This window comes from Pleurodeles waltl, chromosome 9 (genome assembly GCF_031143425.1).
Source record: "Pleurodeles waltl isolate 20211129_DDA chromosome 9, aPleWal1.hap1.20221129, whole genome shotgun sequence".
In the NCBI taxonomy this organism is placed as follows: domain Eukaryota; kingdom Metazoa; phylum Chordata; class Amphibia; order Caudata; family Salamandridae; genus Pleurodeles; species Pleurodeles waltl.
In genome coordinates, this window is record NC_090448.1 from 954321342 (window position 1) to 954465520 (window position 144179).

Here is a 144179-nt window from a genome sequence, read left to right on the forward strand (position 1 = left end):
AAACACAATGTGGACACATCACATTTTCCCAAAGTAAACGGACATGTTTTTTGCAAAGTGCCTAGCTGTGCATTTTGACTTCTAGCTCATCTGGCACCTAGAGAAACCTAGCAAACCTGAATATTTCTGGAATCTAGACACCATGGGGAATCCAGGATGGGTCTCTCACCAGGTTCTATTAGCCAGAATCCTTTGCAAACCTCAACATTTGGCAAAAAAACACTTTTTCCTCACATTTCATTGATGGAAAGTTCTGGAATCTGAGGGAAGCCACAAACTTCTTTCCACCCCGCATTTCCCAAAGTCTCCCAATAGAAATGGTACCTCCCTTGTGTGGGTAGACCTAGAGCCCGTGACAGGAAAGGCCCCAAAACACAACGTTGACACATCACATTTTCCTAAAGAAAATGGACATTGTTTTTGCAAAGTGCCTAGCTGTGGATTTTGGCCTCTAGCTCAGCTGGCACCTAGGGAAACCTAGCAAACCTGTGTATTTGTGAAATATAGACACTTAGCGGAATCCAGGATGGGGTGACTTATGGGGCTCTCACCAAGTTCTATTACCCAAAATCCTTTGCAAACCTCAAAATTTGGCAAAAAAAACCTTTTTCCTCACATTTCAGTGATGGAAAGTTCTGGAATCTGAGAGGAGCCACAAACTGTTTTCTACCCAGCGCTTCGCCAGGTCTCCTGATAAAGATGGTACCTCACTTGTGTGGGTAGACCCAGTGCCCCTGTTAGGAAATGCCCCAAAACACAACGTGGACACATCAAAATGATCTATTACAAAACTACCTGTTTTTACAGAGAGGGGACCTGCATTTTTGGTCCCAGGTGCTGCGGTCATCTAGGGAAACATACCAAACCCAAACATTTTTGAAAACTAGACACCTGGAGGAGTCCAGAGAGGTGTGGCTTGCGTGGATGCCCCAACATTTTCTTACCCAGACTCCTCTGCAAACCTCAAATATAACTAAAAAAATCACATTTCCATAATTTTCTTTGTAGGATCACTGTGCCAGTACAAATTTCCTACCACCCAATGTTTCCCTCAGTCTGCCAATAAAAATGATACCTTACATGTCCTACTTTTTGATACTTTTTAATACATGTACTTTTATATGTCCTCACATTAAAAACCCCAAACTGTTGTTTTTACCTCTGAAAGGCTATTAGGGTGATTGGCGAGTACAGAGTTACAGAGTTACAACACAACACCCTTGACAGGCCTGCTGCAGTGGTGACTTTAATATATTAAAATGGGAGGTTTGGAATTTGCCATCATTTTAAATGGCAAAGACAACTTACCACTTTTTACTGCTGCTCTGCCAGTCTGCAGTGGAGGGCTTGGAGACATGTTTTCAAGTTGTCACATCCTGGGCAGCCCTTATGGGGTACTTTAGCTTACAGGCCCTTGGTACCCGGGTACCATATACTAGGGACTCATAAGTAAGTAAGGTTATATCAGTTGGTATAAGTCAGCCAGACAAAGGGAGTCATTACAACCCTGGCGGACGGTGTTAAAGCTGCGGTAATACCGCAAACAGGCCGGCGGACAAAAAAAGGGAATTATGACCCTGACGGAAACCGCCAACAAAGACAGCCACTTTAACACACCGCCCGCCATGGCGGTACAGACAAGCAGCGCAGCGGTCACCGCCAACAGACAGGCAGAAGACAATGTACTGCCCATAGTATCACAACCCGCCAATCCGCCACCTTTTCCGGGGCGGATTCACCGTGGATAAAAACACAGCGGAAACAGTTGCTGCAATGGGAAAACGCTCACCTGAACACATCCCACGAGGAACGAGGACTCCATGGAGCCCGAATTACACATTCTACCGACCCTTGTATTCCCACTCATCTACGAAGGACGACAGTGGCGTGGCCGAAGACAACGGTGAGTACTGCACCTATGACATGGGGGAGGGGGGAGGCAAATGTTAGGGGGACACCCACGAAACACCCCCACCCTCGCATATTACAACATACACACCAATGCATCCACAAAAACTACAGTAACAACCCACAATCCCCCCAGAAGAATGAAAAGACAAAGCGAAATCAGTTCAAACATTGTAATGTAGCAATATACATGTCTTGCAAAAATATACAGCTATATACGAAAATCAGGCAGAAATATATACATTACGAGAAGTAGTGCAGATATGCACATAGCAATGTCTGTGCACCACTAGTCCAAAAATGCATGGGCGAGGCCCACAAAAGATACCTGACCACAATCGGAGAGAACACTGCCGGGGCATCAGATAGAAATACTACAGGCACCTCAGGGGGAAGGGAAGGGGGGGCACCTCAGCCGGATGACTGCAAAGCCAGATCCACGACGGGGCTCCATGCCCACTGTGCCGTCCTGGGGAGTGCAAAGCCACAATTTCGCAAGTAGATAACATCCACCAGTGGCTCGTGAGGGGGACTGGTGCCCACACTGGATTAGTCTCCACGTGAAAGTTCCTGTCCCGTCACTGTCCCAGCTGCACATGGGATAAGGATGCTTGATGTGGCGGCCTATTCATTCTTACCCGGTGCATGCCCTGTTCAGCGGTGCTGTGCCATGGCGGTCTCAGGCCTGTTCAGCGGTCTTCACCATGGCGGTCTTTGCCCTGTTCAGCGGTGCTTTGCCATGGCAGTGCTTGCCCTGTTCAGCGGTGCTTTGCCATGGCGGTCTTTGCCCTGTTCAGCGGTGCTTTGCCATGGCGGTGCTTACCCTGTTCAGCGGTGCTTTGCCATGCCGGTCTCTGGCCTGTTCAGCGGTGCTTTGCCATGGCGGTTCTGGACTGTTCAGCAGTGCTTTGCCATGTCGGTTCTGGACTGTTCAGCAGTGCTTTGCCATGCCGGTCTCTGGCCTGTTCAGCGGTGCTTTGCCATGGCGGTTCTGGACTGTTCAGCGGTGCTTCACCATGATGGTCTTTGCCCTGTTCAGCGGTGCTTTGCCATGGCGGTTCTGGACTGTTCAGCGGTGCTTTACCATGGCAGTGCTTGCCCTTTTCAGCGGTGCTTTGCCATGGTGGTTCTGGACTGTTCAACAGTGCTTTGCCATGGCGGTGCTTGCCCTGTTCAGCGGTGCTTTGCCATGGCGGTTCTGGACTGTTCAGCGATGCTTTGCCATGGCGGTGCTTGCTTTGTTCAGCAGTGCTTTGCCATGGCGGTTCTGGACTGTTCAGCGGGGCTTGCCATGGCGGTTCTGGACTGTTCAGCGGTGCTTTGCCATGCCAGTCTCTGGCCTGTTCAGCAGTGCTTTGCCATGGCGGTTCTGGACTGTTCAGCAGTGCTATGCCATGGCGGTTCTGGTACGGACATTGTCGTGTGGCATGACATTCCCTAGACTGGGCATTGGTGTGTGGCATGATGTTTCCTCATAGCCCACCTGGGCTGTGGCAGCCGGGGCCCTCCTGGGCACTGACTCCGGCGGTGGGGGTGATCTCCTGACCAGTGACAATACTTGGGCCCTCCTGGGCTATGACTCCGGTGGTGGTCTCCTGACCAGTGACAATACTTGGGCCCTCCTGGGCTATGACTCTGGTGGTGGTCTCCTGACCATTGATTATATTTGGGCCCTCCTGGGCTATGACTCTGGCGGTGGTCTCCTGACCAGTGACGATACTTGGGCCCTCCTGGCCTATGACTCCGGTGGCGGTCTCCTGACCAGTGACGATACTTGGGCCCTCCTGGGCTATGACTCCGGCGGTGGTCTCCTGACCATTGACGATATTTGGGCCCTCCTGGGCTATGACTCAGGTGGCGGTCTCCTGACCAGTGACGATACTTGGGCCCTCCTGGCCTATGACTCCGGTGGCGGTCTCCTGACCAGTGATGATATTTGGGCCCTCCTGGGCTATGACTCCGGCGGCGGTCTCCTGACCAGTGACGATACTTGGGCCCTCCTGGCCTATGACTCCGGCGGCGGTCTCCTAACCAGTGATGATATTTGGGCCCTCCTGGGCTATGACTCCGGCGGCGGTCTCCTGACCAGTGACGATACTTGGGCCCTCCTGGGCTATGACTCCGGCGGCGGTCTCCTGACCAGTGATGATATTTGGGCCCTCCTGGGCTATGACTCCGGCGGCGGTCTCCTGACCATTGACGATACTTGGGCCATCCTGGGCTATGACTCCGGCGGTGGTCTCCTGACCAGTGACGAAGGTGCTGGCGGTGGCGTCTCGACCGCCGGGAATGATGCCGCCCTTCTCCGCCGTGATACTCACAAAAGGCTGGGCAGACTTCCTCTGGCCCTTCCCCACCTTTGGTGGAGTCACAGCTGACTCTCCAATCCCCTTGGAACCCATGTGAGTTGTTTTCCCACCAGGAGTCTTAACACAATCCCGTTGTCCACTCTCCAATTTCAGTGCCTTTACAGGGGGTGGGCTGCCAGTGCCTTGGCTCCGGGTCACACTGCCTGCCCTGGTGGCCGGTGCACTCCACATACCTTGAACAGGCACCACTGGTATTGGAGGCTTTTTGGCTGAGGCGCTACGACTGGACTGATGAGGTGGAGGGGGGGTGGGGGCAAAAAGGTCAACTTTACAGAGGGACAGTTTCTGACGAACACTGGGATGGGTAGTTGGAGGGGGTCTGGGAGTGGAGGAAGAGGAGGTGGTTGTAGGAGGTGTCACTTTAGGTGTTTTGGGTGCAGGTGCAGGTACTGGAGGCTGTCGTAAGGTGGATGGATGTTGGGTGTGTGATTGCCGGCGTTTGTGTACTTTGGGAGGGGGCGTCACAGACACACTGGGAGAGGACACAGGGGACGTGTAAATGGCAGTGGAGGTGGTGAGTGGAGGTGAGCGGCTTGGGGTGCTGGGTGTCCTGGTGCGATTCATGGTGCCTGTAGATGTGGTGCATGCAGGTGTGTGTGTAGATGAGACTGGGAGGGAGGAGGGAGAACAGGAGGAGGGGGACACCGTGGAGGCAGTGGATGTTGCAGTCTTTGCATGTGGGTGATGCTTGTGTGAGTGCCTGTGGGTTGTGTGGTGCTTATGTTTGCCTGAGCTACTTTTGTCTGTTGAGGTGTGTGCATGCTGGTCTGATGGTGTTCTTGGGATAGGATGGGGTACAGGGGACTGGGTCTGGGTGGAGGAAGTTGGAGGGGGGAGGCTAGACACAGAGACAATGGCTGCCATCAGTGCTGAGGCCAGAGTTTGCAGGGTTCGCTGAAGGACAGCCTGACCAGAATGAATGCCCCCCATGAATTCATTACCGTGTTGCAACTCTCGTTCTACACCCTGGATGGCATTCACAATGGTAGACTGCCCAACAGTGAGTGACCTGAGGAGGTCAATGGCCTCCTCACTGAGGGCATCAGGGGTGACTGGGGCAGGGCCTGAGGTGCCTGGGGCGAAGGTGATGCCCACCCTCCTGGGTGAACGGGCACGGGGCGAACGCTGAGGGGTTGCTGGGAGGGTGGTGCTGGTAGGGGAGGTGGCGGCTGTACCTGTAGAAGTGGGGTGCACAGATGGTGCCGCCACCACAAGGGAGTCCCCATCGGCGGACGAGTCATGTCGCTGGTTGGTGATCCGGTGGCCGACGTGAAGCTCCCCTCGCCCTCCGTCCCACTGGTGCATTCAGAGTCCGTGGTGTGGCCTTCCATGGCCATGTGGGATGCAGCTCCCTCGTGCTCCGGTTCCACTGTACCTCCGCCTGATGATGCTGATGTACAAAAGAACAGAGAGAGCAAAAAACAGGGGGGGGGAGACAGAAGAAGAACAGGTTGAGTGCATGGCATACCGCTACCGTTGGCGGACAAGTCAGACACAGCAGCCCCTTGCATTACGCCGTGCTCCTGCCCTCTGCATATGCAATTTCTGGGATATGGCCTACATGGCCATGGTGGACATCTGCACACATGGATGCCACAGGGGCAACTATACCTCGACTTGGCACTCTACTGAGGTGGGGTAGAGTGCCACATGGGCTGCATTACAGAGGGACCTAGTCGTCGTGTTTCTGGCTGGCCTAGGTACACCCACAGGCCTCCTCCCCCACCCAGACCCCTCTACTACACGCAAAGTCCGCAGAATGAGGTTGTACTCACCCCCTTGTGTCTGCTGTGATGCCCTCAAGCTCCCATCCAACTCCGGGTAGGCCACCGACAGGATCCGGAACATCAGGGGGGTCATGGTGCGACGGGCACCCCCCCCATGTTGGGAGGCCATCCCCAGCTGAGCCTCCGCCATCTTCTTGCTGCAGCGGCGAATGTCCTCCCATCTTTTCCGGCAGTGGGTGCCCGTCTCTGGTGGGCCCCCAGGGTCCGGACTTCCTTGGCGATGGCACGCCAAATGTCCCTCTTCTGGTGGGCGCTGACCTACCTGACATGCACAAGGGAAGAGGAACAGTCATTACCAACTGCACCGTCGATGTGAGTGGCCCCCTCCCTACTCTGGCCATGTGGCCCATCCATTCACATGCATTAAAGTTCTATGAACTCTGCCCCTTCCCTCTTACAACCAGCCCTCTCCACCCAGGCCCAGCCCAACGTGCTCCCTGTGTACTAACCTGTTGGTCTGGAGGACCGTAGAGTAGCGTGTACTGGGGGAGGACCCCGTCTACCAGTTTCTCCAACTCCTGAGCAGTGAAGCCAGGGGCCCTTTCCCCAGACGCAGCAGCCATCGTCGCTTCCAGACCGAGGTCTTGCAGTGTAGGTCCTCTCCTGTCGAAGGTCAGGTATCTAGTGATTGAACAGATAGAAAATGGCGGTGACGTCCGCGGCGGTGACGTCCGCGGCGGTGCGCATCATCACTGCTGGCGCACCTGTTCATTGGCTCCTGGGACCCATAGGGTCCAATGTTAACCAATGCAGCATTGCGCCGCGGTCTACGACCGCCTACCGCGACGGTGTGCAACGCCAGCGCTGTTACCCCACAATCCCATTGCCCCAGTTTAGAGGTCTGGCAGCCGCCATTTCAGGGGCCCACATGGCTTCATTTACCTCTGCGTCACACATAGCTAGGCCTACACTCAACACACATACAGGAAGGGTTTTGTGATTGGTGTAGTCTTCTGTGTAACTGTGGGTACATACCTGGAGGAAAAATGACTGATTCGTCGCTGTTGTCCTTCGTAGGCGCCGTCAGCTGGGACATGTGAGAAGATGGCGGAATCCTCCGGTGTACCAACGGCTGGTGGACCTGTTGACAATGGAAGAGCGACATGTAATCGTCACCTACAGGTTTGACCGTGCCACAATCCAGGAACTATGTACCCAGTTGGAGCCAGACCTGATGTCACCGATCCGCCATCCCACTGGAATCCCCCCTGACGTGCAGGTGCTGTCAGTGCTCCATTTCCTTGCAAGTGGGTAATTTCAGACAACAGTGGCCATGGCATCAGGGATGTCCCAGCCTATGTTTTCCTACGTTTTGTCCAGAGTGTTGTCTGCCCTGCTGAAACACGTAAGGAGATACATCATTTTCCCTGAGGTGGAAGATTTGCCTACATTTAAAGGTGACTTCTATGCCCTTGGACATATCCCCAATGTCATCGGTGCCATTGATGGGACCCATGTAGCTCTGGTCCCCCCCCCACAGGAGTGAACAGGTGTACATGAATGTTCAGATGGTCTGTTTGGCAGACCAGTACATCTCTCAGGTAAATGCTATGTTCCCTGGCTCAGTTCATGACGCCTACATCCTGCGGAATAGCAGCATCCCTGATATGATGGCTCAACTCCAGAGGCACCGTGTATGGATATTGGGGAACTCTGGTTACCCCAACCTGTTCTGGCTGTTGACCCCAGTGAGGAATCCCAGGACCAGGGCAGAGGAACGCTACAATGAGGCCCATGGGCAGACTAGGAGGGTGATCGAACGCACCTTCGGCCTCCTTAAGGCCAGGTTCAGGTGCCTCCATATGACAGGTGGTTCCCTATTCTACTCACCGAAGAAGGTGTGCGAGATCATCATCGCCTGCTCGATGCTTCATAATTTGGCTTTGCGACGCCAGGTGCCTTTTCTGCAGGAGGATGGTCCAGATGATGGTGTTGTGGCAGCTGTGGAGCCTGTGGAGCCGGTGGACAGTGATGAGGAGGAAGCTGAGGAAGAAGACAACGACAACAGGGAGTCAGTCATACAGCAATATTTCCAGTGAGACACAGGTGAGAACATTTTCATTTTTACCATTACATTAACTTTCACACGTCTACCTCTATCCTGTCTGTCATTTCATACCAGTATTTGGTCACTGAGTTGTACCTTTCCTTTACGGTTTCACAGGTGTGGTTACCAACGTGTGTCATCTGCTTGCATCCTTCAAGGACTTGTGATGTGTGACATAGGTACGTTGGCTTTACAATGGGAAACCCATTATGACACTGTCATTGGTAATACATATTTACAAAATCCCAGACTGACTTCAGATTGTTTTGTGGTTCAAGGGTGTTTATTGAAGTGCTCAGAAATGGGAGGGGGCTGTAAAATGAGGATGGGTGATGGCGGAGGAATGTCCATGGCAGAGTCCAGTCTATTAGTCTCACAGGTGCACTGCCCATCTGGGCATAGGAAGTGGAGCTGGGGCAGTTCAAGTATGGACAGGGTAACAAAGTGGGTCAGTGGGGGGACAATCAGGGTGGTCTCATTTCCTGGTGGGGGTCTTGCCATCTTGCTCTGTCCTGTTCCTGGCTCTCAGGGACCGCTTGTGTGGTGGTTGTCCATCTGCAGGGGGTGGGGTGCTGGTGTGGTGGTCCTGTGGCGGGCGTCCTGTCCACTAGCGCTGGCGGAGGTGGTGGGCAGTTCATCGTCCAGGCTAGTGTCAGGGGCCCCTTGGAGTGCCACGGTGTCCCTCAGGGTCTGCTGTATGTCCTTCAGCACCCCTACAATGGTGCCCAGGGCGGAGCTGATGGTCCTGAGCTCCTCCCTGAACCCCAAATACTGGTCCTCCTGCAGGCGCTGGGTCTCCTGAAACTTTACCTGGACCGTTGCCATCGTCTCCTGGGAGTGGTGGTATGCTCCCATGATGGAGCTGAGGGCCTCGTGGAGAGTGGGTTGCTTTGGCCTGTCCGCCCCCTGTCGCACAGCAGCCCTCCCAGTTCCCCAGTGTTCCTGTGCCTCCGTCCCCTGGACCGTGTGCCCACTACCACTGCCCCCAGGTCCCTGTTGTTGTTGGGGTGGTGGGTTATCCTGGGTTCCCTGAAGTGGTGGACACACCGCTGATTGACCTGTCCTGGGTACGGAGGTTTGGGCCCGCTGGGTGGGTGCTGTGCTAGTGTTACCAGAGGGTGGAAGGTCAGTGTTGGGCTGTGCCTGTGCAAGCAGTGTTGTGCCTGTGCCTGTGACTGTCCCGAGGCCCACGATGGTCCGGGCTGGTCATCAGGATCCAGTAGGGCAAAGCTGCTATCGTCACTGTGGGCCTCTTCTGGGGGTGGAGTGGTGTTGTCTGGACCCTCTGGTGTGGTGACGGTCCTTCGGGTTCCTGCAGGGGCATAAGAGCATGATTAATGCATTTGTGTGTGTGATGGTGTGCAATGGGTGGGTGTCTGTGTACCCCAGTGCAGGCATTCCTGTTTGGGGGCTTATGTGATGATGGTTAGGGGGTTGTTCTGGGTATGTGCAGTGGGCATGCTTTAGTGAGGGGTGTCCATGCTTAGTTGTGTCATGCAGGGCTTGGTGTTGGGATGGGTGGTTTGTGTTATTAGTACATTAGTGAGGATTTGGGGTGATAGTGGAGGGGGTGAGGGTGAGGGTGTGTGATAGCATGCAGGTAGGGTGGGGGATATGATATTTAAGATTTGACTTACCAGTGTCCCATCCTCCACCGACTCCTCCGAGGCCCTCTGGATGCATGATGGTCAAGACTTGCTCCTCCCATGTTGTTAGTTGTGGGGGAGGAGGTGGGGGTCCGCCGCCAGTCCGCTGAACCGCGATGTTGTGCCTGGAGACCGTTGAACGCACCTTCCCCGTAGGTCGTTCCACCTCTTCCTGATGTCCTCCCTATTTCTTGGGTGCTGTCCCACAGCGTTGACCCTGTCCACGATTCTGCTCCAAAGCTCCATCTTCCTGGCTATGGAGGTGTGCTGTACCTGTGAGCCAAATAGCTGTGGCTCTACCCGTAGGGTTTCCTCCACCATGACCCTGAGCTCCTCCTCGGAGAAGCGGGGGTGTCTTTGGCGTGACATGAGGTGGTGTGTGTGATGTGTGGGGCGGTGTGAGTGTTGATGTGTGTGGTGATGTGTAGTGGTGTGTGGTGTTTTGTGCGTGGATGTGGTGTGGGTGATGGTGTTGTGTGCCTCTGTATGGTGGTGTTGCCTTGGCTGTGCTGTCTCTCTGGCCTTCGTCCGTGAATTGTGGTCGTAGGGTTTTGTGGATGATGTGGGTGTGTGTTTTATATTGTGTTGGGTGTGTGGGAGTGGTGTTTGTATGTGTATCAGGTGTGTGTATTTTGAATTGTCCAATGTGGCAGTGTTTTGGAGATGTTTGTGTATTTTGAGCGCGGCGGTGTATACCGCCAATGGAATACCGCGGTTGTAAGACCGCCGCGTGGATTCGTGGGTCGTAATAGCATGGGCGTGTTTCTGTTGGCGTGGAGGTGGAGGTTTTGTTTTCGGCACTTTAACACTGACCTTTGGTGTGCCGGAGTTGTGTGGGTGTCTGAATTTCGGCGGATTCCGAGATGTGTGTCATAATAGCTGTGGCGGACTGCCGCCGCCACGGCGGTGTATTGGCGGTCTTCTGCACGGCGGTAAGCGCCTTTTACCGCCAATGTTGTAATGACCCCCATAGACTTTTAAGGGTCGGAGTACTGGCATTGAGGTCTGGTTAGCAGTCCTTAGTGCACTCTCAGAGTTGTAAAACAAGCAACATCAGTCAAAGCGATGGGGGTGACCATACAAAAAGAGGCATTTTCTTACAATAGGTAAATAGGCCTAGATTTGCTATACCTAACTCCACATATATAAATACCTTGCCACTATATATCTTCAACGTACGTGAATGTGGAGAAAGAGACAGGAAGCGTGAATGCCCATCTATGCACTTTACTTTGATTATTTTGCCCCTCAATATTCTGTCCTCGATAGTCCTGATAGTCCTGAAAGACAATTATCTGGAAGTCCATTTGCAGTAATCCAACCTGGATATTCAGTCGCATTGGAGGGAGTAGAGTAAATATTAATTGAATGTCATAGCATTAAGGCCCACCATAGCTACATTTTACACTTCTATCCATAAAGTTTTCTGTTTTATTCTGGCTTGGCACTGGTTACTTTTTTCTTTTATCACTTATGCATCCTTAGTTCCTTTTTTGTCACATGCTTGCTTTCACTTATGACAGGACATTGCTTTTGGTTTCCTAGAGAGATTTCTCATGGACGCTCCTGCTATTTTTTCTGACACTGATTCAAGAATCTAAGGAGCACCAAAAATAACAAGATATATATGAAGTATGTTTTTCATATTTGTAACAGTTCCTTTTAACCCCTTGGGTGCCCTGGATGAGCTGGTCTTACCCTCTGCTGATCCTCTGGATAGCAAAAACTATGTCTGTGGTGCCTGGCTCACGGAAAAGTCACTCCTGAGCCCCAAAGAGAAGAGTGATCTCCACAAGTCTGTTGGCTTACTTCCTATTAAAGCACCACAGCCAGAAACGTTGAGGAAGCCCATCCTGGCTAGTCAGCAGTCTCACTCACCTCATTGCCACTGACGACTGATGTGCAGCTGGGGAGATCAAGTTCTGATACTCAAATGTTGCATCCGAGTCTGCTGGATTGGGAAAGTCATCGGAATGCAGTTTGGTTGCCTGAGACAGAAACTAGTCTTCACCACAGGCAAACACTTTTTTTCACTGTGATCGGAGGCCAGTAGTTCAGTGGTAACTGGACTTTTGCAGGACCTAAAAGGATTTCAATGGTCATCAAGCTCTGTGGCCAAAGTTGCCCCACTAAGACTGTGGACCAAAGAGTAGCCCTAGGAAGCACCCCCCCATTGACCGCAGAGCATCCTCAGCATCATACAGCATATTCAACATCCTGTATTCCTTACATTAGGACCACTACATTGAAGTGTATGGTGTTTTGCCCAGAGAGCCTGAAATTAGATCCAAGACTGCTTCGGTGACAAGAGAGCTGTCCTATGAATTCTTAATGCCCCCCTTGACCTCTTCCCTGTTGGGGTTGGTTGTCCAGAGCAGGCCAGAGTTCCCAAACACAAATCATTTACACAGTTTACAAAGTTTCTGATAACCACTGTCGTTGCCAATGCTTGTTTGCATTTTGAATGAAAAGCTGTGATTTACTTTTTTACAAAATCAAAAATCAAAATCCATATCTTTAGAATACTCCAGTTGATTTTGTGCATTTGCCGCCAAGGTCCTAATGAGGGCCATAGTATGTAAAATGTCATCGCTAAAAGTGATGTCAGCCCAAACAAATAAAATGTAAAATATAAAGCTAAGCTAGGATGGAAAACCAAAGTAGGCCAAGAAGGACTCACAACACCATCACCTTGGCTGAGAAAAGACAAAGCTTCCCAACAAAACTACACTAAGAAGAAATAAAATATTCACCTTAACAGGCACAGCAAACAAGCCTTTAAAAATATGCCAGGTAAAAACATAAAAAATAATTAAAACAATTTCATGATAGCAAGGGCCAAGTGTAAAAATCAAAGAAGGCTTCCAAAATGTCTTCCATGTTATCAGTGTCAGTGGGATCCAGGATGGAATCCCCATCTGTAGACGACATAACCACCATAGGCTCTGCAAGCAAATCGAAGGAAAAATCATGGTCAGCGCCCTCCGCTGACACCAAGGGTTTTGCATCCTGCCCACAGCAGAAAAGCCATTGATAAGAGATTCAGGAGCTAGAGCATCCATTTCCAGGATAGAGAATGGCTCATAGATAGCATCCTCAAGCAATGGCATTGTCATGGGACAACACCGGAAATGAGTCCTCAGAGTGTATATCTGCAGATCCATTTCCATAGATTGTACCAATCGTGTTACAAGACAGATGTCGAGTGCACACTTAAAAAGGCACCAAAAGGCAGAGGAACACAGGCTGGGCACAATAAAACCACACTGGTTGATAAGACAGGGACCAGTTTTCATTTAATTCCTTCAGCAAAGACACTACAAAGTACTATGGGGGTCATTCCGACCCCGGCGGGCGGCAGGCGGAAACCGCCCAAACACCGGCCCGGGGTCAAATGACCACGGGGAGCATTCTAACTTTCCCGCTGGGCCGGCGGGCGATCTTCAAAAGATCTTCCGAATGGAGCCGGCGGATTTGCTGGGGTGCGACGGGTGCAGTTGCACCCGTCGCGATTTTCAGTGTCTGCCAAGCAGACACTGAAAATCTTAATGGGGCCCTGTTAGGGGGCCCCTGCACTGCCCATGCCAGTGGCATGGGCAGTGCAGGGGCCCCCAGGGGCCCCATGACACCCGTTCCCGCCAGCCTCTTCCTGGCGGTGTAAACCGCCAGGAACAGGCTGGCGGGAAGGGGGTCGGAATCCCCATGGCAGCGCTGCTTGCAGCGCCGCCATGGAGGATTCCTTTGGCCAGGGGAAAACCGGCGGGAAACCGCCGGTTTCCCTTTTCTGACCGCGGCTTTACCGCCGCGGTCAGAATTGGCCAGGAAGCACCGCCAGCCTGTTGGCGGTGCTTCCGTGGTCATTGGCCCTGGCGGTCAATGACCGCCATGGTCAGAATGACCCCCTATATCTTGTGTTCACAACACAGCTGGATGTGCAGTAGTTCCATCATCATTTGGCCTAGAGGTGGGACACAATTGCAGAGCAACATAAACAGTACCAAAATACAACTGATTAGGAATAACACAAGTTGAATGTCTCCAAATACACTAAATAAAGTGTATATAAGACAGTATTTACCCTGAAAACAGTCTGGAATGTGCTGATAAAGCAAGACCCACCCGCTTTAAAAAGGTGCACCACACCGCAGTGTTGGAAGAATTAAATATGAGAATCACAAGTTCAACAAAATGTAGGGGAAAGTTTGTGTTCAAAAGTGATTGTGTTTCAGGTGGTCAACCTTGCAACTTAAAATGCAAATGGTTCTTGGTCATATGAAAGTGCCACGTCTTTCTGAAACAATAAAGGCTTTACTCTGCTCAGCTTGTCAAAATTAATATTAAAGGCCAGAATGAAAGGCCACAGGCTGACCTCATGCACAGGAGGAAAACATACATTATTACAACAGGTCACTATTTGAGAGCCTGAAAACACATAAGGGAGGCCTGGTCTCATCCCACAACAGCCTTGATCATTCAACATAAAATAACTTTCTTTTGAAAATAACTGAAATACAGGGCGAATCAAGGAAACTGATACTCCCTTCAAGTAAAATGCCATATTAGCCATGGAGGCATTACACACCCTGTGCAATGTCACCTGTTTGCAAGTTATGGAATGGCCGAACAAGGTTTTGCATTTGTTTCTGCTGAGAAAGACCTCCTTTTCCCCACTCACACCTTTGTTACTGAAGGGTACATTTCACACCTCATGTATGAAAATCTCCCCCAAAGCTTCATATCTGCCTTCTGGAAAATGTTTCAAACATTATGTGAATTGAAGTGTTGAAATTGGCAGTGAGATCACCCCATGAATGAGCCACACTGCTCATGGAGTCTTGGCTACTGTGAAAGGCAATTCTTCTACTCTTTTGATATTCAGATTTGTATGAGTAGAATCATTGTTTGCCATCATTTGTTGTTTGTGTGTTAAAATAAAAGGCAAAACCAACCATGTTGCGTTAACATGCTCTCAGGGCATGCGGTTTGATTTTAAAACCTGCAGTGTTCAGCTCAACCACATAATCGATCTAAGCTGGCTTTGCCTATGTTGTAAAAAAGACGTCATTCTGTATAATGTCACTTGCAGATGATACAATGTTATTCATGGTGTAAATACGAGTTGACAATGTATTCATTCTAATATCGGAAACAACCAATGCTTTTTCTAAATTAGCCTGATCAATTTGCCTTAAATGAGTAGTCGTTTCCATTTGAGAAAGCGCCCAAATTTAATTATAGATGGCATAAAGAAACATTTTGGAATGTAGTGGCCTAGGACCTAACAAGAAATTTTGTAAATCCATGTCATCAGAGAGGAAAGAGCGGTGATGTTTTACTGTAAAGACTAGTGTTGTAACCATTGTTGGTATAACTTCCCCATGTTATAAGTAGTGACAACACCTGAGTGTTGAGACTGGGCGTAACAAGGTTCCAGTGTGCTTGCTTTAGAACCCTGTGAGGAGTTTAAAAAATGTGCATGGCAACCATTGTGTCCACTGGCCACAATAACCACCCTTTTGGACCTGAAATTTTAGAATCAAATGTGCCATTCTGTACCATGCCATTTAGTTGTTCTTCAGTGCAATTTACAACATGTTGCAAATTTTTGAAACGTGCAAGAGAGGGCATACTGATGAGATTCATCTCTTTTATTTTTTTCTAGACCCAGGAAAGAAGTTTGCTGTGCTATTTCATTCAGAAAAAAACATCTGTATTAGAATTGAATACAGGCTTTAAATGAGGCATCTATCCCCTGCAACTGCCAATTCAAAATCAGTTGTACCCCAAACTGATTTTAAGTCAATTGTTTCTTTCCAATATTCATAGCTTTTAATTGCCATTTGGAAAACAAATGAATTTTAATTAATTAATTTTATCTGTGTCAGGATGTTTTTTCTTTGTTTTGTAGAGGTAAGTTTGTAATAATAAGAAACTGGCTCTGAGGCATTCTGCTCAGAAAAATATGTGAATATGTCCAAATATGTTTTAGGGCTACCCACTGGTGGAGTCGGGCAATGCTCCCATTTTGTGTAGTTAAAAACTGTATGTGGAGTACTAGCTCTATGTAAAGTGTGGTGGACACAGTGATGGTAACATAACACTTTCATCATAATTAGCTGAATTCATGTTCATATCCTTACTTTAAAAAACAGTATAATTTTCAAGCTCAGGTAGCATTGAAGTCACTGTTTTGACATCCCATTAATCAGAAATAGGAGCTGGTGTTGCCACGTCATCCATAGAAACTTTAAAAACATAAGGAATCTGCAGAGTTTCTGTAGGACCAAAAATATAATATCATTATCCCAAACAATTCCGCGAGGGACTCGAAAAGCAGAAGTGTTCACAAGGGGCAGGTGTCTTTGCACTTTGTGTGAAGACAAATGAGGTTTCAGCACTTCAGCTACCAGTTCTGTAGCAGAGCATTCTGGGCAATATTGCCCATTTATGAGCAAGAAGAAAATGGTCACCAATCTAATCCATTAAAAACAGGAAATGACAATCCACATGTAAGACTATGGCAGGATCAGATAAGTGTGTTTCGACCAACGAAGAAAATCACATACACTATGGAGTGAAATGTGAGAAAAATCAGCAGCAAATTGATCAATGTTGACGAAATAATCAAAAACAGTCTGTGTGGAAATAGGACCCACAATTGGTGAAAGAGAATTGGTAGACACCTCAAAAGGTGGTTCATCATAAACAACTCTGTTGCTTTGAGTGTCAGTAGATAACTGTAGACTTACATCTGCTGTATATCTTGCATGTGGAGCCGTAACAGGAATCAACAGGCCATTTTCCACCCTCCCTGGATGCGGGAAAAAATATTTGTATTATTCAATACTTGTAGAGGTACTTCCTGTAGGATAGTCAGATGAATTAAGCAACTACCCAGGAGACCTTGTGGCCTACTGTGCTGAATGGGCCACATCATGCAATTTTATTTGATCATTTGAAACAAATCTTTTGTCTTTACAACCAGCAAGCAGTGGCATAATCATAGTTCTTGTACCTTGAATGCAGAGGACTGATATTGGTGCATGGTATGATGGGCCAAACTCCTTCTTAACTGCAATATTCTCTTGAGCTAGATCTCCAACTTCTGGAATCCAGTTGGAAGGTGCTGGTTGCTCCTTCACTCCTTCAGGGGCAGAACATTTAAGTTGGTTGTTAGAAAGCTCATTCTGGAAGTCTTGTAGTTCCTGTAATATAGCAAAATGTTTGTTTATGCCAAAAGGCATAACTGCTACCACTGAGCCAGGACAGATTTAGAACATACATTTAGATGCCAAAAAGGACCTCATAAAGGGCCACCCAAAGATAGTCTAGCAGGTTATTTAATGCTCTCTGAACTCAATACTTTAATAGGTGATGGATCCAGCTACAACCTGAGCCTACTACTCTGGTTGTTAAGGACTGCTTTTAGTCACGGTTCTTCTTCCCTACAATACATTTTTCCTCAGGATGGTATGGAGAGGGATAATTGAATAATGCCTATAACATCCAGGGTTTCCATAGTATCCATGTAAGCCCTAGAGGCAAAACAGAGCTCTGGTTGGAGTGGAATGAGCTTCTGCATATGTCACAGTGAAGACTTGCAAATCTTTAATAAAAGTTTCTGCGTCAGACAATAACTTTGACCACACCCATAGGAATCTAGAAAAGAAATCTACGGCAAGTAGAATAATTTTAAATGAACCATCCAAATTTAAGGGACCGCAACTGCCTAGATACATGCATTGAAGCAGTTGGTTTGAAATTGAGAGGTGTCTGCAATGGGCGTGCAATGGTAGAGCTTTTAATTTGTTGGTAAATGTCACAACTAAGGACATATTGTTTTGTTTGTTTATTTGGGCTACCACACCTGCATGAACAGATAGTACACCCTAATGGGTAGCCATTATTTGTTCTAGCCTGTGGCCTTTGTTGAGTATCACATGATTACCCACCCCAGGGATGGTAGAAAAGAGAACGTTTTGGGCATTTAAGTGGTAGGAATATTTTGCTGGGTATTTTTTGGGTAAGAGGGTGCTGTTGTGCAAGGCATTGATGGCAGCCATGATAGCCTCATCCACCCTCATATGAGAAGGCGTTGCAGTCTTGACTACGGATTTGGCTACTTCATCAGCTAGTGAATTCCCAACAACATATATTCCAACACACTGATGCCTCAATGTATGAATGACATGAGCCTGTAGCAAACTGTGCTTAAGTTGTGCCACCTTTCCCCAAAGCAATTTATGCTTTATGGTATTTTCTTTTGAGTCTCTGAATCCATTCAGGCGTTAGTAATGGAAGTTTTCATTAAAGGACTGGACACAATAGTACAAATCACACACTATGGGCCTCATTACGCTGCTGGTGGTCATGAGACTGCCAGCCTCGCCGTGTTGGTCCTACCGCCGTGGAACCGACGGTAAACCCACCACATTAAGAGTAGTGAAGCTTGGTAGATGGCAAGCCTCCACAATCCCGCCTGGCCCCCCGGTGTGGTAGCACTGCCCCAGCCAGTGGTGAGCACCTCCGATCCCGCAGCAGGCCTCAGCCTGCCGTCTGGATTATGAGGCTGCAAATCACCAGGCTTTCTGTGGCAGTCACCCCGCCACTTAAACCCTGGCGGTCACACACCCGGCAACAGGAATCTCCATTGGAAACGTATGTAGTCCAAGACATTTTGTCAATACTTCAAATAAACAGGTACTCAAGGGTAGTCAAAGTAGTATTCTTTATTCATGTTTTGTAATGTAAATTTGATAGACGAACACAGCCAACGTGTTTCACCCCTTAGACATTGGGACTTTTTTCAGGGCTGATAAAAACACATAAAGAACAATATGCAACCTTTTCAATGACATATATTATAATCATATAGAAACATACATCACAAAAATAATCTTAAAAAATACATTGCTAAGACATGGTAACTGGACAGTTTTGCAATTCTCAGTTAAAAGACAGCAAATGTGTCCTAGGGCACACAGACACAGAAGGGCTAGGTCCTAATTGAAGATAAGATGCACAACATATGTACATGTGTAATGACCTGATCACTCATATACACAATATAGATTTGATTTACATAGGCAACCTTAACTGTGACAAAAAAGCAAGGTAGAGGACTTAATCATGTCCACTTCCTTAATTCACCCAACTTCAGAATAAATGTGTATAAGTAGTATGATTGTACCTTATCATTAACAAAAAGTAGGACCCATCAACTTAGAACAAACCTTTAAGATAAAATATACAAACCAGCCTATGTGCAATAGGATAGCAACATTGGTCCTATGGCAGTCACAATCTATATTTAGTTCCACTTGAAATTATTGTGAGTCCACTGATTCTTATCAGTGTTGCTACATCATTAATGTTTACTCTGATTAATTTGACCAACACCTGTCATTTAAAATGAAAGTAAGACAAGTAAATCTTCATCACGCCCCTATGATCAACATGTGTTCCTATGGCCTTTAATACCTAACCTTATTGTGCACACATTTTTTGAAAACCCTTTGTATGAAACCTAATCTCCTGGAATTAGATTGACCATAGCAGCATCTACTCTAAAATCCCATGTAGGATCGCTCTAAGAACCCAAACGGTTTTTATTTGTGATCATGCACATTACATTTTTGCAGACAAACAATGTAATACATAATTTAGGTCTACCCAGAGAGCAAGTGGTACAGAGCAGAGATCTTTGTAAGCTTAATGAGACTAGACATCTGACTAATTTGCTGTAATCACAATGATCAAACATTCCTAGTGTACTGAACAGGCCAGGAAATGGGTGGCCATCTTGATAGGGGTAGGTTTTTATGACTCACATCCGTGTGTACAATCAGAAGAGCGGATTCTTATGGCCCATAACGTAACAGACATGGAATCGGGCAAACATCAACAATATATTCAGACATGCAAGAAATATTCCACTGCCTTGGAGAGATCCACAGAAAGAATTCAATAAATAGTCCTCCCCCAACAACTTCCAATACCACAGTCATTAGTACTACTGGACTACTCCTTAATTCACAGATATAGCAAAAGTGAATTGTTGCGGCCCATAATGTAACAGACAGAGCATCGGACAAACATTAACAATATAATCAATGGGCAAAAAACATTCCACCGTCTTGCAACAATTCAGAGAGATTGCCCAATAAATAGTCATACCCCAACAGCTACTCATATTGCACTCAATATTATTAATGGAGTATGCCTCGATCTACAGATTTCACATGGAAAACACAACAAAAGTCAAAAGAGGACAAATAGAAAGGGGCTCGATGTACTTTATGCTTGCTAAAAAAAAACATACATTTATCCCTAAGTAAAGATGGTAATTGTGGTCACATGTTTGTTGGTTGCCATTTTGTGTTTCATACCAATTGATAGGTAGTAACCTGGAAAGGTCACAACCGGTGGAGACAACACATAGACAACAGATAGTGATTTCACCAATTGCAGGGGGCTGCAAGGGTTCTAGGTTTGCCCCCTCTTATGCCAGCCTTTTTATGGGTTGGTTTGGGAGGGGTACATCCATGGTCCGGTGAAGCCTCAGTATGAACTCAGTATATCAATTTTCTGGGCAGACATATTGATGGCATTATTGTCATTTGGACTGGAACATACACACAAATGCTGGCCTATTTTGAATATCTGAATAGGAATACCTACAATGTAACTTTAATCATGACTTTTCATAGAACACTGATATCATTTTTGAATTTATGCTTCTACATCTCTGACAATAACATTTAAAGTACTCCATATTGGAGGCCAACCTCTTATAATACTACATTACTTGCTACAAGTGTGTATCTGTCAAGTACAATTAAAGCTATCACCTATGGGAAGATGCTCCACATCCAGCGAAATTGTAGTTAGGAAACTGAATGTGAAAATAATCTTGATATACCTATTAATAGGATGACACAGAGTGGGTATAGTCCCAGAGCCTTGGAGAGGGCTGAACTAAGAATAAATAAAATTCTGAGATGTGATCTCATGAGAACTGAAAAGAAAGAGTAAAAAATGGTCATCTAGCATTTTTCACCACCTATAATATATCTAGTCAACAGATTTGGCCAATTCTTAATAGAAATTGGGAACTTCTCCTTACAGTGCCAGGATTAGGAATTATATTTACTTTATTTTACCTTTATGTTTTACTTTTATGTTACCTTTGGTGACATATAAAAGGAGACTTTCAAGGAGATAGTTAGTCCCAGTTTCATTGCTTGTTGTAACAAGAAGAAATCAACCTGGATACCAGACCCACCAGTGGGTTTGTATACTTTTACATTGTGCTCCGTGTGCAGATTGGGTATGAATACGATCAGTTCTTTCAATTACAATGCTAACCAAAGCCACAAAATAGCTACATTTATAAACTGTCGGAGTTAGATATGTAGTTTACATAATTATTTTTTGCTGTGATTAAATCTATGTTAGTAGCACTATAAGAAAGTTGAGGTTTCAGATTGCGGAACATGTCAAAGCCGGTCAGAATAAAGATCCTTCTTACCCATTAATTCCAATCAATCAATCAATCAAAGGCATTTGTATAGCGCACTGCTCACCCGGAGGGTCTCAAGCCGCTGGGGGGGGGGGGGGGGGGAAACGCTACTGCTTGAACAGCCAGGTCTTGAGTTGCTTCCTGAAGGCGAGATGGTCTTGCGTTGTCCGGAGGTGGATGGGGAGGGAGTTCCATGTCTTGGCTGCCAGGTAGGAGAAGGATCTTCCTCCGGCGGTGGCTCTGCGGATGCGGGGGACGGTGGCGAGAGCGAGGCTGGCGGAGCGGAGCTGGCGGGTGGGCTTGTGGAAGGTCAGGCGGCTGTTGAGGAACTTGGGGCCCAGGTCGTGGAGGGCCTTGTGTGCGTGGGTGAGGAGTCGGAACGTGATTCTTTTGTTGACGGGGAGCCAGTGCAGGTCTCTCAGGTGTTCGGAGATGTGGCTGTGTCGGGGGATGTCCAGGATGAGTCGTGCTGAGGCGTTCTGGATCCGTTGGAGTTTCTTCTGGAGTTTGGCGGCGGTGCCGGCGTAGAGGGCGTTCCCGTAGTCCAGCCGACTGGTGACGAGGGCCTGGGTGACCGTCTTCCTGGTCTCGGTGGGGATCCACCGGAAGATCTTTCGAAGCATGCGCAGGGTGTTGAAGCATGAAGATGAGACGGCGTTGACTTGTCTGGTCATCGAGAGGGAGGAGTCCAGGATGAAGCCTAGGTTGCGAGCGTGGTCCGTTGGCTTGGGGGTGGCTCCCAGGGCGGGGGGCCACCAGGAGTCGTCCCAGGCGGATGGTGATGATCCCAGGATGAGGACCTCCGTCTTGTCTGAGTTCAGTTTCAGGCGGCTGTTCTTCATCCATTCGGCGACGTCTTTCATCCCTTCGTGTAGGCTGGCTCTGGCGGCGTCCGGGTCGCTGGTGAGGGAGAGGATCAGCTGGGTGTCGTCGGCGTAGGTGATGATCTTGAGGTTGTGTTGACGTGCGATGGTTGCGAGGGGGCTCATATAGACGTTGAAGAGGGTGGGGCTGAGCGATGACCCTTGTGGAACTCCGCAGATGACTTCGGTGGCCGCTGACCGGAACGGGGGGAGGCGGACTCTCTGGGTTCTTCCGGCGAGGAATGAGGCGATCCACTCCAGGGCCTTCCCCTGGATGCCGGTGTTGTTCAGGCGCTGTACCAGGGTGCGGTGGCAGACAGTGTCGAACGCTGCGGAGAGGTCCAGGAGGATGAGGGCCGCAGTTTCCCCATTGTCCATTAGGGATCTGATGTCGTCTGTGGCTGCGATGAGGGCGGTCTCCGTGCTGTGGTTGGCTCGGAAGCCGGATTGCGAGTGGTCGAGGGATCCGTTGGTCTCGAGGAAGGCAGCTAGCTGTCTGTTGACGGTCTTCTCGATGACTTTGGCAGGAAACGGGAGGAGCGAGATGGGGCGGTAGTTCTTGAGGTCGGAGGGGTCTGCAGTTGGTTTCTTCAGCAGGGCACTGATCTCGGCGTGTTTCCAGCACTCCGGGAAGGTGGCGGTGTTGAAGGAGGCGTTGACGATGTCACGGAGGTGGGGTGCGATGATGTGGTCAGCCGTGTTGAAGATGTGGTGTGGGCAGGGGTCCGTAGGGGATCCGGAGTGGATGGTGTTCATTGTGCGTGTTGTGTCTTCGGTGCTGACTGGGGTCCAGGTGCGGAGGGTGGCGGTGGGGGGCATCGGTTCGGTGGTGGGGTTTGTGGTTGGTGGGCCGAAGCTGTTGTGAATGTTGGCGATCTTGTCGTGGAAGAAGGCTGCGAGGGAGTCGCAGAGGTCTTGCGAGGGAGTGATGTCATTGTTTCCGGCGTCGGGGTTGGAGAGCTCTTTGACGATGCTGAAGAGTTCCTTGCTGTTGTGGGTGTTGTTGTCCAGTCGTTCCTTGAAGGCTGTCTTCTTTGTGGCGCGGATCAGTTGGTGGTGTTTGCGGGTGGCGTGTTTGAGGGCCGTCATGTTGTCTGTGGTCTGGTTGGTGCGCCAGGTGTTCTCCAGGGAGCGGCAGTTCTTCTTGGAGGTGATGAGCTCGTCGGTGAACCAGGAGGCTTTCTTGCTGCTGCGTCTGCTGGGGGGGTTCTTCTTCAGTGGTGCGAGGGCGTCTGCGCAGTTGGTGATCCACTGTGTGAGGTTGTTGGCGGCTTCGTTGGGGTCCGTTGAGCTGGTGGGGGGGTTCTGGCTGAGGAAGGTGGTGAGCTGGTCGCCGGTGATCTTGTTCCAGCTCCTGCGGGGGGTTTGTTGAGGGTGGTGGTGGGTCGTCGTTTTACTGAAGCTGAAGTGGACGCAGCTGTGGTCAGTCCACTGGAGATTGGTGGAGTGGCTGAAGGTGACATATTTGCTGGATGAGAAGACTGGGTCAAGCGTGTGGCCGGCGTGGTGTGTAGGGGTGGTTACCAGTTGCTTGAGTCCGAGGTTGGCCAGGTTGTCCAGTAGAGCAGTGGTGTTGCGGTCCTTGTCGTCCTCCAGGTGGAAGTTGAGGTCCCCCAGGAGGATGTAGTCGGTGGAATTGATGGCGTGGGGGCTGACGAAGTCTGTGATGTCTTCGCTGAACTGTGTGCGTGGTCCCGGTGGTCTGTAGATGAGGGTGCCTCTGAGCGTGGTCTTGGGGTTGGTGTGTATCTGGAAGTGGAGGTGTTCGGCGGAGGTGAAGGTGTCATCAGAGTTGGTCGTGATGCGGATGGTGTTCTTGTGGATGATGGCGATGCCTCCTCCTGTCTGGTTGACGCGGTCCCTCCTGGTGATTTTGTAGCCTTCTGGGACGGCGATGGCGACGTCGGGTGCTGAGGAGGCGTTCATCCAGGTTTCTGTCAGGAAGGCGATGTCTGGTGCTGTCGAGTCGAGGAGGTTCCAGAGTTCGACGGCATGCCTGTGAACGGAGCGGGTGTTGAGCAGGATGCACATCAGGTGTTTGTTGCTGGGGCTCGGTTTAGTTGGTGCAGTGTTGGGTCGTAGGCTGGTGAAGCGGCAGGTCAGGCAGGTGAAGGGTCCGTGGGTGCGTCTCGGGGTGGCTCGGTAGCAGGCGGTGTTTCGGCCGGCGTTGAGAGCGTGGAGGGTTCTGGCATCGTAGCTGTGCAGGGTGTGCTGGCGAGGGCGAGGACCAGGGGGTCTGGCGCTGGGTGCGGTCCAGGCGCGGACGGGCGCAGACGGGCTTACCTTTGGCGCACCTTCGGCGCTCAGTCGGAGCTCCCGCTGCGCGCGTCCGCTGCGCGGTCGCTCTGGGGGCGTCATAAGTAAGGAGCCGGGAGGGAGGAGCAGCTGGGTGGCGGGAGCGGTCCGGCGAATGGAATCACAGGGGGGCGGGGCCGCAGGGAGGCAGCGGCGGGAAATCCCAGGAGCAGCGAGCGAGCGAAGGAATCTGCAGGCAGGAGGCGGCAAAGGCAGGCAGGAGCGGCAGCAGTGAGTGGGGCGACCAAGCCCTGTGGATTCTGTATCTAAAGACGGGGTTCCATTTCATTATCATGGAATTGGCACCATTCCCATTGATGTACGGGGTGGGGAGAGAGAACTTATGCTCCGGCAATGAGAGGCTAAGTGGAGTTGGTGCTTAAGATCTGTGGAATTTAGACTGAATATGGAACATGAATTCCACCACTTTCCACAACATCTGAAGGTATTTCTTGAGATTGATCACAGATGATGATGCAGTTTGTTGGTGCATCATTGCGTAGGGAGATTTGTACCCTGTGTAATACAACCTTCTCCCTTGTCATTGAATATGTAAGATGTGGGGACATTGCAGTGAACAAGACTGTTTTTCCTCCAAGATGCCTACTATTTTTCCGTATTAGTATTTTCGTGTGGAATGTGTGTCTGATTCCTATTTTCACTTATGACTAGATATGCTGAAATTTGTGAAGCTGACTCCATGCAGACGTGGCAAGTTTTATTTTGGATTAAAGGAAACTTTCTTCTTCCTCCTTCATGGTTGGATTTACCTTAACACATATGTGATTGATTCATTTGTTCCCTTGTGCATAGCACAGTTGCCTTGGGTTATATGTGACTTTGACCTCTTTCCAAGATGGCTGCTAAATTATTGTGATTGGAATATGTTTCAAAATGGCTGTCAATCCTGTTGAATCATGAGCTACACTACGAATGTGCACTCGTCATTTGCTTTAACTGAGGGACAGCATACCAATGACTGTGTAGCGGGCACTAAGTAGCTTTGGTTACATACTTTCTAAAGAACTGAAAAAACAACACTGTCCTCTGAAGTTTGATTTGTACTTGATTGAGTGTGAACAGTTTACTTTTCCATTTTAAGCAGGATGTGTCTCTGTGTTGTCCTCTACTGATAGAGCACTTCCATGTTGCTACCTATAAATTCATATTAAACAATAAGGCACCCATTAAACAAGTGACCACAAGCACATATTTCCATTAAGGATGTAGGTATGGTTTTTAGCAAGAAAGTAGTACTAACGACTGTGGTGTTGATGGTTGTTGGGGGAGGACTATGTATTGAACTGTTTCTGTTGATTGTTCCAAGAAGGCGCAATATTTCTTGCATGTTTTAATAATTTGTTGATGTGTGCCCGGTGCCCTGTCTGTTACAATATGGGCCATAAGGATCCAGTCTTCTCATAGTATGCATGGATGTGAGTCATTAAACCCTGACTAGGAGCTATATAGATGTTGGAATGAGTTTAAAGCTGGAAAATGGATTGTTGTTATGACCACTCTGAAGATGGTTGACCATTTCCTGGCCTGTTCAGCACACTAGAATGTTTGCTCATTGTTTTCTTCTACTACTTTGCTACATGGGATTTTACAGTAGCTATTGCTAGGGTCAAGCTAATTGCAGGGGATTAGGATTTGTACAATGAGTTTTCAAAAAACAAGTTTTTTTTTTGTATGGGACTCCCACAGAAAATTAAAGTCAAGAATGAAAGTTAATGAATTATAGCACCATTTTTATCGATCATAGGACTATGGCAAGGTTTACTTGTTTTACTTTTATTTCTAATGACAACTGTTGGTCAAATTAATCGGTGTAAACCATCAACATCAAGGATCCGGAAGACGAAGCTTGAGATGCAAAGACTGGTGTTGAGGATGCATGGTGCAGTTGAGATGATGCATTGACTCAGATTAACGCACTAGCAGCAATACAGAGGTTCAGCAGCACGTGGACGCTGATCTTGTAAAGGGATGCAAGGAGCTAGCACAGGAGGAAGTATTGCACAGTGGCAGATTAAGACAGTGATGTGCTGGTCCCAAAATGCAGAGATGTGAGTCTGTTGTGTCCGTTCTGACCCACACTGTAGCAGTGATGCACCAGTACTGTCCTGCGCAACAGGGCGATGTGTCAGTTCTGCCTCCGCAGCTGGAAAAAGCACCTTAGGCCCACTTTCAGTGTTCCAGGATTAGAGTGGCACAACTTGGGAGGGCAGACACACAGTTGGCATAGTCAGGTGTAAATGAGGCTGTGTCCTGCTCCTCCTTCCTATCCTGCCCAGGATGACCCATTAAGTCACACCTAAGCTCCCATTGTGTGTGGCTGTCAGGAAGAAAACACAAAGCCCAACTACACCCAGTCATGTGACCAGAGACAGGCTACAGGCCACAAAGAAATAGCAACTTCCTAAAAGTGTCATTTCCAGAATTGCAATTTACAATCCGACTTCACCATGCTAAGATTTTAATTTGTGATTCCAGAGACACTAAACATAAAGGCATCATCTCTTCCCATTTGGAAGCTACACTTAAAAGATGTAACATGGCAACTCCAATGTTATCCTATGGGAGAGATAGTCTTTGTAGTTGTGAAATATAAATTTAAGAGTTTTTCACTGCCAGGACAAGTAAAGCTAAAAAGTAAGTCATACACTTTGAATGCATTGCACCATACCCTCTGGGCTGTTTAGGGTCTACCCTAGGAGTGTCTTATATGTATTAAAGAGGGAGGTTTGAGCCTTGCAAAAGGTTTATTTTGCCAAATCAACATTGCAGGTTAAACTGAACTCACAGGCTCGGCAATAACAGGCCTGAGACATTTTCTAAGGGTTACTTAGGTGGGTGGCACAATCAGTGCTGCAGGCCTGCTAATAGCATTTAATTTGTCAGTTTCGGTGCACGTGTACTGCACTTTACTAGTGCCTTTTAAGTAAAGCAAATATGTCAATTGTGGATTAGCCAATATTACCATGTTTTGACAAGTGAGCACATGCACGTTAGCACTGGTTAGCAGTTGTAAAGTGCTCAGAGTCCTAAGGCCAACAAAAATAGGTCCAGCAAACTGGAGGAGGAGAGACGAAATGTTTAGGGGAAGACCACGCTAAGGCTGACAAGATTAACAATGATCTATTTAGAGGAGAGAAAAACTATGTGTATCTCTGCTCCCACTGCATTATATACATAGGAAGTAAGGGCCACATGTATGAAGCAAACGAATTGCAAGTCGGAAATAGCGACTCCTTGCGAATCGCTATTTCTGACTAGCAAAATGGGATACAGGCACAAATCGCAATACCAATATTCAATTCAGTGCGGAGTCGCAATGCAATTTGCGATATCGCAATTTGCAAAATTGCTATTTGCAAAATCACAATTTGCGAGGTCGCAAATTGCACAATGGTGTGGTCCGGAGTCGCAAATTGTGACTGGCTCGCAAATTGCACACAGGTGATAGTAAAATAGGTGAAAACACATTTCCTGGTTCTGAGTGATGACATCAGAACCAGGAAGTACCCCATGGAACAGGGAGGAGCCTACCCAGCACAGACAGCAGAGGCACACCCAGCTGAGAGGAGCAACTACAGCCATGTCAGCTCAGGACAAGGAGACACCAACTGCTGGGAGGAAGAGGAAACTCAGGTTTTCTCAAAAGGAGCTGGAGGTCCTGACTGAGGAGTCCTGCCTGCACCATGATATCTTGTTTGGAAAGGCATCAATGAGTGTCCCTGACACACAAAAGAAGAAGATATGGCAGGACATCCTGAGTAAGATCAATGCGATTGGAGTCAGCCATCGCACCATCGATGAGGTCTGCAAAAGGTGGTACGACCTCAGTTCCAGGACCAAGGAAAGGGTGACAGAGCGGATGAGGGAGATGCATGGAACTGGAGGAGGACCATCAACAGTACCACCTCCTACAGTCATTGAGAGCTTGGTGAAGACCACTCTGGAGCCAGAGGCTGTGGTAGGAATAGGAGACCTGGACAGTTATGCACTGGGAACATCCAAAAGTAAGTACTAAAAATCACTTATTTACACCACTCAATGCACCATGCATACAAGCACAGTACACAAAAGCATGCATCCTCCAGATATGCTCCATTCCCATATTGCAACCTACAGAATAATGCATTATGGGCAATGTAGTACAGTAGTCCAACTTGTGAGAAATATTTATTGTGATACACCAAGCATATGTGAGGCACTGACAGTGTATCCCCTGTGCCCCACAGGTCTCCCACATGTACCCACCAACAACCCTACTGTGCAGGGAGCAGAATCTGCCACCAACACAGCAGACGAGGCAGCCAGTGTAACAGCAGGGGAGTGCATGACTGCACCACTCGTCCACCATACACGAGAGACCACCGACGACACAGATATTGATCTTGAGGCAGGCAACCTGACACCGGGGCTACAGATGAGCGGGAGTCGGCCACATAGGTCAGCTGGGTCTGGGCGGAGACGGCAACGTCCAACACAATCAGCCAGTGAGGAGGATGTCACCGGTGAACAATTCCTAGGACTGGAGGCATCCATACTGAGAAGTCACCAACTGCAAAATAAACACATGCGGGTTATGAACAGGAATCTGCACAGACTGCAACACACCCTCTCCCAGGGTTTTGCCAATGTTGACAACCAATTCACTCCCATGAACAACAACATGGCAAACCTCACCAGTTCCATCAATGACTTGGTCAGGGAAATGGTGGCAGATAGGGCCCATGCAAGGCGCAGAGAGTGCAACACTGCTGCCCGTTTGGACCGACAGAGTCAGTCAATTGGGCGCCTTGCAGCCACTACTACCTGCCTGTCAAGGCGCACCGTAAAGCTGCAGGTAGAACTTGGCCATTTTGCTGGTGATGTAGCAAGGGGACTAGGGCACATCAGCCATGCAGTGGACCTAATAGGAGACCACCCAGGCAGCAAGGGGCATTGGCGATACCCCTCAGGATAGTGAGGACATCTCCAGGGTTAGCAGTGTTTCTGATTCAAATGCACGCATCCTGCGGAGTAGCAGTGCCCGCCAAGGATCAGGGGACCAACCAGGATTGTGCCATGGTGGCTGTAGTCGCAGGAGGGTGTGAGCTACCTATTCTGTGTTTTGCTTGAGGCACATGATGTTAATGTGTCAGACATTACATTTTGCTTTTTTCTTGCTGTTGAGATGTCAAAAGTTCATCATTACATTCCTAACATTAAAGGAGATTATTTTTTGTACTACACAACCTGGCTATGTGTGTCTTACATTTGTGCGTGTTGTCACGGTTGCCACGTACCTGCCAAAGTAGTGAGTTGCAATGTGGTCCAGTCACTGTCTGCCCTCCAATGCGATGCTACCATGCCCAGGCTGTCGGTGTGGTACCTCTTGCTCCTCATCCTCCGAAATCTGTGCAACGATCTTGCATGCAGTCTCGGGGGCATACTGGAGTGCCCCTCCACTTTTGTGCAGGCTTCGGAAACGTGAATTCAACAAGCCAAAGGTCCTCTCAATGACAGCTCTGGTCCGCCGATGTCCTATGTTGTATCGCATCTCATTCTGATTGCCAGGTGTTAGGTACGGGGTGAGTATCCACGGTCTCAGAGCACATGCACTGTCACCTGTGTGACAAAAGAGCGAAAATTAGCATGACATCACATGGTTATGCAGTGACATGTATTTAAGACATCAGAGTGTACTACACCGTACCTAATAAATATCCTTTGCCAAACTCCCCACGTTCTAGGCGCCTGTGTATCCCACTGATGGTGAATATGTATGCATCATGTGTACTCCCTGGAAATTTAGCCACTATGTTAGTAATGACATTATGGGCATCACATACCACCTGGATGTTTAGTGAGTGGGTACATTTCCTATTGCAGAACACACATTCCAGATTTGCTGGTGGGCAAATTGGTATATGTATCCGGTCTACACACCCTATTACATGGGGAAGTTGGCAATTCTGTAGAAGTCCAACTTGGTGCTGTTAATTTCCACTCATTTCTGGGAAGGTATATATATCTGGAAATGTGTGTGAGTATGGCATCTAGGAACCGTCTGAAGATTCGTGAGAGGGCACTTTGGGACACCCCACCAGCAACAGCAATCACCCCCTGATAGCTACCCGAGGCCAAGAGGTGCAGTGAGCAGAGCACTTGCACATGTGTGGGGATGGAGCAGCCGCGCACTGTCTGGCGTTCTAGCTGAAGTTTCAGCAGTTCAATGATCTCTAGGATAACTGCGCTGCTCAGTCTGTATTTATCATAAATCTCGTCCTCAGTTTGTTGAAATAGGGTCTGCCTGGTTTGGTATATCCTTTCCTGTCTCTGCGTCCTCCTCTGCTGTGCAGCCTGGACTCTCCTCCTCCATGCAATCACGTATAGTGCAGCCATTTTGGGAAACCCTGATGCATTCTGGGTCTCCTTTTATACTTTGGTTCTGGTTACCACCTGTTTGGAATCAGTGCTAATCTGGGTGTGCAAAACAGGCTTTTTGCGACTAGTTGCAATTTACGACTGCCTTGTGCATTCGGTTTGCAACTCACAATTTGCGACTTCTTAATTGCGAGTAGCAATTTCAAGTCGCAATTTTTGCGAGTCAGTAATGGGTCGCATCGCTATTTGGAACTCCGAAATAGCATTGGAACATACCATTTCGCTTTTCGCGAGGTCGCAAATAGCGATGCGACTGATTTGCGACTCGCAAAACTTTTGTACATCTGGCCCTAAGTGTGTTAGGAGTTACACAAACCTGCCTGAGAAGCTCTTTCATTTGCAGGTGATACTGCAGGACCCCAACAGAAAACTGCTGAAGAAGTACATACTCAAATAATGGTATTTTATAACCCCTCCGATGCCCCGGGCGAGCTTGTCTCGTCCAGGCACACAGTTGCCGTCTGCCTGAGACAAGACCAGCTCGTCCTGCACCCAGCTCACAGGGGGGAGCACTAACGCTCCCCCGTGGGCCTCCCTTCCACACCCCCCAGTTGGGGATGGAAGGAGAATTGCTTTCCCTTCCACCCCCCCAAGCAATCTGATGAAGTCAGAGCTCTCACAGCACGCTGACATCATCAAATGTTGTTGAGGACGTGCTGGAAGCCATTTGCTTCCAGCGCCTTGAGAGAAAGGACATCCACAAGGTGAGTACTTCTCTTTTGGGGGTTTTGGGGGGGAAAACAGACACGGGGAAAGGAAATAGTTTTTTCCTTTCCCCCTGTGCCTGTTTTCAATGGATTCCTGCTCCACGATCGCGGGTGAGGCCTGCGATGGTGGAGCAGGAATCCTCCACTAGGCACCAGGGATTTTAGTTTAGTTTTTTTTTGGGAGTGACCCCTTGGGCAAGGGTCCCTCCCCTGGGGGCAATATACCATCTATGTTTTGGCCCTCACTGGGGGCAGATTGACCGTTGTTTTGGCCGATCTGCCCACGGTGGGGTCGAAACCCACTAGAAACCAGGGATTATATTGTTTTGAATATTTTTGGGCAGCGACCCCTTAGGCAAGGTTTGCTGCCCTGGGGGCAATAATTTTTTATATGTTTTGCCCCCCCCAAGGCTATATCGACCACGTTTTTGGCCGATCTCGCCCCCGGGGGGGTAGAAACCCAATAGGACCCAGGGACAGTGTGTTGTGTGTGTGTTTTGGGACTTGGGGGCACCCCTAGGGCAAGGGTCTCCCCCCCAAAGGGGGGAAATTAGTGTTGGCCATTTCTGCCTATTTTATTTAGACCCATCTGCCCCCATGGAGGGCAGAAGCCACCAATACACCAGGAAGTTTTTTTGTTGTTGTTTCCCTTTGTTGTTTTCTGCTGGGGCCGAATCCACTTAGGCACCAGGGATCTTGTGTGTGTGTGTTTTGTGTAGGGGGCGGCCTCTTTAGCAAGGGTCACCCCACAAAGGGGGGCACATTACTGATGGACATTTCTGCTCCCCTTGGGAGCAGATCAGCCTGTTTTTTTTAGGCCCATCTGCCCCCAAGAGGGGCAGAAGCCACCAAGACGTCAGGGAATTTATTTTGTTTGTTCCCCTTAGTTCTTTTTTGTGCTGGGGTGCCCCCTTTCAATCCTTTTGGCAAGGGTCACCCCCAAAAGGGGGCACAGAGCTGTTGGCCATTTCTGCCCCCCTTGGGGGCAAATTGGTCTATTGTTTTAGGCCCATCTGCCCCCACTTAGGCACCAAGGAAAATTTGTAAGTTCTTGGTGGCTGGGTCTTTGCCAACTGGCGAAGTATTTGTATTTGTTATTATAACAGTTTATTTCTTCTTTTTGTTCTACTTCAAAGCTTTTTCTTCCTTTTCTGTGGATCCTTGTGATTTTGGCACTAGTTGTCCTGCGGTTTGCATAGTTGCATGTTTTAGGTAATTAAAAGCAATTTACTCCAAAGGAGTATTGTTGACATGCATGATGACATGTTTGTAGGTGGTGTACTAAATGCAGGATTGTGTGTGAAATTGTCCTTATATTTGTGAACAATTATATTTGTGTTGTCTTATGTCTAAATAGCTTTTTTGTTTTTTCTTTTTAGTGGGAAATCATTGGTGATTGCTGTATCTGTGCAGAGTAGGTGCTGGTGAGGCTAGCTTTTTCAGGCAAGTGATTGGTATAGTTTTTAGTACATAACTCTTTGTGATAAAGATACACTTTGTTTATTACTTATTTTAGACAGTGCTGGTTGTTGTTGGCAATCCATTTGTTGTTAGAAAGGATCATGGCTAGCCGCAGAGTGACCGCTCAGCAGGTTGTTGACATGATTTTTTAGTCGTCTTCTGACCATGATTATGAGACTGACTCTGCATCTGAGGCAGAGGAGAAAGTAAGAGAATCTGGTAGTGAGTTTTCTGTCCGAGAGGATTCTTCCCATGAGGAAGCCACTCTCAGTGCAGATGAAGGGCCTGTTTTAGAGGAAGACTTTGATGTGCCAAGAGTGCAGCAGCCTGGGGCTGAAGGGTTTCCCATTAGAAGACCTGACACCTGGATTGCCCCAAACATGGAGCAGCCACAGTTACCTGCAATTACTCGTCTCCCACAGTGTAGAGTCAGTATGGAAAACTTTTTGCCTGTCAACTTCTTTCACTTGTTTATGGCCAATGTATTTTTGGAAGAGATTGTTGAGCAGACTAATTTGTATGCAGAGCAATATTTGAGGGACAACGCTGCCAGAATGAGGCCTCAGTCTAGAGCTACCCAGTGGGTTCCCACAAATCTGGAAGCGATGAAAAGGTGTTTAGGTTTGACTTTTTTAATGGGGTTTATATGGAAGCCATCACTGGCTTCTTATTGGTCTACTAGTTCCTTGATGGCAATTGCTATATTTCCTGCAACTATGACTCGTAATCGCTTTTTACTTCTTCTTCGGATGCTGCCTTTTATTGACAATGCTTTAGCCTTGGCACTAGATCACCCTGATTGTGACCGTCTTTTTAAGGGTAGGCCTGTCCTTGATCATTTTGTAGATTGATTTTCAGAGGTGTGTGTTCCAGGCAGAGAGATAAGTGTGGACGAGTCTTTGGTCCTGTTCAAGGGACGTTTGGTTTTTAAGCAGTACGTTCCTAGCAAGAGGGCACGGTATGGAATTAAATTGTATATGCTGTCAGAAAGTAGTACAGGATACTTGTATAATTTCCGGATCTACACTGGTAGGGATTCCAGTATTGACCCGCCCTGGTTGTCCGCCCACTTTTGGAGTTAGCAAGAAAATTGTGTGGGAACTTGGTAGACGACTGTTTAACAAAGGTCACCATTTGTATGTAGATAATTTCCACACTGAAGTGCAGTTGTTCAAGGAGTTGGTTAGAGTGGACACTGTTGCTTGTGGCACAATCCATTCTAACCGGTAAGGCTATCCAAGGGAGCTTGTCTGTAAAAAACTTGAGAGGGGACAGTGCAGCGCCTTGCGGAATAACGAGCTGCTAGCTCTGAAATTTTCAGACAGGAGGGATATATACATGCTATCTACCATCCATGATGAGAGTACTTCCCCTGTGACTGTTTGGGGTCAGGTTGCCGAAGTGTGCAAACCTGCGTGCATTTTGGACTACAATAAGCACATGGGTGGTGTTGATAGAGTAGATCAGAGGTTGGAACCTTACACTGCTCTTCGTATGTCACACGTGTTATAAAAAGTTGGCCATACATTTTTTTCATTTGGCAACTTTTAATGCTTTAATTGTGTTCAAAGATTGTTCACCTGAGTCAAGGATGACATTTGTTACATTTCAGGAGTCAGTGATAGAGAGCCTTATTGTGGTGGAACAGGCAAGAGTTCCTAGAGTAGCAGTGGTGCAGGATGTGGCTAGATTAAAAGATCACCACTTTCCAGATCACATTCCTCCCACTCCCAAAAAAGACTTGCACACTAAGAAATGTAGAGTATGTGCACGAAGAGGTATCCGGAGGGAGAGCTAGATGTACTGCCCCAATTGCCCTTCAAAGCCTGAGATGTGTGTGGCCGGCTGTTTCATGAGTTACCACACAAAAAAGAAGTTTGGGGAAATACCGTGAGCGTAAACTGCCTGTTTTATATTTTCAGACATTCAGTTTCACATTTCTGTCACATTTCTGTCATGTTTTCATTTAGAGCTTTTGTGTTTGTAGGTTTGTACCTATTTTATAATTAGTTAGTGCTTTCTTTGTTGTTTATAAACAAACAAAAAAGGTGATGGCGGTGTACGTAGGGTCGCGCTGGCGGTGTGAGTGGGGTGGTGCTTGGCTGGTGGTGTGCTTGGCTGGCACTTGGCTGGTGGTGCGCGTGGGTTGGCACTTGGCTAGCGGTGTGTTTGAACAGACGTTTGGATGGCACCGCCAGCTAGTGTGATTTTTGTATCAGGCATTGTGGCATATGTAAGTGATGGGCCCTTGAGTGGCGCGGTCTATCGATGCGAGTGTTGTAATGTACTGGGCCCGTGGTTGGCGGTGTGAATGGTCTTGTACATGCAATGTATGAAAGGTGTGTGAATGGACTGTAAAGGGGTTGGTGCCTTAACGCGGCTTTACAGCTCACAAACTGTGAGTCATTGGTTCAGTTTTTTGGCCTTTCAGTTATTAACAGTGCATTTCATTGTTGTGAAATGTCTTGTTAAAAAAAGTTGATCTACTGAACCCTCATGCACCCTTGTGCCAAATCCAACCAGTATGTGTAGTAAAAATTACAAAACCTGCTCCGATGTAATCAGGCGTCACAGCACACCTGTTACACACTAGGTGTCTCAGGTGGGACCCTGATGATGAAGCATGCCACCAACTTGGTTGGTGGGTGAGGGGTCTTTTTAGCATAACCTAAGTGCGTTTCTTTTCACAATTTTAGTGTTTGGATCATCACAGAAGTACGTGGACACATCAAAATGATATATTACAAAACTACCTGTGTTTGTGGGGGTGGGGCACCTATATTTTTAAAAACCTCAACATTTGCTAAAAAAAAGCATATTTTCCTAACTTTTCTTTGTAGGATCACTGCTCCTGCACAAAATTCCTACTACCCAGCGTTCCCCTCAGTCTCCCAAGTAAAATGATATCTCACTTGTGTGGGTCTGCAAAGCAGAGTCAGCCTAAAGATGTATAAAATAAAAATATGTGCTTATCAACTCGCTGTGCTATCCCCTCAATCTCTACAGGTTTTTTGCCTTTTTCTGTTGCAGGCACCTTGGCCCCCACACAAGTGAGGTATCATTTTTATCAGGAGACTTGGGGTAAAACTGGATAGAAGGTAATTTGTGGCTCCTCTCAGGTTCCAGAACTTTCTGTCACCGAAATGTGATAAAAAAGTGTTTATTTAGCCACATTTTGAGGTTTGCAAAGGATTCTGGGTAACAGAACCTGGTGAGAACCCCACAAGTCACCCCATCTTGGATTCCCCTAGGTGTCTAGTTTTAAAAAATGCACAGGTTTGGTAGGTTTCCCTAGGTGCCGGCTGAGCTAGAGGCCGAAATCCACATGTAGGCACTTTGTAAAAAACAGCTCTATTTTCTTTGGGAAAATGTGATGTGTCCATGTTGTGTTTTGGGGCATTTCCTGTTGTGGGCACTAGGCCTACCCATACAAGTGAGGTATCATTTTTATCGGGAAACTTGGGGGATTGTTGGGTGGAAGGAAATTTGGGGCTCCTCTCAGATTCCAGAACTTTCTGTCACCGAAATGTGAGGAAAAAGTGTTTTTTTAGCCAAATTATGAGGTTTGCAAAGGATTCCGGGTAACAGAACCCAGTGAGAGCCCCTCAAGTCACCCCATCTTGGATTCCCCTAGGTGTCTAGTTTTAAAAAATGCACAGGGTTGGTAGGTTTCCCTAGGTGCTGTGTGGGCTAGAGGCCAAAATCCACAGGTAGGCACTTTGCAAAAAACAGCTCTGATTCTTTGCAAAAAACACGTCAGATTTCAATGTAAAAATGTGATGTGTCCATGTTGCGTTTCCTGTCACGAGCATTAGGCCTACCCATGCAAGTGAGGTACCATTTTTATCGGGAGACTTGGGGGAAGACAGAATAGCAAAATAAGTGTTATTGCCCCTTGTCTTTCTATACATTTTTTACTGCCAAATGTAAGACAGTGTGTAAAAAAGACATCTATTTGAGAAATGCCCTGTAATTCTAATGCTAGTATGGGCACCCCGGAATTCAGAGATGTGCAAATAACCACTGCTTCTTAGCATCTTATCTTGTGCCCATTGTGGAATTACAAAGGTTTTCTTGATACCTATTTTTCACTGTTTATATTTCAGCATGCTGTATACCCTGTATAAAATGAAAAACCATTGCAAGTAGCAGCTCATTTATTGGCTCTGGGTACCTAGGGTTCTTGATGAACATACAAGCCCTATATAGCCCAGCAACCAGAAGAGTCCAGCAGACATGATGGTATATTGCTTTTAAAAACATCACAGAAAAAGTTACAGATTAAAACGTGGAGAAAAAGGGCTGTTTTTTCACCTCAATTTCAATATTTTTTCATTTCAGCTGTTATTTTCTGTAGGAAACCCTTGTAGGATTTGCACAAATTACCCCTTGCTGAATTCACAATTTTGTCTACATTTCAGAAATGTTTAGCTATCTGGGATCCAGCATTGGTTTCACACCCATTTCTGTCACTAACTGCAAGGAGGCTGAAAGCACAAAAAATCATAAAAATGAGGTATGTCCCAGTAAAATGCCAAAATTGTGTTGAAAAATTGGGGTTTCTGATTCAAGTCTGCCTGTTCCTGAAAGCTGGGAATCAGTGCAAACCCTTTGTTGATGCCATCTTGAGGGAAAAAAAACACAAGCCTTCTTCTGCAGCCCTTTTTCCCTTTTAAAAAAAAACCAAACAAAATGTTTGCTGTATTTTGGCTGATTTCTTGGTCTCCTTCAGGGGAACCCACAAACTGTGGGTACCTCCAGAATCCCTTGGATGTTGGAAAAAAAGGACGCAAATTTGGCATGGGTAGCTTATGTGGACAAAAAGTTATGAGGGCCTAAGCGCCAACTGCCCCAAATAGCCAAAAAAAGGACTGCCACCTGAGGGGGAAAAGGCATGGCAGCGAAGGGGTTAATGTATTAGAATTTATTATATGCTGTTGTTGAAAATATGTTGTCAAGATTTGCTATCATAATTATAAACATCTCAGCAACTAAAAAAGAAATAAGGTGAAAGCTAGATACACCTCAAACATTGTTTATATTCATCACACATCCCTAGTGTATTAGTATAATTCCCCGACTATTATGTTCAGCTGTCTGACAGGTTGATGTACTAATTTAGCATAAAATTGCTGTCATATAATGACCCCCTTATACCTCTATGCTACTAGGCCTAAAATAAGAATCCAGAGTGTCAGCATCCTTTCCAGCAACACTCAGACTGTACCCCCTCCCCAATTAGTAGAGTATTTCCTTAATTTTCAGACTATTAAAGCTAATCAGGAAGGGGGCGCTACTTGAATTTAGAATCTGCAATTAAACCTTTCATGTCCTTTGGCACTAAATGTATACAATGTCAACCTCTATGCAGATCATTTAGCCACCATGCAACAGAGAATGGAAAAATCATTTTCTGGCTTCCATAACGCAAGCAGCAAAAAATGTGCTAAACCAGAATGTGACAGTTTAGCACATACAAGCCCCATTACCTTACATCAGAAATTAAGCTGAAAGACATAAGTTTGTAGAGGCCTGCATTAGGCCAAAAAACAAGTTCATACTCTCACATCATGTAAGTGAACAAACAAGACCACGTTAACATGCTTCAAGGCACATATAAGATTATAATATGATGGTGCAGAGGCTGCCTCTATTTGGACCTTGGGATGGTGGCCAAACACTTTGGGTCAATGACCTACACCTGTACAGTCAATTAAAAATCTGGGGATCGTTTAACGATGGACTTTCATTCCATAAAAGGGTTGGGAAAGATACTTCCTCCTGTTTTGAACCTCTCAAGATCCTAAAGAAAACCGTTCTTTTGCATCCAAATTTGGCTCATTATCCAATTATTGACCTCTAGGCCACTCAAACGCTTTTCATCTTCGTCTCCCTAACTAAGGAGTTCAACGACTACAGCTAATACTGACTAGTGCTACATGTGAGCTTTTGAATCTGCCGCATCATGCTTCTATTTCAAGTCTCCTGCGCATGTGAAATTTGCACCCAATACAGAAGCAATTCCTTTTAAACAACCTTTGCATTTGCTTGAAGGCTCTGCATGACTTTACTTAGGACCTGTCTTCATTAAATAGTTATTTTCCTGATATTCTTCAAGGACGCTGCGATCAGCCTTTCCTTTACAGGTTCCTAATGTGTAAAACCGCACCAAGCTGGTATGTCTTTTGTTATTCAAGATCACAAGCTTGGAACCCATTACTGGTAGAACAGAGATGCTTGACCAATTATCTGAAGTTCAGGAAACAACTTAAGACCTTAGTATTTAAGCTTTAGGTTTGCTATTTGGCTATTTTGTCTGTTGCCAGCACTACGACGTCTCTTTCCGCAATAGCTCACTCTACAGATACCTCAAATTAATAAAATAAAATAAATGCAACATACAGAAACAAATGCACACATGCAACACTACAATACAGACTAGTTACGGTATGCCCCTTTGAATCATGTGGTAGCGTAGTGTCCAAGTGTAGAATATACATTGCTGACTTGATTTTGTGAAATGGGGTGGTGTCACTATGTTTGATGTAGTGTATTGGCTTAGAATGCCCAGGATAGATTGCAAAGGATTAGCAAAAATACCATGTACTGTTGTCAGCTGGTGCCTCTGGATGCAGTGAAATGTAATGGTTAGTGACCCTAGGATGGAGTGCAGTAGTGGGTTAGAGCCCTAGGTATGCTATGTAGGATGTGGGTTAGTAAACTCCGGGTGCAGTGCGACAGTGTAGGTTTGTGTTCTTAAAGTTTACTGTTTGTGTGCCTAGAATGTTATGTTATGTTATGCAGATTTATAAAGCGCATGGTTACCCGAAGGCCTCCCAGCGCTAATAGCAGGACACTTGGAGTCGATATTATGCTTTAAACAGCCAGATTTCAAGAGCCTTCCGGAATGAAGGTTCATGGCTGATCAGGGGAAGGCTAGGTGGTAATGCGTTCCATAACCTGGCCCCTTGGTATGCCAGAGAGCTTCCACCCCATCTAGAATTCTTTACTCTGGGAACCACGGCTAGAAATGCTGTAGAAGACCTAAGTTGTCTTGTAGGTGTGTAAAAAGAGGCCAATGCTCTGAGCAAGGGGGGCCTCTCCTGTGCAGAGCTCTGTGAATATAGCACAGGGACTTAAATTCTATCCGGCATGCCTCAGGAAGCCAATGAAGAGAAGAAATTGCTGCTTTTACGGATTCATAAATAGGTATATTAGGAAGCAGATGAGCTGAGGCATTCTGTACCACCTGCAGCTTTTTAATCACGAATCTGGTAGATCCAATGTACAGAGCATTTCCATAATCCAACCGTGAACTAATAATGGCCTGTATAATGAGTCTTTTAGCAGCAAAACAAAGTATTTTAAAAACCTTCCTCAAAAGACTAAGCAAGCCAAAAGAGGTTGCAGAGATTTTATTGACTTGTTGAGCCACAGTGATTTGGGGGTTAAGCCAGACACCCAAACTTTTAAAAAGCACTTTAGGAGGCGGAAGTTTTCCCGAGCATTCCAGGACAAAGGGAATAGATCTAAGCTGTGACTGATGTCCAAGTATCATCACTTCAGTCTTATTAACATTAAGATTTGGCGTACTTTGTGACATCCATGCCGCCACAGCTTGAAGGCAAGGGGCAAGTATTGAGCCGTTGACACTGGAGCTTGTGGAAAGTGATACTACCACCTGTGTATCATCCGCATAGGAAACTATGGATATCCCAAATTGCTTCACAACTTCTGCCAGAGGTAACATATAAATATTAAACAGTGTAGGACTAAGAGCGGGACCCTGTGGCACTCCGCAACTATTCATGACAGGGGATGAAAAGTAGGACCTGTCCAATACCTGATACGATCTGCCCTTTATAGAAGATGTAATCTAGTCTAGGGCGTATGATAATGTTCCAATATCTCGTATTCTACCAAGTAATATATCAGGGTCCACCGTGTCAAATGCAGCACTGAGGCCCACAAGAATGATAGCTGTAACAAAGCCCTGATCCAGACGCCTTCTCGCCTCTTCAGTAACTGCAATCAGGCCTGACTCAGTGTTATGGAGGGGTCAAAAACCCATCTGAATAGAATGGAGGATATTGTTATCCTCTAAGAAACAAGACAGTTGAGTATTGACGTACCTTTCAATTATTTTGGACAGAGGAGGCAACAATGATATAGGTCTATAATTACTAAGTAGTGTAGCATCTAAGTTAGGTTTTTTCAACAGAGGTTTGACGATGACATGTTTCCATTGTTCCGGTTCTGTGCTCCAAGACAGTGATGAATTCAGAAGATCAGTGATAACGGGTGCTATCACTGAGGCACCCAAAGCCAGCACCTGAGGAGGAGCTGGACCAAGGGGGGAACCTGACTTAAGAGTGGTGAGAGATTTCAGCACCAAGTCTTCTGTTACATGGGAAAATTCAGAGAAGGTGGCAGAACATAAGGAATTCTGACCCAACCCCTCCACAGTCAGGGAGAATCGAATAAATGTATAGAACTTTATGCTGAAAGTAAGTTGCAAGGTTATTACTATGTTCTTGGGATGCGTCCATGAGCACCAAGTTTTGTTGTGACTGGGTGATCTTGTTAAATATCCGGACAATCTCCTTAGGGGAGTTTGATGCCAACTCAATTTTGGACGCATAATAAGTAGATTGTGCTATTTTAATTTTTGTATGATAGGACCTAATGGCTCTTCTGTATCCTAATTTTAGAGAGTCATCATAGGACGTTTGGCAACTTCTTCCCAGTTTTCTACATTCTCTTTTGAGCTGGAGAAGATGCGGGGAAAACCAAGGTGCGCCCTTCCTGCGACATCCTCTGGCTTTAGTAGAGCGGGAAAGAAGCACATCTAGGCTAATAGTAATCCAGCTTTTAAAAGTTTCTAGCATGTCCATACCTTTGTCCTTAATGGGGGGTTTCAGCATCTCCAAAGTATTAATCCAGTCATTGGCTTTAAGGTTGTGTCAGCATCGGGAAAGGTAAAACTAGGTCAAGTGAAAGTTTTTCAGGAGTGAGAATGTCTAATTTGAGGGATATCAAAGAATGATCAGACTAGGCCAGAGGGAGGGGAGACATAGGAATCAACTCCGCCATATTTGAAAAAAACTAAATCAATAGTGTGTCCTTTTCACATGCGTAGGGCCCTTGATCAATTGTGCCAGGTTTAGAGCATCCACATCCAGAAGTAGTGATCTAGTAGTAGAACTATCTGTATTCTCTGCATGAATATTAAAATCACCGAGCAGCATGAAATTAGGTTTAGAACATATTAGCTCCGCAATATGGTCTGAAAGTGAGTGTATAAAGTTTTCAGGTGGACCAGGGGGGCAATAAATCAGAGCACCTGAAAAGGTAAACTGGGCATTCAGAGTAATCAAAAAGTACATACTTTCACACCTTATTAACTGCATGGTTGGGAATTGACAATTATGTTATCCCTGTAAATAATCGCTATGCCCCCACCTCTGGCCAATCCACTATCAAGCCCACCTATGTATAGAATGCTGTGCCGTATAGCTTAATTGTGGCCTTGGAAATAGTTTGTTTGGTTTGAGGGCTTACAATGCATTGTTGTTTGCTGGGTTATCAATCTTGTGATGGCAAGCAGTGTGCTCAATTGGGTCCATAAAATACAATGCAATCTATTGTTCTAGTGTCCTGTAAAGCAGTGCCTTATAATGGATTAGTGTCTTATGTTGGGGACATTCGAGTATGGATTGTTAGTGTCTGTGGGAAGCATTGCAGTATGGTATGCTAGTTATCAGCAGTGTTGTGGGTTCTGCCCCACAGATGCAGTGCAGCATGCTGGGTTGGGATATGTTCTACATACAATTGGTGGTTCAGTGTACCTGAGATCCATTTCAATGTTTTTAGTGTTCTTAAGATGGAAACCAACATGGTCAGTTAGTATCTCTAGGATGCAGTGCAGCATGATGGTTAAGAATACTTGAGATGCACAGCAATGTTTGATGTCTTAGTACCTCTACTGTACAGTGCAATGGGTTATGGCCCTTATGTTACTGTTCAAAAGACTGAGTTTGTATTCTTGGGACAATGTGGTGCATTAGTGAGACCACAATGTAATTCAGGGGTGATTTGTATCCCAAGTATTTAATGCAGTATGAGGGGCTATGTCCCTAGATTTGAAGGTGTTGTGGTGGGTTAGTGTGACTGTCCACAATCTAGAGAGATAGGGCAGTGTCCTAAGGCTATGACATAGAGTGGTAAGTTTGTGCCCCTATGACAAAGTGTAAATGGGGGTTTATGTCCCCAAAAATGTAATGATTAGAGTTTGGATGTTTCAGTGCAATGTGGTGAATCAGTGTTCTCAGAAAAGAGCTGGACAAAGTCCACTGTGGTGGGTTGGTGCCCTTTTGAGTCATTACATTTGGATGCAGTTAAATGGATTACTATCCCTAGAATGTAAAAAAGTATGGTAGGTTGTTTTTCACAGATAGGAGTGGTCTGCAAATATTTGACAGAGGCAGTGCAAGCTATTAGGTGACCGTTGGGTGTCAGTGTGGTAGTTTGGATCACTAGGATGCAATGCAGGGTGGTGAGTTAATTTTATAATGATGACGTGTGCAAAATCCATTTCCATGAGATGTAGTACAGTGCAGTATTTTAGTATGCAGTGTAGTGTGGCGTGTTTGTGTCCATAATGGAATAATGCCCGATTTTGTAGTTCAGTATATTGAATTTCTGCCCTTTGGTCACAGGATGGTGGATAAGCATCACGTAAATACTATAGTGTCCTAGGAATGTGATCCATTTTGGTGTGTTTGTGTACCTAGGATGTATGAGGTGTGTGAGGTTGATGCATAAGTGAGGTAGAGCCATGTGGTTGATTTATGTTCTTAGAATACTGTTTAACGATTTTGAATCCCTACAATCCACCACATTATGGAAGGATAGTGCACATAACGTTCAGATAAATATGTGGGTAAATGCCATTAGGATGTACCCGAATGATGTATGTTTGTCCATGGGATGCAGCAGGATGGATTACTGTTTGTAAGATGAAAGCTAATAAGTATGGTGAGTTAGACTCCTATGGATGCAATGCAGTGGTGCATTAACACCCCAGAATGCACAATTCTGGCTTAGTGTCCAGATGCTGGAAGATAGTGTGGTGAGTTAATGGCCCTAAAATACAGCACAGTGTGTATTTTCTTGTATGCAGTGGAATGAAGTAGGCTGCCCATTGAATGTAATACAGTGTGGTGAATTAGTGTCCTTGTGATTTAATTTTCTGTGGTAGGTCGATGTACATAAGATGCAATGTGGTGGTCGATCTGTACCCCTAGGGTACAATGCAGTATGGTGAGATGGTTTCCTGCGGTTACATAGTCAGTTACTTTCCTTAGAGGTGATACAGTGCAGTGTGCATATATTCCAAGGAAGTGGTATGGTTTTCTGATCATAGAAGGTGTGCACTGTAGTGGGGTATTTTTCCTACAATGCATTGTAGTGTAAGTGGTTAGTGTCTCTAGGTTTTAGTGAAGTGATGTGGGCAAGTGTCTATGATGTAGTGCGAGATGGTTCATTAGTGACTGTTTGCTCACCTAGACAGAGTGCATTCATTACATACATTGAGGCCAGCTTCCTGAAATATCACACCAAAGTATGGAGTTAGATCTTTCCAACTAAGTCTGTCAGAATGCTCCCACTATTATAGGATTCTTAGCGCCAGGTAGAATTAGTTTTTGGTGCAAAACAATACAGTTGAATTATTTGCGTTTTTCACCATTCTAATACTGTGTGTTACAATAATCATCTGTCTATTAATCTCAGTTCATGCTTGTATTATAAGGATTAGATGTATACAATAAACCTTTGCAAAAACTATTGTTCTATTCTATGACTTTGTGAAGCTGCGGGCATGCAAAAGTGGCATACAAAAGGGTGGACCTGTTTCCACAAATTTCTTGGGAATCAGAGTGGTCATGTTTGAGGTTGCCAACAGCAGCTATAACTCTGGAAGGTTAGGAGTTTAGATGTGGTACTATGAGCTAGCCGAACCAACATTTACTTATTATATGAGAGGACAAAGGGCCTGATTTAGAGTTTGATGGAGGGGGTTGCTCCGTCACAAACGTGATGGACATCCTGTCCACGTATTACAAACCCATTATAGCCTAAGGAAATTGTAATACAGCAGATAGGATATCCGTCACATTACTGAAGAAGTAACCTGTCCACCAGACTCTAAATCAGGCCTCAAGTCCCTATACTATGAATTTTTTTTTATCCAATACACTGTTGTACTGAATTTGTAGAAACCATGCAACACATGCAGTGGATTGGTATTGTGGCTATGCGGCACCACATGATTGGTTAGTGCTGTGAGCATGCAGAGAAGAATGTTTGTTTATAGTCTACATGACTGAGGATACAGTACCACATGGTTGTCTATTATTGACATGCCCAGTAGCATAGTACAGTGTAATATGGTGGAGTGCAGTGATACTCAAAGTACAGCCCGGGGGCCACATGCAACTCTCCTGACATTTACATGCGGCCCCCAGATCAACAGCAGCATTGTGCTGCTGTTTATTCAACTCAGCACTGGCACTAAAAATTGTTAAATAAACGGGCAAGTATTTATTTGGAGGATAACTGAAGTTAAAGAAAAGAAGTAACTATGGTGTGCTGGAACTCTTAACTTTACAAACACCTTCATTATTAAAGACATCTTGCAGCAACAATATAAAAGTATGAACTGTGTGAAATTCAAACAGTGCATTTCATTAACCTGCAGAACAATTTCACATTAGTACACAAGATTATATCACTGCATTGAGAAGTATGTTTTAAAGTGATAGTTTTCAAACATGAATTTAGAAACTTTCACCCCCTTCCATCCCCCACACCCTGACAACAATGTAAACTTTGAACTAAAAGTTAAGTCAGTTGTTATGTGAACTCCCTGGGAGGGCTGGGTTTCTATAAAACATGAACAACATTATAGTTTAATAAATCAGACACAAAAGGTTTTATACAGCATACATCTGAAGATGTATTTCAAGGTTCTTATACGGGATGATGAAAAAAAAAAAGGAAAAAAGGAGGTAAAGTGAAATAAAACATTTGCCTAGGATCACACAATTTGGTTAAGTAGAGAAGCCGGTATTTAAACCCAAGTTTCTGGTTTCGCATTGGACAATTCAGACACTAGATGTATACGCTTCACTTCCCCTACAACCACTTTACCACTACCCCTCCGTACCCCACCCCCAGCCCTCTGACCGCCACCATGCTGACATCAATGCACCCCTCGATCACATCAAAGACAGTGAGGCCCCTGAGAGAATATTTGTGAGTAGCCATGTTGTAGTGTAATGTGTTAGCAACACTGAGGTTGATTGCAGTGTGGTAGCGTCCCGAGAGTGCAGTGCAGCAGAGTAGAGTCACTAGCTTGATGGTGTAATGTCCATAATTTTCTCTAACATGCGGTAGTATTCCTGGAGTGCACTGCAGTGAGTTAGTGCCAATAGTGTGGAGGGTGTGCAGGGGGATGGAGTCCTCAGAGTGCAGTGTTGCAGCTTAGTGTCCCTAAACTGCTGCATAATGGATTAGTACTTTATGATGTAGAGCACTCTGATTTGTTAGCCTTGATAATGTGTTATCTGATTGCTTCACACAATGTGATGTTTTAGTATCTATGGGATACAGTACAGGGAAGTAACATTCCTTGTGCAGGTAATGAGTCAGTGAGAGGTACATTGTTGGACTTGGCCATTTCTGCAGGGTCACCCCAAACTTTTTGCCTGCCTTCACCCCTTCTTTTTTGCTGAATTATTTTTATTGGCCATAGGACTCCGTGCATTTTGCTACTGCTAGCCAGTGCTAAAGTGCTTGTGCTCACTCCCTAAAACTTGGTAAAATTGGCTGACACCTGATTGACTTATTTAATTTACTTATACTTTCCCAATAAAGTGGTACAAGAGGTACCCAGGGCCTGTAAATTAAATGGTACTAGTCCGCCTGCAACACTTATTGTGCTACCCACTTGAGTTGCCCATTAAAACGTATCCCAAGTCTGCCATTGCACCCTGAATTTGGTTTTAAACTGCCGAGTTGACTTGGCAAAATAAATCCCTTGCCAAGCCTTTTACTGCATATAAGTTAATGCTGAGGTAAGTCCTAGGCAGCCCCAGGGGCAGAGTGAGGTGTAAAAAAAAAATTAACTTGTACTTTTAATTATTACAAGTACTGGTAGTGAAAACACCCTAAATTTGTTTTTCACTACTGTGAGATTTACCTCTTCCATAGGATATCACTGAGTTGCCTAGTGCTAACTTTTAATTGAGAACAGGTAAATATTTTATGTGTGGTTTCTGAAAAATCATTATTTAAAACTCTATTAAATGGTGAAGCCAGATTATGTAAATGCCACTTTTAGAAAAGTTATATTTTCCTGCCCCTTTTGGTGCCTGCAGTCTGTTCTTGGGTCACATGACTGGGTAAAGTTGGCAGTTGGTCTTTGTTTACTCCTCCCAGACATCCACACAATAGAAGGATTAGGTGCGCCTATATGGGCCATTATTGGCAGGTTGGGGGTTGACAGAGCTGGCCACAGTCCTACTTGCAACTGAATAGGGTGTGTAGTGACTTCACACAAAGGAATTATTGTCACTGCATTGTTCATGCAGCCAGCTTGGAGCCAGGGCAGGGGAAGCAGGAAACTTTAAACACTTCAAAGAGAACTCTGTAGAAACGTCTCCTACCTCAGAGACTGCACAAAGTATAGAAATAGGACCCTCAGACCTGCACTTCAGGTCACTTTCTGGACCTGCGGAAGTACTCTCAGAGAACTGCCTGCTGCTGTGGCCTGCTGGGTACTTCAGAAGACTGCTTTGTTGGACTGCTTTGCTGCCTGGAGCCTGCCTTGAATTCTCAGAGGCCTGCCCTGCTGCTTGAGCTCTGTTCCACTTCTTGAACCCAGGACCACAAGAGTAGCTCGAAGGCTAGATGGCTGGCTTGCTGATCAGAGCCCTATGGATAGAAAAGGCTCCGACCATCTTCAACCTCCGACTGGACCCACCCTGAATGAGTCCTCACCCCCCCAAGTGATGCCCCTCCAGTCCTGGACCCTTGCGGGTGGTGTTAAAGGTGTCTAGATGCCCAAATTCAAAACTTGGGACTTAAACTTATTTTGGCTAAAAACTACTGCAAGAACCGAGGAGAGACTGGAACCAACCTGCTTGTCCAAGGTGCATCACTGGTCCTTACAGCAGCTCTCAATATATTCTTCTCAACAGAAGCCAATTTTATTCAGTGGTCCTACACAGAAGGAGCATCTGGCCTTGTAGAATGTTTGCTGGCTACAGCTGGAGATTTTCAATTTCCAAAAGAGAGTCTAAGGCCCTCATCATGACGTTGGTGGTAAATCCCGATTACCGCTGTGGTGACGGCCGCCAGCATATGGCCACGGAGGTGAACATCCGTTCGCCAATTTAAGACATACACACACCAATCCGACAGAATAATGCCACATACACAAATCCGCCAGCCCAAAGGTCAGTGCTAAAGTGGCGGTACGAACACCCATACCGCTACGCCAACAAAACAACGCCTACCACATCATGACCCACAAATCACCACAGCGGACATCAACGGCGGTAAACCTTTGGCTGTACACACCGGCATGCTCGAAATAGACACCCAAATACTAAACTACACAATACTGGCCAATACCAAAAACACACACCTGACACTAATATACACACTACACTCACACACCCACAGCACTATAAAACAAACACCCACATTACCCACAACCCTTTACGAATACAACTTATAGCCACCAGACCGACACTAAGACCACTGCAACAATTAGACACACACACCACAGACACCCATACATCCCTCACGCACCCCACTTCACACACCCAACCACGGTACCCAACACCCACACACTTACACACACCACACAACACCCATGTCCCCACAAAGACACCCCTGCTTCACAGATGAAGAGGTGCGGGTCATGGTGGAGGAAATAGTCAGGGTAGAGACTCAGCTGTTTGGTGCACAGGTACAGTAAATATCCATTGCCAGGAAGATGGGGCTATGGTGGAGAATCATGAACAGGGTGAATTCCGTGGGCCAGCATCCAAGAACAAGGGATGACATAAGGAAGAGGTGGAATGACCTACGGGTAAAGGTATGTTCTGTGGCAGCAAGGCACCAGCTCGCCATCCAGAGGACTGGCAGTGGACCCCCACCTCCTCCCCCACAGCTCACAGCATGGGAGGAGCAAGTCTTGGCAATCCTGCATCCTGAGGGTCTCATTGGAGTTGCCAAAGGACTGGACACTGGTGAGTCAACATTTACTACTTATCACCCCCATACCTGCCTGCCATCTCACCCCCTCACCCTCACTCTCATCACTCCACTCTATCCCACACACTGCACCTACATATATGACTAACCCCAATGCCAAGCCCAACATGCTATACCAATGCATGGACAGCCCTCCCAGCCCCACATGGACTTACATCACAAAAGCATGCACAGTAGGAGAACCTACAATCCCACAATACATCACCATACACAAACAAAGGTGGCAGGGCAACAACAACGATAGAGGGGAAGCTAGGGATGTACAATATGTCACAGACATGAAGCATAATACATCACTTACATCCCCACAGGTGCCCCAGCTACCTGTCAGCGGAAGGGAGGTGCCATGACAAACCAGTCCCCCAACAGAAGATTCCCGCAGTGATGACAGTAACTCTGGACTTCTGGACTTCTGGATCTGGATGAACTACCTGGCCCACCAGGGACCACTGGTCAGTCGGTCACCCCAGCCCACTCCCAGTCAACCACAGAGCCTCCCCCATCAGTATCCAAAACCAAAGCACCCATTCAGCATCCCCACACCTCTGTCCCCAGGACACGTCAATTGGCAGTGTGCCCACCTGTACAGGGACCCCAGTCCACACCTCACCCCCAAGATAATCAGGGACCTGGGCCCAATTGCAGTGGGCACACCGTTCAGGGGACATAGGCACATGGCAACAGGGACACTAAGAGGACCGCTGTGCACCAGGGGAAGGACAGGCCCAGGGAACCGACTCTCCAGGAGGCACTCACCAAGATCCCGGGGGGCCTACCAACAATCCCAGGACACAATGGGCCAGAACCTTAGCATAATACAGGAGAACAAGCGGCTGCAGGAGGAACACCATCAGGATATCAGGGAGGACTTGCAGGCTCTCAACACTGCCATGATCTCCATAGCAGGGGTGCTGGCAGACATGACCAGCATCATAAGGGAATCAACAGCACACCAGCGGGCCCCCACCACTAGCCAGATCATTGACGAGTCCTCCACTTCTGCTGCAGCTAGTGGGCAGGAGGCCCTGCCACAGGACCCACAGGCCACCAGCTCCCCTCCCCCTGCAGAATATGAATCACCCCGCAAACATTCCCTGCGACCCAGACAGAAGCCAGAGACACTTGCCAAGACCAAGATTACCGCCAGGAAATGAGACTCTCCTGATTGTCCCTCTTGTGTCTCACCGGGTCACTTTGTCCACTTTGATCTGCCTTTGCTCCCCTTCCTATGGCCCCTTGGACACTGGACCTGTGCTACAAACAGACTGCAACAATAGTCTGGACTTTCCTCTAGCATCACCCCATTCCATTGCACTTTTCAGTTAATTATTTGCACTACAATAAACATCCTTGAACATAACTTGAATGACACTGTTTTATGTGTTTAAAATGTGCATTTATGGAAACAGTCCCTTCTAGTGCATGCAGCATGCCACTACTATCTGGTAGACCTTCTTGGGTGAGTAGCACAGGGATCCACCTGTCAGATGCAGGCATCTGAACCTGGCCTTCAGGAGGCCGTAGGTCCTTTCGATTATTCTACTGGTTCGCCCATGTGCATCATTATTACGGTTCTCAGCCCCTATCCTGGCAGTCCTCACAGGGGTCAGGAGCCAGAATAGGTTTGGGTAGCCAGAGTCACTTGCAAGTATTGGGGGGCTAAAATTTGCCTTACACAATGCTATGGGGATAACGCTTGGAGGTGTACGCTGACATACAGTGGGGGGGACTCTGGGTCAACTATTAGCCACACCTTGTGCCTCTGTAGTTGGGCCATCACATTTGGGATGCTGCTATTCCTCAGAACGAAGGCGTCATGCACCGACCCAGGATACTTGGCAGTGATGTGGGAGGTGTACTGGTCCGACAGGCACACCATTTTCACATTGAGTGAATGGAAACCCTTCTGATTCCTGAACACCTGTTCTTTCTGGAGGGGGGACACAAACGCAATATGTGTAATGTCATTCACCCCAATAATAGTGGGTATGTGTCCCATTGCATAGAATCCCACTTTCACAGTGGTCAAATCTTCCACCTGGGGGAGAGAAATGTAGCTGCACATGTATTTCACCAAGGCAGACAATACCCTTGCCAGCACGATTGAGAACATTGGCTGCAACATTTCTGCTGCCAAGCAACTGTAGCTTGGAAAGAACAAGTTGCCAGGAAATGGAGCACTAAAAGAACCTGCACAAGAGGGGGTATCACAGTGGGATAAAGGATAGCTGATATCAGGTCAGGCTCCAATTGGGCAAACAGCTCTCTGATTGTGGCACTGTCCCAGTCTATGGGTGAGTATTATGTGCCTGTCCTCCAATGTAGCCAACTCCACAATGGCTCTGTACACAGGGGTTTAGTACTCCTCCTATTCATTCGCAGTGGTAGGTATCTAAGGGACACAAGATTGAGGATGCTGTCACAATTTGAACAATGGAACCACCACCTCAGTGTGCATATAGTATTAATGTGATGGGACAGTGGCAATGGCAATGGATGTGCAATTTTCGGCAAAGACACAATTATGGAAAATCTGAAAGTAGTCCACCATCATGAAATCGCGACCGCCTGTCCTGTATATAGGGACAGGTGGAAGTGAGGTAACTCAGCCGACGTTAGCTGTCATAGCGGAAGGCGGTCTTGCACCACCATGCAATTCCTTAATGGCTAATATGGGGCTCTATTGAGTACAGTGGCCAATAGGGATCAGCGGCGGTGGTGACAGTGTACACCGCTGCGGAGGTGACCTACATTTTCTATCTATAACTTCACTTAATTCCTGACTTTCCACAGGACAAAACCTACACTGCGTGTAATGCTGTGACCTGTGTCTGGAACATACCATGGCCCGTGTGACCGGGGAAAGGGCCCCCGCCTTCATTTCGATGGAATTGGAGCACCTGGTGAATGGGGTCCTGCACCAGTATGGACAGCTGTATGGGCCTTCAGATCAACAGGTGAGTACACCTTGGGCACGATGCATTTGGGAGGGTTGCATGGAGATGTGTGTGCAGGCATTGTGTCATTTGTGGGGAAGATGTCTTGTAGTAGTGTACATGGTGTGCGCCGGGTGATGTGTGTGTCAATGGATTTGAAAACAGGACTTGAGGGCCATATGTGTGACAGGCTGGATTCTATGTGTAATGCTGTCCTCCTGTCTGTATTACCTCTGCAGGTCAGGGCCCATCAAAAAAAGGGATTGTGGTGTGCCATCGCCAAGGATGTGCGGACCCTGGGAGTCTACATCAGGCGGAGCACCCACTCCGGGAAACAGTGGGAGGACCTGAAATGCTAGGCAAGGAAGACCGCGGAGGTCCCGCTGGGGATGGCCTTTCAACGAGGAAGGGGTGTCCATCGGAACCTGACCCCCTGATGGCCGGCATAGTGGAAGTACCCTATCCAGAGCTGGATGGGCTCTTGAGGGCATCACAACAGCCACAAGGGGGTGAGTACAGTGGGCATTACTACAATTATTGGCGGGTGGCATGGGATCTGGGTTGTGGGTATGAGTTAGTGGGTGTTCCTTAATGTCAGGATAGATATTGCAGCGTGATCCAGCTCAAGGGTAATGGGTATGTGGCAAATGCAGGTAACCTAGCTTGTCAGCATGTCAGCATGTCAGTCAGGGATTTGTGGGTCCCAAGAGGGGTGCAGTTGTCGATGTTTGGCCCTCATCTTGCTGTGGCATCTAGCCAATTCAATGCCAGTGCAATGGATAGTGCTCAAACCTGATCCCTGTGTGTGACGGTGCTGTGTATGCCAACTGTGGTGTTGTTGCTGTAATTGACCCAGTGCTCTCTTTCTCTCCCTCCCCCTTTCTTCTTCTGTCATCCTGTCCATGTGTGCATTAGCATCATCCGGTGGAGGAGCAGGGGCACCGGTGACATGGGGTGCTGCATCCCATAGGACCCAGGAGGCAGAGTCCACCGACGCCAAGGGAACCAGTGGGATGGAGGGCAAGGTTAGCACCACAGGATAGGAGGTGCCAACACAGACTCTGATTCCTCCTGTGTTGGGAGCTCCCTGGTGGTGGTGGACACCTCTGCGACCACCCCAGCCGCAGGTACAGCCGCTAACCCAAACCATCACCGCCCTCCCAGTAGCCTCTCAGCGAGTTGCCCATGTCTGCTGACCCAGGAGGGTGGGCATCTCCTTTGCCCCTGGCACCTCAGGCCCTGCCCCCGTGAGCCATGCTTCCCTTAGTGAGGAGGCTATTGACCTCCTGAGATCCATCTTTGTAGGGCAGTCAACCATTGTGAATGCCATCCAGGTGCTGGCATCCCAGATGCAGCAATGCAATGCATTCCTGGAGGGCATCCACTGCGGATTGGCGGCCCAACAGAGATCGATTCAGGCTCTGGCCTCCTCTCTGATGGCAGCCATTGTCCCTGTTCCTAACATCCCCCTCCAACTACCACTTCCCAGACCCAGTCTCCTCATACCCAAACTCATCCCATTCAAACGTACAGACGAGCATGCACACAAGACATCACATAAGAGTGGCACACTAAACACAAGCACCACACTTCAGTTCACAAGCACTCACACAAAAAACAGACAGTTGCAAACACATCAACATCCACTGTCTCATCTTCCTCCTCCTCCACCTCCCTCACAGTCACATCCACACTCACACCTGCATGCAGTGCTTCAACAGCCACCACCACCATCACCACACCAAGCGGCACACACACCTTACTAGCAGACACCTCCACAACATCCATCCATGCACCGCCTGTGTCCCTTCCCACCTTGCCTGTCCCCCCTCCCAAAGGACACAAACACAGGCACTCAGGCGGCCAACAGCCATCCACCTCACATCAGCACATTGCCCATGCACCTGCACCCAAGTCCAGCAGACGTACTCCTCCAACAACTACTCCCTCAACCTCCACTCCCATCCCTCATCCTGCCCCACCGTCCCTAAGAAGCTTTTCCTTGCCCAACTTGACCTCTTCCCTCCCCCACCCCCCTGTTCTGCCCATAAGGGCATGGTTCAAATGACCCAGCCCAGCACCTCAGTGAAACAGTCCATGGGGACAGTGGAGGCACCTCCTAGTCATGGAGGCAAGACAGTGAAGGATCCCACTCCACCAGCCAGGATAGGGAAGGATCCCACTCCACCAGCCTGGAAAGGGAAGGATCCCACTCCAGCAGCCAGGAAAGGGAAGGATCCCACTCCCCCAGCCAGGAAAGGGAAGGATCCCTCTCCCCCAGCCAGGAAAGGGAAGGATCCCACTCCACCAGCCAGGAGGGGTAAGGTTCCCACTCAAGCACCAATGACAGCAGCACGCCCCACTCAACCACCAATGACAGAAGAGGTTCCCACTCAACCATCAATGACAGAAAAGGTCCCCACTCAACCACCAATGACAGCAATGGGTCCCACTCAAACACCAATGAGAGAATAGGTTCCCACTCAACCACCAATGACAGAAATAGTTCCCACTCAATCACCAATGACAGTAGTGGTTCCCACTCAACCACCAATGAAAGGCAAGAAGCCCTCACCTCCAGGTGAGACACAGCAGCCCTCACCTCCAGCAGAGGCTGCCCAGGAGATACCACCCCCCAGCATGGATAATGAAGCCTTCACCTCAAGAAGAGGCTGCCCAGGTCACACGTCCCCAGCAGAGACAATGCAGCCCTCACCTCCAGCAGAGGGCATGTAGGCCACCATCCGGGGACTGTTGTACTAGGAGCCCTCTCCAGAAGCAGTGGGCAAGTTCCCCACCTCAGAGACTGTGACCTTGAACTCCCCAGCATTGAGAAATGGGTATGGAGCCCCCTCCAGAAGCAGTGGGCAAGTCCCCCACCTCAGAGACTATGACCTTGCTCTACCCAGCCTTGGGAAATGGACATGGAGCCCCATCCAGAAGCAGTGGGCAAGTTCCCCACATCAGAGACTGTGACCTTGCACTCCCCAGCATTGGGAAATGGGCATGGAGCCCCCTCCAGAAGCAGTGGGCAAGTTCCCAATTTCAGCTGAGGTGCCCCCCTCCCCCCTTCCCCCTGAGGTGCCAGTTCACTTCCAAGATGTTGCCCCTTGCACAGTTTTGTGTGGAGTTAGTCAGGATCAGGTTGGGGCTTGAACTGTGCCCTGTGGCCATTTGGGCCTTGTGTATTTGGGACTGGGCATTGGCCCTTTCTGGACAATTGTTCATGTATCTTTGTTCTAAAATTAGTTCATATGGTGGCTGTTGCCATGCAATAACAATTTCAGTACTGCCAACCTGTAGTCCTTGTATTATTATGCTGTGTGTCCTGTGCCATTGGTTTATGTATGCAGCTGGTTGTGTGTATGGTGTGTGTGTGTGTCTGATGTGTGGTGTGTGTGTGTGTGTGTCACTCTCCTTTTTCTCCCTTGTGTTCTAGGAGGCTGTACTCACCGTCATCATCGGCGTTGGTGTTCCAGGAGGACAATGGCATAGAAGAGCATCGGGAAGATTTTAAGTTCCGGTTTCATGGCGGCATTGATCTTCTCTGTCTCTCTGTTGGTGAGTCTTTGGTTGTCTGTGATGTGTTTCCGCCAGGCTTTTGATGGCGATGGTACCACCCCGGAAATCGTGGAGGTTTGCAGTGTCATGATATGATGGGCAGTACCTTGTCTTCCACCTGGCTGTTGATGGCTACCTCCGTGGTGCATGGTGTTAATGCCCTGGTGGATGGTGTGGTACATTGGCTGTCTATGGGAGATATCACTACCATGGTATTAATTTGGCAGTAATTACTGCCAGCCTGTTGGCAGTATTACCACCACTTTAACAGTGACCGCCAATGTCATAATGCTCACCTAAGTCTGAACGTGGAAATGTTCACTGCGGTTTCATCAAGCAACTCCCTGACAACAATGCCTCCTCTCGAACACTGTCTGCAACCTTACCCCGCTGATCTTCTACCTTCTCAGAGACTATTTCTTCAAATTATTCTTATGTCTATAAGCAAGTGCAGACTGGGCCCAATCCAGTTTTTGTGGTCCACTCACACTCCATCACGGTCAGCCATGTTTTTTTACTTTGACCCACTCTAGGGCAACTAGATGATCACAGTTGGCACTTTGATCTTTTAGGTGCTAGTTTTTACCTTAAACTTTAAATATTCATAACTCTGGTTCAATGGATTGGGTTTTTATTGTTTTGGTGATAAATGATTTATCAAAATGTACTCTGGTTTTCTAAAGTGGTGTGGGATTTTGCTTCTTCTTTGTTTTCATTTTCTTACTGTTTACGTGCTGCATAAATACTTTACACATTACTTCTAAGCTATGCCTGATTGCTTTTGTGCAAAATTACCAGATGGTTAAGCACAGGTTAATTTAGTGACTTTAGTGGTTCGCCGTGACAGGGATTGTGGCTGTTGCATGTCAGGGTTAACATCCCACTCAACCTATTACTCAATTTCTCACATTGATGATGTGTGGTGGGGTCCAGTACTTGTATTTGGGCAGTACCATACAGTGACTTGTGTAACACAACACTCCCACATTAATAATTTACTCTCGGAGTTGGTCTCTTTTTAAATTCTTCTTCACTTTCCATTGGCTGTTTTCTCCTTTTTCTAAGTTTAAATGCCCTACCTGTCTTTTGCACTATGGAGATAAAGCTGCTAAACATTGACAACTTCACCAGGGCTGAATTGCGGATGCTCTGCAAGGAAAGGGAGCTGAAGGCAAGAAAGAAAGCCACCAAGTTGGACCTTCAGTTAGGCCTCAGAGCCTATGAGGGGGACTAGGAGTGGCAGTATACCCGAGAAGAGGATGACACTGAGGAGCGGGGTGCCGACTAGAATGATGAGAAGGAGGAGGGGGACACAAACCTGAGTCCTGAACAGCAGAAGGAGCACAACTCACCCTCAGAGGATGCTCAGCATGTGGGAAGGAGTAGTGTGTCTGCCCAGGGTCTACCCCAGTGGAGCTGGAGGGCAGAAAGGCAGAGAATGAGCTCACACTGCACCTGGCAAAAAAGTGGAACCAGAGGAGAGGAAGGCTAAGAATAAATGTCAGCTGGAACATGAGATGGGCCTGACAGCACTGGAGATCAAAACCAGGTAGTCATCAGAATCCAGTAGCAATGGTGTCATCAATACCTCAATGTCCCATAGAGAGGCGAGGGTCTACATACCAGAAGACTTGCTGCCCAGTTATGTGGTGGAAGATGACATAGACAAATTGTTTTCTGCCTATGCAGTAGCCTTGTGGAGTCAGAGAGGGGGCTAGCTTGTGGAAACATATACCTACAGTGGTGGGGGACATACTTCTTACACTTGAGGTTAGTGACCAGACCAGGTACATCCCTATGAAAGCCATACGTGTCTCCAAATTTGGGTTGACCCCTGAGAAATACTGTCAGAGATTCAAGGACAGCTGCAGACTCCTAAACCAGTCTGGGTGGATTTCTGTAGACTACTCCAGTAAGGTGGCACTGAAAGGATAGGTCAGCACATAGTAGACAAACTCTCTGGCCCCAGGGAGCTTGCTAAGGAGCCAGACATCCAAATCATCACCAGAGTATCTAAGAAGGTACCTGGGCGGGACCCCAAGAAGGGCGGTTCAGGTTCCCCCAGGCAGTGAGGGGTAGGTCAAGGAAGACACAGAATAGTACCAGAGTAAGGTGGGGAGAAAAGGTTCCCATGCCCCCTCTGAGAAACCCAAGGGGGTGGTTCTGGTGGATGGTTGCCCAGCTTGCCCTATTTCCACACAGAAGTAGTCTGTCTGTCCTAAGAAACCACCCACTGGTGGAATCTCTAAGAGGGTGGCAAATATGTAATTAAGGATAGGCAGGCCCCAGGTGCAGGTAGTAGACTATGCCCTAATCTCCCCTAGTTGGGAGGTGAACTTAGAGGGTAGAACTGTGATCCCTGAGGGAAGGAGTCATCCCTTCTGCCAGGACAAGAAGAATGGGATCCCTGTCACTGCTTTGAGGGACACCGGTGCCAGCCAGACCATGGTAGACCATGGTACTGGAAAGGCTGGTTTCACTTGAGCAGTACAACAGCCAGGTGTGTAGAGTAACCCAGGCCCAGGGGCAGGACTTTTCTGCCCCACTGCCCTGGTATCCTTGGAGTGGAGTGATGAAGTGGCACAGAGAAAGGATATAGTTAGTCCCTAGATGCTCATAGACTGGGGAATGAGTATCCACCAGTGGCAGGACAGCTGGGAAGGTTAGCCACCCAGGACACCCTGGAAGCTCAGATTTCTGGGGGAATGACTCCCAAATGGCTCAGATGGAGGGGCAGGGAGAGTAAGGACTTACCCCAGGTCTATGTTCAGCCAGAGGATACAGATCCTTGGCTGAGTGGCAAGTATTAGGCTACCACCCATGGACTGGTAGGAATGAGAGTGAAAGAAGGGTGCCAAAACCTCGGAGGTCATAGAACCTAGGATTCCCTGAAGCCAGTTTTTCAACCTGGACAGCTGTCAATGGCCTCCATTGTTTGCTGTCATTATGGGCAGAGTTTTTCTTGGGTTGGGGACAGAATTCTGATCCAAGGAGAGAATAGGAGAATAACTATAAAGGGGTTCCCTGAAAGAATGCATGTAGCTAAAGCAGGGAAATAATCAACGTAGGAAAAACTACAGAGAGAGCTACAAGAATAAACATGAAGATCCAATCATTGAAATACAATATGAGCAGATTGCCATTTGTATATACATTTTTCATCATTTTCTTGTCATTTAGTTTGAGTGTGGAATGTCTGAGTTAGGTATTTCTGTCTTTTTCCTTGACTGTTCTTCTATATTTGGCATCAATGTATTTCAATGATTGTATAGTTATTAAATAAAAAAGGTACGAATTTGGAATAGAATTACCTTATTTGTGATTATTTATTAATGTACAGCAGCCGAGTATCATTAGTCATTAATAGGTTCCACTATATAGTGTTGTAACTATCAAAATCTATAGTGCTTTATTCTTGAAGATGATTGGATCTTCATGTTTATTCTTGTAGCTCTCTCTGTAGTTTTTCCAAGGAGAGAATAGGTCACAACACCTTGAAGGCCATGGTGGCACTGTTTCCATACTGGGATGCATCTGTGGACAAATTAAAGTTAACTGCTGCATAGATGGGGTCCATAGGTGAGGAAAAGGGTTCCCCGTGTGTCAGTTCAGTGGCCCTTGGATAGTGTAGACAGAGGGATCCAACTGAATTAAAAGGGACACAGATGTGGCAAGGGCCTCTGTACTAGAGGGTCATTGTCCATGTTCTATCACCTAAGCAGAGAAGCCAATCAAGCTTTTGATTAGTGTTAGAAATGTGGTCTCTGGTTGGCAGTCCGTTTGCACTCTGTCCAAGCAGGCACCCTCACTCTAATCAGGGCAATGGAGATGCACACTTAAGTTGGCCCCTGCTTACTCCCTTGGTAGCTTGACACAAGCAGGCAGGCTTATCAGCCTTTTGAACTAAGACCCCTGGACTGGCTCAAGGACTACTGGAAACTCAATAACCCCTAAAGCTAACTTCTTGGACACCTCATCCTTGATGCTAGCCCTGATCTTGTTAGTCACTCTGTAAATAGTGTGCTTTACAGGTGGACTGTCCCAATGTCCACATCATGGGTACACAGATGAGTGACCCCTGAGGTCAAGGAGAACAAGGAGGCAAACTGTCTAAACACCTGGCAACAGACACTCTCTTGCTCTGGGGTCAGTGAGGGGGAGAGGTTCACACCCTCCACAGACCATATTTCTCCTGGGCAGACAGGAGGTCAGGAAGAGGCTCACTCTCTTCCTCCACCCCATTATCTTGAGGCGTTTCAAATGCAGGACCCTTAAAGGATTCCTTGAAGTCTGCAAGTTCACCAGATAGGTGACCTCACTCTTCCGCTCCACCACCTCAAAATGCCCAGTCCACTTATCCTGGAAAGCACGAGTCTTCACTGGGGCCATGACCCACACTTTCTGGCCAGGCAGAGTGGCATTCTGGTCATACCAGTGTTTCATGTCTTCCTCGCTTGCTTCCAGGTTCTCCTGAGTGAGCTTCCTGAATTATGCTCTCTGGTTTCTAAAAGCCAGCATGTAACTAAACACATCCTGTGGGGGGGGTAGGGGCGTACAGGAGGCCTTCTCCAAGCCCTCCTTCACCAGATTCAGAAGTCCTCTCACAGGGTGGCCATGCAACAACTCAAAGGGGCTAAAACCAAGTCCCTTCTGTGGCACACCCCTGTAAACAACAGAATGCATGGCAAGAGGATGTCCCACTTATGCTTAATGGGCTCTGCAAGAGCCATAACCATGCCCTTCAGGGTTCAGTTGAATCTCTCAATCAAACCATTTCCTTGGGGGTGGTAAGGAGCGGTGAACATGTAGGTCACCCAACACTCCTTCCACAGAGACTTTATATAAGTAGATATGAAGTTGGTATCCCTGTCAGATACCACCTCCTTGGGGAACCCCATGAGAGTAACACCCCCCAAAAATGTCCAGCCCACTACAGGGGCTGTGATTGCTCTAAGAGGGATAGCTTCTGGATACCGGATGGCATTGTCCACCAAGACCAGCATAAACCTGTTGCCCATGGCCGTCTTGGAATCCACAGGCCCCACAATGTCAATACCCACCCTTTTAAAGGGGGTGCTCACCACAGGGAAAGGTTGAAGGGAAGCCTTACATTTCACCCCACTCTTGCCACTTTCGTGATAAGTTTGGCAAGACCTACAATATGCATCAGAGTCCCTGTGCATTTGGGGCCAGTAGAAGTGGGTGACATACCTTTCAAAGATTTTGTTCTGCCCCAAATGTCCAGCTAAAGGCACCTCATGAGCCAAACCCAGTAGGAAGGCTCTGAAGCACTGGGGTACCACCAGCACATGCGCTGTCCCAGGCTCAGCAACCCTAGGCTCACTACACAAGAGACCATCCTCCGAATAGATCCATTGTGATCCAGACTCCTTGCCAGATGCCTGGTCTGCAGCCTGAAGTGTTCTATCCTCACCTCTGAACACCAATGTTAAAAAATGGGGCCTCTGGTGGGCAGTCAGTTTGCACTCTGTCCAAGCAGGGACCCTCACGCTAGTCAGGGCAATGGAGATACACACTTAAGATAACCTCTGCTCATCTCCTTGGTAGCTTGGCACAAGCAGTCAAGCTTATCTCAAAGGCAATGTGTAAAGTATTTGTACCAAAACACACAGTAATACAGTGAAACCACTACAAAATGGACACCACACCAGTTTAAATAAATATCCAATATTTATCTAAATACAACAATGCCAAAATGACAAAAATCCAACATACACAAGTAAAGTTATTAATTCTTAAAGTAAAAAGAGTCTGACAACATAGAAAACAATGGATGCATTGATGTTACACAAAGTACCTGGTTTGCGTCAAACATAAAGCAGCACGGGCATGCGTGTGTCAGAAAAGTCAGCATTGTATCAATTCATTACTCGCAAGTGAGGCAGTGCGTTGTTTCTTTTCCGGTCGGGTAGGCGTTGCATTGTTTTAATCTCCACAAGAGAATGATGAATTGATTTTTGGACGGGCACCTCAAATCCGGGCAGGTTCTCATCTATTTTGATGGCTAGCGACTATGCATGCAAAATCCGGCCGCACAGTGTTGAGGAAAAGTGCTGCGTGGGGCCTGCAACAATTTCAGCAGCCGCAAACTAGTGTTCCATCGTTTCTTCAGCCGTGATGCAGGTGATGTGTCGATTTCCCAGCTGTGATGCTGCTGGTGTTTCACTTTCTAAGCAGAGACGCAGGTGATGCGTTGCATTTACAGCTGTGCTGCAGGTGGTGCATCTAACTTTTCCCCCACCTGCTACTGTGCATGGATTTCTGCCTTGGTTCTAGGTTTTAAGGGCCCAGGGACTGGAGAGGGCACCACTTGGCAGGGCAGGAGTCTCACCAGAGAGTCCAGGTGCTGGCAGAGGAAGTTTTTGATGGCCCTGAGACTTCAAAACAGGAGGCAAGCTCAGTCCAAGCCCTTGGAGACACTTCACAGGCAGGAATATACCACAAACTCCAGTCGTTGTCCTCTTTCAGGCAGAAGTGGCAACTGCAGGCCAACCCAGCAAAGTATAGTCACAGGCAAAGGGGCAGTATTCCTCCTCCAACTACTCAGCTCTTCTCCTTGGCAGAGGTTCCTCTTGAGTCCAGAAATAATCTACAAATCTGGGGTTTTGGGTCCACTACTTATACTCCTTTCTGTCTTTGAAGTTGGCAAACTTCAAAGGAAAGTCTCTTTTGTTCACAAGATCCTGCCTTGCCAAGGCCTGGCTCCAGACACACACCAGGGGGTTGGAGACTACATTATGTAAGGGGATGCACAGCCTTTTCAATTGTAAGTGTCAGCTCCATTCTCCACTCTAGCCCAGATGACCCATCAGGATATGCAGGCCACACCCCAGCTCCCTTTGTGTCACTGTCTAGTGAAGCTTCACAAACAGCCCAACTGTTACTCTGACCCAGACAGGGAATACACAAGCAGGCAGAGTCACAGAATGGTTCAAGCAAGAAAATGCCCACTTTCTAAAAGTGGTATTTTCAAACTGACAATCCAAAAACTAACTTAACAAAAAGTTGTATTTTTAAATTGTGAATTCAGAGACCCCAAACTTTAACTCTATCTGCTCCCAAAGGGAAAATGCACTTAAAAGTTATTTAAAAGCAGCCCCAGTGTTAACCTATGAGAGAGATAGGCCTTGCAATAGTGAAAAACAAATTTGGCAGTAGTTCACCCTGCCCATAGAGCTACCTAGAGCCTACCTTAGGGGTGCCTTACATGTATAAAATGGGAAGGTATGGGCCTGGCAAGTGGGTACACTTGCCAGTTTGAATTGGCAGTTTAAAACTCATAGACACCGTGGTGGCAGTCCTGAGCCATGTTTACAGGGCAACTCAGGTGGGTGGCACAATCAGTGCTGCAGGCCCACTTAGTAGCATTTGATATACATGCCATGGGCACCTCTAGTGCACTTTACTAGGGACTTTCAAATAAATCAAATATGCCAATTACACATAAAAATTTCATAGGGAGCACTTGCACTATAGCACTGGTCAGCAGCGGTAAAATTCTGAGAGTACCAAAAATTAGCAAAAACAAACTCCAGCACACATTCAAAACATAGGAAGAGAAGCAAAAAAGATAGGGGAGACCACGCCAAGGATGCCAGGTCTAACAATCAGGCTCTCATTACAACCCTGGTGGTAAATCCTGCTTACGGCCGTGCAGAAGACCGCCAAGATACCGCTGCGGCCACGGGATACCGCTGTGGCCGCGGAATTCCGCTATAGGTATTACGACTCACAGCCCGGAATCCCCCACAATACAGACATCCACACAAGTCCGCCACACCAAAGGTCAGTGATAAACTGGCTATAATAAAACCGACACCGTCACGCCAACAAAAATACACCCACACTATCACAACCCACGAATCAACGCGGCGGTCTTTCAACCTCGGTAAACCATTGGCGGTACACACTGCTGCTCTCAAAATACACACACACATCTACAAAACACAACCACATTGGACAATTCAAAATACACACACCTGCTACACATACACACACCACACCCACACACCCAATCCAATATAAAACACACACCCATATTACCCACAAACCCTTACTACCAGAAATTTGAAAGCAGGCCAGAGAGAGAGACACTACCTAAAACAACACCAGCATCCACAGACACACAACACCATCACTTACACAACATCCACTCACCTCAACCAACACACACCAACACATCCCCTCACACATCACAACAGACACCACCTCACACATCTCCCACACCACATCATGGCACCTCAACAACACCCCAGGTTCTCTGAGGAGGAGGTCAGGTTCATGGTGGAGGAAATTGTCCAGGTAGAGCCACAGCTATTCGGATCACAGGTGCTGCAGACATCCATTGCAAGGAAGGTAGAGCTATGGCGCAGAATTGTCGACAGGGTAAACGCAGTGGGACAGCATCCAAGAACACGGGATGACATCAGGAAGAGGTGGAACGACCTACGAGCGAAGGTGCGTTCCGTGGTCTCCAGACACCAGATTGCTGTGCAGAGGACTGGCGGTGGACCCCGACCTCCTCCCCCACAACTAACAACATGAGTGGAGCAGGTCTTGGCAATTATGCATCCTGAGGGCCTCGCAGGAACAGCAAGAGGACTGGATTCTGGTAAGGCAAATCTTTACAACCTTATCCCCCCACCCCACCTGCATGCTATCACATACTCCCACCCTTACCCTCACACCCATCACCCCAAAATCCCACAGATACCCCACCAACACAACCCACACATCCCAAAACCAAACCCTGCATGTAACACCAATGCACGGACACCCATCACCCAAGCATGTCCGGTACAAAGACTCACTCATGCCCTAAAATCACCAATCACACAAGGACCAAGCCAATAATGCAAGCACAGGAGTAGAGGGTCACTCACCCATTGCGCACAATTGCACACACAGATACAATAACTATGCATTTCCACCACAAGAGGACCCCTACCCAATGTCACCGGACAGGAGGTGCCAGACATATCCAGTCCCCCACAAAAGAGGCCCACAGTGATGACAGCAGCTCTGCACGCCTGGATCAAGATGACCAGCCCGGCCCATCTGGGACCTCGGGACAGTTGGTTCCCCTGTCACAGTCACAAGGCACAACAGAGCCTCCCCCCTCAGGAAACACCAGCACAGCACCCACCCAGCGGGCCCATCCCTCTGTCCCCAGGACACGTCAATCAGCAGTGTGTCCACCACTACAGGGAACCCAGGTAACACTAACACAGGACAATCAGGGACCTGGGGGCAGTGGCAGTGGGCACACGGTTCAGGGGACAGAGGCACAGGATAACAGGGAAGCTGGGAGGACTGCTGTGTGACAGGGGGAGGACAGGACCAGGGAACCCACTCTCCATGAGGCATTCTCCAACATCATGGGAGCTTACCATCATTCCCAGGAGACCATGGCAACAGTACTAGCCAAGTTTCAGGAGACCCAGCGGCTGCAGGAGGAACACTACCTTGGGATCAGGAAGGACTTGAAGTCCATTAACACCACCCTGGTCACCATTGCAGGGGTGCTAGCAGACCTTCTCAACACCAGGAGGGACAAAGTGGCACAACAAGGAGCCCCTGACACTAGCCTGGACGATGAACAGCCCTCCACCTCCGCCGACGTTAGTGGACAGGAGGAACCACCACAGGAATAACAGGACACCAGCACCCCAGCCCCTGCAGATGGAGAACCACCCCGCAAACGGTCCCTGAGATCCAGGCACAAGACAGAGAACATTGCCAAGAGCCCGCCAGGAAATGAGACCCCCCCTGAATGTCACCCTTCTGTCCCACTACATCACCCTGTCCATCCTTAAACTGCCATTGCTCCACTTCCTATGCCCCTTTGGACAATGCAACTGTGAAACAAATAGACTGGACTCTGCCATGGACATTCCTCCACCATCCCCCCATCCCATTTTACAACCCCCTCCACTTATTAACACAGGAATAAACACAGTTCAATCACAAAACAATCTGGAGTCAGTCTGTGCTTTCACAAATGTGTAATTGCAATAACTATGGAATATAGCAATGTCAATGTACTTGTTCACATACTAATGTAACACAGACGTAGGCCAGCAGTAAACATAGCAGAGGGCACAAAGTGGGACCCAGATCTGTGAAATGGAAAGTCAAAGTGACAAGTCAGGGTCCAAACACTGAATGAAAATGATAGACTTATGCTAGCTCAAACTATAGTATGAGATGTGGGAAGCAGTTACATCTTCTTACCTGTATCTCACTGGAAGTATTGCATGATAATGTTGTTTCGGTTGTCGATATCCTCTTCTTCTGCCTCCTCTTCTTCACTGTCCACAGGCTCCACAGCTGCCACAAGACCACCATCTGGCCCATCCTCCTGCAGATAAGGCACCTGCAGTTGCAAAGCCAGGTTGTGCAGCATACATCAGGCCACGAGTATCTGGCACACCTTCTTCGGTAAGTAGTATGGGGAGCCACCTGTCAGATGGAGGCACCGAAATCTGGCCTTCAGGAGGCCGAAGGTGCGTTCGATCACCCTCCTAGTTCGCCCATGTGCCTCATTGTAGCGTTCCTCTGCCCTTGTCCTGGGATTCCTCACTGTGGTCAGTAGACATGACAGGTTGGGGTAACCAGAGTCACTTGCAAATGTTAGACACACACTAACCCTTAGGGACAGCCCCATACCCAGACACCTATATCAACTGTATTGGGACCTTGGCCTCACCTATTAGCCACACACGGTGCCTCTGGAGTTGCCCTATAACGTAAGGGATGCTGCTATTCCTCAAAATGTAAACGTCATGCACAGAGCCAGGATACTTGGCATTCACATGGGAGATGTACTGGTCTGCCAAACATACTATCTATACATTCATCGAATGATAGCTCTTCCGGTTTCTATACACGTGTTCATTCCTTCGGGGGGGTACAACTGCCATATGTGTACCATCAATGGCACCAATGATGTTGGGGATATGTCCCATGGCATAGAAATCACCTTTCACTGTGGGCAAATCCTCAGCCTGAGGGAACACGATGTTGCTGCGCATGTGTTTCAGCAGGGCAGACAACATTCTGGACAACACGTTAGAGAACATTGGCTGGGACATCCCTGATGCCATAGCCACTGTTGTTTGAAAGGACCCACTGGCCAGGAAATGGAGTACAGACAGGACCTGCACTAGAGGGGGTATTCCTGTGGGATGGCGGATAGATGAAATCTGGTCTGGCTTCAACTGGGCACACAGTTCCTGGGTTGTTGCACGATCAAGTCTGTATGTGACCAGGATGTGTCTCTCTTCCATTGTTGACAGGTCCACCAGGGGTCTGTACACCAGAGGATACCGCCATCTCATCACCTGCCCCAGCAGACATGCCCTATGGAGGAGAACAGCGACCAGAGAGTCATCCAACACTGAGGTATCACAGTGTGTTATTTGCAGAAACGTTATTAATCCGCAATGTGCCGGTATCTGTCTATATTCCCGGCCTAGATAGGTGTGACGCAGGTAACATCCATCCCATGTGGCGTCCTGAAATGGCGGCTGCCTGACCTGTAAGGTGGGACAAGGGGATATGAGGTAACTGCGCTGGCGTTGTACAATGTCGCGGTGGGCGGTCGAAGACCGCAGCGCAATTCTGCATTGGTTAACATTGGGCCCTATGGGTCCCAGGAGCCAATGACGATGTACACCGGCGGTGACGGTACGCGCCGCCGCAGACGTGACAGCCATTTTCTGTCTGTTCACTCATTTGATACCTGACCTTCAACAGGAGAGGACCTACACTGCAAGTGCTGCTGTGACCTGTGTCTGGAAGTGACGATGGCTCATGTGTCTGGGGAAAAGGCCCCTGCCTTCACTTCGGAGGAGTTGGAGAAACTAGTGGATGGGGTCCTCCCCCAGTACACTCAACTGTACGGTCCTCCAGACAAACAGATGAGTACACTGTCAGCATGCTGCATGGGAAATGCCTATTTTGAGTGGTGTGGATGGAAGATACATGGGGGGGCTGAGGCCTGCATGTGCTGATGGTGAGTGAATGTGCATCAGGGCATGGGTGGGAACTGGTGGGCAACGAGTATGACGGTCCAGACGGGTAAGTAATTTCCTTTCCCCCTGTACCATTCCTCTAGGTCAGCGCCCACCAGAAGAAGAGTATTTGGCTTGCCATCGCCAAGGACGTCCGGACCCTGGGGTTCTACCACAGATGAAGCACCCACTGCCATAAAAGATGGGAGGACCTGCGCTGCTGGAGCAAGAAGACGGCGGAGGCCCAGCTGGGGATGGCCTCCCAATGTGGGAGGGGTGCCCGTCGCATCATGACCCCCCTGATGTTCCGGATCCTGGCGTGGCGTATCCGGAGTTGGATGGGCACTTGAGGGCATCACAGCAGCCACAAGGGGGTGAGTACACTCTCATTCAGCTGACTATGCACGCATTACGAGGTGTCTGGATGGGGGAGGTATTCAGTGGGTTCCCTAGGCCAGGGCGAACTTGGTAGGCAAGGTCCCTTGTGAGGCACGCTATGAGGCACCACAACCCCACCAGTGGTAAGAGCCATCTACACCTAGTCTGGCTCCTGTGACTTCCAGGTGTGCAGCAATTGGTCTTAGGCCTCGTACCCCATGGTCAGCTGAAATTTCTAGGAACTGTCAGTGCATGGCGTAGTGCATAGGGCTGCTCCCTGTGTGTTGTGTCCGCCAACAGTAGTGGTGTTGCATGTACTGAACATGTCTTTCTTCTGTCTCCCCACCCCCTTTTTGTGGTCTCCCTGCTCTTGTGTGCAATACCATCATCAGGCGGAGGAGCACTGGCACCGGAGCAGGAGGGAGCTGCAACCCACTTGGCCCTGGAGGGCGAAGCAACAAAGTCTGAAGCCACCAGTGGGATGGAGGGTGAGGGGAGCTCCACGGCGGGGACAGGAGGAGACAGCAGTGACAGCGACTCCTCCTCTGATGGGAGCTCCCTTGCAGTGGCAGGCACCTCTGTGCCCACCGTATCAACAGGTACAGCCGCCACACCCCTACAAGCACCTCCCTTCCAGCAGTCCCTCAGCGAGTGTCCCATGCTATTTCACCCAGGAGGGTGGGCATCTCCTTCGCCCCAGGCACCTCAGGCCCTGCCCCAGTCAGCCCTGCTGCCCTCAGTGAGGAGGCTATTGACCTCCTGAGATCCCTTACTGTTGGGCAATCTACCATTGTGAATGCCATCCAGGGTGTAGAGAGGCATTTGCAACAAACAAATGCATACCTGGAGGGCATTCATCCTGGGCAGGCAGCCCAACAGAGAGCATTTCAGGCTCTGGCCTCAGCACTGATGGCAGCCATTGTCCCTGTGTCCAGCCTCCACCCTCCAACTTCCTCGACCCAGACCCAATCCCCTGTACCTCAGCCTGTCCCAAGCACACTATCAGACCAGCATGCACACTCATCAACACACAAGAGTGGACATGGCAAACATAAGCACCACACATCCCACAGGCACTCACACAAGCACCATCCCCATGCAGACACAGCAACATCCACTGCCTCCACTGTGTCCCCCTCCTCCATGTCCTCCTCCTCCCTCCCTGTCTCGTCTCCACTCACACCTGCATACACTACATCCTCAGCCACTACCTCCATCACCAGCACGCTCATCACCACACACCCCTCACATGCACTCATCACCCCACTACCATCCACACATCCCCAGTGTCCTCTCCCAGTGTGTCAGTGAGCCCTCCTCCCAAAGTACACAAACACAGGCACACACCCACCCAACAACCATCCACCTCACAACAGCCTCTGGCCCATGCACCTTCACCCAAATTCAGCAGACGTACACCTCCTACAACCACTACCTCTACCTCCACTCCCAAACCAACTCCATCTTCGGTCCCAGTGTGTCTAAAAAACTCTTCCTGGCTAACATTGACCTCTTCCCTACACCTCCCCCCTCGTCCTTCCCCAAGGGACAGGCTTTCCCGGTCCCAGCCCAGCACCTCAGCCACCACATCCCCAGGCACAGTGGTGCCAGCAACTACGGGGTCATCGAGTGCACCACCCATCAGGGCTGCCAGTGTGCCACGTAGTGAGGGCAAGGACATTCCGCCACCTGCCAAGGTGAAAAAGGTGGCCACATCCCTGAGAGAGAAGCCGAAACTACCAGCCACCAAGGGCTCAGCAAAAACAAAAGGGGATAGTGGAAAGACAACTGCAGCACCATCAAAGCTGGGGAAGGCTCAAAAGCAGAAGAGCGGGTCAGGAGAGGGCATGGTGGCACAGACTGAGGGACCAGTGTCACACTTTCTGTCCACGACCACGCCAACCTGTATGGCGGCAAACACCGCTAGCTGCCCCGCCGCCACAACCGCCCCTCACCGCCACCTGCACCGCCCCCGGCACGTCTACAGTCTCTTCCCCAGTGGGCAGCCATCCGAGGCAGGAGGAGACATCCTGCTTTGTCCCTCAGCAGGTGCTGACCCATGCACCGCCGCCAGCACCACTGCCAGCACCGCCGCCACAGACACTGCCGCAAGCACTGCCGCGACAGACACAGCCTCAAGCACCGCCACCTGCACCGTCCCCGGCATGTCTACAGCCTCAGCGCCTCTTCCCCAGTAGGCACCCATCCAAGGCTGCAGGAGACGTCCTGCTGTGTCCCTCAGTAGGTGCTGACCCATGCACTACCGCCAGCACCACCGCCACAGACACTGCCGCAAGCACCACCGCCCCCGGGCACCGCCATAAGCACCACCATCGGCCTCTCGGCGTCCTCAGACACTGGCACCACCGCTGACATGGCTACCATCCCCAGTGGCCAGTCGTCTGAGGCTGGAGGAGAGTTCCTGGACCCTGGTCAGCTTCCGTGAGGCATGACTTCCATCACTGTTTGCACCTCCATGGCGTATCATGCTACCTGAACCTTGCCAATCTCATGGCACGCACACCCAGGTGAGGGAATTGTACCGGCCACACTGCACGTGGAACACTCTGGGCACCATGCCCCCTCCAGAACCAGTGGAGACTGACATCCACTACCTCTGTCCCTAACAGGATGAAGCACTCTGGGTACCAGGCCCCCTCCAGAACCAGTGGAGAGATACATCCACTACCTCAGTCCTTGGCAGGATGAAGCACTCTAGCGTCGGTTCGGCCCCGGAAAAAGTGGCGGATAGGCCTCTTGTAATACCGAGGGCGGTACTTTGTCTTCCGCCTCTCTGTTTGCGGTGACCACCGCAGTGTTTGTTTCTACCGCCGTGGTGGTCGGAGTGTTAAAGTAGCTGTCTATGTTGGCGGTTTCAGCCATGGTCGTAATCCCATTTTTTTCTGCCGGCCTGTTTGCAGTATTACCGCCGCTTTAACACCGACCACCAGGGTTGCAATGAGGGAATAGTCTCCCTATCTTTTGACTGAAGGAGGTTATGTGCTTAGCCACTGCTAGTGCAGCGCTAAAGTGCTTGTGCTCACTCTCTAAATCCTGGTAAAATTGGCTTATCCTGATTTGCATACTTAATTTATTTATGAGTCCCTAGTAAATTGATATGCCATATACCCAGGGCCTGTAATGTAAATACTACTAGTGGGTCTGCAGATCTTATTGTGTCACGGTCAGGCAAACGGCTACGTAGACAGATAAATGAAGTACTCTATACCTTGTTTGGTTACTTGTGGGTCTCTTTATTTTCTCTATGTACGGCTCATGCTTTGCTCCTTTGTGGCTTGGTTCATAATGGTCCTCTCTGTTCCTCCTCACCCTTCTAGTCTCTACCGGACTGGACCACCATGGTTGTAGCACCCTTCGGACAGAGGAGGAAAGAACCACAGGTAACTGTATACTCTTTAGTTTTGTCTTACTTTTGTGGGGATGGGTGTGAGGGAGATAATCACTGTTTTCCCTATCCTGTGGCTGTGTTGTCATGCTTGTTTCTTTTACTTGAAATTGTAGCATGCGAGGCTCATTCCTATCTTCCAAATAAGAAGAGGAGCCTGTCTCTCAGACGGTTGTCCCTTCTTCACAGCTACCCATTTTCCACCCTCCCACTTGTCCTGGGAGAGACCAATGTACTTTGCGTAGCCACATTCCTCCGGGAGCCTGCGGGGTGAAACGAGGGGACGGTGGCTTCCCGGCTTGCTCCACCAACTATCATCAGCTTCCCTGGTAATTTCCGACAGGGAGTTGGATCCTCCCGAGTCGTCCTGTGCCAGTCGGTCTGGTCCTTTGCCGGTCTCCCGTGGTGTCTCTGTTTGGTGCTCCTCTCTCCCTCTCTTATCAGCACTCCTTCCTTCCGGGTTCGTCGTCCTTCTAGTTTCCGGCCACCATTCATCTGGGGGCTGATCAGCGTCACATCCAAGGCCACACCCCTCCTCACGTCTCTCTGTAGATGTCTTAAAGGGACAGACATCCCATGTAGTCTGTAAGAAAAAGAAAAGGTGCATCTCGTGTTGCAGAAGGAGAAGGGAAGGGCCAACATAAACCATCATCTAAGCTGACATTATCCCCATCGCAGTCACCCACTTGAGCAGCCCCTTAAACCATTTCCCAGGTCTTCCATTACAGCATCAATGTAGTTTTAAATTGGCATAGTAAATCACTTGCCAAGCCTTAAACTCCAGTTTAAAACATGTCACCCCTAAAGTATATACACTATACATATATGGTCTACATGGCAGGCTATGCCCCTCCAGTCCTGTGACCCTGGTGGTGGTGTTAAAGGTGTCTAAAAAGCTGAAATCCCAAACTTTGATCTTAAAACATTTTTTACTAAAAACTTCACTGAAAACCTAGAGGAGACCAGGACCAACCTGCTGGTCTATCCACACAAAGCACATCGCCGGTCAGTCTGACTTTACAGTGACTCCCACTATGTTTTTCTCCACAGCAGAAAATCCTGTTCAGCGGTCCTATGCAGCCGTGGTATCCAGCCTTGTGGAACTCTTGTTGGCTACAGCCTCTAGCCTTGTCAAGCTGGAGATTTTTGACTTCAAAAACAAAGATTAAGGGCCTGATTTGGGTATTGCCAGATGGGTTACTCCATCACAACGGTGACAAATATCCAGACTGCCGAAATCCCATTACATCCTACGTGATTTCGATTTGACAGAGTAACTTGTCCGCCAACATCTAAATCAAGCCCTAAGACCAGAATCAGAAATCCTCACTGCAGCTTTGTCCAGAGGCTCCCCAAAGATGCCTCCTCCTCAGACACCGGCCACAGCCTTCCCAGCTGAACTTCTGCCTTCTTAGAGACTTTTTCTTCACCGGCACTGACCAGGCCTAATCCACTTTTTCTATCTGAATCAGGCTCCATCGAGGTTGGCATATTTTTCAACTTTGACCCAGTCTTGCACGAGGAGATGCCTACAGTTGGCGCTTTGATCTTTTACGCACTAGTTTTTACCTTAAATTTTAAAATGTTTAACTCCAGTTGTATTCATGGGATTTGGTTGCTTTGGTGTCAACTAATTTATTAATATTTACTCTAGTTTTCTTCATTGGTGTGGGACGCTTACTGTGTTGTGTTTTCACTTCATTACTGTTTGTGTGCTGCAAAAATACTTTACACATTGCTTCTAAGTTTAGCCTGACTGTTTGTGTCCCAAGCTACCAGAGGGTTCAGAACAGGTTTATTTAGTGACTTTAGTTGTTCACCTGACAGGGATTGCGACTGTTGCTTATGCAGGGTTAACACCTCACTCAATCAGTTATCCAATTTCTCCCATATACTTGGCCCTAAGATAAAGTGCACGGAGTTTAATTTCCAAGGATGCAGTGCAATATGTGGGTTCATTATGTCTAGGATGCAGTGCTGTGCAGTGGGACAGCGTTTCTATTAATGTAGTTCAGTGTGGCCCGTTAGTGCTCTGAGTGTGAAAATGTATAATTTTGCCCATGAAGTATTGGGATTGTAACAAACTTTGCAAATTCTTAAGGAAGATTGTAATGTTTTCAAAATGTAGCCTGCAGATGGAATTTCAAACAGAATGGGCTGGCATGAGACTTTTTTGCAAGAAAATTCCTTTACTAAAACATTTTTTTACAAACAAACCCCACTTTTTGCAGGATTGTTCTTGAAGCTGGCAAAGATGTAAAGCTGTCAAAAAATAATGTTGCAATCTTTGCACACCACTTGCTTGGGCTCTGATGTGCAGACAATGTGATGAGTTAGTGTACCTAGAATGTAGTCCCTGTGTATGTTTATTGTCTTTAGAATATAGTCATTCGAACCCCATCTACAGCACGATTTCAAAAGACTCAGGGGCATTTTTATACTCTGTTTGCGCTGAATTAGCATAATTTTTTTACGCTAATTCAGCGCAAACTCAATGCCATATTTATCTTTTGACACTAGACAGGTCTAGCGTCAAAATATTGGTGTTAACATCATTTTTCGGATGAGCAAAGCCTGGCGTCGATGAGATGCAGGGTAGACGTTCCCATCCAAAAAATGACTCAAACACGCTAGCTCCGTATTTACCCAAAAAGACGCACGGGTGAGAGGCGGACCTAAAAAATGATGTTAACACCGATTTGCGTCAAAATTTAACGCCTGGGTCAGGGTAGGTTTTAAAATGAGGCAAACACACCACTACTAAAGGAGGACACACAGAAGCAACATTACAACCCACCAGAGAAGTAGGAGGTGATAATGATCCAGCTTGCTAAACGGCGCAGAGGAGAGCAACAATTCCTCCACTCACCATAACAACAACGCGGCCCACAAAGGCAACGAGGAAGGCAGGAAAGGGTCTTCAGAACCAGGACAAACATCCTTAGCCTCAGGGACATGGACATTATTAGGACCTACAGACTGAACCGGCAAGCAATACTACACCTGTTGCTCCACATTGAGCCACAAATTACAGCCGGCCTGCACCCCCACACAACATACCACCTATGACAAAGCTGCTCGCCGTCCTGCACATGCTGGCAAGTGGTTCCTTCCAAACAACAGGTTCACTGATTGCTGGTGTCTCACAGCAGTCATTCTCTGCATTCCTGCCAAAGCTGTTAGATGTTGTCATCTCCCTGACACCCTGCCACCCTGCCACCTCAGCTTCCCAACACCCAGCAAAAGCAACAGGACAACAAACAGGGGTTCTATCAAATCCATGGCTTCCCTCATGTGCTCGGTGCAATCGACTGCACCCATGTCCGACTTGTACCGCCTGCAGCAAAGAGCACTTATATCGGAATCACAAGCACACGCATTCCATTAATGTGTAGGGCATAGTGGACCACCGGGGACTATTCATAAACATTTTGGCCAAGTATCCTGGGAGTGTTCATGACGCCTACATATTCCAGCGCAGCAGGATCCATGAACAATTCCAGGATGGACAATTTGGAAATGGTCTACTTGTGGGTAAGTGAACAAATCTAGCAATTTACACACAACACACCAACCCTGTCGGACACACAAGACATACACCACTACAGTAACATATGGCCAGGGCAACACACATGTGCAGGTGATATCACTTATGCACACTGCTGCAGTACAGCACAATCAGTGCACAACACTAATACATATGTAACACACCCACAACTTGACAGGCACACCATAGGACGGACCGGTGCAGACATGTACCCTTTACTAACAGCAGAACTACACAGACCACTACAAGTGCCCATAGGTTGCCTAGTACGTACACTTCACACACAGTACACCAAGCAAAGAATAGCACAGACATGTCAATGGCATACACCATACCCATGTCATGGAACTTCCAAATAGGCACAGATGCCTCAAGTCATACCGTGCAAATCACTGCCAGAACAAATATCAAACACCACACTACATGCACCTATATGAACTGCATTTCATCAGCACATAACTAATTTACCTGTAGTGTGCACAGACATCTGCCTGACGCATTGGCTCACACACATAGGAATACAAAATCAATGCCAACCACATACCATGTGCCAATTGTGTGATAAGTTGTACAACACCTACTGTAGTGCAACCTCACATGCAACACTCACTGACTCACAACGCCATCATGTCTGTACCAGATACAATAAATAGCCCAACATGGGGCAGAGTCACTGTCAGACAGTGCAGATCATGGTTGTCATAGTGGGACCCAGTAGGAGAAAACAGGACATCACTGACATCACATGCACTGTTCCAAGGGATACATCTGCTAAGTACTGAGCTCCATCCCATAACCTTCACTGTGCATGTGTCGACAGTATAAATGCATATTCATGTTTTGGAAGATAGGAGAGACACTGGTAGTTATGTTGATCTTCCTTTGACAATGGGATACACACCCTTGGACACCTCATGTCTGCCACAAACATTAGCTGCCACTCTGGAACACCAAGGGACATATGTAATAGCCCACAGTTCCATTGTCATGGCCTGCACTGTATGTACAACTTAGCAGATGACCATTTCATAATGACTTGAAGCCACATTATAAATTGGCCACCCTGCCATGCTGTACGTAGTGTGGAAGGGCAACATTTATCACTGCAGGTCTGTTACCACAAGATACATAGCATGGTGATGCTGACTCACATGTTGCTGTCACCTAAAACCTGAGGAAGTGCCAACAAAAAACACCACCTCAGGGGGGTTGTATGCAGGTTGCAATAAGGAAGTAGGCTATGCTATGAACTCAGATGATTGTGGCACCAATGCATGCTGCATACTGCTGTACACACAGAAAGAGCTAATTGGCCATCAAAACAGCATATGTGTAGGGCGGTGTAGCGTCCTGCACAGATACATCCACCTCCAAAGGCAGCTAGCCAAGTATACTGGTGCAGGGTAGGTAGTGTCGGTGCACGGCTGCAAATGAGCAACTGGCTCAGGGGACAGCAAAGGGTTGTCAAGTAACATGCACACATGGGGCATTCTTGCATAGTCGAAATGTTGCAGGACAGTGCAGCCAGTTTTGGAGATGTGTTGTGCATTCTCACTTACCAATTTCAAAGACCCTAAGTGTCACACATCATCTGCATTGACACATGTCAAAAGGGATGGGATGTCCAGGCTCTGTAGTGCTACCATGTTGCCACCACATCTGACCCCATTGCGTTGTGAGGATGTGTCATGTCCCCTCTAGTGATAGTACACTGAGACACACGTGCACTACACAACACATGGTACATAAATAATGACCATCAGTATGGAATCCAAATCATATGTCCCAGGTCCTTGAGCTAAACACAAGATTGTCATGTCCAATAACCTAGTGCTGTGGAAACATTACACAAGGATAGGAACTCACACTATACCACAAATACATATGAGCCACAACCAGCTGTAAATATCAACTGCCATGCTACATGACATACCTCTTGCAAGCCTTAACAACAACTTACTCCTTTAATCTTTTGCAGCGGATCAGGGTTTTGGCATACAGCCATGGACATTGACCCCATTTCCCAACCCAAGCACAGCAGCAGTGCGTGCATTTAATGAGGCACTTTGTAGGAATATTGTGGAGGGACATTTGGCATCCTGAAGTCCAGATTCAGGTGCCTAAAATCACAGGAGGCAGCCTCCTACATGCCCCATACATCGTCTGCAAGATAATCCTGACGTGCCATCCTGCAAAACATATGTGTGAGGATGAACATCCCCTTATACGAGCAGGTTGATGACCTGCCTGAGGATGAGGAGGAGGATGGTAGAGAAGAAAATGAGGGGGGAACAGCACAACACAGATGCTGGGAAACTCCGCAGACTGCACATCCTTGAAAACTTCTTCACTTAATAATCATGTAACTCACCTTGTAGATTTTGTCAATAAACACCTCACTTAGTCAGTCAGTCAGTCAGTCAAAATAACTTTATTCGGCGTGTCACCATAAAAGTACACATACATACATAAAAGTCATCATAAAATACAGTACTTATTACATAATTCAAAGGCAAATCTATGGAATCTAAGCTCACTTAGTCACAAAATTAGACTTTGGTCTATTCAATCTACACAACATATACCACAGTATTGTTAGTCTAACTTCAGGGAGCATGTCACAAACACTAATCTCATGGTTACAGTAGCAACATCACATGTGATGCGTAAGATTGAACTGCTACAATCACTCATTTCACAAATAGCCTCATCACCTGAATGTGACAACTGAAGGGCACAGTCTATGGACCACAACATATTATTTACATCCATGTTGACATCTTGTACAACAATAGCTTATCACATACAACTACAACATGTCCAAATAGAAGGTAAACAAGGGACCCACACATGAGGCAATGGACGTGAAATCATGGTGAAACTGTAATGTTTGAACAGACCCCTGACACAACTCAGTGTGAGAGTTTCAATGGCTGCGTGGACCATGTGTGACAAGAGGGGGACATCATTGGTTACAATGGTCATCATGATTAGGCCAGGTATGAAAAGCAATGGGATAAATGGAGCCTGCGCAGTACATCCATGAAATTCAGTCCTGCCACTGCCATGGGGCCCAATCCTGTCACAGGGTACACATGACCTCACACTTTAGATGGACACGTCTGTGGAATGCACATCAGAATGAATGAGAACATATGCAGCTAGGGCAGCAGGTCCACCAGACAAAAAATATTATTACAATGCTAAATGTAATGGCTTTGAACTGACTATTGTGTTCAATACATTACATGGTTGGAATATAGGCAGAGTGTGTCAATCACAGTATGTACCAAATATTTTCACATGTCAGACATATGTGTAGTCACACACATTTCAGCAGATACTCAAGATCAACATATGAAGACATTTGTCAGTAACATTTGCTAGATAGCATTCATTAGCCATCTTCAACAATGCCCAAGCTGTGTATGTCGTCTGAAATGTGATGCTCTTTAAAACAACTACACACAGCACATATGTGAACACAATTCACAATCACATACCATTACTCTTGCATAGCACTGTCTGCCATACATATGTCGATACACTGTTGTCACACATACATACATATGCATGATGTGAATACATTTGCATGCTGTTGATTCTGTAACACACACATTGGTGTAACAGACCAATCAGACCAAAATCACATTGTTGTATGGACTACCACATGTGGCCATACACAAAATGCCACACTGCAGCCCAGCCCATTCAATTTGTATGTTGATACAGGTTGCATCCATTGACAATGGACAAAATCACACAATCAGGAATAGATTTAAAAAAATGATGCAAATGCTTCAAAAACATCCACAAACGCAAAGTATATGACCCATGGGCCATTAGCGTGATTTCCACCTTCGCATTCATCTAAATGCTGATTTACTGTTAAATTGACGCATAAAGGTAATGCGTCAATAAAAAAAGACGCACGTAAGTCATGCATTCTTGGAGTTGGTGGTGTGTTATTGCTCTGTTGTGTATCTTGTGGTGTCCTTCCTGTTGTGTTTTCTGTAGTATTTGACTGTACTTTGTCCCAATGTTAGTGGATTTGTGAGTTATTTAGATTGTTCCTTGTACCTGTACTGTGGGGTGACTGTCCGATTTAGTTGTTAAGTTGGATTAGTTGGGATTGTTATTTTTGGGTGTTACATTTCCTTTACTTATTTTTTTTTACTATCATTATTTTTTTTCAACCTGTACCCCACTGATACGTCTGTTGGGGGGAGGTAGACTTGTATGGGGGAGGTGGAGCTGTGAGGCTTTGTGTAGCTGGTAGCCCACTACCACCCATTAATGTTGGAAATGGGGGGCCGTGTGATACAGGGCTAACGGATGGAGGCGAGGCAGCTGCGGTGGGGCAAGGTGCTCCACTTCCTGAGGAGAGTGTACTGCAGGAGCTGCAACGAACACCAGCTGGAGCATCGCTGAGCAGATCTGGTAGCCAGGGAGCAGGATCTGCTAGACCATCTTTGTGTGCTGATTGGTGGCCCTGTTGGTAAGTCTCCCATTGGCAAACTATTTACTGCTCACCGCACTTGAATGACAGTAGCAGATGTGTTGGTGTGCTGCATACAATGCTTCTGGACAGTTTGCATGCAACCAGAATGAAGTGTCACTGCGCCAGTATGGAAATGGGGTTCACATATTTTACCAGAGTCAGATGCTAGGTGAGTCATGCACAACCATCACTAAGTCACATATATCAGGGGCCATGGCAACATCTGTGCCCCACCATTGTGTCACGTATGATAGGGCAAGACACCACCAGCATACCATATGTAACTGGATTGTGATTACAAAGGAGGGCAATCCATGTATGACTCTACATTGTCATAATTTCACATACATCATCCCTGCTATTCTGTTTGCAAGAGGAGCATACCCACTTAGGGGGCACTGGCAATGGAGCATTTTATACCATCAGACAACTGTGACACATCAGTCATGGATCACTCAATGCATGAAAATTGCAGACTAAAAATTGTGCCACTTGTCCTTCCTAAAGTGCCTCTGTGTGCCTTGCAGGACTAGCCAGAATATCTAAGTCAGTTGTCTTGCAGAGCACCAGTGTAGTGTCATGTATCTGTCACCCAAGTCCCCCTTATTCCATGGAGTTCCATCTTCTACAGATTGGCCACATATCGTTGTTGCAGGGTGTAGAACTACATGAGTCCCAGGCCCAATGTAAGAGTGCAGATGTCTGGCTCCCACTCACCTGAGTGTCAGTCTCATTGTGAGTTTGCAGTGGTGTGTCTGTTGCACTGTCCTCAGCCTGGAGAATTAGCTCTCTCCTCTGAAATAGTATACACTGTAATATGTTGTCCACTATTAGTGACATTGATATGATACTAGCCCTGGTTTGCCAACCATATCTTTCAGGTGGACCTGCCCCCTACACCATAGGCGAAGTGGCAAGATTTGAGGACCCAGATGTGTCCAATACGGGTGATTATATCTGTCCTCTGTATTGGTTATGGCTTTTGTGTGAGAGGGTCATGTGTGTTGGACCCAATGCTAGAAGTGATGAGCTGTCACTTGATTAGATATTAAAGTAGGCTGGATGGTGACACTGTGTCACATTTAAGGGTTTCCAATGCACGGGCAGAGAGTCATATCTTGTGAGGCTTGTGGCGCTCAATGCGCAGCATTGTGTAAACAAGATGATGACAAGCCACGTGTAGGTCCATATGTGACTTAGATGTGCACCGTTGTAAAAATATTGGCACTGGGATAAAAAAAAAAAAATATATATATATATACATATATATATTTGATTAGTAATAGGCAGTACATGTGTAGTTTAGTATATGTTGTCCTGCATGTGTCTTGTGACCTAAGGGGGGTGGGGAAGACAATGTTTAGAGTGTGTTGTCGTCTGTGTTAGATAAGTGTAGCATAGAGTAGTTAGGGTCTGTTGGTGGTTATGTATAGTTAGGATAAGTTAGGTTAGGATAGGTGTTCTTAATTCCTTTTAGTTTTGTTAAAATCTATTTTAAAAAATGTGGGTTCTCCCTTACGTCATGTGTCATATGCTTGGGTCTCAGGGTCTTCCCATTGGTGTTCAGTGAAAACTGTGTGTGGTCCTAGGGATTCCATCCTGCCTCCGGATCACTCTCTTGACACATTCATCACCTTCTTACAACTGAGCTGTCACATTGGCAGCTACAACACATCATATTGTCTGTGCACCTGCCATCCAGTGTACCCACCACTCAAGGTGACTATGTTAACCATGTATGGGACAGGTAGGTGTGGTAATTAAGCTGTCATTGTATGGGGTGTGGATTGGAATGTTGGCCACTGTGGGACATCTGACAACAGCCTACATTTAATTCCTATCCTGCTAAACTGACCAGTAGCAATTTCAGATGAGGTTGAGTTCCTCTTTTTCACACCAATGTGTTATACTGGTACTCCCAGCTGACTATATTGCCTGAGAACTGTTTCACCACCATTCCTGCCATATGTAGTGGGTGTAGCATACATGTGTTCAACATGTTTTACATCCTCAGTGAAATGCTTGTAGGGGATGAGACCAGCATCGACGTTCATCATGTAGGTACCATGGGTCATATTTATACTTTTCGACGCACAACTGCGCCAACACAGTCGTGTGTCAAAAAATCTAACGCCGGCTAACACCATTCTGAAGCACCATGCGGGTGCCGTATTTATTCAATGACGTTAGCCGGCGTTAGCCAGCGGCGCTGCCTGGTGTTCGTAAAAAAAAATGACGTACACCAGTCAGCGCCGGCGTAGGGGAATATGGAGCTTGGGCGCCAAAAAATGGGGCAAGTCAGGCTGAGGCAAAATTATCGCCTCAACCCGATTTGCGCCATTTTTTTCGACTCCCAACCCCCATTGAAATGACTCCTGTCTTAGCAAAAACAGGAGTCATGCCCCCTTGCCCAATGGCCATGCCCAGGGGACTTCTGTCCTCTGGGCATGGTCATTGGGCATAGTGGCATGTAGGGGGGCACAAATCAGGCCCCCCTATGCCACAAAAAAAATAATAATAATACTTACCTGAACTTACCTTATGTTCCCTGGGATGGGTCCCTCCATCCTTAGGCGTCCTCCTGGGGTGGGCAAGGGTGACAGGGAGGGTCCCTGGGGGCATGGGAGGGCACCTCTGGGCTCCTTCCGAGCCCACAGGTCCCTTAACGCCTGCCCTGACCAGGCGCTAAAAAACGTCGCAAAAGCGGCTGGACGTCATTTTTTTTGACCCGCCCACTCCCGAGTGACATTTTTGCCCGGGAGTGTAAATACGGCGCACATGCCTCGGAGTCACTTTTTTAGACGGGAACGCCTACCTTGCATATCATTAACGCAAAGTAGGTGTCCACGCTAAAAAATGACGCAAACTCCATGGACTTTGGCGCTATACGCGTCTAACGGCAAAGTATAAATATGGAGTTAGTTTTGAGTCGGAATTGCGTAAAAAAAAACGACGCAATTCCGGCGCAAACAGAGTATAAATATGCCCCCATGTACCCGCATATTCATGCACTCTTGTACTGACACTCTGTGACTTAAGACATGTTACACACATCACAATTCCTAAGCATAGTGGTCACAACACACAAAACATGATGGTTGTGTAGGTGGTGTTTAATAACAAGTGCTAAAGTGCAATATTTACAATGTCCAGGTCTGTGACCCCATTCCTGGAATCCATCCAATTGTGACACAACACAAATCTAGGGTGGAGGGACATCTCATGGGACATGCTTGTGTAAAGTGTCTTTAGTGCAGGGGAACATAAATTGCCATTTGAAAAGTTACAGACAATTGCAGTCCATAGCAGAAAGGTCAACAGTGTGTTGGTGAAGAGTGCATATCTGCAATAGTGCTTACTCTGGCATGATGTCTAGCACAGAACAAAAGGAAAACACTGACCATGTGGTATGGGCTGGTGCTACCGGGAACTCCTATGGGTAAAGATGATCTGTTCCACATCTTCATCCTCTGATGTATGTGGTGCCTCCTCTACCCTTGATGGTGGTAGTGGGAAGGTAGAGGGGGCCACATACACTTCAGTGGTTGGAGATGTGGACTCCCAATTCCTGGCAGCTGCCATCTGTGGCACTACATATGGCATCACTACAGCAAGGAGGAGCTGCTGATTTTTAAGTATAGCAGCAACATCCCTGTGGTAGGCAGCCAGGTCTGCTCTGAGGGAGACCATTTCCCAGTGCATGAAGTCTATCTTGTCCTCAAGCACACTGATGCCAGTTTGGGTGGGCAGTTGTTGTGGCCTCTCCGTCAAGACAGCAGCTATGTCCCTTAGACACTCCTGGACTCCACGCATTGGGGAGTGTGTGCGTCGGTTGGCTGCAGTCTGTTCTGTAGCTGTAACCATGCACGTCTGCATCTCCTCAAGGCTGGCTGCCATAGTTTGCCTCCCCATCCGCTCCTCCTTGGCCAGCTCCCACTGGACTCTTACCACTGTCCTCTCAAAGCTCGACCTTGGGTCCTCGGAGTCCTCTGCTGTGTCGGTGCTGGTAGGTTGTACTATTGGGGTGCTAAGTGGAGCCTGTAGGATGTCTGCTACCTCAATACTCCTCCTTGCGACTGGAGGTGGTGTCTGGAGGTTTACAAGGACTTCTTGGGAAGTCTCTTGTTTGATAGATGCCACCTGGTCATCCAGGTCACCAGGGTACTCCAAGGCAAGCAGATCCACAGGAGAGCCATCACCCTCTGCAATGAGATGGGGTCAAATCAGGGAAGGGACACCTTCACGCACATAAACAATAATTTCTGGCGTTTTGCTCTTCCTATGTAAGCTGCAGACTGCAGCACACATCAGAAAAGCAAAAAAAAGAGGAGGTATAAATATATTCCTTCTTGTTGCACCCTGCCTATGCCACCCCTTTGGCTGGTGTAAGATTTTGGCAGTGCCCAAGTTGACAAAATTCCATTTCTCTGAGGCAGCATCAATATGCAATGGGTGTTGATGTGGCATGTCCACAGCAACACCCATTGCACCACCTTCCACACACAGTGATTGTATAGGAAGGAGCGCTGTATTTACAAAGTGAAATTAAGCCCCAAAAAGTGGCTTAATGCCACTTTGTCAATACGACGCAGTGATTAGTGCCACAGGAGCATCACTGAAAGTGTGTTGTCTTTACTTTGTGTGGCTTGATGCAATCTTTTCATGTTCTACCCTTCCTTTGCATCCATTTGCATGGTGAGGCCTTGCTATGGGTGTTTCTTTGCTCATGCCACAGCACCACACATGGCAATTTTCACCTGCAACAGTCTTACATGTTTCACATGTACCCATGCTGTGCTGAGACCTTGCACCACCCCAAGGATGGCATTGCCAGGACACTATGCTCTTGTTGCCATTGATGGCTCCTTATGTTGTTGTTTGGGTGCTACATTGAATGACACTCATGGATCTGGCAGAGTTCAGTTTCATCTCATGTCTATGTAGGTGTGTTTGTCTTACTAAACACCTATGTCCTCCCCCTCAATGCAGCCCTCCTTGCATTATGATACATGAGTGAAGCATGGTGACAGTACTGCTCATTTGACACAAGCACAGGGTTGAACCCAGGTTTGGGCAGTATGGGTATGACATTCCTGCTGTGTACATCATTCTGTATGTGACAGTGCCTGATAGTAAATGGGTCTATGGACATTGCCATTTAACAGGATTGTACTTAGGTGAGGGCCTGAAGCAAGATAGAGGTGATTCCGCATGTAGTCATAATGGTCCCTCATTTCAAGTGCATCAGTCCAAGGGGCACCTGACTGCCATTGTGTATTTGACCGCCCCCCAGCACAGGTGGAAGTGGCAACTGTTGTCAATTTGGTATGCTCATCAGTACACTAAAGGTGTGGGGTGTAACTGGAAGGAACTGGACTATTAGGCCCTATTATTGAGGCGCTAGTTAGGCATGTATTTTCCAGGTAGAAATAGGTGTAAGGAGCGGCTGTGTCTTTTGAGGGAGTTCCCTTTACGGACTAGGTGGTCTCACACACATTATAGTGTCATGCTTCATCATTTGACCACCTAGCCCCACCCAGGTAAGATGATACTACCTGGGCGGACTCAACCTCGTTGTGAAAAGAACTGCAGAGGGAGTGCTGAAATTAAATCTGACTGGATATTACAGGGACCCAGATAAGGAAATGGTAAATAAAATTACCTTACAAATCACCTGTTTTGATTGGAAATGATTTAATATAGGTGTTTGTAGGTAAGAGTAAAAACTGTGGTAAGGACTCTGTTGAGAATGATGACTCACGGAGTCTAAAAATGAGAGACCAACATGTTTCTGCCCACACTAAGAGCTGGAAAGTCTGGGGCATTCTTCAGAGAATAGGATGCAATAGGTAGACATAGGCCTAGGGGCAAGACAAACCATATACTCCAAAAGTGGAATGTGAATCACGAATGGACCCCAGGCCTATGGGAGGTTGTAGAGGGTTGCTGGGACTGTGAGAAAACAGTAAGGGTGTCCAAAATACTCCACCCCAAGACCATGAAAAGTAGGAGTAAAGTTACCCTACTACCCCAGAAAGAAAGTATAGTCGTGATCGGGGATTCTCCAAGAACCACAACTGCTACCAAAGCACTGAAGATGGATTCCTGGACCTGAGGACCTGTAACAGAAGGGGACCAAGTCCAAGAGTCACGCAAGTGTCTGGGGGGGCAGGAGCCCACTAAGCCCCGGATGAAGGTGCAAAAGGGCTGCCTCTGGGTAGAAGAAGTCAAAGATTCTGCAACAACAGAAGGTGCCAGGAACTTCCCCTTTGTTGAGAAGATGTCCCACGGTGTGCTGGAGGACGCAGAAGTATTTCCATGCAGAAATACTGCAAACAAGCCTTGCTAGCTGCAAGAGTCACGGTTGAGGATTTTGGGTGCTGCTGGGGCCCAGGAAGGACCAGGATTGTGCCCAATGGAGGGGAAGACAGAGGGAGTGCTCAGCAACTCAGAGAGTCCCCACAGAAGCAGGCAGCACCCACGAAAGTACCAGAAAAGGCACTTAGAAGATCTTAGGACAGCAGTGAGTTGGGCAATGCAGAACAGAGTGCTGGGGACCCAGGCTAGGCTGTGCACCAAGGAAGTCCTAGAAAAGTGCACAGAAGCCGGAGCAGCTGCAAATCATGCAGTGCACAGGTTTGCTGTCTGGCGTGGGGAGGCAAGAACTTACCTCCACCAAATTTGGACAGACGGCCACTGGACTGTGGGAGACACTAGGACCCAGCTCCTGTGTTCCAGGGACCACGCTTGTCAGGATGAGAGGGACCCAGAGGACCAGTGATGCATAAGTTTGGTGCCTGCGTTGGCAGGGGAAGATTTTGTTGACCCACAGGAGATTTCTTCTTGGCTTCCAGTGCAGGGTGAAGGCAGACACCCCTCAGAGCATGCACCACCAGGAAACAGTTGAGAAAGCCGGCAGGATGAGGCGCTACAATGTTGCTGGTAGGCATCTTGCTACTTTGTTGCGGTTTTGCAGGAGTCCTGGAGCAGTCAGCGGTCGATCCTTGGCAGAAGTCGAAGAGGGAAGTGCAGGTGAACTCTGGTGAGCTCTTGCATTCGTTATCTGAGGAATAGCCCAGAGGAGAGACCCTAAATAGCCAGAAAAGGAGCTTTGGCTACTGAGAAAGGTAAGCACCTATCAGGAGGGGTCTCTGACATCACCTGCTGGAGCTGGCCACTCAGAGCTGTCCATTGTGCCCCAACACCTCTGAATCCAAGATGGCAGCGGTCTGGGACACACTGGAGGAGCTCTGGGCACCTCCTCTAGGAGGTGCTGGTCAAGGGAGGGGTCACTCCCCTTTCCTTTGTTCAGTTTTGCGCCAGAGCAGGGCTGGGGGATCCCTGAACCGGTGTAGACTGGTTTATGCAGAGATGGGCACCATCTGTGCCCATCAAAGCATTTCCAGAGGCTGGGGGAGGCTACTCCTCCCCATCTCTTCACACCTATTTCCAAAGGGAGAGGGTGTAACACCCTCTCTCAGAGGAAATCCTTTGTTCTGCCTTCCTGGGACCAGGCTGCCCAGGCCCCAGGGGGGCATAAACCTGTCTGAGGGATTGGCAGCAGCTGCAGTGGAGACCCCAGAAAGCAAGTTTGGCAGTACCCGGGTTCTGTGCTAGAGACCCGGGGATGCATGGAATTGTCCCCCCAATACCAGAATGGTATTGGGGTGACAATTCCATGATTCTAGACATGTTACATGGCCATGTTCAGAGTTGTCATTGTGACGTTACATATAGGTAGGGACCTAATTGTAGTGCACACGTGTAATGGTGTTCCCACACTCACAAAGTCCGGGGAATTTGCCCTGAACAATGTGGGGGCACCTTGGCTAGTGCCAGGGCACCCACACACTAAGTAACTTGGCACCTAACCTTCACCAAGTGAGGGTTAGACATATAGCTGACTTATAAGCTACTTATGTTCAGTGAAAATGGCTGTGAAATAACGTGGACGTTATTTCACTCAAGCTGCAGTGGCAGTCCTGTGTAAGAATTGTCTGAGCTCCCTATGGGTGGCAAAAGAAATGCTACAGCCGATAGGGATCTCCTGGAACCCAATACCCTGGTTACCTAGGTACCATATACAAGGGAATTATAAGGGTGTTCCAGTGTGCCAATGAGAATTGGTAAAATTAGTCACTAGCCTGCAGTGACAATTTTAAAAGCAGAGAGAGAATAAACACTGAGGTTCTGGTTAGCAGAGCCTCAGTGATACAGTTAGGCACCACACAGGGAACACATACAGGGCATACGTTATGTGCACTGGGGACCTGCCTGGCAGGGTCCCAGTGACACATAGGCAAAAACAAACATACATACAGTGAGAATGGGGGTAACATGCCAGGCAAGATGGTACTTTCCTACAGGACTATGTGCTTGGCCTAAGATCAAGAATGGCTGAGTACATGAAAAAGGGCAGTAAAAACCTTCAGGCCAGCCAGGAGCTGCAAAAGCAATGGCATGACCAGAAGGCTGTCCTTACTCAGTACCACCCAGGACAGACGTTGTGGGTATTGGAGCCTGTGGCCCAAAGAGCACTTGAGGACAAATGGAGTGGACCCCATCTAATTGTTGAGGAAAAGGGTGAGATTACCTACTTGGTAGACCTTGGCACTGCCAGGATTCCCCTTAGGGTACTCCATGTCAACCACCTGAAACCCTACTATGACAGAGCTGATCTCACCCTGCTCATGGCAACTGATGAGGGACAGGAAGCAGAGAGTGAACCTCTCCCTGATCTCTTCTCCACCACTGAAGCTGATGCCTTAGTGGAGGGGGTAGTACTTGCAGACTGTCTTACTGCAGAGCAGAAAGATAACTGTGTAAATCTTTTAAGTCCGTATTCTGAACTCTTCTCACTGATACCACGTACCACTACTTGGTGTGAGCATACAATTGATACTGGAGACAGTTACCTGTCAAAAGTAAGATTTATAGGCAGCCTGACCATGTCAGGGACTGCATTAAACAAGAGGATCAGACAATTCTAGACTTAGGAGTGATTGAGCCTTCAGAAAGCCCCTTGGCTAGCCCAGTGGTGCTTGTCCCTAAACCTCACAGTAAGGATGGAAAAAGAGAGATGAGGTTTTGTGTTGACTATAGAGGGCTCAACCAAGTAACCAAGACAGATAATCACCCTATACCCAGGGCAGATGAGCTCATAGATACACTGGCTTCTGCCAAGTATCTAAGCACCTTTGATCTAACTGCAGGGTATTGGCAGATTAGGTTATCAGAAGATGCAAAACCAAAGACTTCATTTTCAACCACTGGAGGGCACTATCAATTTACAGTAATGCCCTTTGGTCTGAAAAATGCACCTGCCACTTTTCAAAGGTTGGTGAGCACTGTTGTAACTTAATAGCGATTAGATTAAGCATTAGCAAAAGACATCTTGTAGTTAGCAACTATTGTGAACATTTGGCGGAATCCATTTTGTGTTCATGGCAGCCATTTTCTCTGCCATGTGCTCGCCATGTGCTCTGTCCTACCTTTCTGTTAACTACTCTTGAAAATCTGTCTAGTGACAAGTTATATTTAGCATCTCCCACTTTCGCACATGCCCAGTAAGATCTGCAGCTGTTAGTAATCAGTAACAGACAGTAATGTGTCAACTAGTCTTTGAAACTGTTAGCCCCTCCTACCTGTCGACTGTGCATTTCCACTTGACCTTACATGTATGTAAGTCTTGCTTCTATAATTGTACCATCTCCTTTTGGCCCCTGAGTGGGTATAAAAGGAGCATGCTCTCTTAGTTCAGTGTGCTACTTCAAACATTACCGAAGGGTGCTGTTGAACTGTAGTACCACCTCATGAGGTTTAATAAACTTTGTCTTTTATTTCAGTTTCTGTGCCATCTTCTTCCTATATGGTATGAGGACTTTGTGCAGAGAAGGGTGAACCCCTTGCACTAGTAGGCCTTGCTGAGGCTTACTTCAACAAATTGACGTCCGAACAGGGACTCATCGGCGACTCGGACGCCCAACGGATTGGTCGCGACGAAGGATTGGGATCGCGCTGCGGACGATCAATGCCTGAGGAGACCCGAGTCTTGGCAACCGTGGCGCTTTTCCCTTCTTTCTGATTTGACCATCCAGGTGGCGCCGATCCTCGACTGAGATCCTTTTTGTTCATTCGTCATGCAGTGACCATTTGGTCGATTTTAGAACTTGGCAGTTGGAACCTGGACACCCTGTGATTGGTAAGAGCCGTTTTACAGCACTTGCTGTGGGTTTTGATGCCTTTGTTTGGTAATGAAGTTTAGCACTACTTACTGTGGCTCTCGTGTTTTGGTTGACTAGTCAATTTGTGTTCTTTGAATTGATATATAAATTGCAATTTATATAGGCAGGTAATGAGGAGAATTTTCTCCAATTTAATTTTGATTTGGATGGCACCTTAAGTGCTACTTTGATTATAATATTGCATATTCTGCACTATTTCTGGCATGCCTGTTTTTAGCGCACTTCGTAGGATGTGTTGCTTTTGTAATGGTACCAATTTGAGACTGGAAGAATCGCAACCGGCACCACCCGAGGGGACGCCCAATAGAGATATGTATGTTAAACATGGTCTTTCTTCTATAATGTACAGCACATTATGGAATAAATACACTTGTGCGGATCCTGAGATACGTTGGCCTATGCATGGGTCATTTGATTTGCAAAAGATAGAGTATGTGGAACAATGTATGTGTAAGCGAAGGTCTAGGCAAGATATGTTTGACTGTGTACGAATGTGGGAGAAAGAAGTGCGTGGACGAGTGAAGCGTGAGCAAGCCTTGCTTGAGAAAGAGCAGCAGAAGAATGCATATGTGAAAGCATTGGAAATGAGAAAAAAGAAATAAATTACTTAAAGGAGCTAGAAGAGAAAGAATGTAAATTACAGGTAACTGGCCAATAAACCGTTAGGCAACCTCTCTATCCTATCCTTAATAAACCACACAATGATTTTTTGTTACTAGATCGCCCTCCACCTCTGTCGTTCCTTCTGCCCCTCATGAGTTAGCTAAGGTCTCCGGTTCGGAGCAACAGAAGATGCGAGACAGTTGCTCTATGTTGCCTGCTGACCGTGCGTATGAGCTTAGATCTATTGCTCGTAAAACAATTCGTAGCGTTGTCTCTGCTTCTGAACTTTTAGACAACATGAAAGGGTGGACGGAAAAAGAGCAGCTATATTTTAGTGAGGCATTTGGCACAGACGTTATTGAACTATAACGGAAATATTCTGATGAGTTAGAGCCTGATGATGTAGCAGCTGATCATAAGCAAATGCGTGATGGTCTTTTTGTTTTCTCCCAGGTGGCTGATGCAATCAGGCGTTTGATGAAATTATGGGCCTCATTCTGAGGCCGGCGGGCGGCGGTCGCCGCCCCCCTGGCGGGAACCGCCATATGGCAGCTCCGCGGTCGAAAGACCGCGGAGGCCATTCTGGCTTTCCCGCTGGGCTGGCGGGCGACCGCCAGAAGGCCGCCCGCCAGCCCAGCAGGAAACCCCTTCCCACGAGGAAGCCGGCTCCGAATGGAGCCGGCGGAGTGGGAAGGTGCGACGGGTGCAGTTGCACCCATCGCGAATTTCAGTGTCTGCTAAGCAGACACTGAAATTCTTTGTGGGGCCCTCTTACGGGGGCCCCTGCAGTGCCCATCCCAGGGGCCCCATGACACCCCATACCGCCATCCTGTTCCTGGCGGGCGAACCGCCATGAACAGGATGGCGGTATGGGGTGTCGGAATCCCCATCCTGAGGGCAGCGGAAAACCGGCGGGAGACCGGCGGTTTTCCCTTTCTGACCGCGGCCAAACCGCCGTGGTCAGAATGCCCTTGAGAGCACCGCCAGCCTGTTGGCGGTGCTCTTGTGGTCGTTGACCCTGGCGGTCAATGACCGCCAGGGTCAGAATGACCCCCTATGTGTTGCGGCAGTCCGTTTGCAAGAGGAGAAAAGGGCCGTGGACGTAGTTGCATGGACATCTCAGACCGTCGGGGTGCAAGCTTCCATCTTCGGAACAGATAAGACTATGATAGTTCACGCGAAACCAATGCGGGAGGCCGCGCCTTTGTATGTTCCTCCCAAAGGATTGGGTACAAGTGATGATAAAACTTCTGTTGATGCTAAGGGTTATTTTATTTATAATTGGGTGTATACTCCTTGGAATAGGGCAGATGTAATGGCACTTAAAACAGCATTACCTGACCCGCGGAAAAATCCAGCCGCCTTTTATGAGGAAGTTGAGGGAGCAATTAGTTCTTGTACTATGACTTTGGCTGACATTGATTTATTTTTCGGATTGATATTACCGCCAGATATGTGGAGAACTGTTCGTAAAGTTGATGATCGTGTAGTTTTTGGGGCGTCATGGAAAGAATTAGAACAGATGGACGGGGGATAGGGAACCTATGAAAAAGCCATATCAGTTGATTCTAGATCTTCCCGCAGCGAAATTAGTTAAGTTAAAAACGATTATTCCCCCTAAAAAGATAGATTGGACTGTTTTATCATCTTGTAAGGAAAAGGCAGATGAATCGGTCTCTGATATCTTTACACGCTTTGAAGAAGCATTTCATGATTTTAGCATCCAGTTATTGTCAGATGATACGGGCAGACATTTGTTTGTCGATAAATATGTCATAAATATGCTACCAGGAATAGCTAATCGTCTAAAAGCTAGTGAAAGTTCACGGACTACCTCTACTCCGGTTTCTCTTTTGACTATGGCTCAGTATTATGAACGTCAGGAATTAGAAGCAAAAGGTAGCGAGGATAAAAAGATTAAAGAATTAAAGACGAAGGTTATGTTGGCTCAAGCTTATGGTCCTCCTTTTAGAGGTAGTGATAGAGGTGGACGTGGATCTTATGGTTCTTCTTACACTCGTTCGAATATGTCTGTTGATCAGTGTGCGTATTGTAAGAAATTTGGGCATTGGGCTGCTGATTGTCCAGCACTAAGTATTCAGCAGTGTTCACGTGGTCGGGGACAAATGAGAAATCGCTCAGGATATTCAGGGCCTAGAAGAAGCACAAATGATCATGCTAGGGTTGATGCTAATGTACGAGGGCAGGATGGGTTTAACACTTTTGATAGACGGAACCAATACCAGATGTCTAACCGTGTGCAGCCTGATTTCCAACATTCTGCTTATGCATAGGATTGCCTAGGATGGGGTAAGGAATCAGTTGAAGTTCCAGTAGATCAAAGGGGTCACTATGTTACAGCACATGTTTTGGGTTCTACTGATAAGTTTTTGATTGATACAGGAGCTACTCGTAGCGCCTTGTCTAAACAATTGATTCCAAGGGCTCCCCTGTCTGGCTTAACCATCACATCGATAGGTTTTGATGGAACACCTTCCTCTAGCCCATTGTCACAACCACTTGCATTCCATGTTGATAAATTTACTGCTCCGTGTCCATTTTTGCTTTCTCCAAATACACCAGACAATATTGTGGGTCTTGATATGCTCAAGTATTTCAGGGTTACAATACGATGCTCTCCTGAAGGGGTGCGTGTTATTTTAAATGATAATCATTCTGTGATGGAAAGAGTTTGTTTTGTTAAAGAGGATATTGCATTAGCTTCACTCCCTAGTACTTTGTGGGCTACTTCAGATACTGATATGGGACAAATGATTATTCCACCGGTACATATTAGTGTCAAGGAGGGAGCAGTATTGCCACGTTTGCCTCAATACAAAATTTCACGGGAGGGCGAAGAAGCACTCACACAAATTGTGCATGATCTTATTGCAGTTGGAGTTGTTGAGGAAGTTCCGTATAATGTTTGTATCAGTCCGATTCTTCCTATTCTGAAAAAGGATACTGATACTAGGATTTACCGATTCATTATTGATTTACGAGAAGTCAATAAGACTGTGGTACCACAATATCCTGTGGTATTTGACATCACAACACTTCTTACTTTGGTTCCCCCGACAGCAACTACGTTCTCTGTGATAGACTTGAAGAATGCTTTCTTTTCGATCCCTATTCATCCTGACAGCCGATATTTGTTTGGTTTTACTTTGAATAAACGATCATATAGATTTTGCAGAGTTCCTCAAGGCTATACTGAGAGTCCTAGTATTAATAGTAAAGCGTTAAAACAACAACTTGATTCTTTTGTTTTGCCTGAAGGTGTGGCTCTCATACAATATGTCGATTATATTTTGTTGGCAGCTGATACCCCTGAGCAATGTGAAAAGTGCACTTTGTTCTTACTTTCTTTTCTTGCTTCACACCATCATAAAGTGCCACAAAAGAAATTGCAATATTGTAGACCAAAAGTAACCTATTTAGGTCATCTTTTGTCTAAGGAGGGCTGTGCACTTAGATCATATCGTATTCAAGCAATTTTAGACACACCAGTACCCTCTACTCAGAAAGATGTTCGTGCATTCCTTGGTCTTACTTCTTTTTGTAGGCAATGGATATTAGGGTTTTCATATATAACCACTAAGGGTGTGGGGTAGTAGGGGTTGAGGGTGGAACTGAGTCAGTGTTCCCTCAAAAGGCGGTATCCCTTGGGTCGCCATGAGATATGGAATAAAGAAAGTGTGGGTGGAGAGTGTCCCCTAGGGTGGAAGGCTGTGTTGTTCTACGGGGGTTGGTGGGAGTTCCCTTACGGACTAGGTGGTCTCGCATACATAATAGTGTCTTGCTTCATCATTTGACCACCTAGCCCCACCCAAGTAAGATGATACTACTTAGGCGGACTCAACCTCTTGGTTGAAAGAACCAGAGGGACTGCTGAAATTAAACTGACTGGATAAATTACAGGGATCCAGATGGGGTGGAAATAAAATTACCATACATGTCACCAGTTAAATTTTAATTTTTAATGGGGTGCATGTTGGTAAGGTTAAGAACGGGGGAGGCTCATTAGAGAGTAATGTCTCTTACAGTCTGAAAAAAAGGACTACGTATGACCAACATGTTTTTGCCCTCTCAAAGTGCTGGTGGGTCAGGGGCATTCGTCAGGGTCTAGGATCCCGGAGCACTAACAATAAGTGAAGTGCTCAAAGTGAATATTGAAGGGCCTACCTGAACAGGTGGTTCATGGTGTGGTAGGTCTGTAATGACTAGTAGATAAACCACACATTAATAAGAGTGAGAAGTGGCACACCACAGCACACAACACAGCAAAAAAAAGTGACAATGTATGGGGAACAAAAAACACACTCACACACGCATGCATTAATGACTCACCCCAGGGTCGGGAGCGGGTGGCCTCTGGTCTGGCTTGTGCCGGGGGAGGGATATTCCCTTGTAGTCACACTCTAAGGAGATTAAGGTTAAAGGGGGGGGAAAAAAAGTGGGCGAGAAAAAGGGAACTGGAAAGGAAACAAAGGAAAAAAGAAAAAAGAGGAAGAAGAAGAAAACAAGGTGAGCGAAGAAAAGGAAGAAAAAGTGAAGAGAAAAGTAGGATGAAGCAGAAGATGCTAGTAAAAGGAGGAGGAAAACAAGATGAAAAAAGAAGAAGAAAAAGAAAAGAGAAAAGAAAAGAAAAGAGATACAAGAAAATGGAGACAACAGGAAAGAGGGCTGTTGGCCAGAGGGGTTGTCTCTGGAACAGGGAAGGAAAAACGTCCAAAATGTCAAGTAGGATTTCACTTACTACTCCAAAGGGGTTACCGAGGAGAGTACCTACGTGCCGGTGCCAGGCCGCTCTGGTATCGAGTGGAGGGCTGGCCCGGTAATTATGGTGATGCGGGGGGACATAGCCAATGAGTGTGAGGCAATGGGCGGCAAATAATTATCATGTTAATTAAGCAAAATGCAATACAGGTGTGCCTTGCCCCAAGGGATAACGTTTGTCCTGCGTTGAGGAAAACACCAGCTCTCCGGCCGCGCCCCGAGAAGGGGGTGCGGCCGGGTGCCTAGGAATGACGCACCGCTGGACTCGTGGGTAATGGAGTCCCACGGTTGAAGATGGCCGCGTCCAAGGGACGGACGTGAGGCCCGAAGTATCACACAGGCGCTCTGACAACGTCCCGAATAGAGGATGCAGTCGGGCGCTCAATGGTGACACGTCGCACATAGTGCGGCGCGCAGAACTCAGCCGGGGGACTTGGTGCCACACGTAGTGCGGCGCGCAGACCTCAACCGCGGGACTCTGGGAAAGAGAGTCCCGCGGTAGTGGCCCAGCGCCCCGCATGAGCCGTGGATGCGCCGGAGAGTGGAAAAAAAAAAAGGGGGTGGAAAGGGGAGGAGAGGGGGTTAGTAAATCAAGAAAAGGGACAAAAGGGAAAACAAAAAAGAGAGAAAAAACAAAAAAGAGGACGAAAAAAGAGAAAATGAAGAAGAAAAGAGGGAAAGAGAAAAAGAGAAAGAAGAAAGGGGGGTAGTTGGGGGGGGTTTAGGGGGTTGGAGCCTGTGAGGGGGTGATGAGGGGTAAGAAGGGACAGAAGAGGACAACAAGGAAGGGGTGGGGGGTGGGGGTAAGGACAGAAAAGAGGAGGAACCAGAGTAGAGTCGGGATGTGAAGATAGAGGGGGGCAAGAGGGGGGGTTTATGAGGTGGTGGGGGAAGAAACAGATGGCAAGGAAAGGGTACAGACTAAATGGGGAAGGAAGAAAATAAGGGGGATGAAATGAAGGAGAGAAAACAAGGGGGAAAGAAAGATAAAATGACAATAGTTTTTACTCAAAGGCGTTGTTCGGTATAACTGAGGACAATAGAATGCTACATGACTTTATTATAGCAAGAAATCCCAAGTTAAAAGACAAAAAGAGGTCATTTGGATGCTGCCAAAGGATGGGAAAGTTATCTGTTGGATAGAGATCAAGAGAAAGTGAAGTCTATCTCGGTGAGGATAGACTTGAATAAAAACCATTAGCCTAAGGTTGACCACTGGATATTGTCATTGAGTCCCATGGTATCGGTCCGCAGCCTCCATATCCATTTATGTTCATATAGTAAGAGTTTCTGTTTGGTATTGGTCGTTGTAGGTTTTAGTTGGTCCAAGACCACCCATTGCATGTGGTGGGGATGGTGATTGTAGGTGACATAGGGGGTCATTGTAAGTTTGGCGGGCGGCGGTCGCCGCCCGCCAAACTTATGCCGCCAAATGACCGCTCCGCGGTCAAAAGACCGCGGGGCCATTCAGACTTTCTCGCTGGGCCGGCGGGCGCCCGCCAAGGGAGCACCCGCCGGCCCAGCGGGAAAGGCCCTGCAACACAGAGGCCGGCTCTGAATGGAGCCATCGGTGTTGCAGGGGTGCGACGGGTGCAGTTGCACCCGTCGCGATTTTCACTGTCTGCTATGCAGACAGTGAAAATCATGCTGGGGCCCTGTTAGGGGGCCCCATGACACCCGTTCCCGCCATCCTGTTTCTGGTGGTGAAAACCGCCAGAAACAGGCTGGCGGGAAGGGGGTCGGAATCCCCATGGCGGCGCTGCTTGCAGCGCCGCCATGGAGGATTCTCCCAGCCGGGGCTAATCCGGCGGGAAACCGCCGGACCCGGCTGGGCGACCGCGGCTGTTGGCCGTGGTTCCGTGGACAGCCACCCTGGCGGTCATAGACCGCCAGGGTTGGAATGAGGGCCATAGTGTTCTGTGAGTCTCGTGGCATCTCTTTTGCAGCGAATGGTGCTCCTGTGTTCGCAGATGTGTGTACCCACTCTTCTTCTTGTCATCCCAATGTATTTTTGACCGCAAGGGCATGTGATCATATAGACGACGTTTTTGCTGTTGCAGTTTGTTAGTTGTCTTAGTTCCCATGGTGTTCGTAGGCCCAAGTCTACTGTAATTTTTTTTTTGTGAAGGCACATACACTACAGTTGCCACATGGAAAGTGTCCCTTGGGGGGAGGTAGATCCCAGAGGGTCTTTTGTCTGCTCTCTGCCGTGATCGCCTGTGGGCGGGTATGTACGATCATATCCCGGATGCTCTTGGCCTTTCTGTAGGCGTTCATAGGTACCTGAAAGGGGAGACCTCCAGAGGTGAGGATTTTCCAGTCCTCGTTTATTATTTTTTTTATCATATTGGACGCTGGGTTAAAAGTGGTCACACAGATCAGTGGGTCTCCCTTGTTGATTCTGGTGCTGGGTTGAAGAAGCGTTTCCCTAGGGCTGACGCGGGCTCGTTTGTCAGCTCTCCTCAGAAGATAGTCTGGGTACCCTCTTGTTCGGAGTTTATTCGTGAGTTGCTGTGCATGTCTTTTGTAGTCCATTACTTCAGTACAGTTCCACTGGAGGCGGAGGAACTGGCCCACTCGGAGGTTCTCCCTAAGAGACCGTGGGTGGAAACTCTGGAACTGAAGGAGGGTGTTTCGGTCAGTAGGTTTGTAATACACCTCTGTTACGAGGGAGCCCTTCCTTTCGGTTATTAGGAGATCGAGAAAGGAGACCGCTGGGTCTCCCAGACTGGCTGTGAATCTCAGGAAAGGGTTTAGGGTATTTAACCATGTAATGAAAGTAGTCGCTTCTGCCCTTGTGCCTTTCCAAATAATCAAGATATCATCAATATATCTTTTCCATAACTTGACGTTATTGACATAAGGGTTGTCTTCTGTGAGTACCATTTCTTTTTCGAAATGGTCCACATATAGGCATTCCAGACTCGGTGCGAAGGTGCTCCCCATCGAGGTACCCTGGATCTGTATGAAGAAATTCTTATCGAACTCAAAGAAATTTCTGTTCAGGGCCAGATGGGCTAGATCCAGGATAAATTCTGGTGGCGTAGTATAGTTCCAAACACTCCTATTTAGTAGGCCACTGACCACTTCTAGAGTTGCCTCCTGTGGGATATTGGTATACAGTGATTCCACATCCAGGGTCATTAGTTGTTCTTTTTCTTTGTCAAACTCAAGAGTGCTTAGTAACATAAGCACATCTGTAGTGTCTTTGAGTTACGTGGGAATCTGTTTTACAAATGGTTGCAGTAACCAGTCGCAGAATTGAGACAATGGTTCAAGGATGGAGCCAATCCCGGAGACTATTGGTCTTCCCGGGGGTGGATGCTTATTCTTATGGATTTTAGGCAGAATATAGAAGTAAGGTGTTTTAGGGTTGGGTTGAGTGAGGAAGGCGGCCTCGTGCTTAGTAATCCAACCATTGTTAATGCCTTTCTCAACAAGAAAGGTGATTTCTTCCTTTATATCTTCTGTGGGATCCTTCGGCAGTCTACTATAGTGCTGGTTGTTGTCTAATAGGCATAGGCATTCTGCATTGTACATAGCCGAAGGCATTATCACTATTGCCCCGCCTTTGTCGGCTGGTTTAATAGTGATAGAGGAGTCATTACTAAGATTGTGGAGGGCTTTGAGTTTCTCTGTACTGATATTATGGAAGACCTCTCTGTGTTTATTCTGTAGATTATCGATTTTCCTGCTGACTTCAGTTGGCATTAAATGGGAGGTAGGAGTGAACTTGGATTTGGGACACAGCCCTGTGTTCTTTTCTTGTCCAGTGTTGGGTTCGGGGTTCTGGAGGAAGAAATGCCTTAACCTGAGTTTGCGGAAGAACTCGGCCAGTTCTATCCTTAGTTTGAAAATGTCAAGTTTGGGGGTAGGGACGAAGCCCAAGCCTTTCTCTAAAGCTTGAAGCTCATTTTCATTTAGTGTTTTTGTACTCAAGTTCACGACAGTGGTAGACCCCCTACTTACGTTCTGCTTGTGCTGGGGGTTTCGTAGTCTGTTGGTCCTTCCTTTGGGTTCCAACTTACTCCCTTTTTCCTTCCACGTCTGGGGCCTCTCCCAAAAAAGGGAACATTTGGGTAGGTCCAAGTCGTCGGTGGTTGGGGGTACAGCGGGGCTTGGAATTGGTTAGGTGGCCCATAAGGAGAGGGCTAAGTCCAAGGTGGCATGTTGAGCAGTGGGGGCGGGGGGCCTGTGAATGGGACAGGCCAATTATTCTGTGGGTTCCCCCTCCTGCTGCGCCTTGGACGTGAGGGTTGTGTCCTGCTGATGTCGGAATCCGAGCTAGAGTACCCCCCGGAAGATGTGTTGGAGGGTAGAGAGGGTTGGGCTGTAAAATCTTCCTTTGAGTAAGGATGTACTCTCTCTAGGGAGAACCTATCCAGGTCTTCCTGGAATTTGGCAATCTTGCGTTGAGTTAAGTAATCTTTAAACTCACTAAATTGTCTAATTTGTTTCTTCTAGCTTCTTTTTAAATGCAGCGGTTGTAAGTCCAGTTTTTAAGTTACTTTCAGCCGTTTTAATTTGGATCATCAGGGCATCTGACAGTCTGGAGGCAGTTTTGATAATTAGGATCAACCAATCTTGTGTGCACTTCCAGGCTATGAGTGACCAATCTTTCCTGAATTCTTTGTCTTCTAGGAAGATACGTGGCTCAGTGGTAACGATCAGTCCGCTGATCAGACTCTCTTTCCCAGAGTCCCGCGTTTGAGGTCTGCGCGCCGCACTACGTGCGGCACCACGTCCAGCAGCCCAGTTCTGCGTGCCGCACTATGTGCGACGCGTCACCATTGAGTGCCCGACTGCGTCCTCTATTCGGGATGTTGTCGGAGCGCCTGTGTGATACTTCGGGCCACATGTCCGTCCCTTGGACGCGGCCATCTTCAACCATGGGACTCCATTACCCACGAGTCCAGCGGTGCGTCTTTCCTAGGCACCCAGCCGCGCCCCCTTCCCGGGGCGCGGCCGGAGATCTTGTGTTTTCCTCAACGCAGGACGCACGTTATCCCTCGGGGCAAGGCACACCTGTATCGCATTTTGCTTAATTAACATGATCATTATTTGCTGCCCCTTGCCTCACACTCATTGGCTATGTCCCCCGGCATCTCCATAAATACCGGGCCAGCCCTCCACTCGATACCAGAGCGGCCTGGCACCGGCACGTAGGTACTCTCCTCGGTAACCCCTTTGGAGTGGTAAGTGAAATCCTACTTGACATTTTGGACGTTTTTCCTTCCCTGTTCCAGAGACAACCCCTCTGGCCAACAGCCCTTTTTCCTGTTGTCTCCATTTTCTTGTATCTCTTTTCTTTTCTTTTCTCTTCCTCTTTTCTTTTTCTTTTTTTCATCTTGTTTTCCTCCTCCTTTTACTAGCATCTTCTGCTTCATCCTACTTATCTCTTCACTTTTTCTTCCTTTTCTTTGCTCCCCTTGTTTTCTTCTTCCTCTTTTTTCCTTTTACCTTTGTTTCCTTTCCAGTTCCTTTTTTCTCGCCCACTTTTTTCCCCCCCTTAAACCTTAATCTCCCTAGAGTGTGACTACAAGGGAATACCCCTCCCCCGGCACAAGCCAGACCAGAGGCCATCCGACCCCGGGGTAAGTCATTAATGCCTGCATGTGTGAGTGTGTTTTTTGTTCCCCATACATTGTCACTTTTTTTTGCTGTGTTGTGTGCTGTGGTGTGCCACTTCTCACTCTTATTAATGTGTGGTTTATCTGCTAGCCATTACAGGCCTACCACACCATGAACCACCTGTTCAGGTAGGCCCTTCAATATTCAGTTTGAGCACTTCACTTATTGTTAGTGCTCCGGGATCCTAGACCCTGACAAATGCCCCTGACCCACCAGCACTTTGAGAGGGCAGAAACATGTTGGTCATACATAGTCCTTTTTAGACTCTAAGAGACATTACTCTCTAATGAGCCTCCCCCCCTGTTCTCAACCTTACCAACATGCACCCCATTAAAAATTAAAATTTAACTGGTGAAATGTATGGTAATTTTATTTCCACCCCATCTGGATCCCTGTAATTTATCCAGTCAGTTTAATTTCAGTACTCCCTCTGGTTCTTTTAACCAAGAGGTTGAGTCCGCCCAAGTAGTATCATCTTACTTGGGTGGGGCTAGGTGGTCAAATGATAAAGCAAGACACTATTATGTGTGCGAGACCACCTAGTCCGTAAGGGAACTCCCCCCTCCCCCCGTAGAACAACACAGCCTTCCACCCTCGGGAACACTCTCCACCCACACTTTCTCTATTCCATATCTCAAGGCGACCCAAGTGATACCGCCTTTTGAGGGAACACTGACTTAGTTCCACCCTCAACCCCTACTGCCCCACACCCTTAGTGGTTATATAGATTTCTCTTGGGAGGTGGTGTGGGATAGCAACACTCCCAGTACTCTCTTTTCGTGTTTTATGCATTAGGGTTTTCACACATTGTCAAACTTTTGCTAGCACTTTTGACAAAAAATACTCCAATGCCCCTCCTATGGACAGATGAATGTGAGACTGCTTTCCGGCAGCTACGACAAGCCCTTTGTTCAGCACCAGTGTTAGGTACTCCAGATTACATGAAGCCTTTTGCACTTTACGTACATGAGAAAGATGGATGTGCATTGTCAGTTTTAATACAGACACATGGCGATAAGCAGCGTCCCTGTGCATATTTTTCAGCAGTACTTGATCCTGTCGCTCGAGCGTTGCCTGGGTGTTTTCGTTCAGTTGCCGCAACAGCTGTGTCAATACGTCAGAGTTAAGGGATAGTTTTGTCACATAAGCTGTTGGTGTTAGTACCCCATGCGGTTGATGCTCTTTTAAATCAAACAAAGATACAACATTTAACTAGCGCTCGTCTGACAGGATATGAATTGACATTGCTGGCTCCTCACAATACACTGAAGAGATGTGCAACACTAAATCCAGCCACTTTGTTGACATATCAGGTGACTCAGCCTCAGTCACAAGAAACACATGATTGTATATTCCTTACCGAAGAACAGACAAAGGGTCGTATTGATTTACAAGATATGCCCCTTCCAGATGTAGACGCGGAATTGTGGGTTGATGGGTCTAGTTCGAAGTTGCCAAACGGTACGACCTCAGCTGCATATGCAATCACCACAATAAACGCAGTAGTGGAGACAGCTCGTATACCACAGAAGTCAGCTCAAGCAGCTGATCTAATAGCTTTGACACGAGCATGTGAGCTTAATACTGACTTATGTGTGAACATTTATACAAACAGCCGCTATGCTTTTGGAGTGGCTCATGATTTTGGTTTGCTTTGGAAGGAGAGAGGCTTTCTCACATCCCATGGGATGCAGATAATGCACAGAGAATTAGAGCATAACCACTTGTCTGCATTGACATATCCAAAGAAACTAGCTATTGTGAAAGTGAAATGTAGTGCACACAAGAAAGTGACCGATAAGATAGGGCAAGGTAATGCCCTTGCGGACCAAGTAGCACGTGAGACTGCGATGCAGCGAAGTACTACTTGTATGTATGTAGTGAAGTCACAAGTTGAACATTGGCATAATGCTAGACAGGACGTATTAGATATACAGAAATCTGCTTCTGTGAAAGAACGTGAGCAATGGTCTGAAGAAGGAGAATTGGATGATGAGGGCTGTTGGCGGAATAAGCAGATGGATGAATGGAAATTGCCTATAGCTTTTGTACAACCTATGGTTCAGATGGCACATGGGCTGGCACATGTTGGAGCTTCAACAATAACAAAGTTGCTTACGCAAGTTTGGGAGCATCCAGAAATTTCCAGTACAGCTAAGAGAGTAGTACAGTCTTGTTTGATCTGTTTACAATACAATCCTGGAAAAGGGACACGTACTCCTGCGGGAGGGTTTGCTACACCAACTGCACCTTTTGAAGTTCTACAAATGGATTATATTCAGCTTGAACGCTGCAACAATTTAAAGTATGTCTTGGTGGTGGTATGTGCCTTCAGTAAATGGATAGAGGCGTATCCCACAAAGGATAATGCTGCCATTACCACAGCGAAGGTGCTTTTGAAATAATTTTTCCCTAGGTTTGGTGTTTGCAGACTTTTATGGAGTGATAACGGACCTCATTTTATTGGGGAAGTTATTAAGTATGTCCTGAAAGGATTAGGGATCAAACAGAAGTTCCATGCGGTTTTTCATCCACAATCAGCAGGGTTGGTGGAAAGGTATAATGTTACTTTGAAGCTGAGGTTAGCGAAGATACAGGCTTCTACATCCTTAACTTGGCCGGATGCATTACCGTTGGCATTATTGTCTATTAGGTCAGTGCCACACTCTCGAATCGGCCTTAGTCCTTACGAATTAGTGTTTGGAAGGCCAATGAACATTTGGAGAGTTCCTAAGCCAAATTCTGTATATGATGTACCTTGTGTCCTGATGAATGATTATTTGGCACAGTTAACCGACAATTTGGTTTCTATTCATCAACAGGTTCGGGAAGCACTTCATGAAAGATCTACAGGTGAAGGCCATGAACTCCGACCTGGTGACCAGGTGATGATTAAGTCCTTTGAAACATCAAGCAGCTTGGAACCAAGGTAGCGAGGCCCAGAACAGGTGCTCCTTGCGACAAGCACAGCAGTTTGAGTGACGAACCGAGAGAATTGGGTCCATAGTACTCACTGCAAGAGAGTGCTACTTACCTTGGTGGAACCGGCTGTGCTGACCAATCATCAAGAGATTTTGATTACGGAGAAAGGCCGTGCTATATCACCTGACAAATCTGCAGACTTCTTCCCGGACCATACGATTTCTGGATTGTCGCAATATAATTTGAGACCAAGGAAAGACCTCGTAATGCTGGAGAAAACTGGTTGAGCTACTGCCCTGGGTTAGTGAAACGGAGAGCCAATGTGGCAAGGGGGGGATCAGCCATGCATTAGAGTAGTGATACCCGTCTTGGCCCGTGGTGAAGAAATCAGCGGCTGTCCAGGGATAAGAGCTCCAACAATTGTTTTTAATTAATTTCTGAAAGGGTCGATTATCACTGTTGCCAAAATGAATAACAAACTGATCATTAGTACTATGGGGTTTGTTGTTGTTTTGGTGGTTATAGCAATAATCACCTGGTTTGTTGAAAAGAAGGCTCCTGCTCGTGAGTTTTTTGTTGCCACTACTCCAGTACCAGAGGATCACTATTACTTTACGCTTCCCTATCAGGAGCAGAAGCACCATCAATCCTACTTCAATAATACTTTCATTCAGATGTTGCATCATACTCATAATGCTACAAATACTACTAACTGTTGGGTATGTGGAATGATACCTGCGCATCAAAAGAAAGGAGGAACACCTTTCATTCCTCTTCCTTTTTCACACAATGGTTCTTGTCAAGCTTGGTATACGCTTTTGTTTGCATCTGGAAAACGTACAGAGGGTGGGCTTCTTTTTCGCCTTAATAAAGTATGCTACCAAGACAAAGATGGGTATCCTCAAGCCAAAGGAACTAAATGGGAATGGGAAGAGTATCAACCGGACAATGTTTCAATACCATATGTCTTCAAAAATATAAGAGACTCTGACAAGAAAGAACAATTTGTGATTTCTGTTACAAAAACTAAAGCAGATTTATGTATACGTAGCATTGGGCAAATTCCAGTAGGGATACGCGATTGTACCTTGATTTTAACTATTGAGGGTCTAAATAATAGTAGTTTTACAGCTTCACATAATACATATTTTGTTTGTGGTAACTATGGATATTACCAACTACAAGTTGGGTGGTCAGGTGTGTGTTATGTATCTTTTCTATTACCCCCTGTGTTTTTGGCCCCTGCATCATAGCACCGAGATTTTAAACTGTTCGATGACATCATTTAATTTAGGGTTGTTCTCCTTTGTGGGTGCTGCGTTAAACAGTAGGAAAGTGAGACGATTGACTAGGGTTGTGGAAGCTGTTACCAATCAGGCAGCTCTGGCACTTGGGAATATTACTGAGGAGCTCCAAATTGCGAGGATTGTAGCGCTCCAAAATCGTATGGTACTAGATGTGATATTAGCTGATCGAGGTGGTGCATGTCGCATCATCGGTAGTAGTTGCTGTGTTTTTGTTCCAGATCACTCACATTCAGTATATGATGCAATGTCTAAATTGCATAAAATTGCTGCAGAAATCCACACAGAGAGTGGTACTTGGACTTTTTCAGGATGGTTTTGGGCTCTTGTTTCCGCTTGGGGCTGGAAACTACTGACTATCCTGTGTGTAATGATTGCAATATTTTTCACATGCTGTATCTGTATTCAGTGTGGTCCAATGTTCTGCTCCATGTGTATTATTGCTTATATGCCTACCAAAAGGAATATTACAGAAATGAAAGCACAACATATGTTAGATAAGGAAATAGCTGAAATGCTGAGCATAAATATACAAAATGAATATTTAGATTATCCCAAAAAGACGAATGTCTTCAGCTAATGCTGAAAGGGTCGTCTGTTGTAACTTATTAGCGATTAGATTAAGCATTAGCAGAAGACATCTTGTGTTTAGCAACTATTGTGAACATTTGTCGGAATCCATTTTGTATTCATGGCAGCCATTTTCTATGCCATGTGCTCGCCATGTGCTCTGTCCTACCTTTCTGTTAACTACTCTTGAAAATCTGTCTAGTGACAAGTTATATTTAGCATCTCCCATTTTCGCACATGCCCAGTAAGATCTGCAACTGTTAGTAATCAGTAACAGACAGTAATGTGTCAACTAGTCCTTGAAACTGTTAGCCCCTCCTACCTGTTGACTGTGCATTTCCATATGACCTTACATGTATGTAAGTCTTGCTTCTATAATTGTACCACCTTCTTTTGGCCCCTGCGTGGGTATAAAAGGAGCATGCTCTCTTAGTTCAATGTGCTACTTCAAACATTACCGAAGGGTGCTGTTTGAACTGTAGTACCACCTCATGAGGGTTACTAAACTTTGGTGGTCATTACAACCCTGGCGGACGGTGTTAAAGCAGCGGAAATACCGCAAACAGGCCGGCGGACAAAAAAAGGGAATTATGACCCTGGCGAAACCGCCAACAAAAACAGCCACTTTAACACTTCGCCCGCCACGGCGGTACAGACAAGCAGCGCGGCGGTCACCGCCAACAGACAGGCGGAAGACAATGTACCGCCCACAGTATTACAACCCACCAATCCGTCACCTTTTCCGGGGCGGATTCACCGTGGATAAAAACACGGCAGAAACAGCTTTTGCTATTGGAAAACGCTCACCTGAACATATCCCACGAGGGACGAGGAATCCATGGAGCCGGAATTACAAATACTCCCTGCCCTTGTGTTTCTGCTCCTCTACGACCAACAGCTACGTAGGCGCCGCAGACAACGGTGAGTACTGCACCTACGACATGGGGGAGGGGGAGGCAAAGTTAGGGGGACACACACCAAACACCCCCACCTTCGCATATTACAACATACACACCAATGCATTCACAAAACTCACAGTAACAACCCACAATCCCCCCAGAAGAATGAATACACAAAGCGAAAATCGGTCAAACAATGTAATGTGCCAATATACATGTCATACAAAAATATACAGATATACAGTATATTTGAAAATCAATCATAATTATATACAATACGAGAAGTAGTGAAGATATGTACAGAACAATGTCCGTGCACCATCAGTCCAAAAATGCATGGGCGAGGCCCACAAACGATGCCTGACCACAATCGGAGAGAACACTACCGGGGCATCAGATAGAAATACTACAGGCACCTCAGGGGGAAGGGAAGGGGGGGCACCTCAGCCGGATGACTGCAAAGCCAGATTCACAACAGGGCTCCATGCCCATTTATGCCCTCCTGGGAAGGGCAAAGCCACAGTGTCTCAAGTCGATACAGTGGGTGGTTTGCCCACTGTGCCATCCTGGGCAGTGCAAAGCCACAGTCTCTCAAGTCTCTACAGTGGGTGGGTTGCCCACTGTTCCATCCTGGGGAGTGCAAAGCCACAGTCTCTCACGTCTCTACAGTGGGTGGGTACCCCACTGTTCCATCCTGGGGAGTGCAAAGCCACAGTCTCTCAAGTTGATGCAGGTCTCTACTGGTACTGGGGGGGACTGGTGCCCGAACTGGATGAGTCTCCCCGTGAAAGGTTGGGTCCTGTCACTGTCCCAGCTGCACATGGGATAAGGATGCCTGATGTGGCGGTCCATTCATTCCTACCCGGTGCATTGCCCTGTTCAGGGGTGCTTTGACGTGGCGGTTCAGGACTGTTCAGCGGTGCTTTGCCATGGCGGTCTTTGCCCTGTTCAGCGGTGCTTTGCCATGGCGGTTCAGGACTGTTCAGCTGTGCTTTGCCATGGTGGTCTTTGCCCTGTTCAGCGGTGCTTTGACATGGCGGTCTTTGCCCTGTTCAGCGGTGCTTTGCCATGGCAGTCTTTGCCCTGTTCAGCGGTGCTTTGACATGGCGGCCTTTACCCTGTTCAGCGGTGCTTTGACATGGCGGTCTTTGCCCTGTTCAGCGGTGCTTTGCCATGGCAGTCTTTGCCCTGTTCAGCGGTGCTTTGACATGGCGGTTCAGGACTGTTCAGCGGTGCTTTGCCATGGCGGTCTTTGCCCTGTTCAGTGGTGCTTTGACATGGCGGTCTTTGCCCTGTTCAGCGGTGCTTTAACATGGCAGTCTTTGCCCTGTTCAGCGGTGCTTTGCCATGGTGGTCTTTACCCTGTTCAGCGGTGCTTTGACATGGCGGTTCAGGACTGTTCAGCGGTGCTTTGCCATGGCGGTCTTTGCCCTGTTCAGTGGTGCTTTGCCATGGCGGTTCAGGACTGTTCAGCGGTGCTTTGCCATGGCGGTTCAGGACTGTTCAGCGGTGCTTTGCCATGGCGGTCTTTGCCCTGTTCAGCAGTGCTTTGCCATGGCGGTCTTTGCCCTGTTCAGCGGTGCTTTGACATGGCGGTCCAGGACTGTTCAGCGGTGCTTTGCCATGGCGGTCTTTGCCCTGTTCAGCGGTGCTTTGACATGGCGGTTTTTGCCCTGTTCAGCGGTGCTTTGACATGGCAGTCTTTGCCCTGTTCAGCGGTGCTTTGCCATGGCGGTCTTTGCCCTGTACAGCGGTGCTTTGACATGGCGGTTCAGGACTGTTCAGCGGTGCTTTGCCATGGCGGTCTTTGCCCTGTTCAGTGGTGCTTTGACATGGCGGTCTTTGCCCTGTTCAGCGGAGCTTTGACATGGCGGTCTTTGCCCTGTTCAGCGGTGCTTTGACATGGCGGTCTTTGCCCTGTTCAGCGATGCTTTGACATGGCGGTTCAGGACTGTTCAGCGGTGCTTTGCCATGGCGGTCTTTGCCCTGTTCAGCGGTGCTTTGCCATGGCGGTTCAGGACTGTTCAGCGGTGCTTTGCCATGGTGGTTCAGGACTGTTCAGCGGTGCTTTGCCATGGCGGTCTTTGCCCTGTTCAGCGGTGCTTTGCCATGGCGGTCTTTGCCCTGTTCAGCAGTGCTTTGCCATGGTAGTCCTTGCCCTGTTCAGCGGTGCTTTGACATGGCGGTTCAGGACTGTTCAGCGGTGCTTTGCCATGGCGGTCTTTGCCCTGTTCAGCGGTGCTTTGACATGGCGGTATTTGCCCTGTTCAGCGGTGCTTTGCCATGGCGGTTCTGATAAGGACATTGGTGTGTGGCATGACGTTCTCTACACTGGACATTGGTGTGTGGCATGACGTCTTCTACACTGGACATTGGTGTGTGGCATGACGTTTCATCATTGCCCAGCTGGGCTGTGGCAGCCGGGGCCCTCCAGGGCACTGATTCCGGCGGTAGTCTCTGGACCAGTGACAATACTTGGGCCCTCCTGGACACTGACTCCGGCGGTGGTCTCCTGACCAGTGACGATACTTGGGCCCTCCTGGGCACTTACTCCGGCGGTGGCGGTGGTCTCCTGACCAGTGACGATACTTGGGTCCTCCTGGGCTGTGACTCTGGCGGTGGTCTCCTGACCAGTGACGATACGTGGGCCCTCCTGGGCTGTGACTCTGGCGGTGGTCTCTGGACCAGTGATGATACTTGGGCCCTCCTGGGCACTGACTCCGGTGGTGGCGGTGGTCTCTGGACCAGTGACGATACTTGGGCCCTCCTGGGCTGTGACTCTGGCGGTGGTCTCTGGACCAGTGACGATACTTAGGCACTCCTGAGCACTGACTCCGGAGGTGGTGGTGGTCTCCTGACCAGTGACGATACTTGGGACCTCCTGGGCTATGACTCTGGCGGTGGTTTCTGGACCAGTGACGATACTTGGGCCCTCCTGGGCTGTGACTCTGGCGGTGGTCTCCTGACCAGTGACGATACTTGGGCCCTCCTGGGCTGTGACTCTGGCGGTGGTCTCTGGACCAGTGATGATACTTGGGCCCTCCTGGGCACTGACTCCGGCGGTGGCGGTGGTCTCTGGACCAGTGACGATACTTGGGCCCTCCTGGGCTGTGACTCTGGCGGTGGTCTCTGGACCAGTGACGATACTTAGGCACTCCTGGGCACTGACTCCGGAGGTGGTGGTGGTCTCCTGACCAGTGACGATACTTGGGACCTCCTGGGCTATGACTCTGGCGGTGGTTTCTGGACCAGTGACGATACTTGGGCCCTCCTGGGCACTAACTCCGGCGGTGGTCTCCTGACCAGTGACGATACTTGGGCCCTCCTGGGCACTTACTCTGGCGGTGGTCTCCTGACCATTGACAATACTTGGGCCCTCCTGGGCTGTGACTCTGGCGGTGGTCTCCTGACCAGTGACGATACTTGGGCCCTCCTGGGCTGTGACTCTGGCGGTGGTCTCTGGACCAGTGACGATACTTGGGCCCTCCTGGGCACTGACTCCGGCGGTGGCGGTGGTCTCTGGACCAGTGACGATACTTGGGCCCTCCTGGGCTGTGACTCTGGCGGTGGTCTCTGGACCAGTGACGATACTTGGGCCCTCCTGGGCACTGACTCCGGCGGTGGTCTCCTGACCAGTGACGATACTTGGGCCCTCCTGGGCACTTACTCTGGCGGTGGTGGTGGTCTCCTGACCATTGACGATACTTGGGCCCTCCTGGGCTGTGACTCTGGCGGTGGTCTACTGACCAGTGACGATACTTGGGCCCTCCTGGGCTGTGACTCTGGCGGTGGTCTCTGGACCAGTGACGATACTTGGGCCCTCCTGGGCATTGACTCCAGCGGTGGCGGTGGTCTCTGGACCAGTGACGATACTTGGGCCCTCCTGGGCACTGACTCCGGCGGTGGTCTCCTGACCAGTGACGATACTTGGGCCCTCCTGGGCACTTACTCTGGCGGTGGTGGTGGTCTCCTGACCATTGACGATACTTGGGCCTTCCTGGGCTGTGACTCTGGCGGTGGTCTCCTGACCATTAACGATACTTGGGCCCTCCTGGGCTGTGACTCTGGCGGTGGTCTCTGGACCAGTGACGATACTTGGGCCCTCCTGGGCACTGACTCCAGCGGTGGCGGTGGTCTCTAGACCAGTGACGATACTTGGGCCATCCTGGGCTGTGACTCTGGCGGTGGTCTCTGGACCAGTGACGATACTTGGGCCCTCCTGGGCACTGACTCCGGCGGTGGTCCCCTGACCAGTGACGATACTTGGGCCCTCCTGGGCTGTGACTCTGGTGGTGGTCTCTGGACCAGTGACGATACTTGGGCCCTCCTGGGCTGTGACTCTGGCGGTGGTCTCTGGACCAGTAACGACGGTGCTGGCAGTTGTGTCTCGACTGCCGGAAATGATGGCGCGCTTTTCCGCCGTGACACTCACAACAGGCTGGGGAGACTTCCTCTGGCCCTTCCCCACCTTTGGTGGAGTCACAGCTCCAATACCCTTGGAACCCATGTCAGTTGTTTTCCCACCAGGAGTCTTAACACGGTCCCGTCGTCCACTCTCCAATTTTAGAGCCTTTACAGGGGGTGGGCTGCCAGTGCCTTGGCTCCGGGTCCTACTGCCTGCACTGGTGGCCGGTGCACTCCAAAAACCTTGAACAGGCACCACTGGTATTGGAGGCTTTTTGGCTGAGGCGCTACGACGGGACTGATGAATTGGAGGGGGTGGGGTGGGGGCAAAAAGGTCAACTTTACAGAGGGACAGTTTCTGACGAACACTGGGATGGGTAGCTGGAGGGGGTCTGGGAGTGGAGGACGAGGAGGTGGTTGTCGGAGGTGTCACTTTAGGTGTTTTGGGTGCAGGTGCAGGTACTGGAGGCTGTCGTGAGGTGGATGGATGTTGGGTGAGTGATTGCCGGCGTTTGTGTACTTTGCGAGAGGGCGTCACAGACACACTGGGAGAGGACACAGGGGACGTGTAAATGGCAGTAGAGGTGGTGAGTGCAGGTGAGCGGCTTGTGGTGCTGGGTGTCCTGGTGCGATTCATGGTGCCTGTAGATGTGGTGCATGCAGGTGTGTGTATAGACGACACTGGGAAGGAGGAGGGAGAAGAGGAGGAGGGGGACACAGTGGAGGCAGTGGATGTTGTTGTGTCTGTATGTGGGTGAGGCTTGCGTGAGTGCTTGTGGTATGTGTGGTGCCTATGTTTGCTTGAGCTACTTGTGTGTATTGACTTGTGTGCATGCTGGTCTGTAGGTGTGCTTGGGATGGGCTGGGGTACAGGAGATTGGGTCTGGGTGGAGGAAGTTGGAGGGGGGAGGCTAGACACAGGGACAATTGCTGCCATCAGTGCTGAGGCCAAAGACTGCAGGGTTCGCTGAAGGACAGCCTGACCAGAATGAATGCCCTCCAGGAATGCATTACCGTGTTGCAACTCTCGTTCTACACCCTGGATGGCATTCACAATGGTAGACTGCCCAACAGTGAGTGACCTGAGGAGGTCAATGGCCTCCTCACTGAGGGCAGCAGGGGTGACTGGGGCAGGGCCTGAGGTGCCTGGGGCGAAGGTGATGCCCACCCTCCTGGGTGAGCGGGCACAGGGCGAACGCTGAGGGGCTGCTGGGAGGGTGGTGCTGGTAGGGGAGGTGGCGGCTGTACCTGTAGAGGTGGGGGGCACAGATGGTGCCACCACCACAAGGGAGCCCACATCGTCAAACGAGTCCGTGTCGCTGCTTGGTGATGCGGTGGCCGACGTGAAGCTCCCCTCGCCCTCCGTCCCAATGGTGCATTCAGAGTCCGTGGTGTGGCCCTCCATGGCCATGTGGGATGCAGCTCCCTCGTGCTCTGGTGCCACTCTACCTCCGCCTGTTGATGCTGATGTACAAAAGGACAGGGAGAGCAGAAAAAGGGGGGGGAGACAGAAGAAAGAGGGTTTTAGTGCATGGCATACCGCTACCGTTGGCGGACAAGACAAACGCAGATGCCCCCTGCATTACACCGTGCTCCTGCCCTCTGCACATGCAATTTCTGGGATATGGCCTATATGGCAATGGTGGACATCGGCGCACATGGATGCCACAGGGGCAACTATACTTCGACTTGGCACTCTGCTGTGGTGGGGTAGAGTGCCACATGGCCTACATTACGGAGGGGCGTTGCCTACCGAACTCGCCCTGGCCTAGGGACACCCACAGCCCACCTCCACCACCCAGACTCCTCCACTGCACGCAAAGTCCGCAGAAAGAGGTTATACTCACCCCCTTGTGTCTGCTGTGATGCCCTCAAGCACCCATCCAACTCCGGGTAGGCCACCGCCAGGATCCGGAAAATCAGAGGGGTCATGGTGCGACGGGCACCCCTCCCACGTTGGGAGGCCATCCCCAGCTAAGCCTCCGCCGTCTTCTTGCTGCAGCGGCGAATGTCCTCCCATCTCTTACGGCAGTGGGTGCCCCGTCTCTGGTGGACCCCCATGGTCCGGACCTCCTTGGCGATGGCACGCCAAATGTCCCTCTTCTGGTGGGCGCTGACCTACATGACATGCACAAGGAAAGAGGAACAGTCATTACCAACTGCACCGTCGTTGTGAGTGGCCCCCTCCCTACTCTGGCCATGTGGCCCAATCATTCCCATGCATTAATGTTCTATGAACTCTGCCCCCTTCCCTCTTCCAACCAGCCCTCTCCACCCAGGCCTAGCCCATACAATGTGCTCCCTGTGTACTAACCTGTTGGTCTGGAGGACCGTAGAGTAGCGTGTACTGGGGGAGGACCCCATCTACCAGTTTCTCCAACTCCTGTGCAGTGAAGGCAGGGGCCCTTTCCCCAGACGCAGCAGCCATTGTCGCTTCCAGACCGAGGTCACAGCAGCACTTGCAGTGTAGGTCCTCTCCTGTCGAAGGTCAGGTATCTAGTGATTGAACAGATAGAAAATGGCGGTGACGTCCGTGGCGGTGACGTCCGCGGCGGTGCGCATCATCACCGCCAGCGCACCTGTTCATTGGCTCCTGTGACCCATAGGGTCCAATGTTAACCAATGCAGCATTGCGCCGCGGTCTACGACCGCCTACCGCGATGGTGTGTAACGCCAGCGCTGTTACCACACAATCCCATTGTCCCACTTTAGAGGTCAGGCAGCCGCCATTTCAGGGGCCCACATGGCTTCATTTACTACTGCGTCACACATAGCTAGGCCTACACTCAACACACATACAGGAAGGGTTTTGTGAGTGGTGTAGTCTTGTGTGTGACTGTGGGTACATACCTGGATGAATAATGACTGGTTCTTCACTGTTGTCCTTCGAAGGCACCGTCAGCTGAGACATGTGAGAAGATGGCGGAATCCTCCGGTGTACCGACTGCTGGTGGACCTGTTGACAATGGAAGAGCGACATTTCATCGTAACCTACCGGTTTGACCGTGCTACAATCCAGGAACTATGTACCCAGTTGGACCCAGACCTAATGTCACCAATCCGCCATCCGACTGGAATCCCCCCTGACGTGCAGGTGCTGTCAGTGCTCCATTTCCTTGCAAGTGGGTCTTTTCAGACAACTGTGGCCATGGCATCAGGGATGTCCCAGCCTATGTTTTCCAACGTGTTGTCCAGAGTGTTGTCTGCCCTGCTGAAACACGTAAGGAGATACATCATTTTCCCTCAGGTGGAGGATTTGCCTACAGTGAAAGGTGACTTCTATTCCCTTGGACATATCCCCAACGTCATAGGTGCTATTGATGGTACCCATGTAGCTCTGGTCCCCCCCCACAGGAGTGAACAGGTGTACAGGAACAGGAAGAGATATCATTCCATGAATGTCCAGATGGTCTGTTTGGCAGACCAGTACATCTCGCAGGTAAATGCTATGTTCCCTGGCTCAGTGCATGACGCCTACATCCTGCGGAATAGCAGCATCCCTGATGTGATGGGTCAACTCCAGAGGCACCGTGTATGGCTATTGGGGGACTCTGGTTACCCTAACCTTTCGTGGCTATTGACCCCAGTGAGGAATCCCAGGACCAGGGCAGAGGAACGCTACAATGAGGCCCATGGGCGGACTAGGAGGGTGATCGAACGCACCTTCGGCCTCCTGAAGGCCAGTTTCAGGTTCCTCCATATGACAGGTGGATCCCTATTCTACTCATCGAAGAAGGTTTGCGACATCATCATCGCCTGCTCCATAATTTGGCTTTGCGACGCCAGGTGCCTTTTCTGCAGGAGGATGATCCAGATGCTGGTGTTGTAGCAGCTTTGGAGCCTGTTTACAGTGATGAGGATGAAGCTGATGAAGAAGACAACGACAACAGGGAGTCAGTCATACAGCAATATTTCCAGTGAGACACAGGTGAGAACATTTTCATTTTTAGCATTACATTAACTTTCACAGGTCTACCTCTATCCCGTTTTTCGATTTAAATCATTATTTGGTAACTGAGTTGTACCCTTCCATAACGGTTTCACAGGTGTGGTTACCTACGTGTCAACTGCTTGCATCCTTCAAGGGCTTGTGATGTGTAACATAGGTATGTTAGCTTTAGAATGGTACACCCATTATGACACTGTCATTGATAATACATTTTTACTAAATCACAGACTGACTCCAGATTGTTTGGTGTTTCAAGGGTGTTTATTGAAGTGCTCAGAAATGGGAGGGGGTTGTAAAATGAAGATGGGTGATGGCGGAGGAATGTCCATGGCAGAGTCCAGTCTATTAGTCTCACAGGTGCACTGCCCATCTGGGCATAGGAAGTGGAGCTGGGGCAGTTTAAGTATGGACAGGGTAACAAAGTGGGACAGTGGGAGGACAATGAGGGTGGTCTCATTTCCTGGCGGGGTCTTGCCATCTTGCTCTGTCCTGTTCCTGGATCTCAGGGACAGCTTGCGTGGTGGTTGTCCGTCTGCAGGGGGTGGGGTGCTGGTGTGTTGGTCCTGTGGCAGGGCGTCCTGTCCACTAGCTCCGGCGGAGGTGGTGGGCAGTTCATCGTCCTGGCTAGTGTCAGGGGCCCCTTGGAGTGCCACGGGGTCCCTCAAGGTCTGCTGTATGTCCTTCAGCACCCCTACGATGGTGCCCAGGGCAGAGCTGATGGTCCTGAGCTCCTCCCTGAACCCCAAATACAGTTCGTCCTGCAGGCGCAGGGTCTCCTGCAACTTGTCCAGGACCGTCGCCATCGTCTCGTGGGAGTGGTGGTATGCTCCCATGATGGAGGATAGGGCCTCGTGGAGAGTGGGTTCCCTTGGCCTGTCCGCCCCCTGTCGCACAGCAGCCTTCCCAGTTCCCCTGTGTTCCTGTGCCTCCGTCCCCTGGACCGTGTGCCCACTACCACTGCCCCCAGGTCCCTGTTGTTGTTGGGGTGGTGGACACACCGCTGATTGACCTGTCCTGGGTAGGGAGGTTTGGTTCCGCTGGGTGGGTGCTGTGCTGGTGTTACCAGAAGGTGGAAGGTCGGTGTTGGGCTGTGCCTGTGCAAGGGGAACCGACTGTCCCGAGGCCCACGATGGTCCGGGCTGGTCATCAGGATCCAGTAGGGCAGAGCTGCTCTCGTCACTGTGGGCCTCTTCTGGGGGTGGAGTGGTGTTGTCTGGACCCTCTGGTGTGGTGACGGTCCTTCGGGTTCCTGCAGGGGCATAAGAGCATGATTATTGCATGTGTGTGTGTAATGGTGTGAAATGGGTGGGTGTTTGTGTACCCCAGTGCAAGCATTCCTGTGTGGGGGCTTGTGTGATGATGGTTGGGGGGGTGTACTGGGTATGTGCAGTGGGCATGCTTTAGTGAGGGGTGTCCATGCTTAGTTGTGTCATGCAGGGCTTGGTGTTGGGATGGGTGGTTTGTGTCATGGGTACATTAGTGAGGAGCTGTAGTGATAGGGGAGGAGGTGAGGGGGGGTGTGTGATAGAATGCAGGTAGGGTGGGGGATATGATAGTTAAGATTTGACTTACCAGTGTCCCATCCTCCACCGACTCCTGCGAGGCCCTCAGGATGCAAGATGGTCAAGACTTGCTCCTCCCATGTTGTTAGTTGTGGGGTAGGAGGTGGGGGTCCGCTGCCAGTCCGCTGTACCGCGATGTTGTGCCTGGAGACCGTTGAACGCACCTTCCCCCATAGGTCGTTCCACCTCTTCCTGATGTCCTCCCTATTTCTTGGGTGCTGTCCCACGGCGTGGACCCTGTCCACTATTCTGAGCCATAACTCCATCTTCCTGGCTATTGATGTGTGCTGTACCTGTGAGCCAAATAGCTGTGGCTCTACCCGGACGATTTCCTCCACCATGACCCTGAGTTCCTCCTCGGAGAAGCGGGGGTGTCTTTGGCGTGCCATGGGGTGGTGTGGGTGATGTGTGGGGTGGTGTATGTGGTGATGGTTGTGGTGAGTGTAGTGGGGTGTGGTGTTTTGTGCGTGGATGTTGTGTGGGTGATGGTGTTGTGTGCCTCTGTGTAGTGGGGTTGTCTATTCTGTGCTCTCTCTCTGTCGTCTTCGTGTCTAATTTTTGGTTGTAGGGGTTTGAGGGTGATGTGGGTGTGTGTTTTAAATTGTATTGGGTGTGTGGGAGTGTTGTCTGTATGTGTATCAGGTGTGTGTATTTGTAATTGTCCAATGTGGTGGTGTTTTGGAGCTGTGTGTGTATTTTGAGTGCGGCGGTGTGTACCGCCAATGGAATACCGCGGTTGAAAGACCGCCGCGTGGATTCGTGGGTCGTAATAGCATGGGCGTGTTTCTGTTGGCGTGGAGGTGGAGGATTTGTTTCCGCCAGTTTATCACTGATCTTTGGTGTGGCGGTGTTGTGTGGGTGTCTGAATTTCGGCGGATTCCAAGATGTGTGTCATAATAGCTGTGGCGGAATGCCGCCGTCGCGGCGGTGTATTGGCGGTCTTCTGCACGGCGGGAAGCGCCTTTTACCGCCAATGTTGTAATGACCCCCTTTGTCTTTTATTTCAGTTTCTGTGCCAACTTCTTCCTATATGGTCTGAGGACTTTGTGCAGAGAAGGGTAAACCCCTTGCACTAGTAGGCCTTGCTGAGGCTTACTTCAACAGCACAGTCATGCAAGGGTTGGAAGCTTTTAGTGCAGCATATCTAGATGATATGGCTGTCTTTAGCTCCACCTGGGATGATCACCTGGTCCACCTGTGGAAAGTTTTGGAGGCTCTGCAAAAGGCAGGCCTCACTATCAAGGCATCAAAGTGCCAGATAGGGCAGGAAAAAGTGGTTTATCTGGGCCACCTGGTAAGTGGGGAACATATTGCACCACTGCAGGGGAAGATCCAGACTATTATGGAATGGGCTCCCCCTACAACTCAACCCCAGGTGAGAGCCTTTTTAGGCCTCACATGGTACTGTAGGAGGTTTATTAAGAATTATGGCTCCATTGCAGCTCCTCTTAATGACCTCACTAGTAAGAAGATGCCTAAAAAGGTACTGTGGACAGCTAGCTGTCAAAAAGCTTTTGATGAGCTCAAACAGGCCATGTGCTCTGCACCTGTCCTAAAAAGCCCTTGCTACTCCAAGAAATTCATAGTCCAGACTGATGCTTCTGAATTAGGGGTTGGGGCAGTGCTATCACAGCTAAATACTGAGAGCCAGGATCAACCTGTTGCTTTTATCAGCAGGAGGTTGACCCGTAGAGAAAAGCATTGGTCTGCCATAGAGAGGGAGGCCTTTGCTGTGGTCTGGGCCCTGAAAAAGTTGAGACCATACCTGTTTGGTACTCATTTTATTGTTCAGACAGACCACAAACCTCTACTTTGGCTAAAACAAATGAAAGGTGAAAACCCTAAATTGTTGAGGTGGTCCCTATCTCTACAGGGAATGGACTACACAGTGGAACATAGACCTAGGAGTATCCAATCCAATGCAGATGGACTCTCCAGATATTTCCACTTAGACAATGAAGACTCATCTGGGCAAGGTTAGCCTTATTGTCCCTCGTTTGGGGGGGGGGTTGTGTAGGAAAGTACCTTCTTGCCTGGCATGTTACCCCTAATTTTACTGTATGTTTGTTTTTGCCTATGTGTCACTGGCATCCTGCTAGCCAGGACCCCAGTGCTCATAAAGTATGCCCTGTATGTGTTCCCTGTGTGGTGCCTAACTGTACTACTGAGGCTCTTCTAACCAGAACCTCAGTGTTTATGCTCTCTCTGCTTTTAAAATTGTCACTGCAGGCTAGTGACTAATTCTACCAATTCTGATTGGCACACTGGAACACCCTTATAATTCCCTTGTAAATGGTACCTAGGTACCCAGGGTATTGGGGTTCCAGGAGATCCCCCACCCATGGGGAGCTCAGACAATTCTTACACAGGACTGCCACTGCAGCCTGAGTGAAATAACATCCACGTTATTTCACAGCCATTTTACACTGCACTTAAGTAACTTATAAGTCACCTATATGTCTAACTTCCATTGGTGAAGGTTAGGTGCAAAGTTACTTAGTGTGTGGGCACCCTGGCACTAGCCAAGTTGCCCCCACATTGTTAAGGGCAAATTCCCCGGACTTTGTGAGTGCGGGGACACCATTACACCTGTGCACTACATATAGATCAACACCTATATGTAGCATCACAATGGTAACTCCAAACATGGCCATGTAACATGTCTAGGATCATGGAATTGTCACCCCTATACCATTCTGGTATCCCCGGGTCTCCAGCATAAAGCCCGGGTACTGCCAAACTAACTTTCTGGGGTCTCCTCCTCAGCTACCGCTGCTTCCAACCCCTCAGACAGGTTTCTGCCCCCCTGTGGCCTGGGTAGCCTGGTCCCAGGAAGGCAGAACAAAGGATTTCCTCTGAGAGAGGGTGTTACACCCTCTCCCTTTGGAAATAGGTGTGAATGGCCTGGGAGGAGTAGCCTCTCCTGGCCTCTGGAAATGCTTTGAAGAGCACAGATGGTGCCCTCCTTGCATAAGCCAGTCTACATCGGTTCAAGGACCCCCCAGCCCTGCTCTGGCGCAAAACTGGACAAAGGAAAGGGGAGTGACCACTCCCCCGACCAGCACCTCCCAGGGAAGGTGCCCAGAGCTCCTCCAGTGTGTCCCAGACCTCTGCCATCTTGGATGCAGAGGTGTGAGGGGACAATGGACAGCTCTGAGTGGCCAGTGCCAGCAGGTGACTTCAGAGACCCCTCCTCGTAGGTGCTTACCTTTCTCTGTAGCCAATCCTCCTCTGTGTGCTATTTAGGGTCTCTCCTGTTGGCATCTCACCAGATAACAAATACAAGAGCTCTCCAGAGTTCCTCTGCACGTCCCTCTTCGATTTCTGCAAAGGATCGACCACTGACTGCTCCAGGACGCCTGCATAACCGCAACAAAGTAGCAAGAAGACTACCAGCAACATTGTAGCGCCTCATCCTGCTGGCTTTCTCAACTGTTTCCTGGTGCTGCATGCTCTGAGGTCTGTCTGCCTTCACCCTGCACTGGAAGCCAAGAAGAAATCTCCTGTGGGGCGACGGAATCTTCCCCCTGCTAACGCAGGCACCAAACATCTGCATCACTAGTCCTCTTGGTCCCCTCTCATCCTGACGAGCATGGTCCCTGGAACACAGGAGCTGGGTCCAAGTGTCTTCGACAGTCCAGTAGCCCTTCTGTCCAAATTTGGTGGAGGTAAGTCCTTGCCTCCCCACGCCAGACAGTAATCATGTGTACTGCGTGAACTGCTACTGCTCAGGCTTCTGTGCACTTTTGCAAGACTTCCTTTGTGCACAGCCTTGCCCGGGTCCCCAGCACTCCGTCCTGCATTGCCCAACTCACTGAGTTGGAATCCGACGTCGTGGGTCCTCCTTTAATGCTCTGAGTTGACCATCGTCCTCAGATCTTCTAAGTGCCTGTTCAGGTGCTTCTGCGGGTGCTGCCTGCTTCTGCATGGGCTCTCTGTGTTGCTGAGTGCCCTCTCTGTCTCCTCCTCCAAGATGCAACCTCTTGGTCCTTCCTGGGCCCTGGCAGCAACCAAAATCCTCAACCACGACTCTTGCAGCTAGCAAGGCTTGTTTGCGGTGTTTCTGCATGGAAACAACTCTGCATCATCCAGCATGCCATGGGACATCTGACTAAAGGAGAAGTTCTGGCACCTTCCGTTGTTGCAGAATCTTTGGCTTCTTCCACCTGGGGGCAGCCCTTTTGCACCTTCATCCGGGGATTAGTGGGCTCCTGCCCCCCCTGGACACTTGCCTGACTCTTGGACTTGGTCCCCTTCCTTTACAGGTCCTCAGGTCCAGGAATCCATCTTCAGTGCTTTGCAGTCAGTTGTTGTCCTTGCAGAATCCCCTATCTCGACTTTACTGTCTTTCTGGGGTAGTAGAGTAACTTTACTCCTACTTTTCAGGGTCTTGGGGTGGGGTATCTTGGACACCCTTAGTGTTTTCTTACACTCCCAACGACCCTCTACACACTACACTAGTCCATTCGTGGTTCGCATTCCACTTTTGGAGTATATGGTTTGTGTTGCCCCTAGGCCTATTTCTCCCTATTGAATTCTATTGTGTTCTACAGTGTTTGCACTACTTTTCTAACTGTTTACTTACCTGATTTTGGTTTGCGTGTATATATTTTGTGTATTTTACTTACCTCATAAGGGAGTCTATCGTCTGAGATACTTTTGGCATATTGTGACTAAAATAAAGTACCTTTATTTTTAGTAACTCTGAGTATTGTGTTTTCTTATGATATAGTGCTATATTATATACGTGGTATAGTAGGAGCTTTGCATGTCTCCTAGTTCATCCTAAGTTGCTCTGCTATAGCTACCTCTATCAGCCTAAGCTGCTAAAACACCTCTATTCTACTAATAAGGGATATCTGGACCTGGCACAAGGTGTAACTACCACAAGGTACCCACTATAAGCCAGGCTAGCCTCCTCCAGCAGTCCAGTCCCAGGAAGGCAGAACAAAGAATTTCCCTTTGGAAACAGGTGTTAAAGGCTTTGGGAGGGGTGCCTCTCCCATGCTCTGGAAATGCTTTAAAGGGCACAGATGGTGCCCTCCTTGCCTAAGCCAGTCTACACTGGTTTAGGAACCCCCCAGTCCCTGCTCTGGCGTGAAACTGGACAAAGGAAAGGGGAGTGACCACTCCCCTGTCCATCACCACCCCAGGGGTGGTGCCCAGAGCTCCTCCAGTGTGTCTCAGACCTCTGCTATCTTGGATCCAGCAGTATGAGGGCACTCTGGAGGCCTCTGAGTGGCCAGGTCCAGCAGGTGACATCAGAGACCCCTCCTGATAGGTGCTTACCTGACTAGGTGGCCAATCCTCCTCTGAGGGATATTTAGGGTCTCTCCAGTGGGCTTTTCCTCAGATAACGACTTGCAAGAATTCACCAGAGTTACCTCTGCACCTCTTTCTTCGACTTCTGCAAAGGATTGACCGCTGACTGCTCCAGGACGCCTGCAAAACTGCAACAAAATTTACAAGAAGACTACCAGCGACATTGTAGCGCCTGATCCTGCCGGCTTTCTTGACTGTTTCCTGGTCGTGCATGCTTTGGGGGTTGCCTGCCTTCATCCTGTACTCGAAGCGATGAAGAAATCTCCCATGGGTCGACAGAATCTTCACCCTGCTTTAGCAGATACCAAACTTCAGCATCACTGGTACTCTGGGACCCCTCTCATCCTGACAAGCGTGGCACCTGGAACACAGGTGGTGGACCCAAGTGACCCAGACTGTCCAGTGGTACAACTGTCCAAATTTAGAGGAGGTAAGTCCTTGCCTTCCCTCTCCAGACAGTAATCCTGTGCACCTCGTGAACTGCAGGTACAAAAGCTTCTGTGCACATTTCCACAAAATCCTGCATGCACAGCCAAGCCTAGGTCCCCAGCACTCTGTCCTGTGAGGCTCAGCTCCCTGAGTTGATCTCTGGTGTCGTTGGACCCTCTTTTGAAGTGTTGAGACACCCACTGTGTTCAGACTTCTTGAACCCATGTTCAAGGACTTCTGCGGGTGCTACCTTCTTGTGTGTGGGCTCTCTACATTGCTGAGCACCCCCTCTGTCTTCTCTCCCAAGCGGTGACATCCTGGTCCTTCCTGAGCCCAGGCAGCACCCTTTTTCTTCATCCCCGCCTCTTGCAGCTAGCAAGGTTTGTTTGCGGTACTTTGCCAAGGAAACAACTCTGCATCCTCCAGAACTCCATGGGACATCTTCTGCATGAAGGAGAAGTTCCTAGCATCTTTCGTTGTTGCAGAATCCTCAGCTTCTTCCAACCCCAGAGGCAGCCATTTCGAACCTTCATCTGGGGTTTAGTGGGCTCCTGCCCCCCGTGGACACTTTCGCAAGTCTTGGACTTGGTTCCCTTCCTTTGCAGGTCCTCAGGTCCAGGAATCCTCCTTCAGTGCTTTACAGTCTGTTGTGGTCTTTGCAAAATCCTCTATCACAACTTTAGTGTGTTTCTGGGGAAATAGTATTCTTTTACTCCTACTTTCCAGGGTCTTAGGGTGGGGTATCTTGGACACTCTTGTGTTTTCTTACATTCCCAGTGACCCTCTACACACTACACTAGCCTAGGGGTCTATTCGTGGTTTGCATTCCACTTTCATAGTATGTGGTTTTTGTTGCCCCTAGGCCTATTGCATCCTATTGTGTTCCACAGTGTTTGCACTACTTTCTGACTGTTTTACTTACCTGATTTTGGTTTGTGTGTATATTTTGTGTATTTTACTTAAGTCCTAAGGGAGTGTATCCTCTGAGATATTTTTGGCACATTGTCACTAAAATAAAGTACCTTTATTTTTAGTAACCCTGAGTGTTTTCTTATGATATAGTACCTATATGATATAAGTGGTATAGTAAGAGCTTTGCATGTCTCCTAGTTCAGCCTAAGCTGCTCTGCTATAGCTACCTCTATCAGCCTAAGCTGTTAGAACACTACTAATCTACTAATAAGGGAAAACTGGACCTGGCACAAGGTGTAAGTACCACAAGGTACCCACTATAAGCCTGGCCAGCCTCCTACACTCTCCCTTTGGAAATAGGTGTTACAGGTTGGGGAGGGGTAGCCTCCCCTAGCCTCTGCAAATGCTTTGAAGGGCACAGATGGTGCCCTCTTGGCTTAAGCCGGTCTACACCGGTGCAGGAACCCCAAATCCCTGCTCTGGTGCGAAACTGGACAAAGGAAAGGGGAGTGACCACTCCCCTGTCCATCACCACCCTAGGGGTGGTGCCCAGTGCTCCTCCACTGTGTCCCAGACTTCAGCCATCTTGTTTTCTAAGGTGTGAGGACACTCTGGAGGCATCTGAGTGGCCAGTGCCAGCAGGTGATGTCAGAGACCCCTCCTGATAGGTCCATAACTGATAAGGTAGCCAATCCCCCTCTGAGGGCTACTTAGGGTCTTTCCTATGGGTTTCTCTTCAGAGTCTACTTGCAAGTTTCCAGCAGGAATCCTCTGCAACTACTACTTCATCCTCTGACCTTGGATCGACCGCAGACTGCTCCAGGAACCGCTGTAAGAGCAACAAAGTATCCAGAAGTGCTACTTTTCCTCTGCAACTTCAGCTCCAGCCATCAACTGCAACAGTTTTCACAGTGTGCACACTCTGGGGACTCCCTGTCTTCACCCTGCATAAGAAAAACCAAAGAAATCTCCTGTGGAGTGACGGAGTCACTTCCCTGTTCACGCAGGCACCTTCTAAGTCAATGACCAGTTCTCTTGGACTCCTCTCCTGGCATCAAGCGTGCTCCTTGGAACACAGGTGGTGGACTCCTTCGACACAGACTGTCCTGAGGTCCTGCTGTCCGAATTTGGAGGAGGTAAGACCTTGCCTTCCCTGAGTACAAGAATACCCCTCTGCCTCAAATCTTCTTCACCTCCTGAGACCTCTGTGCACTATTTGCAAAATTCCTTCGTGCACAGCCTGGCCCAGGTCCCCAGCACTCTATCTTGCAATGCTCAACTAGCTGAGTTGACCTCCAGCGGCGTGGGACCTTCCTTTGTAGTGCTACACCAACTGCATTTTACACCTCTTTTGTCCCCGTGTCCTGGGACTCCTGTGGGTGCTGTCTGGTTGAATAAGGGCTCTCTTAAGTCCCCTCTTCCTCCTCACACAGAGTTGGACCCCCCAGGTCCCTCCTGGGTCCAGACAGTGCCATTGTGATGCAAAAAGCAACTTTGCCGGAACCAAGGCTTGTTGGATGAATCCAGTGCCAAAACTCGCCTGCATCCATCTTCTCTTTGTGGGACATCTATTGCATCATGCAGGAACCCGCTGACATCTTCCTTGGGTGCATTTCTGCAATCTTCATCCAACCAGGGACTCTTCTTTTGCACCCTCCCCAGGGTTGGCAGGGGATCCTGTCCTTCCTGGGACTTCTTCTGACTTCTGGACTTGGTTTCCTTCCTTTGCAGGTCTTCAGGTCCAGGAGTCCACCATTTGTTGTTTGCAGTCTTGTTTGGTTCTTGCTATAAGTCTAATCACGACTTGTAGTGTGTCCTAAGGAAACGTGCAGTACTTTACTCCTACTTTCCTTGGCTCTGGGGTGGGGTAATTTACTTACCTTTACTGTATTTTTACTCTCCCAGCGATTCTCTACACACTACACTTGTCTAGGGGGGTATTTATGGTTCGCATTCCACTTTCTTAGTATATGGTTTGTGTTGCCACTAGAACTATTTTCTCCCATTGCATTCTATAGCATTTCCTATTGTTTGCACTATCCCTTGTCTAATTACTTACCTTATTTTGGTGTCTAGTGTATATATATTATGTATAATACTTACCTCCAGAAGGAGTATTGCCTCAGAGATATTTTTGGCCTTGTGTCACCCAACTAAACTACCTTTATTTTTGGTAACACTGAGTATTGTCTTTACTTGTGTATCAGTACTGTTTAACTATAAGTGGTATTGCATGAGCTTTGCATGTCTCCTAGTTCAGCCTAAGCTGCTCTGCTATAGCTACCTCTATCAGCCTAAGCTGCTAGAACACTACCACATTTCCTAATAAGGGAAAACTGGACCTGGTGTAAGGTGTAAGTACCCAAGGTACCCACTACTAACCAGGCCAGCCTCCTATAAGTGCCCCACAGTGCTACCATGAGCAGACAGATTTCTACCCGCCATCCGAACGTGTGACTCATACTGCCAGGTGCAAAGAGTACATTGCACTGGCAGTCTTACCAACACCGGACTTGCCCATGCACCATCCCCCACCCGTTGATGTGGAATTATCCTCCATTATGTTCACAGTCATACCCCATGTGTTGAATGTGTATATTTGTTTCCCCATTCCCATGTGTCTAGCATGGTTGTGTCAGAGTAGTTGTGGGCTCAGCCTGTTACTGTTGTGACCTACTGTTTGCTACCTGTGGAACATATTTTCTGTAGTGGCACATTTGAATTCAGCACCAAGATGTGTGATTCAACACTACGTCAGTTTAGTTGGTCTGGGTAGTGGCATGCTACCAATGATACAGGTCCAGTCTGATATTCCCCCAGCGCCTGTTTAGTTCATTGTTCCATGCACCCAGGGGACACCCTGGCTGCATGATGTAGGGATGGCTGCCTCATGTGGATGTGTTATCTATGTGCAGTGTGGTGGTGCTACTGGCAAATGCCTGGGTACTGTTGAGACAGTTGCAATGACGTGTGTGCTGTGAGATGTAGCACACATGTATTTGGGCTATGAGGGTAGACAGTTGCAAGGTGTTACTGCAAGGGTCACCACTATGATGTAACCCCAGGAATGGTGTTGACTTACTACCTGGTCTCTGAGGTCTTGGTCATGTTGGTGGTGTTGATGTGACTACCTGCAAGGGATATTGTGATGTCACAACCAGTGGCACAGTGATTATACATGGCATCCATTCCATGTGCGGCATATGTACATGTAGGTATTTAGGCCTGGTGTTCAAGATATGTCCAGGTTGTGTATGTGTCATGGTGCATGGCACTACCAAGGCATAGGTACATGTGTAGCTAATGTTGGCATGGTGCAACTTGATTAATGTGCATTGTGTCCCTCTGTGCTCCTTTGAAATGCATTGTGTGAGTCCTATGTGCTTCCCCCTTCTTGCACTTGACATTTCAACATACATTTCCCCCATGCAACTTACCCTGTATTTGTGGTGTTTCCTTATAGCCTGCACTGTCATGTCCTTGTATTCCTGTGATGATTTCCTCCGGGATGACCGCTGCAACCATCTCCTCCATCTCGTCCAAGTCCTCTTGTGGTGCTGGACTCCCACCTCCAGTTTGCAGTGCTGCCTTCCTGTTCCCTGCCATTTTTTCCTTTGTCCTTCACTTGCAGTCATGCCAGCGTTTCTTGCACTCAGTTACAGTTCTACTGACCTTTGCCATACTGTTGATCTTATCCACTATCTGCTGCCAGATTGCCTCTCTCCTTCCAATTTGCAATTTTGAGGTGACGAAGAGTTGATGTGGATGTCTGTCACCTCTCTCACCAGTACTTCATGCTCCTCTGCGCTGAAATGACCCTTCCTCTTTTTCTTCTCCCTCCACTGGGTCTTGTCTGTGTCCTCCTGGCTGGTTCCTGGTTGAATGACGTCTCTCCTGGCTTCCTGACTCCATTTTGGCTCTCCTTTGCACCGTTCTTTCAGTTAGCGTCAGTTTTTTACGCTATTGCAGGCAAAAATGGTGCATTTCCGTTTTGCAACGTGTTTACATGTCGTAAACAACAGCACAGACACAACAGCAGAGAACTCTTCAGCATCGTCAAGGAGTTCTCCAACCCCAGCGCCAACGCCAACGCCGTCACGCCGTCACAGGATCTGTGCGAATCCCTCGCCACTTTCTTCCATCGCAAGATTAGCGACCTCCACGACAGCTTCGGACACCAGACCCAACCAAACACCACCGAACCGGCATCCTCGGCCATCACCCTCAACAACTGGTCCCACATCAACACGGAAGAAACCAAATCCATCATGAACTCTATCCACTCCGGCACCCCTTCGGACCCCTGCCCGCACTTCATCTTTAACAAAGCCAACGACATCATCGCCCCGCACCTCCAGACCGTCATCAACTCTTCTTTTTCTTCTGCTACCTTCCCCGAATGCTGGAAACACGCCGAAGTCAACGCCCTACTAAAGAAACCTACGGCTTACCCGAGCGACCTGAAAAACTTCCGTCCCATCTCTCTTCTGCCTTTCCCAGCCAAAGTAATAGAGAAGACCGTCAACAAACAGCTGACCACCTTCCTGGAAGACAACAACCTGCTCGACCCCTCACAAACCGGATTCCGAACCAACCACAGCACTGAAACCACCCTCATCTCAGTCACTGACGACATCAGAACCCTGATGGACAACGGTGAAACAGTCGCCCTCATTCTGCTCGACCTCTCGGCTGCCTTTGACACCGTCTGTCACCGCACCCTAATCACCCGCCTCCGCTCCACTGGAATCCAAGGCCAGGCCCTGGACTGGATCGCCTCCTTCCTCTCAAACCGTTCCCAAAGAGTTTACCTCCCTCCGTTTCGCTCAGAACCCACCGAGATCATATGCGGCGTACCCCAAGGCTCATCACTCAGCCCGACACTCTTCAATGTCTACATGAGCCCCCTCGCCAACATCGTACGCAAGCACGACATCATCATCACCTCCTACGCCGACGACACCCAACTTATACTCTCCCTCACCAAGGACCCCGCCAGCGCCAAGGCCAACCTACAAGAGGGTATGAAGGACGTCGCAGATTGGATGAGGCTCAGCCGCCTAAAGCTGAACTCTGAAAAAACAGAAGTCCTCATCCTCGGCAACACCCCGTCCGCCTGGGACGACTCCTGGTGGCCCACGGCCCTCGGCACCGCACCGACCCCCACAACCTCGGCTTCATCTTGGACCCTCTTCTCACCATGACCAAGCAAGTCAACGCCGTGTCCTCCGCCTGCTTCCTCACCCTCCGCATGCTCCGCAAGATCTTCCGCTGGATCCCCGCCGACACCAGAAAAACCGTGACCCACGCCCTCGTCACGAGCCGCCTGGACTACGGCAACACCCTCTACGCCGGGACCACAGCCAAACTCCAAAATCGCCTGCAACGCATTCAAAACGCCTCGGCCCGCCTCATCCTCGACATACCCCGCAGCAGCCACATCTCCGCACACCTGAGACACCTGCACTGGCTCCCAGTCAGCAAAAGGATCACCTTCCGACTTCTCACCCACGCACACAAAGCCCTCCACGACAAGGGACCGGAATACCTCAACAGACGCCTCAGCTTCTACGTCCCCACCCGCCTCCTCCGCTCCTCTGGCCTCGCACTCGCTGCTGTCCCTCGCATCCGCCGCTCCACGGCGGGTGGGAGATCTTTCTCCTTCCTGGCGGCCAAGACCTGGAACTCCCTCCCCACCAGCCTCAGGACCACCCAGGACCACTCCGCTTTCCGGAGACTCCTAAAGACCTGGCTGTTCGAGCAGCGATAACCCCCCTTTTTCCCCTAGCGCCTTGAGACCCGCACGGGTGAGTAGGGCGCTTTATAAATGTTAATGATTTGATTTGATTTGATAAACCAAATTAGAGTCATTTTTGCATCCATTAACATAATTTTGCCTTCTGTAAAGGCGCAATGGTTAACCTTGGAAAAAATTACTCTAACCAGTTTTTACCATCACCCAGCATTATAGTATAAATAGGACGCCCGGGTGGCTTTAAAAAATGGCGCTAGTCAGCGCTATCCTTTTTTACGCACAACTGCATTAAAGCAGTTTTGCGTCAAAAAGTATAAATCTGGCCCTCAATATTTTCTAATGCAACCGCAATGAAATAGTGCAACAATGAGTTTTGCTAATTCAAGCCACAAAGTTTGCAGGTCAATAATGAATACAGTTGAAAACCCCAACACAACGTTCCCTTGTCACATAATTTACATATAGCTGCCTGTGATGTACTTGAAGTACAAAGGCCAGTCTTTTCAGTCTCACCTGAAGATGGATCTGAGGGCAACAAAAGACATCGTCATAAGAAACTGATCAAAAAATGCTTAAATTGTCACAGTACCTAGAACACGAAAAACAATAAAATAGCCAAAATGCATGTACCATAGAACTCAAAATGTATTGCCAAGGAGCACCTGGATCTAACTCCACCTGATGTGTAGTTTACAATTAGCCTTATTTTGGTTACTGAAAAGAAAGGAGTTGTAACTCATGAACCATAGCATCGCATGAATTTGGATTCAATTTCCATATTAATTGTTTATAATAAAAACCCTGGGAGGCCTATATGCAAATTGTAATTTGTAGTGTTTGGAATACTGATACTGTAGCACGTACTACAAAATGCTAATCACAAACTTGCAAGAGGCGACCCCCGCCTTCATCTCTCCTATCTTTCATAAGAAGAGATTGCTCACACGTAAGTATACGATTTTGGTGCAAAGGTGGAAGGCACCTGGGGAAGTGGAAGAAAAATTGGGACTATCTACTCCTAAATGGACAGGGTTTACAGAAGCATAAATAGGGGTTTAGGAAGGGACATGCTAATGTAAGCACACACCCCTCAAAATAGGCCATTGCTATTCACAAATGACATTTCTAAAGGTACTACAGGCCGAAAGGCCATGAAACAGGTGTAAACGTTGGTTTAGTGGTAAAAGGTTTTACAAAATTAAAAACAAAATATTCCCTTATTTAAATTGCTAACTTATTTTTTAAATGAAACTATAATTGTAAAGCTTTTGTTAAAAATTAAAAAATGATGTGCATTAATTAAACACATACCTTTTAATTATTTTACTAAATATTATTTATAAATAGTGAGGGTAGGAATTTGTCTGTTTTTCTTAAAAAATACTGTTTATAAAATTAATTATATATCTATTGTTTAAATTATTTAATCAATATTTATTTGAAAGAGTTCATTTTCTGTAACATTTAATTTGATTAGTTCTAGGTTACAATAACCTAAATGTATTTTCCATGAACTATTTTTAATATATTATTTTCAAAGTAATTAAACATGATTATTTTTTTTATATTTTCCCATAAAGAGATCTCTACCTACTCGTGAAAACATACTAGTAGCAACTTTACACTTGTACATTCAGTCTTAGATGTCTCCATCTCCTGGTTTGGGGGTGTGAAGACAGACTAGTCCAAACATACACATACACACATGATTAAATCTACATGTGTATATTTGCCTTTGTGAGTAGGCCCTTACATTTTCCATCTCAACAGTTAAGGGGCACGGCAGAACAGCTGTAGACATAAGATACTGTAGAAGGAATTAGTGTGTTAAAACATTAGATTGGAGGCAGATGCTCCTCATCTAAAGTACCTTGCCTCTTAAATAGCCTTCACTGAACAATAGCATTTCTACAGTCCTCAGAAAATTCAAGATAAAGCTGAAGTCACATTTTTTAACCTATCTAAAGTGCACTTCTCGGACATTCTTCTATATACAAAAGTGAAGCTTCTATCCCTCTCTCAGGTTACCAGTCATTGTCTAGAAGCTACTGTCTCACCAGTACAGCTGTTTCCAAGTGGCGTAAGCATGCACACAGTTTACAGAATGCTAGCCCATAAAACATACACTCTCTAATTCAGCGAGTTAACAGGCTTTCAACAATTAAAATACTGCATACTCTATCATCAGATGTAATTGGTTCTCCTAGAGATATCATTCTCTATGTCCAATAGTCATAAGTAGGCAATCAATGTGAATGCTACGTCCAGGAATTGCAGAAAAGTGAAAAGGGCAATAATGACTCTTTCCTTTAACCTGTGTACAAAGTTTTTGTGAGCACCTGAACAAATTATGGCTGTAAGCGCACAAAACAAATAGCATTAACATAACCTAGAATCCCATTTTCTGACAGCCTTGTGGGTATATGGATGTAAGTCTATCTTAACTGGTGGGGACCTTATGATACCCTGCAGTAAACAATTATTTTAGTGATGACATATCATTTATAATGAAATTAGCATAATGTTTCCTCAGTAGGAGCAGGATTCAAATAATGATCATGATCCTGAAAAGCTATCATGACTACCAAAGCAATAGGTGAGGTATTTGCAAAGCAAGTCAAAGAGGGCCACTGTAACCCTCTTGTACTATAAGGCTTTTGATAAGGTCAACGCCGTGTCCTCCGCCTGCTTCCTCACCCTCCGCATGCTCCGCAAGATCTTCCGCTGGATCCCCGCCGACACCAGAAAAACCGTGACCCACGCCCTCGTCACGAGCCGCCTGGACTACGGCAACACCCTCTACGCCGGGACCACAGCCAAACTCCAAAATCGCCTGCAAAGCATTCAAAACGCCTCGGCCCGCCTCATCCTCGACATACCCCGCAGCAGCCACATCTCCGCACACCTGAGACACCTGCACTGGCTCCCAGTCAGCAAAAGGATCACCTTCCGACTTCTCACCCACGCACACAAAGCCCTCCACGACAAGGGACCGGAATACCTCAACAGACGCCTCAGCTTCTACGTCCCCACCCGCCTCCTCCGCTCCTCTGGCCTCGCACTCGCTGCTGTCCCTCGCATCCGCCGCTCCACGGCGGGTGGGAGATCTTTCTCCTTCCTGGCGGCCAAGACCTGGAACTCCCTCCCCACCAGCCTCAGGACCACCCAGGACCACTCCGCTTTCCGGAGACTCCTAAAGACCTGGCTGTTCGAGCAGCGATAACCCCCCCTTTTTCCCCTAGCGCCTTGAGACCCGCACGGGTGAGTAGGGCGCTTTATAAATGTTAATGATTTGATTTGATTTGATAAACCAAATTAGAGTCATTTTTGCATCCATTAACATAATTTTGCCTTCTGTAAAGGCGCAATGGTTAACCTTGGAAAAAATTACTCTAACCAGTTTTTACCATCACCCAGCATTATAGTATAAATAGGACGCCCGGGTGGCTTTAAAAAATGGCGCTAGTCAGCGCTATCCTTTTTTACGCACAACTGCATTAAAGCAGTTTTGCGTCAAAAAGTATAAATCTGGCCCTCAATATTTTCTAATGCAACCGCAATGAAATAGTGCAACAATGAGTTTTGCTAATTCAAGCCACAAAGTTTGCAGGTCAATAATGAATACAGTTGAAAACCCCAACACAACGTTCCCTTGTCACATAATTTACATATAGCTGCCTGTGATGTACTTGAAGTACAAAGGCCAGTCTTTTCAGTCTCACCTGAAGATGGATCTGAGGGCAACAAAAGACATCGTCATAAGAAACTGATCAAAAAATGCTTAAATTGTCACAGTACCTAGAACACGAAAAACAATAAAATAGCCAAAATGCATGTACCATAGAACTCAAAATGTATTGCCAAGGAGCACCTGGATCTAACTCCACCTGATGTGTAGTTTACAATTAGCCTTATTTTGGTTACTGAAAAGAAAGGAGTTGTAACTCATGAACCATAGCATCGCATGAATTTGGATTCAATTTCCATATTAATTGTTTATAATAAAAACCCTGGGAGGCCTATATGCAAATTGTAATTTGTAGTGTTTGGAATACTGATACTGTAGCACGTACTACAAAATGCTAATCACAAACTTGCAAGAGGCGACCCCCGCCTTCATCTCTCCTATCTTTCATAAGAAGAGATTGCTCACACGTAAGTATACGATTTTGGTGCAAAGGTGGAAGGCACCTGGGGAAGTGGAAGAAAAATTGGGACTATCTACTCCTAAATGGACAGGGTTTACAGAAGCATAAATAGGGGTTTAGGAAGGGACATGCTAATGTAAGCACACACCCCTCAAAATAGGCCATTGCTATTCACAAATGACATTTCTAAAGGTACTACAGGCCGAAAGGCCATGAAACAGGTGTAAACGTTGGTTTAGTGGTAAAAGGTTTTACAAAATTAAAAACAAAATATTCCCTTATTTAAATTGCTAACTTATTTTTTAAATGAAACTATAATTGTAAAGCTTTTGTTAAAAATTAAAAAATGATGTGCATTAATTAAACACATACCTTTTAATTATTTTACTAAATATTATTTATAAATAGTGAGGGTAGGAATTTGTCTGTTTTTCTTAAAAAATACTGTTTATAAAATTAATTATATATCTATTGTTTAAATTATTTAATCAATATTTATTTGAAAGAGTTCATTTTCTGTAACATTTAATTTGATTAGTTCTAGGTTACAATAACCTAAATGTATTTTCCATGAACTATTTTTAATATATTATTTTCAAAGTAATTAAACATGATTATTTTTTTTATATTTTCCCATAAAGAGATCTCTACCTACTCGTGAAAACATACTAGTAGCAACTTTACACTTGTACATTCAGTCTTAGATGTCTCCATCTCCTGGTTTGGGGGTGTGAAGACAGACTAGTCCAAACATACACATACACACATGATTAAATCTACATGTGTATATTTGCCTTTGTGAGTAGGCCCTTACATTTTCCATCTCAACAGTTAAGGGGCACGGCAGAACAGCTGTAGACATAAGATACTGTAGAAGGAATTAGTGTGTTAAAACATTAGATTGGAGGCAGATGCTCCTCATCTAAAGTACCTTGCCTCTTAAATAGCCTTCACTGAACAATAGCATTTCTACAGTCCTCAGAAAATTCAAGATAAAGCTGAAGTCACATTTTTTAACCTATCTAAAGTGCACTTCTCGGACATTCTTCTATATACAAAAGTGAAGCTTCTATCCCTCTCTCAGGTTACCAGTCATTGTCTAGAAGCTACTGTCTCACCAGTACAGCTGTTTCCAAGTGGCGTAAGCATGCACACAGTTTACAGAATGCTAGCCCATATAACATACACTCTCTAATTCAGCGAGTTAACAGGCTTTCAACAATTAAAATACTGCATACTCTATCATCAGATGTAATTGGTTCTCCTAGAGATATCATTCTCTATGTCCAATAGTCATAAGTAGGCAATCAATGTGAATGCTACGTCCAGGAATTGCAGAAAAGTGAAAAGGGCAATAATGACTCTTTCCTTTAACCTGTGTACAAAGTTTTTGTGAGCACCTGAACAAATTATGGCTGTAAGCGCACAAAACAAATAGCATTAACATAACCTAGAATCCCATTTTCTGACAGCCTTGTGGGTATATGGATGTAAGTCTATCTTAACTGGTGGGGACCTTATGATACCCTGCAGTAAACAATTATTTTAGTGATGACATATCATTTATAATGAAATTAGCATAATGTTTCCTCAGTAGGAGCAGGATTCAAATAATGATCATGATCCTGAAAAGCTATCATGACTACCAAAGCAATAGGTGAGGTATTTGCAAAGCAAGTCAAAGAGGGCCACTGTAACCCTCTTGTACTATAAGGCTTTTGATAAGGTCAATTGACCACCGACTAATATATAATTCTAGGTTACATGCATGTACATTCACTTAGAGACACAAGGCAGTAGTGTGAAAAAATTGTGTTGTTGGTTGATTTGGGTGTTAAACCTAGTCAAGCAACAGCCACAATCCCTGACAGGATGATCCACAAAATGTCACTAAACTAATCTGTGTTTAACCCTTGGTAGCTCGGCACAAAAGTCAGTCAGGCTTAACTTAGAGCCAATGTGTAAAGTATTTATGCAGCACACAAACAGTTATAAAGTAAAAACATAACACAAGAAAAATCCCACACCAATTAAGTAGAACCAGAGTTCTGATTTTTTTTAAAGTTTGTAGTAAAAAATGTGGGCCTAAATGTTTGAAGTGCCAACCATAGACATCTAGTCATGTGAGTCCAGGTCAAAGTCGTAAAATAGGGTCGACCATGATGGAGCGCAGGTCGGATACAAGAAGTGGATTGGACCCTAAGGCTTCAGACCTTCCAACTTAGGACAATTTTCACATAAAATGTTCTAAGAAGTTAAAGCTCAGCAGAGCACGGGTGGAGGGGGTGTTCGAGGTGGAGGTGTCATCGTTGGGGGGTGCCAGATAAAGTCAAAATGAAGATTTCTACGTTCAGAATTAGGGCCTGATTATGAGTTTGGCGGTCGGACCACGAGACTGGCATGTTGGTAGGCCTAAAAAGACTGGTGCGCCGGTGGTCCCCAGACCACGGTAAAACAATGCAAACAGGCAGAACTGCAGCCAACCAAGCAAAAAGGCAGCCCACCAGCGGTGCAGCGGCCTTGTATCTAGGCAATCTGATCTCCAGCGCCATCAACTCTGCAGCCAACCACCGAGCCTATTACAAACACAACACCATGGCGGTACCCTTGCAACGGTTGACCATCACGGTATGCTTCCAGCAAAGTAACAGACACATGCACATTGGATGAAGTAAAAAACAACACAGCTGACACACATTGGTCGAGTGAACACACCTGCAAATCACACTATAAAACACATCCCTCACAGGCCACAATCGTGTGCATTTCCACAGGAAGCTGAAGAATCCAGAGTACCTTTTTTTTGTATATTACATAGATTAGGCACCCATTTTTCCACCATCCCATAGACCACCCAGCACATTTCTGTCCATTTAGTCTGTATTTCACTTCTCCTGTTAAGTAAGTCCCTATCACCCACTTTAGTTGTCCACCATGTCACATTTTTCAAAAATCCCCATTTTCCCGAAGATGAGTTGAGAGTCATGGTGGATTAAACCGCTAGAATAGAGCCACAATTTCTTGAAGCCGAAGTCCAGCACATTCCTCTCCGTTGGAAAATACAATTGTGACAAAGGATCATTGACAGAGTGAATGCTGTAGGCACCAACCTGCACAAAAAAGAGGACATTAGGAAGAGGTTCTATGACCTGAGGGGCAAGGAGTGTTCTCTGGTCTCCAGGCAGCATCTGGAGGCCAACAAGACTGGCGTTGCCCTCCGAGTGCCCTATTAAGACTTCCCTGGAAGGAGAAGGTCTTGGCCATCCTGCCTCTTGAGGGCTTGCCAGGAATACCTGGAGGAGTGGAGTCTGGTAAGTTGCAACACAAAAACTGTCAGAAAATTGCATTGTTCTGCATGCTCATAGTTCAGCTTTTGCCACTGTCTTGTTCATGTACTTAACCAACATTCAATACCCAGAGTATCTGAGTTTAGTACTGGCAATGTATTGCTGGACCCAGCATCACAGCTACCTAGGCCCATAACATGCCATAAGTACAAATGGTGCCTGTAAATCTAACAATATCAACAAAAGAAATCCATGATTCATGGTATGTCCTAAAATGTAAACGTATGCTCAAACCTAAATGCAAACTGCATGCAGATATGTAATACTCAACATTTGTCAAGTGCTGGGGAGAAGAGGGAGTGACCTGACTGCAACTCCCAGGAGGCCTGGTGTCTGTAACTCCAATCACCAGTCCAGTGTTCAATTGGCCAAATACACACCTGTTTGTATTTCTCTAATGCTCTTCTCTCACCTGGGAGTATGCCATTTGTCAAGTATGGGAAGTAGAGGGAGGGACCTGACTACAACTCCCAAGAGGCACTGTTTCTCTAACTCTAACCACCAGCCCAGTGTACACTTGTCTATACACCCCTGTTTGGTAACTCTCCGTTGAGGTGTACTCACCTGGGACTATGCCATATGTATAGTGTGTGTAGTAGAGAGAGTGACCTGACTGCAACACCCACAAGGTGCTGTTTCTCTAACTCCAACCACCAGCCTAGTGTTCACTTGTCCAAATATACTTGTTTGGTAACTCTCAATTGAAGTGTACTCACCTGGGAGTATGCCATTTGTCAAGTGTTGGGAAATAGAGGGAGTGACCTGACTGCAAAGCCCAATAGGCCCTATTTCTGTAACTGCAACCACCAGCCCAGTGGTCACTTATCCATATACCCCTGTTTGGTAACTCTCAATTGAAGTGTGCTCACCCACCTGTAAGTGAGCAATATACAGATCCTGCTCAACTTATATACATGTCTGTCTACCTAGCTCCATCTTAACCTGATAACCCAAGATGAAACTGTTGAGGACAAGAATAACAGCTTACCAAGTGTGTACAACAAGTATCCCTAAGGCCTCAAGCTGCGTCACCAGATTGGTACCGGCAGCAAACACATTGACACATCACTGTGCACATGATGACTCCAGCCATAAAAACAACAAAGGCCGGTGTCTGCCTGTATCTAACTCAACTAGGCCTCCAAATGGACAAGGCCATATGTTGCCTCTCCACTGTGTTAGCTTCACCGTTAGTAAGATGTCATTTTTAGTCCATCTTCCTAAGTGCAACTGATCTGCAGATCTCATGAGCTGCATAAGTCAAATTGTTTAGGAAAGCTTCACACGTCATGTCAAATAACCCAATACCATGGTAACTTGGCACAAAGGCATAACCTGCAAAATAAGAATATCCAATGTCTCTGCTTACTGTAACACAAAACCTTTGGAGGTAGATGTCACACTTCAACCAGTAATAACGTATGTTCCTCTTCAGCAGGTCGAGCTGCCACTGGTCACACAGAGGCCACAGAACAGACTACCACTACACCCCTGGATGAAGGCCTCAGTGATGACAACTCTACTGGACTTGTGGACGTGGAAGAAGGTCCTGACCCATCTTGGCAACCTGGTCAGACGGTAACAGTGAGTCTCACTGTGCCCACAATGTCACCTCCCAGCCCTGTTGCTTCAACATCCCAATTAACAATGTGCCCCTCAACCTGTGCACCTAACACAGTTACCACCATTTTGTGCCTCCATGTCCTGGATCCTGAGGTGTAACTCGACAATGCAGACACTGAGGGTCGAGGATCCAGATGGAGAGTGCAGCCTGTGCCAAGGGCACAGGCTCGTGCGGTAGGGTGTGTGGGAATGAGGGTGTGGGCCTGCGTAGTGAGGCCACTAGGGCTGCTATTTTCCAGAACACCGTCAGCCACCTTTTGCGGATCTATCAGAAGTCCCAAGTTGAGATGGGCCAGTTGTTGACTGAACTCCAGGACATTAGGCAGCCACACAGGGTCACAATTGATAAAATGGATGTCTATAATACCGAAACGGGCACCCTAACAGGGGTTCTGTGGAAAATTAACACCACACTGATCAGGGCTTTATTCCAAAACATCTATCCCTTCCTGTGTGGCAAGTACGTCATGCCAAACTACATCTGTGGCAGACACAGGAAGGGAGGGCCTCACAGAGGTATAAACAGCCATGGACACCCCTGCCTCTGCAGCAGCTGATCCCCCTGGAAAGCTGGGATATCCATGTAAGAATCCAGGGATTGCGGATGGCAAGAAACCCACCACTGCCAGCAAGAATCCTTTTGCTTGATGTCCTTTTTTGTGTGTCACACATTCACTCAGTGGACTGATCCTGAGCCACTTGCCATTTCCAATGGGAGAAGTACTCTGGACTTTGGACTTCCAATGGTGTGGCATCTACTCCAATAATTGCATTCACCATGACTGACCCCTCCACATGTGAATTGTTGTTGAGCCATGTCATACATTTTCTGTTAGTTGTAGCTTTCCAATAAATTCAACTGTCACTCATTGTCTGCTGACTTTAACTTCACATTTTGCCATGTAGATGTATCAGACTGTGTGAAACGTAAGATGATGATCCAAGGTGCTTGTTCTAAATGGTATATGTTGCATATACACAGTGTCCAGAGCTCAGGATTATAACCATTCCACACAAACATATACATACAAGTGTCTTGTCAATGAAGACATTTGATTACATTGTTCATCACATAGGCTGTCAATATGTCTGAAACATAGCAAATCATACATGATTGAATCAAACTGGGAAAATGCACATATATTTACAGATACAGACCTCCAGACCATAGAGGGAAGGAATTTGTCAGACATTGTCCTGCAGAATAGGCAAACATTAAAGTGGTTGATGTCATCAGCTGGAGCCATATCACCTACCACACCAAAGTAATTCAACATCATACATTGCAAGACTCAGACAGATAGCAGTACAACAGTTTCTGATCACAGGGTCACTACAATCCAGTGCACATGGATTTGGTGGTATGTCACAAACACATGTCAGTGATTTGGCAAATGTACTTTAACCTACAATGAGGAAACACATCAAAAGCACATATAGGTCATACAAAAAGAGTGTTTAGTCAATGTGAAGGGTAACTGTCATGGTTGTGGCCTACGACTTCATGAAGGATCAGGGCCACCATGGGGCACAAAACAAGTCCAATGTAGTCTTCTTAATTTCCAGCCTAACACTGTGCAAGCAGTCTCAGCACAGGTCTCTTACACCCAAGGTGTGTGACCCACATTCCCTGGAACAATCCATGCCTATTTCATATGTCAGAAGAGCATCACATATCTGCCAATGTCACAACTCTGAAATGCACACATGAAGATGTCATGATGAAGGTACCTATACAAAGAACAAAACAAAGGGGATAGGAATGAAACAATTTATATGACACAAGTCACATAGCAATCATCTGGAAAACAAAGTACATTGCAATACATCTTACACAAACAAAGCAACATTATCAAGGTCGGGATGTGTCAAAAGCTGTCTCATCAAACAAATTTTGCCTAATTTTGCCTGTGTATTAGCTCCCTAACTATTTTCAGTAATCGACTCTACACATTCTCACAGCTACAGAAGATTGTACAGAAACTGGTATTGGCGAGTCAATTCCATGCATCCTGGGAGCTCCACCATGGACCCCCAGTAATGCCAAACCAGCTCTCTGAGGCTTGCACTGCAGCTACCGCTGCTATCACCTCACAGACAGGGTTCTGCCCTCCTGGGGTCTGGGTAGCCAAGTTCCAGGAAGGCAGAACAAACCATTTCCTCTGGGAGTGGGGTGTTACACTCTCTCCCATTGGAAATAGGTGCTACAGGCTGAGGAGGGGTAGCCTCACCCAGCCTCTGGAAATGCTTTGAAGGGCACAGATGGTGCCCTCCTTGCATAAACCAGTCTACACCAGTTCAGGGACCCATTCTCCCCCGCTCTGGTGCGTAACTGGACAAAGGAAAGGGGAGTGACCACTCCCCTGTCCATCACCACCCCAGGGGTGGTGCCCAGAGCTCCTCCAGTGTGTCCCAGACTTCAGCCATCTTGCTTTGCAAGGTGTGGTGACACTCTGGAGGGCTCTTAGTGGCCAGTGCCAGCAGGTGACGTCAGAGACCCCTCCTGATAAGTCCATGCCTGATAAGGTAGCCAATCCCCCTCTCAGGGCTATTTAGGGTCTCTCCTGTGGGTTCTCCTCAGATTCTGCTTGCAAGTTTCCTTCAGAAATACTCTGCAACATCTTCAGACTCTTCTGACCTCGGATCAACCGCAGCCTGCTCCAAGAAACGCTGTAACTGCTACAAAGTGACTACAAGAGACACTTTTCTTCAGCAATCTCAACTCCAAGTCAGCAACTGCAACAGTTTCCATGGTGTGCATGCTCTTGGGTCTCCCTGTCTTCATCCTGCACCAGAAGCACTGAAGAAATCTTCTGTGGAGTAACAGAGTAACTCCCCTGCTCCAAGCAGGCACCTTCCAATGCGACAACCAGTACCCTGGGAATCATCTCACGGTGACGAGCGTGCTAATAAGGACACAGAAGGTAGACATCATCAACATAGACTTTCCTGAGGTCCTGCTGACGCAATTTGGAGGAGGTAAGACCTTTCCTTCCCCGGGAACGATGGTAGCACTGTTTATTGTGTCTTCTTCTCCTCCTGAGGCCTCTGTACACTGTTTGCAAAATTCCTTCATACACAGCCTGGCCCAGATCCCCAGCACTCCACCCTGTGTCGCTCAACTCACTGAGTTGTTCTCCGACAGCGTGGGACCTTCTTTTGTTGTGCTGCATCAACCACATTTTGCACCTCCTATGAAACCAGGTCCTGTGGCTTCTAAGGCTGCTGTCTGGCATCATGAGAACTCTCTAAAGTGCTGAGAGCCCCCTCTTCCTCCTCACACAGAGTTGAGGCCCCCAGGTCCCTCCTGGGTCCAATCAGCGCAATTTTGATGAAAAATGCACTTTTGTCGTAGCCAAGGCTTGTTGGCACCTTCCAACACAAAATCTTATCTGCAACGATCTTGACACCGTAGAACATCTTTTGAATCATGCAGGAACCCACTGGCATCTTCCTAGGATGCATTTCTGCAGTCTTCTACTAACCGGGGACTCTTCTTGTGAACCCTCTTCTGGCTTAGCAGGGTCTCCTGTCCTTCCTGGAACTTCTTTCGACTTCTGAACTTGGTCCCCTTCCTTTGCAGATCTTTAGGTCCAATAATCCAGCAGTTGTTCTTTGCAGACTTCGCTGGCTGCTGCAAAATCCCAAAAACGAGGTGTAGTGTATCCTAAGGAAACTTGCCGTAGTTTACTCCTGCTTTTCTGGGCTCTGGGGTGGGGTAATTTACTTACCTTTACTGTATTCTTACTCTCCAAGCGATTCTGCTCACACTACACTTGTCTAGGGGGAATTCATGATTCACATTTCACTTTTTTAGTATATGATTTGTGTTGCCCTTAGACCTATTTTATCCCATTGCATTCTATAGGATTTCCTATTGTTTGCATTGTTCTATGACTATTTACTTGTCTACTTTTGGTGTCTAGTGTATACTGTATATTGTGTATAATACTTCCAGAAGGAGTATTGTCTCTAAGATATTTTTGGTACTGTGTCACCCCAATAAATACCTTTATTTTTGGTAACACTGAGTATTGTCTTTACTTGTGCATAAGTACTGTGTAACTATAAGTGGCATTGCATGAGCTTTGCATGTCTCCTAGTTCTGCCTAAACTGCTCTGCTATAGCTATCTCTATCATTCTAAGCTGCTCGAACACTACTGCATTCACTAACAAGGGATAACTGGACCTGATGTAAGGTGTAAGTACTCAAGGTACCTACTACAAACTAGGCCAGCCTCCTACAATTGTTACATACTATAAATTTAAAATATGTTCAGATAAGTGGGGGATCAGTATATGCAACATTTATAGATTTCTGTACGGCCTTCGACAGAGTGGATAGGAAAACACTGTGGAAAAAATTATTTGAGCTAGGTGTTCCCCCAAACCTGCTACATTTGGTTATAAGCATTGTACTCTTCTACCTGGTGGAAAATTCTGCTAGGGGGCGAACAGGACTTGTCAGCTAAATTCCCCACAAAAAATGGTTTAAAGCAAGGCTGCTTGTTGGCACCATTGTTATTTTCCTTATATATTTACGATCTGCCCAGTGTCTAACATGACTTGGAGCATTAGTCACTCTGTCCACACCAGCATACAAGATGCATACCAACAAAATCATGTGACAAAGCATTTCTGACTGAAAAAAACATTACACCCAGTACAGCTCACAGCTGCACAAGGGTCAAATGTGACCTCCATGGTTGTCAACACAAGGATTCGGATGACACCCAACTATCTGCTACTGAATCGCCCCTCGAAATTCAACAGTGTTTTCCAACTGCCAAAAATTCTGTCAGTGGCAGTGGTCAGTGCACCACCATCATATGCCAACTGTGCCCTGCAACACACTACATAGGTGATTTTGTAGTAGGACCTACACAACAAGACTGATTTAGAATGCTTTTGATGATCTGACACATGTATTGTTGTTGTGACGCATTTAACAGGGCCATATACCATATTCTAACCGCCAAAATGATGGATTTTTGACCTACTCTACTGGACATTAGGAACTGCCAACCGGCGGAAGTCACCCGAGCAGTGGGCGGTACCAGCTGCTGCTGACACAGCCATAGGCTAACGTGGTTGCTTGTGATGGTCGTGGGCCAATGGCTGTGGACTTCAGCAGTGATGACCATGTAGGTGGCATACGTATATGCTGCGTTTTTCAAAATCAGTCCTTTGACTCATGACACTGCTGCCATCAAGACATCTACCACTTCATCTGCCATGTGCCACTTCTGGGACTAATCAGTCCTTGGCTAGCAGGTGAAAGGGCCTCTACCTTCTCTCCAGAGGAGCTGGAGAAGCTTGGGAATAAAGTCCTTCCCATGTATGGTCACCTCCTCACCAGAGGAGCAAGTAAGAATCTCATAGGCACAATTGGCTCTGTTTTACATCATCCTTTCCCTCCTCACAGGCTATAGTGTGCCCCTCTGTGCCAGTTAGACTTCTTGTGTGCCTATTGTCGCAGTTTGTGTGGCATCAATGAGATGTACATGGTACAGGTATTGCAGGAAAGTACTGTATGTTTTGGGCATTTGCATTGTGTTATGTGATGTGTTTTGAGGCCTAGATCCTCCTTGTGTTATATGCATATATATAGGCAAGGAGACTTTACTGCCATACAACGTCATTTCTTTGTGTATAATTGTTGTAAATCTCTAACAATCTGTAGGTCCATGACAGCATGGGCTATCTATACATCTTTTTTTTAGTCATTTGAGGATCTTGTAAGCAATGTGTACTGTGCCACAGATCTCTCACCCCACATCTGCCCTTGTCAAACTGTGTTTGAGAGGCATATCATGACTCACTGTGCCCTTCAGAGTGCCACACAAGCCACATTGATGATGGGCACATGATGTACTGTCATGCATGGAAGCGATGGAAATGTAAGTGTCATATTGGGTCTGTTTGCTCAGCCTGCATAGACCAGGGCCTGTCAAATTTATCTCCCAGTATGGGACATACTCCAACTGTGGGAGAGTCATTGTGGCTCTGCAACTGTGGCACT